At 46.1% G+C, this 106,834-nt stretch overlaps 3 protein-coding genes and 1 long non-coding RNA gene across 4 annotated transcripts; 1 reads left to right on the forward strand and 3 right to left on the reverse strand.

Moving 5' to 3' along the window:
* Positions 1-6,771: 6,771 nt before the first annotated feature.
* Positions 6,772-23,256, reverse strand: LOC144135517 (endothelin-converting enzyme homolog). Its single transcript, XM_077668165.1, has 5 exons — positions 22,953-23,256; positions 19,530-19,727; positions 14,325-14,554; positions 11,847-11,990; positions 6,772-7,211 (listed from the first exon to the last, which is right to left on the reverse strand). Exons 1-5 carry the CDS (start codon positions 23,248-23,250, stop codon positions 6,858-6,860), a joined length of 1,224 nt encoding a protein of 407 aa, XP_077524291.1. The 5' UTR covers positions 23,251-23,256; the 3' UTR covers positions 6,772-6,857.
* Positions 23,257-25,711: 2,455 nt separating this feature from the next.
* On the reverse strand, positions 25,712-47,226 carry LOC144134523 (uncharacterized). The gene is made up of 8 exons (XM_077667431.1): positions 47,129-47,226; positions 45,215-45,361; positions 42,776-43,011; positions 38,649-38,789; positions 32,813-32,986; positions 29,280-29,442; positions 27,299-27,394; positions 25,712-25,740 (listed from the first exon to the last, which is right to left on the reverse strand). The coding sequence occupies exons 1-8, from the start codon at positions 47,178-47,180 to the stop codon at positions 25,712-25,714; spliced, it is 1,038 nt and encodes a 345-aa protein (XP_077523557.1). The 5' UTR covers positions 47,181-47,226.
* Positions 47,227-49,270: 2,044 nt separating this feature from the next.
* Positions 49,271-52,580, reverse strand: LOC144135518 (uncharacterized). Its single transcript, XR_013315521.1, has 3 exons — positions 52,462-52,580; positions 49,505-49,604; positions 49,271-49,343 (listed from the first exon to the last, which is right to left on the reverse strand). It is a non-coding gene; the product is annotated as an uncharacterized LOC144135518 (long non-coding RNA).
* Positions 52,581-59,957: 7,377 nt separating this feature from the next.
* On the forward strand, positions 59,958-104,082 carry LOC144134524 (neprilysin-3-like). The gene is made up of 11 exons (XM_077667432.1): positions 59,958-60,039; positions 66,028-66,230; positions 69,486-69,626; positions 71,044-71,217; positions 73,446-73,605; positions 77,945-78,043; positions 82,862-83,176; positions 84,808-85,005; positions 87,552-87,781; positions 89,516-89,659; positions 103,813-104,082. Exons 3-11 carry the CDS (start codon positions 69,492-69,494, stop codon positions 104,080-104,082), a joined length of 1,725 nt encoding a protein of 574 aa, XP_077523558.1. The 5' UTR covers positions 59,958-60,039; positions 66,028-66,230; positions 69,486-69,491.
* Positions 104,083-106,834: the final 2,752 nt, after the last annotated feature.

Genomic DNA, 106,834 nt, shown 5'->3' on the forward strand with positions numbered 1-106,834 from the left:
CCTGGGTGGCCCACCTGTCTTCCAATTTATTAATTGGAACTGTGACATCGGCAGGAATACTGCCGCAATAAAAAAAAAGAAAATTACTAAAGGCTTCTCTAGGAAATCTTACTTCTCTTCAATCCAGCCCTTCGGATTCCTTTTCTAAGCAGCAGTGGGTAAGAATGGAGAAAATGCGTCTTCTTGTCTGTACTACGTGCCAACTGCTTAATGCCGTGCAGTCTCTCGATAAAGAAACTATATATTTAAGAAGTATATAACATAGGAAATTCACCAAAGTGCTCACCAGTCAACAAAAGAATCTGAGCAAGAACATAGAACATCATTTTCATCTGCAGTCTGTGAAGATGTCCCAGCGAGGTTGCTATTCTTTTGTGCTGCGAAGTCTTTATATAGAGAAAATCAACAGAAAGCTTTTTCTTCTCACCAAAAAATTCGCACTTTTAAGAAAGTATTTCCAAACAGTTTGTTGACCCATGCATTAATACACATACACGCTGAGAACTTTATTTGTCGTGTAATGTTTAAATTTCGCTAAAGCCTTTCAAAGACCCGCACTTAAATATAGTTTCTTAAACATATGAATGTCATGCTTTGTGAAAAACATGGAAATTATTTTCGCCATTAGCAATGGCATAGTTGACATTATGCATCGAAATATGCAAATTGTTTTCAGTGAGTGGCCCTCAGTGAATGTGTATGCCACATTTCAGTTGCTAATAACTCAATAAATAAGATATAAAAACAAACAGAAATACGAAGGCTCCGTGGTTTTATGCCGGCTCTTATGGCGAGTTTTTGAAAGATCAGCTCGACGGTTCTTGCTCTTTAGCTCTTTAGAGAGCTCAGACGTCGTGTGGTTTCCTTTGAAACTTTAACATTTAAATAAAAATCTGTCAGTGGCTTTCAGAGGAAACAAATATGCAGAGCATCCCTCCATAGGTTAATATTCTTCAATAGATGTAGCCAGGCAATAATAATATGGCGAGCGTACTACAAAAACACCACGACTGCGTGCTGTATTAAACTATAATAATAATAATAATAATAATAATAATAATAATAATAATAATAATAATAATAATAATAATAATAATAATAATAATAATAATAATAATAATAATAATAATAATAATAATAATAATAATAATAATAATAATAATAATAATAATAATAATATTAATAATAATAATAATAATAATAATAATAATAATAATAATAATAATAATAATAATAATAATAATAATTGGTTTTGGGGGAAAGGAAATGGCGCAGTATCTGTCTCATATATATCGGTGGACACCTGAACCGCGCCGTAAGGGAGGGGATGAAGGAGGGAGTGAAATGAGAAAGGAAGAAAGAGGTGCCGTAGTGGAGGGCTCCGGAATAATTTCGACCACCTGGGGATCTTTAACGTGCACTGACATTGCACAGCACACGGGCGCCTTAGCGTTTTTCCTCCATAAAAACGCAGCAGCCGCGGTCGGCTTCGAACTCGGGAACTCCGGATCAGTAGCCGAGCAGCCTAACGACCGTCGTTCATCGACTTTGGTGCACACCTGTGCAGTATCCAGTGTACAAATGCTTTGCACCTGTCCTTACCCTCAGCGCGGGTTAACTTGTGCAATGTTCTGTCTCTTTCGCTGCTTTGGACCTATCCATATAACTGTCGCAGGTGGAGTTGTTTAATGTTTATCATCATCATAATTTATTTTCTCTTGAGGATCTCTAGGCGGGGCATTACATAAGTGGGAGCAAAAAACAACTATTAAACTATCGTTCTGGATATTTTTTACTTTTATGTTCAAGTCCTGAGGATTGGCTAAGTAAACCACTGCTGCTCTACAGTGGAGTATAGGAGCCTAGAACGTGCCTGCGACCTACAGGTACCTTTTGACAACTCATTGCTGTTACGCATTCGCGACATGATAATTGCATGTCACAAAAGATAAAGTGAGATTTCAGACGTCAAGACACCTTGGTGTAGATTACTTTCAGACTTCTAATTGTACGTTTTGTGTTTCGTGAGTACTGCCTACGCCCGACATCTGGTTTCTATGTCTGTACATTTCGTCTACAACGACGCACGGCCTACAGGAATGTTTACGCTACACTTTACCGGTCACATACGTTCACGGCATTTTCTTAAGCCATCGGTGAAAGCAAGGAGATCCCGCGCGCTATATAAAAAAATAGTCGGTCGTTCGTTGCCGTTTCCGCCTTCATGCTTTCAAATATTAATGTTTTGGCAAGAATTCCAGTCTCAAATCCGTGCTTGCTAGGAGCAAGTACTGACATTTCAGTTAGAAAATAATAACATGACATTTTAGGTTTGACGCCCTTTGCACCGCGTACGCTTCGCGAGCCACCGAGAGATGAAAAAAAGGAGTAATTCAGTCATTTTTTTTTATTTTTCGCAGGATCAGGTAAGCTGTACATGCATGCATACATTCAATTTTTCTATCCTGTCTGGAGAGCAGAGGCAAAAGGCGTCTTCAAACAACTGACGAGGCCTCGGAACCTATATTGCACACAAAGCTTCAGACAACGGCGCGACGAGCAGAAATACACTACACTATAGGGGCAAAATAAAGAATCGAAAAAGGTTGAAGTACACTGTTTCAGTAAATGATGTAGTCCATGCATTGACGAGAACAGAGCGACCATTATATACAGATACACAAAAGTGATCTGCACACAGACAATGCAATGACCTATGAATTACAATGACATTGTCAAGATAATTTTGCGAGGAACTGTGGGTGGCATGATTTTAAGCTTGACATGATTTTAAACTTTAATACATGGCGTAGGACAGCGCTAGACACAGCGAGAAAGAAGTATTTCTTAAATATACCTTTTACTGAGAAGGAGAAGTTTCATCCGTTTCTTGAACCCAGGCGCTTAATTCGACTCGGGTAGGGCGTCGAGTAGCTGGGAGTAAGCACTGAGCAGTTCGAGAATATGATGGTCAACTAGTTGTGTTGCGTACGATGTTCGAGGTCTGTTTCCAGCATATTTGCCTTTATGTAAATTATATGTACAAATCTGACATCTATAAAATGCAAGAAATGTTGCACCAACAGAGTTGACAGCGTGGTACATCTGCATGGCAAGGTTTGGCCGCAACATGTTGTAAAATGTCAATATCTTATATTTCTGAAAAATAGGCGGGACGCGTTCATATCCTAGTTTATTTGCAATTCTTAGAACTTCCTTTTGTACCACGTGCAGTCTTTAAAGATTAGTTCTCGTTGTAATAATATAGACGGGAGTAAATTAACGTGTACTACAGTTGGCGTCTAAACCAGGTAGGTATCATAAACCTATGTTGATTTAACATGCCAATGGTTTTAGTGGCCTCAATAAACTACCAGACGTGTTCAGTCCAGTTCAAATATTCTTCAAAATAAACTCCCCGATATCTTTGTGAACTCACTCGTCTCAGCGGATTCCCTAGAAAAACAAGATCGACAGAGACATGAGCGAGTTCGTTTTTTTTTTGCACGAAATAACATGTTTGTTTTCTCAGTATTCAAAGTAAGCTGGTTGCAACAGAGCCGGGACGGCAGACTTGGAAAATGTTAAGCTGGTTATGCTATTTCTATTAAAGAAGATATTTCAATCGCCTTCATGTAACATAATATCTAATGTTCCGGGGATCTTTACAATATTTTTTATTTACACTAAGAAAAGGAATGGCCCTAAGATCAAGCCCACAGGGAAATTATATTTTATCATTCCCAAGCTATGTTTATTGTTTTCGAGGCTTACAAATTGAAAGCGATTCTGGAGATAACTATTTTCAAGTGTATTACCCCGAATATCATATCGATCTAGCTTTGTGAGAAGAATACTACGTTTTTTACCCGCCGCGGTGGCTCAGTGGTTAAAGCGCTGGGTTGCTGATCCGGAGTACCCGGTTTCAAACCCGACCGCGGAGGGCGCGTTTCGATGGTGGCGAAACGCTAAGGCGCCCGTGTGCTGTGCGATGTCAGTGCACGTTAAAGATCCCCGGGTGGTTGAAGTTATTCCGGAGCCCTCCACTACGGCACCTCTCTCTTCCTTTCTTTCACTCCCTTCTTTGTTCCTTCCCTTACGGCTTAGTAATGCTTGTATTCTACGGAATTCGATTCAGTCGCGTAAATGTCGCTGATGGCGACAGGCCTAACACAAGTCTACCTGACATGATGTTTGAAGATATACAGCGATAAGGTGAAGTGCTAAATTTATTCAAGGTTATTTATTTGCAAGTTACTGGAGCAGTATTATAACAACAATAAAGCAATCATTTTCTTTAGTCCTTATATTTTTCCTCACTCTATCTCTCTAACGTCAATCGCAAATGACGCCAGAAGCATGTCTGCGAGCCACTGGCGCGGTGGCGAATGGAAACGGTATAGGGCGCTCGGCTACTGAGCCGGAGTACAGAGATTCGAACCCGACCGCAGCGGCAGCGTTTCGATGGAGGTGAAACGCTAAGGCACCCGTGTGTTCTGTGATGTGAGTGCACGTTAAAGATCCCCAGGTGGTCGAAATTATTCCGGAGCCCTTCATTACAGCGCCGCTTTTCTTCCTTTCTCCTCTTAGTCCCCCTTTTATCACTTTCCTTACGGCGCGGTTCAGGTGTCCGTCGATATGCGAGACATATACTGCGCCATTTTCTTCCTCCAAAACCCAGTTTTCAATAGTATGTTTTATAGAATCAGAAGCCTCCTTGAAATTTAAGAGTATGCGAACTGTGTAAAGTTTGTTTTCTATGTTTGCAATTATTTTTTCCTTAATACTGAGGAAGGCAGACTCAACTGACTACACTTTTTGAAACTCATACTGATGCCTTGTTATGATGCTGTTATTAACTAAAAGAAAAGCAAACTGAGTTTATTACGTGCTCTGCTGTTTTTGAAAACACCGGTAACACGGATATAGGCCTGTAACTGTCAGGGGATGTTCGATCGCCGCCTTTCTGCACAGCGCTGACGCGAGCGATTTTGATCTTGTCGGGAAGCAACGCGTCTCGAAGGAAAAGTTTACGAACGTGCGAAAGAGGAACACAAAATATCTGGCACTTCTATTACTAGACGAACTGTGATGTCATCAAAGCCACCTGTGCAGGCATCTTTCAGCTTCTTGACAAAAGTAGCGATTTCACGCGGCATAGTTGGCTGCAGAATGATGCTGTCTTCTTCTTTGTCAGCAACGAATTCAACGTTAGAGCTATTTGTGCAGCTAACGAATATGCCAGAAGTTAGAAAGTGAGTGCTAAGGTCTTGCGGTTTTGAGCTGTGGGTTTATGAAGGAATGAGTTCATTAGCATCAACGTCTTCTGGGAGCAGTTCTAGGTATCTGTAAATTTTTCAATGTAATAAACTCTACGGGTTTTTTAAAGACAGGAATTAAGTTTATTCTTCTCCCTTTTATATGCCGGTAGCTCATTCAGGACATTGGTTGCAATAAACACTCGGAATATTCCGTCTCGTAGCTTCATTCCTTTCAAAAACTTCTATGATCCATGGCTTTCTGGCCTTTCAATATTTTCTTACTGTGTTGATGGGGAAAGCTTTGTAATACACAGTGGCGTTGTTTTTGTCAAAAACCACTGGCACGTGGTCGCTAATCCGTCTGTAAAACTCCCGCTCGAGTATCACGATCTGTACTGCTAGTAAAGCACAAATCAATTAGTCACTCGCTATTTGCGCGTTAAATGGGTAGGCACTTGGATCACATTACTCAGACCAACAGATTATGCAATCTGTATTAAGTTATATGAAGAGTACTCTGCTATTGGCAGAGTAATATTGAAAACGCCAATTAAAACTGGTGTTTTAAACGACATAAAGTTCTCACACGGGTCTCTAAAAATTTGTAGAATATTTTACGGACTCTGAAAATGGATGATAAAACACAACTATTGTAAAAGCAGTGTTCTTGACGGTAAGTGATTGAAAGGTTTTTGGGGTAAAGAAATGGCGCATTATCTGTCTCACATATCGGCGGACACCTGAACCGCGCCGAACGGGAAGGGATAAAGCAGAGACTGAGAGAAGGAAGAAAGAGGTGCCGTAGTGGAGGGCTCCGGAATAATTTCGACCAACTAGGGAACTTACCGTGCACTGTCACCGCACTGCACACGGGCGCCTTTGCGTTTCACTTCCATCGAAACGCGGCCGCCGCGCCGCGTTCGGGTTCGAACCCAGGTATTCCGGATCAGTAGCCGAGCCCCCTAACTACTTGCACGTGTAACTTTCGTAGGACGATTTATTTTTCGTTAACCAGTTAATTACCGTTTTTATCTCAAGAGCGATAACGCAAGAAAATGCCCAGAGGAGTCTTTATCGCTCGTCACTTTGACGACTGAAACAATATTTGCCCTTTACGGTGTTTCATTTTGAACACCTGTGGAAGTGTCTAACGCCTGAGTGGACCTTTCTGATGTCCTGCACTTTGGGAAAATACCCAGAAATTGGTCATATTTATCGCTACACAGTATCGGGTGCATCAATAAAATACACTAGGTATTAAACCTCACCTGCGTATTTTCCTCAATATTCACAAGTACGTGATGGAAATAAAGATTTAGTACCAATTGTTGTTTCTTAAAAGCTCTATATGTGGTAGCTTCCAGTATATACATCAGCACACACACACTCAATCGGTGACAAAAACTTAAGCCTAATAAATAGTTTGTGTACAGTGACTACACTCAAATGCACGGTTAAAAGAAAGAAGATAAATAATGTTAACCATGTGCGACACAAAACACACAAGTAGTTTCTCATACAAATGAGTGCGGCAAGACAAACACCGATCATTAAATGACCACTTGTGTTTTCATTTTAACTTGTTCCCCCGCCGCTTTACCAGAACTCGCACCTCTCTGCTGGGTTCATGTAATCCCCAGGCTTGCAGGAGAACGCATTGGCAAACTCTGGCATATTTTGCAGAGGCACGATGCACCGGGATCGCAGGTTCCAGTATAAAGCTTGGTCTTCTCGAACCCTGCTTGTTTTGTCTTCTTGGCACCACTTGATGCAGTGTGCCACAAAAAAAGTCTGTTCAGCGTTGAGCCCGACGGATGGAACAGTCTGTGTGCGGTTCCTGAACGGGAGTTCACGAAACGCATCGTACGCGAGCAGTATGCCCGCGTAGTCGGCGAGCCCCTCTGAGTCTGTCTTGTGGGCCAGGGACCGGGCTCGTAATTCAGACTCCGCCTGCAAACACAGAGTGAATTGAAGTGGCTGTTGGGGAAAGGAAATGGCACAGTATGTCGCATCTCGGCCGACGCCTGAACCGCGGCGTAATGGAAGGCATAAAGGAGGGAGTGAAAGAAGAAAGGAAGAAAGGTGCCGTAGTGGAGGGCTATGCAATAATTTCGACTACCTGGGGATCTTTAACGGGCTCTGAGATTGCACAGAACACGGGCGCCTTTGCGTTTTCGCCTACATCGAAATGTGGCCGCCGCGGTCGGATTCGAACCCGGGAACTCCGAATCAGTAGCCGAGCGCCCTTGCCACTGAGCCACCGCGTCGGGTAATTAATTGTCAGGGGTGAATTATGTTTAGCGCGCACAGACCATTAATGAAACTCAGAGGCATAACTGTGCTGACACACATTAGCCATCCTATATGTTTTAACGTGTCATAGCTTCATCTGAGGGAAAATGCTCAGTGCGTATAGGAAATTTGCCTGTAGCCTCAAACCTCAGACACTCTTGTTCTGGCAGTGTTCCGGCAATGCGCTTTACATACTTGACTGACATTCATCTCTATTTGGGCTGAAATGAAAGTCACTGACGCGGTGGCAAACGGGAATGGTATAGGGCGCTCGGCTACTGAGCCGGTGTACCCGGGTTTGAACCCGACCGCGGTGGTCGCATTTATATGGAGGCGAAACGCAAAAGGCGCCCTTGTGCTGTGGGATGTCAGTGCATGTCAAAAACTCACAGGTGGTTGATTGGCTTGTGAAACATTTATTGCGTCGTGAGCAGGTTTCAGGAAACACATACTACGTGGCCGCTGGCCCATGGCTGGCGGCGACCTCATTTGCCCGCTCGATTGCCCGTGCTTGAATGTTAGGGTCCGAGCTGGCCAGCACGGCCTCCCACCGCTCGGGAGAAGGGAGCTGTGCCAATTCCGCCGGAGGCGGATGATTTGCACAGTTCCAGAGAATGTGGTCGTATGTGGCCCTTTCACCACATTTATGGCAGTTTGGGTCGTACTGGCCAGGGTAAATGAGGGCAAGCATTTCCGGATTCAGAAGGGACCGTGTTTGCAGTCGGCGCTTTTCCTGCGCTTCTGTTAACGATTTCTGGGGAGGGTGATATGCGCGCCTCTCCAGCCTAAAGTGATGGGTGATGATGGCGGTAGTGGAAACTTTTATTGCCAACGATGATGTAAATGGTGGGGGCGAAGCCCCCTACATGGCACTTGGATGCTCCCTCACTGTGAGGAGGCACCCCTACAAAGCGAAGGATAGCCCTTGGACAGCAATCCTTCTCAGAGCGCTGGAGATGAGCCGGCGCTGGTCTTGAGGAGAAGTTGCGGTCATAAGTCTCCCAGTAAGACTCCGCCACGGTCGATGATGGGGGATGAGGGAAGGTGGGGCATGTGAACAGTGTGTGTAGAAAGTCTCCTGGTTTTCCGCAAAGCTTGCATGACGAGAGGAATTGGTCTGGGTATCGGGTATGTAGTAGTATGGGGCATGGATAAGTCCGAGTTTGTAGTCGTCGCCAGTGTGCGGCCTGCGCTATGGTGAGGGATGGGGCTGGGGGTGCGTACCGCCTTCGTTGTTCCCGGTAGTACGAGAGAATATCACGGAAGGAAAGCAGCCGCTCCTCGGCCCGTACAAAGGGCTCGACTACCGCCCGGAATATGAGACCTCGGGCTAAGGAATGAGCCTCCTCGTTGCCAGGGAGGCCGGCATGTGCTGGCGTCCAGATGAGGGTTATAGGGCGCCGGGGCTGCCAGAAGTGTAGTAAACGAGCAGCAGTGCGGGATATGTAGCCATTGGCATAGTTGAGAATGGCAGATTTTGAGTCAGATAATTTTTGTGCCAAATGTAGAAATGAGAGCAAGCGCGATGGCTGCCTCTTCTGCCTCTGTTGCAGAATTGGTGATGATTGAGCTAGAAGTCAGAAGTTGTGCTTTATTGTCGGCTACCGCCAGGGCCATATGGGAGCCTGACATGTTCTCCGCCGCGTTCACGTAGACCACCTCATGGTCATCGCCATACTGTTTGTGGACGGCCCGAGCCCGAGCCCTTGCTACTCTGCGGTCCCTGTCCCTCTAAGGGTGGATGTTCTTGGGTACGGGGAGTACGTTGAGGTTAGAGCGGAGGATAGGAGAATGGGGGACCCCCTCGGTAGGGCGTGTTGTTGGGGTGAGGCTTAATTGGGATGATAAAGTGCGGCCAGCCTCTGAATTGGATAGGCGGGATATTGGTGCCGTAAAGGTAGCTTCTGCGAGTTCCTCAAAGGCGTTGTGGACACAGAGTTTGAAGAGTCGGTCTTTTGATGTGCTGGGGGGAAGATGTAGAGCCGTTTTCGTGCAACTTCGCAGGAGCGCATTCACCCGGTCTTTCTTCTTGATGATGGGTGATGTCATGAAATGAGATCAACCCGTCCCTCGTGAAATTCGGGTCGGAGGGCGCGCTCACTGCCCGGTCGACGAAACCTCGGGCTTGCGCAAGAGCCGCCTCGTTTCCTGGATTAGACGAGTTGGCCGGGACCCAGATCACTTCAACTTCTCTAATCGGAAGGGGGTGTTTTGAAGGATGCGGAGTGAGGTGGATGTGATACGGCCCCTCAAGAAATTGTGAATGGCTGATTTGGAGTCGCTGAATATAATATCAGCACGCGTGTTAGCTGACATTGTGGCAGTGTGGCAGTGGGGCGGCGCAGCCACCCTGTGGCTACGCCGTCACACTGTCACGTGGTTGGACGTTGCTGTATTCTAACAAGGTAAGCTGAACCTGCTTCCCATTAATGACCGTTTTCAAGTGAAAAATGCAGAAGTCGTTGGTTTTCTGAACGACAACCATAGCAAGGCTTTTGAAGGTGTCTCCATAGACGTCAACCAATTATTTTATTCAACACTTAAGGATAACCTTATGAGATGTGCACGCGATGCTGTTGATCACTGTGGTGCTGTACCCTTCAAAAACGAGTGTGACATATCTGTTTACGGTTTTTTGGAGCAGCTGACGGCGGCGCGGTGCAGTGGCTGATCATGTGGTTTGTCACGTGGTTGGTCATGTGACCAGCCACGTGGTGCGGAGCAGCTGCTGCTGCCGGTGGCGCGGCGCGCCGGCGAAACCGAGCTGCCACAGCTGTGCGCATGCGCCGTGTTAAGAGGGACGAAGATGAAGGAACGGCCAGCGAAACGCAGCGGCAAAACACTGACTTTGCAAGTGGGCAAGTTCCACTCGGCCAGCTGTAGCTATCGCGTCACTCCAGGTTTAACGAGAGCTAAGCCACCACCATTTTTACTCGTAGTCTGGAATTTCCTCGGGCTGTAGTGTGCACAAGTGATTTTGTAGAAGGCTCGCTACTCAACTAGCAGTGTTGGGTCAGGCTGCGTGAACTAAAAAATGGCATTTAATTATGCAAGAATTTACGTGTCAATCATCTATTCGCGCGCATCTGCGCGAACATGAATACGGTAAACACATATGATCAGCAATTATGGTCAGTCGATGTCATCTGATTTCGCTGTAAAGAGGAGCTTAAGGACGGTGATAGCAACTATGTGTTTTATGGTTTATGGGGGATTTAACGTCCCAAAGCGACTCAGGCTATGAGGGACGCCGTAGTGAAGGGCTCCGGAAGTTTAGACCACCTGGGGTTCTTTTACGTGCACTGACAACGCACAGCACACGGGCCTCTAGAATTTCACCTCCATCGAAATTCGACCGCCGCGGCCGGGATCGAACCCGCGTCTTTCGGGCCAGCAGCCGAGCGCCATAACCACTCAGCCACCGCGACGGCTGCAACTATCTGTGTTTTACTGCCTGGAAATATCGCTTTTTATCAGTATATCTCTCAACATTCCTGATGCGTTACCATTTTAGAAGAACAGTATAGGAGTGAATTTTCTGAAATCGCTAAGTGATCAGTCTTGGTTCATAATGTAGCTAAATGTTCACGGATGCAGCTACAAATATTTCGACGCTGCTACGCTGATTATCGATGCAGCTACATTTCTTTTGACGCAGGGTGACATTAAAGTCAACTATGCTCTGAGGCGTGCTCTATGAACGACACTTTTGCTTTGCTTTTCTCAGAATTTTTTAGTTCCATTCCTGATTTTGTTTGTATAATAATATATTTTATATTTCATTTTTCATGCGTTTTTTGTTTTTTTCCAATCCGACACGATCCTTTATCTGAAGTAGCATGGTTCGACGACCATGAATTGCTTGAAGACTCCTGCACTGGCGAAGGACGTGTTAAGATTAATGAATAACTATATTCGTACCGAGACACGTGGCGGCAGGAGCTTCGTTTGTTGCTATTTAGTTACAGTTCAATACTGTTTGTTCATATAAACAGTTTTGTAAGCGACCACTTCTGTTCGTCCTTCAAAGGTTACGGTACAGAAAATTTTGAAAAAAATCTTCCGAGAGTAAAGATGCGAAACGAAGCCTCTCTCTTGTTAATGAGACTATCATTGTGCCTCGAATGAAACCTCCGCTCATGATCACAAGTCTACTATTTGAGCTATGGCAGTGAGCTTGTGATCAGAAAAAATTTCTTATGACATTGCAAAGCACTATCTCAAGATATCTCCTTGAGATATTGTACGGAGCTTGTACTGCTGTTATATTAGATTGGCGTGATGATGACGTACCCTTTGATACGAGCGACGCAGGCAGAGCACTCTTTTTTCGTATTCCTGCATCGTTTCCGTATCGTTCACCTTGATGCGAAGGCCGCGGTGATCTTTTGTTATACCGAGGACATCGAAAGCGTGCATTACTTCGTGGCACAAGACCTACAAAACATAGATGCAAAGCGCACGACGACGCCTCTTAATGAGCGTAGCGCTGCTTGCAAGAAACAAAAAGTCGAGATATATAACACGGACGGGTTGGTGCAGTATCTGCCAAAAGTAACCGGTTGCAGGTGGTTTTATTTTTAGGCGCGTAGCAAAGCACCTATGGTAGCCCTTAAACAATGAATCTGCGTAAAGCAAGGTGAGCCGTTGTCCTCACGTTCTGATACCTTTAAGGTATCAGTTCGATCTTTAAGGATGCCTTAACGGCTCCCTTATACAGTTGAGAAGCAAAAGCCTGTTGCTCGGCTACTTTTGGCAATGGGGTACATGATGACAGAAAAACAAAGTAATAGCACAGGACACAAAACGAGACAAACACTTGCGCTGAGTAGCAACCAAAATGATTTACTCTAAAAATTAAAGCGCCATATAAAGGACACCTGGTGAACAACGTATCAGGAGCAATAACAAGAAAAAATTGTGGCTCCAATCCACGCTGTGAAGGTGGTTGGACAGCGAAACTGTAAAAGACATCCAATTACCCACAGTGACGTCACTTGAAAATTCACACACATGACTATACAAAGAGTGAAACGAGAGAAATGAAATGTATTATGTACTTATTACTTCACAACGACATTCACGACTGCTTTATCATCAGTATGATATACGGTAAGATTTTCAGTTCCAACTGTAGAGATATTCTTCGGTAAGGTTAAATCAATGCATGACCCATGAAGGGTGGTTGGTTGAGTGGCATCAATTGGTGAAACAGTGTTCCCATTGTTCACGCACGCCTTATCACCCATCATGCGGTTTTCATGCTTGTTTTGTGGTTTTTCTTAATGAGAACGAGTACAGAGCTTTATGCTGTATGACTGTTTTCAAAGAAGATTTACCGTTTATACGTTTTTTATTGTTAAAATTTTATATAGCTTTATTTATATATTTTTAAAATTGTTCATTTTTATTTTTGTTATTTTTCATTTTTTTCATTACTAACGCTTTATGATCAGTATGATATACGATTCCTATGCTGCTGGGTACTTTTACACGGAGTAGCATTACACTTCTATCCTGGCTTTTTTTTTTACTTCTATCCTGGCTTTTTTTTTTTTGCTGACGGCGTGTTTTGCTCAGTGAAAACGAGTACTGAGCGTATGCTGTATGCCTGTTTTTATCTATTTATTTGTTCCTCAAAGGTCCACGAGGGACATTACATGAGGGGTGGGCTGAGGGCTGAGAAGACAATTAGCATGAATACAGATGATGTGCGAGGGCGGTTTTGAACCTGCTGTAGTCGATGATGGTTGCCACTTCGGATGGAAGGTCATTCTAGTCTCGGGCTGTTTTCAGGATAAAAGACTGGTGATATGTTTCTGTTTAAAGTGCTGTGCGATGTCAGTTCACGTTAAAGATCCCCAGGTGGTCGAATTTATTCCGGAGCCCTCCACTACGGCACCTCTTTCTTCCATTCTTCTTCTACTCCCTCCCTTATCCCTTCCCTTACGGTGCGGTACAGGTGTCCAACGATATATGAGACAGATACTGCGCCATTTCCTTTCCTCAAAACTAAATAAAGATCCCCAAGTGGTCGAAATTATTCCAGAGCCCTCCATTACGGCACCTCTCTTCCTTTCTTCTTCCACTCCCTCCTTTATCCCTTCCCTTACGGCGTGGTTCAGGTGTCCAACGAAATATGACAGATACTGTGCCATTTCCTTTCCCCAAAAGCCAATTATTATTATTATTATTATTATTATTATTATTATTATTATTATTATAATATTATATTAATATTAATATTAATATTAATATTATTATTATTATTATTATTATTATTATTATTATTATTATTATTATTATTATTATTATTATTATTATTATTATTATTACCTTACTTTGTTCTTTCAGTTTCTCCATTATCCCATCTCTTATAGTGCGGTTCGGGTGTCCACCGATATGTGTGACACAGGTAGTGTGTCATTTACTTTCCTCAAAAAGCAATTTTCATTTTTTCATGCTGTATTTTTGTGTTTTTGAGAAAAGGAAATGACGCAGAAAATGTCTCAAATATCTTGGTGGAAACTCGAACCCTGCCGCCGTAGGGGAAGAGATAAAGGAGGGAGTGAAATAAGGAAGAAAGAAATAGGTGCCGCAGTGGAGGGCTCCGGAATGATTTCGACTGCCTGGGGATCTTTAACCTGCAGTGGCATCGCACAGCACACGGTCGCCTTTTGCGTTTCGCTTCCATCAATATTGTTTGTGCGTATTGCGGTTTTGTGACGTCAGAGCTCATACCCGTCTTACTGGGTACAGCAGTGAGCGTACCTGGCCGATGGCTCCGTAGTTTATCGCAGCCGGAGAGCCCACAATGTAGAATGGCGGATGCATCATTCCAACATTGATAGTGATGAGGTGTCTCCCAAATTGATAGGAAGCGTTGGGCAGGGAGATCTCCAAGTACTTTGTTTCATTTCCCTTGAGCCCGCGATGTGCCAGCAGGCGCTTTATCTGGAGATAGGCTTTTATAAAATCTTCGCCAACATCCGGGTATTCCGCTAGAAACGCACGCAATGAAAGCAGATAAAATGAATGAATGAATGAATACAATGTGCTCGGCTGTTTCTTGTTAACGGTTAAGGAAGGAAGGGACGGAAAAGCGATCGAATATATCGGCGGTGTTATTGACAATGACAATTTCTGCGGCGATTGCGTTCGACGACCACGCTAACTGCGACTTGGCGCCGCTCAAAACGCCTTACTACCAACGCCTCATCAAAATCAGCAAGTACAGGAGGAGCCGGTCTCGAATTTCTTCCTTTGGCTTATAATATCCTCTCCCAACCATATTTATCAGTCCCTGTAGTGCGACAGCAGCGGCCAGTCTATGTCCAACATTCTTAGTTAATTTTGTACATTGGAAATCTTTAAGGCGCTGGTATAGAAATATTAAGGCAAGAGCTTCTATACGCTCACGACTCGCCAGCGGGGATGTTTGCTGAAAAGTGTCACACTATTGCTGTCAAACTGATGACGCCATCAGTGGTTAGTATGTCGTAGCTATATAATAGTGAACTAACTATACTTCGTTCTTAGTTAAATAGTTATTAGTTAATTAGTAATTCGTTAATTCCTAAGCAGTATTTCATTTGTAGTTTGAAACCAATTAAGTAATTAAATAAGTAAATTAGTAATTATTATAAGTATTTAAGTAAGTAAACCATTATTAAGTAATTAAATAGGTAAATTAGCAATAATCAGTAAATAAGTAAATTAGCAATTATTAATTAGTAAGTGTAGTGGCGAGTGTAGTATGCCGTAACTGGGAACCCAGTCAACGATAATGCACTGGGCATGCGCAAGGCGCCAGTAGACAATGCACCTGCGAATCGGCTTAGTGCGCATTAGTGCGACGTCATTGAGTGGCGCCACCATCGTTCTAGAGGAGCGTTCCCCCGGCAATCTTGCCAGACGCCTCCTGAACGCCGGTCTGGAAGGATGCCGCCTAAACGCTCTGCTGTGTCTCCAGCAACCAAGCGTGCGAGCGCTAATGAACGACAGCGACACACGCAGCAACACCGCGCTAAAGGCTTTCGCCTCACCGTACTTTAGGTCAACAAAGTGCACCCAGAATTTAAGCTAATGGTCAATTCTTTCAAAATGTAGCAAAATCTTTTCTTTATATTGTTCCCATCGCTCGCATCGAGCAGTTAAGACTGCATTAGAGAAGCAATTGGGAACGCTTTTGACGATAGAAAGAGCATCATTAGCAAAAAAAAATTCAAGCCTGCCTGCGGGAGATCTGCAGATATATAAATTGTTATAGTGAAATGTTTCAGTATATGAAAGAACTGCGCTCAAACTCTTTGCCTTTCAAAAATGCTTTTGTCTCTAATTGTTGGGTATGTATCTCCATTTTTTTCGACTTCTCGTCTCGCTTATGGACCACTCCCGACTGCGAACTCCCTCCCTTCAAATCATATTATATATATATATATATATATATATATATATATATATATATATATATATATATATATATATATATATATATATATATATATATATATATATATATCCATACCAGTTGATGACTTACCATTCCTTTGCATTTACATTTCTCTCCGATCATTTCTGTTTGATTACGATAAACGTCAGCATGTTTTATAATGTATGTGGTTTTCCCCAAAGGTTAATGTTATTTTACTTTCAGCACAATTATAAAAATATACACTATTGCGTTCCTATAGATATTTATTTTTGTCTACTCTTAGTCTATGGACTGTCTATAGGGAAAAGTCTACTAAAAGTGTATGGCCATAAATCTATAGAATGTCTATAGACTGTCTATATGATTTGTATTGCCTAGGCTTCTCTAGGGTCCGTCTATAGAGAGTCGATAGACTTTATATACAGAAGTCTATGGACAGTCTGTAGACCGCCAGAAGAAGTTTTTGTAAGGGTAGCCAGCGTTTTGTAATTAATTTACGAACTTCTTTAGCTCGCTCGTCAAGTTTCGAAAATGTAAGTTAGGGCTGAAGGATTGAACTCTTGCATAAATTTTTTGCATAACGTTGTTAGCATTAATACTGCCCACCGAATGTCTCGCCAGGACAAACATGCGTGCATGACAGCCACGTGATTGATTGCCATTGTTGCGGTCACGCGACCGCTCGCTGCTGCTCCGGGGGCTATAGCTACATGACTGACTCGATTCGCCTGCCGGGGCAAGTCGGCTGTGCCCTTACTTTAAGGTAATTGTTGCACTCGCTAATGGGTCGATATTACTGGCCGCGTCCTCATGGAAATACGAGTCATTATAATGAATAGAGGACGTAACTTCCATCAAAAGCGGTATGTAAGCTTTTCGAACTCAAGATATTCTCCTGCCCGTCTGTATATTGAACCTCTGGGAGATAGATGAAAAGAATTAAATTTCTATTTCATAAGCCCTGTAATGTTTTACAACATTACAAGAAAAACATATTGGCTACGAGCAAGAGGGTTCTACAAGAATATGAACTTAATTCATTAATATATGAATTCTGTAATATACAATAAAATATATGATGTTTGAAAAGTTCAAGTAAAAAAAGATTCTACTGCAAATGCCCCAGCACTGAACTTGGTATGCATAGAGAGGCATGTAATTAATAATAACCCAGGGGCATATTAGCTTAAGGAAAACTACCGTTGCCTTCTATTCATCTCTATGGCATGTAATCTGTTTTCCCCTTATTGCTGCAAAAAAAAAATACAGTCGAAAGAAACGACATGATACCGAGCATGAGGAAAACTCGTGATAAATGGAGAGCTATATATGACGAACATGATGCCAGATACATGAGGAGCGCTCTTGATATGCACCTTTTCATCAAGTCTTCATGTTAAACCATACAGGAGGGGACGCAATGGGACTGATTTTCCAGTCGTGCAGTTGTTCTCCGTTGCAGAATTCTAGGTACCATAAGCAGAGAGGTTTATCGGGGATTCTTGACGAGGTTATACCTCCGTAGGCACTCAAGAATATATAGGCTTTGGATGTGTGTTTGAACAGAATGATGACCCGAATCACGGACTCGTTTAGGCTTGTGAAAAATTGGTTTATGGGGATTTAACGTCCCAAAGCGACTCAGGTTACAAGAGACGCCGAAGTGAAGGGCTCCGGAAATTTCGAAAACCGGGGGTCTTTAACGTGCACTGACATCGCATAGTACACGGGCCTCTAGAATTTCACTTTCATCGAAATTAGACCGCTGTGGGCGGGATCGAAGCCGTGCCTTTCGGGTCAGCAGCCGAGCGCCATAAACACTGAACCACCGCGGCGGCCTTGTGAAACATTGGCTGAAAAAGAAGCAGGTGGAGCTTATGAAGTTGCTCAGCCGGTCTATAGACATTAATTCAATTAACATTGCTTGCAGGCTTCGTAGGTTGTCCGTAGAAATAAAAGGGTAAATGCGCCGGGCCGAAATTCTACCAGCTGCTGCAAGAGCGGCGGAACATAGATGAGACATTCACTGATAAGTTCCTGAACTTCGTGGCTTGAACGCGCTCAACAGTGGTGAACGTAGAAGGCTTGCGTGTGAAGCACTGGTGTCATCACTTTATTGTGAAAAGGCATTCTTCAAATTCGAGCGTCTTTATGTAATAAAGAGCAATGTTATCGCCGATAGCCTCATGCAGAGCAGAGAGTAGTTCTTCAGTAATCTTGTTGGGGGAACACACTGTGACTTTGTATGGTGACAAATAGTGATAGATAGTGTTAAGTGTCTATTAATGTCTCCCTAAAAGCTTTTGTGCAAGTTTTAATGCGATAAGAAATATTGACTAAACAAACTGAAATATCGTATCTTTTTGTCCACTACTGTGTGCAAATGCCGGCACCGACACAGCATAGGGGATACTCGCTGCTGTAGCTAGCAGTTCGAATATGGTCGTTGATGGAGATGAACTGCAAACCATGATCAATGAGTTAGACAGACAGAGCAGTTCGGTGGGTCTAAAAATTAACACGCAGAAAACCAAAGTAATGTTCAACAGTCTAGCACGTACGGGAACAGCAGTTCACAATTGGCAACGAGGTGCAGGTAGTGGTAAAGGTCTACTTAGGGTAGGTAGTGACAGCTGATCCGGATCATGAGAGGGAAATAACTAGAAGGGTAAGAATGGGGTGGAGCGCACATGGCAGGTTCTCTCAGATTATGAGTGGCAGTTTACCAATATCCACCAAGAGAGAAGTGTACAACAGCTGTATCTTACCGGCACTCACCTACGGGGCAGAAACGTGGAGGCTAACGAAAAGGGTTCAGCTTAAGTTAAGGACAACAGAGCGAGCCATTAAAAGGAAAATGTTAGGTGTAACGCTAAAAGACCGGAAGCGGGTAGAGTGGGTTAGGGAACAAACGCGTGTTAATGACATCCTAGTCGAAATCAAGAGGAATAAATGGGCTTGGGCAGGGCATGTAATGCGAAGGCAAGATAACCGCTGGTCCTTGAGGGTAACGGAGTGGATTCCAAGAGAAGGCAAGTGTAGCAGGAGGCGGCAGAAGGTTAGGTGGGCGAATGATATTAAGAAGTTTGCAGGCAAAGGGTGGGCGCAGCTGGCAAAGGACCGGGTTAATTGGAGAGACATGGGAGAGGCCTTTGCCCTGCAGCGGGTGTAATAATGATGATGATGATGTGCCGACGACGACAACATTGACGCAATCACACATATAAGTTTCAACGGACGCTGCGAAAAGTGTGAAATCTAGTGCTATCGCATTCCACTCTTAAGGTGAGTGACTTAAGCGTCCCCGCAGTTTTTCCGACCTGAACTGCAGCATGCCTTCAAAAATCTTAGCTACGCCATGTAATGCATTCTATAGGGCAGTATATAAATATTTAAAATCGACCAATAATTCATGGTATTCAATCTCAGCTTAGATCAATCCGTAAACTACCTGAATCAATTTTGCGAAGTATTGAGTCGAGGAACTGATTCAGCGGCGATCACACAGTGGACCCTTGGTCCAGTTGGTTGCCTATGCTCACCGTACAACGCTTCCACTTCGGAGTTCTTGTAGAATTCCTTCGGGTAGCCCACGACGATGCGAAATCTTTTCGCTTTGCGCATCGCCACGGTCCGTAGGGGGTCCTTGAACCAAGGCGTGTTGACTAGCTTTCGCTTCAAGGCTCGAATCATGTCCTGTAACAAGCGTCTGACTGCCGCCAGGGTAGACCGCGGGACGCCTGCAAACAGGCGCATCCGTTGCAGAATGAGGACGCCACGGTGTGACAGTCGCCGACAGCATGCACAGAAGCAACAAGGCACGCTCATCTACTTTCAGCAAAGACATAGCCAGACATGCGTTTCACCGACTTACTGTTTTGAAGATGAAGATACTGCTGTGCATTATGTGTGCGCCTGCTTTGCGAAAGCACAAGAGAGGGCATAAAGGAAATGATAGGTGCACAACTTTCAAAGTTTAAGGTTGCATTGTGCTCTTGTTACTAGCAGATATACTCTCTTGTTACTACTAATAATAATAATTGGTTTTTGGGGAAAGGAGATGGCGCAGTATCTGTCTCATATATCGTTGGACACCTGAACCGCGCCGAAAGGGAAGGGATAAGACAGGGAGTGAAAGAAGAAAGGAAGAATTAGATGCCGTAGTGGAGGGCTCCGGAATAATTTCGACCACCTGGGGATCTTTAACGTGCACTGACATGGCACAGCACACGGGCGCCTTAGCGTTTTTCCTCCATAAAAACGCAGCCGCCGTGGTCGGGTTCGAACCCGGGAACTCCGGATCAGTAGTCGAGCGCCCTAACCACTGAGCCACCGCGGCGGGGCACGTACGCAGTGAAAGTTCAATTTCATTCACGGAAACAAACGTTCAATTTGCGTTTTACAGGTATAATATGAGCTGGTAACTATAATTTGCATGCTATGTTCTTGTGAACAGGGTGCGGACCTTACAAAATTTTGTTTAGGCAGTCTATAAACTGTCCATAGACTTCTGTCGATAAATTCTGTAGATTATCTATAGACAGGCCCTAGAGAACAGTCTATAGGCATTAGAAATCATATAGACAGTCTATAGACTATGAATAGACAAAGAGAAAAGTCTGAAGGAAGGCAATAGTCTATAAGAAGTCTATAGACTTTCTATAGACCATTTTCGTAAGGGTAATCCCCTATGGACGAAGAGATACGAACATGGGAAGCAACAAGACACGCAAAGTGGGAAGGGCTGCGATGTTTTATGCGAATGTCACTCGAGAGCGGGTTCTTTGAAAGGGCCGTAGTTTTGTCCCACATCCTTCAAAAGCGAGGTCAAGTAGTGAGGTCTCTGCACATCTGGGTTTCTAGAACACTACTGGTATAGGAGCTCCGATAAGTAGCTTGGAATCAGCAAAGCTCTCTCGCGCCTTGATCAATATTTTCGACAAAGGGGGTTGTATTTTATGATCCCCTCGAATATTAGCCGCCGCTTCCTGAAATTTATCGCAATTGTAGTGTTCCGCCGAAAAGCTTTAGAAGGCAGGGCTTTAATTTAACGACTTTCAGAATCGTAAACTTGCCTGTCAAAATCGCACCACTTTTTTCTGACCAGCTTGACAACAGTGAAGACGTGCCTATTATTCTGACTCTCAAGGTTAGGTCACACGTAAACATAAACGCCCCCCTGAGGACCATTGTGTTTCAGTAGTTTGAGCACATCAGCGATACAAAAACGAAAAGTTTGGAACAAAGAAAGCAAGGAGACATGTAACAACAGAGTGGTTACGAAGTATAAGGATAATGTCAGTGCTTTATATCAAACAAAAGTGGTGACCTGCCGAGAAGCCTTAGAGGCTCCAGTGACGACGATATGACAGCTGTGAACCATGTGACTCAGGGAGTCGGAAGTAAAGAAAACGGGAAGCTGCGAACATTATGAGCGGTGTAGGCATTTCAACAGCTTGAGATAGGTGGAATGATCGGTTTAGATGATGGCTTCATGGTTTATTGTTCATGGGGGTTTAACGTCCCAAAGCGACTGAGGCTATGAGAGACGCAGTAGTGAAGGGCTCCGAGAATTCTGAGGTTCTTTAACGTGCACTGACATCGGACAGTACACGGGCCTCTAGAATTTCGCATCCATCGAAATTCGACCGCCGCGGCCGGGATCGAGCCGGCGTCTTTCGGGCCAGCAGCCGAGCGCCATAACCACTCAGCCACCGCGGCGTCGAGATGATGGCTTTAGTCAGTCGGAAGGTACATAAGGTTAATATAGGCTATAAATTAGAAATTACTCCCTAGACACATACTTGGTGAGTGAAACAAAAAGTAGTAGCAGTGGTTTATTAAAATAACAATAAAAAGGAAGGATAAAATTTTTCTAGCCCCGACATCTGTCAATACAGAAGCACCTGAGCTGGTGAGCTGGGGCAGCTGAAATAGAGGATAGCAGGCAGAATGGAGAAGTGAAATGAAAGAGGTGAGGGGACAGGAAGAGAGGATAGGGGGAGAGGTAATATACACAGATGATAAACACAATAAGAAATGTGTACTACAAGTTGCGAGCCTGTTAAGTTGAAACAAAAAGATGAAACGAAATTGGCGACTACTGATCCAAGCATTATTATTTCATATGCTAGCGATGAAGTCTGACTTTTCCGAGCCTGACAACTTAAGATTCTAAAGCAACTTCTTATTTCTCAATATAGCATCTGCACTTAGGGTTCATAGATGGCGGTTCACCAGGAAGACGACATAGCTTCTAGTGCGTTTCTCTTCAGCTAACCGCGGCAAGACCTATAGTATTTCTGCAGCGATTCGCACGAAATACGAGATGCATCACCGTTAGATAATCTTCTAAGAGAACCAGTTTTGGAACACATCTTAACCGCCCTGATTAAAGATTTTCAGTTATATTTTATCAATGCTGCACAGTCTTTCTGTTATTTGCCTAGGTGAGCTTTGTGATGAGTACTCACTATTTTTTAGGTTAAGCCCTGTTGCCTGCTCATTGACCGTTAATTACTGTCTTCATTCTATTTTGCTTGTTTCGTGAGCGCAAGTATTTCTCCTGTTTTTGCAGTTTTCCATACTACATAATTTCATTCTCTCTATGTGTGTTCGCCTTGAATGTGCACATGTTCTGTTGCTATGCCTTTACCGGGGCCTCGAGCATCTCTCAAGCTACCCTTGTAGCTTTTCACCCGAGGCCCATTTCCTAGTTGCCTGGAATTAAACTTTCATCATTTCAAGTCATTTGTGGTTAAAAGTAAAGTATTAGTCGTTACGCGGGAAATCTCATTGCAATCACATTTCAATCTTATTGTAATCTTATTGCAATGTCAAAACTGTAGGTATACACGTAACATCTTTGCAAAAAGGCGCGAGTCCACCACGCGTCACTTGGTCTTCCACGAACTTTCTCGACGGGCCTTTGAGGCTCGGTATGAAAAAACAACAACAGTACTCACTTTTACTGATGTACCGCTTCGTGAGGGCGAGTTCCATCATGGGGATGAGCTCCTCGTAACAGAAAAAACCGACGGCGCGTGGATTTTTGTAATATTTGTCGTTAGCTGTGCGGATCATCTCCTGACCGTGGGATAAGGCCACAAGCCGGTGCAGAACGCACCAAGCCACCAGAAGACGAGAGTCGTCGCGCGCCACGCGATTGTTGTCCATGAGCAGTTCCACGAGGCCCGTCATGTTTTCCAACACCATCACCCGGCTCGAAGTGTTGAATGTGTGGTTCGAGTGAGTGGTGAGCATATCCTCCCAGCGAGCTGAAAGAGACGCGTGACCAGAACCTCCTTCAGTTTTGAAGCGAAAGCTTCACTACGCTCGGTAAAGCCGATTTCGCCGTGCGTTCTGGTTGACCTTCAAGTGGGCCAGAGGTCAAGTGTGGCATGGGCCTTACCATATGTGTTTCAATATGGTGTCGCGCCACTTCACCTTTGACCTTGACCTGTGACCTTTCGATTTGCTGGTAGAGAGCGGTATAATAGGCCACAGCGTTCACTGGGTGACCAACCTCTCGCGGCGATCAACCATTAATGTAACTGCCACCGCCAGGGTGGCAGGATGGGCGCGCTGCCTATCCAGTGTGCAGAACGCGCTCAACGTTACAAACGCCAAGCCGCCCCTGCTGGCACGATACGCCACAGTTTTAGCTCTCTAACCAGGCATTAAGCTCTTAATTAAGGCGCAGAGGTAGCAACTAAAAGCGATAACTTTGTTCGAAAATGTGCACCTCACGATGAAGACTAGTAGCTTAAAATCAGGTTGCGCCATCATCTTCATTCGCCAAGATAGCGGCGCCGCTCTGGACGGTCAGTAACGACCGCTGGAAAGCAAATTTGTACGCGACAGCGTTAAAGGAGTATAGACACCTAATTTTGGTGGCATGATTTCTTATCTGCAATGATGCTGAAGACACTACTACGAATAAATCACCATGTGGTACTCACCTACGACCGCTAAATAGCATATAATCAAACCTTTCTGTCATGCTGTTTTTTTTCAACAGCCAAACGATGTTGTGACGTCAAATTTTGGTTATATGTCACGTGAGGAATGGAAAAACTCCGATATAATCACTGCTTCATCGTTTAATTCACTAGTGTGCTGAAGCCAGCCTTCCTCAAGAGCCGCAAGGATAACGCATATAGAAGCAAGGATTATATTGCAGTTTTTTTCTGGCCTCAAGTGACCTATAACCTCACTTTGACGTGACGGTCATTGTTCAGCCATTGAAACCGAAACCGAAACAATCAGAGAAAGAAATTCGATTGTAAATTCTTCAGGGGATGGCAATTAAATTGATGGTTGTTCGCGAGTGGTTTTTGAAGAGAGGAAATGACGCAGTAACTGCATCGCATATCTCGGTGGACACTCGAACCACGCCGTGAGGGAAGGAATAAAGGCGGGAGTGAAAGAAGAAAGTGATGCCGTAGTGGAGGGCTCCGGAATAATTTAGGCCACCTGGGAACGTGCACTGACATCGCAGAGCACACGGACAATTCCGCGCATATGGGCGTGTAAATAGAACCTACACAAAAGCGAAGGAGTATTCGCGCGCGAGAAATCTCCAACTGAATTGATCTCTTAAGGGTAGGTTTAATTTTGTGTGATGGCGAAAGACAAAAAACAGTATCCGTGCGCACGAAATGATACGCGAAGTGGATTCAAGGCCGCTGTAGGAACCAGTGGCATAGCCTCAAGAAGAGCTTAATTGTCCCAGCAAGTTTTTTTCATACACGATGGGCAACTGTTGAAAGGAGGATTTGTATAATATAGTAAGAAATTATTTTTCATGAGATCATTTATAGCGTTTTTCTCGTCTGGATTTTATTAACTCTTTGTATCATTCAAAGACTGGCGGAAATTTTTGCATCAATGCACAAATCAATGCACAATTGATACGAAATTACCCAATTAGATAAAGTAACTCAGTAGGAGAATTTGCAAGGATATTTACTTTTCTAAAATCACTTCGCTTTGACGTTTGATTTACTGAATAATAATAATAATAATAATAATAATAATAATAATAATAATAATAATAATAATAATAATAATAATAATAATAATAATAATAATAATAATAATAATAATAATAATAATAATTGGTTTTTGGGGAAAGGAAATGGCGCAGTATCTGTCTCATATATCGTTGGACACCTGAACCGCGCCGTAAGGGAAGGGTTAAAGGAGGGAGTGAAAGAAGAAAGGAAGAATAGGTGCCGTAGTGGAGGGCTCCGGAATAATTTCGACCACCTGGGGATCTTTAACGTGCACTGACATCGCACAGCACACGGGCACCTTGGCGTTTTTCCTCCATAAAAACGCAGCCGCCGCGGTTGGGTACGAACCCGGGAACTCCGGATCAGTAGCCGAGCGCTCTAACCCCTGAGCGACCGCGGCGGGGAGTTTACTGAATCCCAATTTTTATTTTCAGGGCAAGCTGCTCCGCTGCCAAAGTTAGCAGAGAATAACTAAGGCTATTAAACACGAATATGGAAGGAACATTCGAGAAAGGATGGGCGCTCGTAAATGTATTGTTTTGCAAACCAGCGCGGTACATATATCACAACACTGGTTCGCGTAATCAATAATCAAAAATAAAAAAAAAATTGAAGGGACACTTAAGCTCCGCTTTAAGTGTATGACTTTATAGCGTAATGGGTTAATTGCCATAAACGTGCATAATTGGTCATTCTAAACTCTACGTTCATCGATCACTGGGAGTCCTCACATCACCTGCGCAGTGGAGCAGCAATTAAGCGATGAACCTGCGATGCCAGGTTTCACCAGCGGCGGACCTCGCGCGGCGCAGGCTGCTCTTCCCGAGCGACCAGTCATCTGTTGATCTCCCACTTTCCGCGGTGGGCAGGTGCAGAGGACGCCGCATGGTCACGTGACCTAGGAGTCCCACCTGTCTCCTAGATTGCTCTCTGGGCACCCCACCTGCCAGGGCCATGCTCGTTATTTTTCGCTCACAACACCGACAACGTCGACACCGGATTGTCTACATAACGGTGCCCTTAACGCTATCGCGTTAAAACAGCCCGTAGCCAGCAATTCTGGACGAAAGCATCTTTTTTGGCGGGAAACCATCTATGAACACAATTTTTTTCATATAATGTAAGATTTCACTGTAACAATCAACATATCCGCAGATCACCCGACGGCGGTCTTGAATTTTTTTTCTAGTAACGGATTTGCTATCGTCAAAAGCGTTCCCCACTGTTTTTTTATGAGAGTCTTAACTGTTCAATGATACATATGAAAAGATTGTACCATTACCTTCAATATTACCGTAAAAGTATCTTAAAATTTTCTAATTTTCAAAATCTTTGTCTGAAATTGTTGGACACGTTTGGGGGACGTTTCTTTTTCGTATCATAAAAGCCGAGGCCTGACAAAATTAACTCCTAAAAATCAAGAAAATTGAGCAACCAGTGGAAAGGAAATAAAGTCCGATAGCAAGACAATAGACGATTCACCCAGTGCACCGTGTCGTGGCTAATACTGAGTTATGCAATGGTGCGAGAGGACGCATATGGGAAGCATAGTCGTGCGTACATGACATGCAGTAGCCGGTGGCGCTGCAGTCACGAGTGACGTGAGCCGCTATTATGATTCAACGACCAGCAGTGCAACAGCAACGGCAAAGCGCACCGCACAGCGAAGAGGTGAAGACTGAGTCTTGAGTAATCATCTTCCCTTAGCAACGCGAATGGTGCGCTATCGTCACCTCTTGTATACCGTTGAAGATGTTATGATTGCATTGCTTGTGAGGCATGCACAACTTGCAGCAATAGGTGCAGGGGCAGATTGCTTCTATGCGGCATTCAATTTTCCGCCGTAAGTGCTTATCCGGGGGACCTTTTTTTTTCTACTAGCCGCGGTAGCTCAGTGGTTAATGTGCTCGTCTACTAAGCCGGAGGAGTACCCGGTTTCAAACCCGACCTCGGCGGCAGCGTTTCGATGGAGCACGCGAAACCCAAAAAGGCGCCCTTGTGCTGTGCGATATCAGTGTACGTTAAAGATCCCCAGGTGGTCGAAATTATTGCGGAGACCTCTACTACGGCACCTCTTTCTTCCTTTTTTTTACTCCTTCCTTTATCCCTCGCCTTACGGCGCGGTTCGGGTGTCCACCGAAATATGTGAGACAGTTAGCGCGTCATTTCATTTCCTCAAAAAATAAGTTTCATTTTCATATTTTTTCCAGGTGCCAGGTAAGGAACGTAGACCACAGTGGCGATGCCTTTCATCACTTGAGCAAAGAGGCGCACGCAAGCAAAGCACGACGTACCTCTTGGAACAGAATTCTCGGTGAAAAGGGCCAGATTGCTCACATTCGTTAAAATGGTCAAGGCGGTTTGCTTCTCTTTTTCCACATACAGCCGCACTGCAAGAATACAAAGCATGCATTGCATGAACTTACTACGAATGCCATCAGAGACAGCACCACTGTGTAATCGTAAACTGTTTAATATCGACTACAAGCTATAAATATTCATCTACAGGATTTTAGTACAAGCAGCTGTATTACACAGTTGTTGAGAAGAGAGAAGTAAAATAAAAAAAGCGCTTCTGCAAAGTTTTTGCAGAGTTCCGAAGAAACCGAGAGGCCACAGTATAACGCCGGTTTTAGCTCGGTAAGGTACAACTCTAACACGACCCAGTTAATCGTTGAGGATGTCAATAGACTAGTAATTGCATATTTTTGCTCGACCTCGCCGCATTTCACTGGTCCTATTTGCATGTGCCATCTAAGTTTAAGAACTTGGACATCGGTCGCATCTTTTATTCCTTAAAAAGCTTCGGCACCATTGGAACAGGGTGGGTAATTGCTTATATTAAGTTGCTATGATTATTTTTTAGGTCAGCCAATATTTAAAGGCAAATTAAACCAAGTTCGACGGGCTGTTTTTCTTTAGCGACAGCTCAGGCATGAGAATGCTGTGTATTTTCGCAAAATAGTTTCCTGCATAACGAAATTTTTTACACCACAACAGCCGCGATGAGCCCTGCAAGCACCAAGGGACACTCTTGGTATTCTGAACGGAAATATTGAGTGGGTAGAAACGAATTTAGAGACTTGATGTGTATGTGAGTACCGGGTTGTCATTGAGCTTTCCCCCCGACTGGTCGCAAAGTACTCCCATCGTTCAGGAGAGTACGGGAATGGGTGAACACTTGGTGTGGAGGTGCGGTACCATTTCTACGGTCACTCCGTTTACTCTCTAACGTCTTCGTCCGAATCGTATCCAGCAAAAAAAAAAATGTTTAGTTTAGCGGCGTTCTTTGAAAAACAGTTCGTTTGACGACTCGGTAATCGCCTGTCCCACTGTGTGTTCCAACTGGTAATCTCGCGCTGCTGCTTTATCCGTCCTATTCTTTCATCATTCATGCCAGAGCAAACTGCGCATTGTTCAGGTGAAGAAGAACTGCCGAGTTCTGTTTTTCAAGCTTTGAGAGCAGCTGGACGGGCCACGTGCAGTGCCCGCCCTTATAAAAATGGTCTATAGACAGTCTATAGACTTGTTCTATACTCCATTGCCTCCCTATAGATATTTCTTTTTGTGTTCTCATAGTTTGTAGAGTGTCTACAGACAAAAGTCTATTAAAAATGTATGGCCATAAATCTACAGGTTGTCTATAGACTGTCTAAATACTGTCTATAAACAATCTATATATGGTCTATAGACTGTCTATAGGATTTGTATTGCGTATATACTATTCTTGGATTTGTCTGGAAATCTATTGACAGTCTATAGAGTGTCTAATGAAATTTTTGTAAGGGCGGGTCGACGTATAAAAGCAGCTGTATGCGTATAGATAGATAAAGAGAGGGGGAAAGGCAGGGATGCTAACCAGAAAGGCTTCCGGTTGGCTACCCTGCAATGGGTGAGCGAATGAGGGGATTAAAAAGGGAGGAGAGAAGAAACGGGAAACACTGTCACAATCTGTCAATCAAGGCAGTCGTTCGTAAAAAAAAAAGCAAAACAGTGCCTTGCAAGCCTTGATGGCAGTCGACTGCTGTGGCCACGGACCGAGGATTTTGTCCTCTTCGAAAGGGCGAGGATCGAGGCGGTCCAGAGCGCAACGCTGCTTACGTCTTAAGCCTTATGCCTTAAGAGGCGACCTGGAGTGCGATACGCCTTTCCTGAAATGGGTTTCAGGCTTACAGTAACTAGCGAAGACGAGGTAGGCTACAGATCTTCTTTCGTGATCAAACGGAACCGACGTTTCCCACATGAAAGCGCGGTGCATTGCGGAGGTGTACGCACCGAGGTGCTCGCTTTGCACGATGCGTCGGCCGAGCGCTCTCGTGTCGAGGCTCGGGTCGTACAGTCGGATAATGCTGCCGTAGAAGCCCGCATGGCTCTCGTCGTTCTCGGCGAAGACGTAATGGTTTATTATCCAGTTCTCGTCTTCCCTGTGGTACTTCAGCTGAGAGAGTGCGGAAGGAGAAAAGTGTAGATTTATGTTTTTTTTTGTTTATATTCCAACAGTAACCCTGCAGTGCGACACGCTCAAAGGGTACACAATAATTTATAACTACTCAAAAAAAAATGCTCAGGTGATCACACGATGTGATGCAACAAACCTGGGTTAGTGGTATTGTTTCTACATTTCGCTTCTACAATGGTCTCCTTCTGGTCGCGTTTTTAATTGTATATTTCACAGTCGCTTTTTCGTTCCAGTGCCGCGAGGGCTTTTCTAGGGTGCAGGCATCTGCATGATGGATGTGCGTGAATAAGTGGTGGGTAGAGCGTTCTGGAGGCTGTATGGGGGGGGTTAGGGCTGAGGGTAAGACTTCTGTGGGGTGCAAGGGATCATTGGAAGGTGGACCCCTTCTGGAGGTTGGGGTTGGGTGTTTGGTGGTGAGGGAACCTTCTGGGGGATGAAAGTGGGTTTCTGGTTGTGGATGGGGGGATCGTAGAGTGTGGAGGTGGTGCCGCAGAACACCTGACAAAGATTTTGCGTAGACGAGGGTAGAAATGCTAACGCATAAAGGGGGATGCTGGTCTTAAAACTATTTTTGTATATACAGCACGATCCTAACCATAATTATGACGATAGGGTGCGTATTTATGTAGAGCTCAAATATGCCTTTCAAATGCCTTTAACACGTAGAGACCTTAAGTGCCAACCGTAACTAATGCCACTGCATGATACTCCGTCCTGAACCGTCTGCTTATTTTTGTTTTGGTGGTACAGCTCTCAAATCATTCAATCGTTTCGCCCCTCGGGCTCATTTTGAGCGATAACATTTTGCGCAGATATAGTTAGAACTTAGAAGTGTATTTGTGCGAAAACCTTTCTAGAAATTTATTTTATATCAATATTTTGCAATCTCAAGGTAGAAGTGTATTTGTGCGAAAACCTTTCTAGAAATCTATTTTATATCAATATTTTGCAATCTCAAGGCCCGAATAGAGCATCCGCCTCGCCCTCGTGGGGAGGGAGGGGGGGGGGGGGGGGTGCTGGGTGCGATCACCAGTGCCGCCGCGTACTCTCCGTTTTTCTAATGGACACAATATTTCTGCTATCTTTGAGCTGGGCTCTTCGGGGGCGAAATGCTTGGAAAAGGGTATTTTGGTCAACTTCAGCCCTCCCGCTGGATGGACAACCTTTCCGGGAGGGACCGAAATCCGTTTTGTGCGCTCAATCAAGCCCATTGTGGCCATTTTTTCTGTTGCATAACGTGGAGCCAAAGATCTATTTTCTGAGGATTTCACCCCTGAGAAGCCGAGCACCAGGCCTGGGTAAAGCGTGTACCCATTTTATCACCGGCGAGTGCCCGGTGGCACTTGGGATCGAACTCCGCACCTCCCGCATGCGAGGCGGATGCACAAACCAAATAATTAAAGAGCACTGCAGAGACTGCATTAGAGAAATGCAAAAGCATTAGTGTTTGCCGCAACGTTGGTGGCTCCTAGTCGAATTATGCCCATTAATTTCTTAATTAGCATCAATAACTAGTATAAACATATTGATAATTAGTAATCAGTATCATTGATCGGTGTCACTAATTAGTGTTATTATGTTTGTTATGTAGTGTCATTGATTACTGAGTAATTTTATTGACTCTAATTAGATATCGTTTAATAACTGACTTTATATACTTCCTACCACTCTTGCTTCCACATTTTGCGAACACTTTTTGCGTTAGAGCTATGCCGAGTTGTAAATGTGGGGAGCCTATCTGTTATCGTTGATTTTAACGGGATCAAAGCATCAGTTTTAATAAACAAGATGTTAGAATTCAGAGAGTTCGATTAAACGAACTCCCTGTGTTTGGGTACCCCCGTGTTCCCACACGAATACGACGCCACACTTCCGCAACCACCTTTACGTGAGTGCCGGCCGAAGACCTCGTCGACAGTAATAACACGTGGAGTACGATATAGACATATCGAAGGCTCGTCCCTGTGTTTTTTTTTGTATGATGCATTTCCATCGATAAGGATATAATCAGAAATTCTGGGCGTTACAATGAAAAACAAACTGCAGAAGGAGAAAGTAAGGGAAATGTGGTGTAAATAATGGGGCAAAATTCTGGTCCTAGTAATGATCTGCCCCACTATCATGCAGTGTTCTACACGTATTGGATATTATAATGAATTATAATAAGGGGGTAATTGAAAAATGACAATAAAATTACTTGAATTTGTGCATTTCCTGCAGAATGTTGAAAAGCGACCCCTCAGGAAATAAAAAAAAATGTATATATTACCACCCAGTTAACTAATACATAACATTTCGCACACTGCGAAGAGATAAGCTCACCTCAGCCTTTGAGAGTGTTGCCTCATAAAGAATTTTTTTTTGCGAGAGAAATGCGTTTGTTCTTTCTTACACGTCAGACGAATGCTGCAGCCTGAACGAGACAGATTGTACGAAAAAATAAGGATTAAACAACCGAAACCTCAATAAATACCAGTTTTTGCACAGAGTCTCGATCAAGATGCAAACGCCGCGACCAGGACTGAATCGGCGACTTTCTGCGGAGCTGGGGAACGTCAGTACCTAAACTAAACTAGTGCGGCGGAATGTTTTTGTAATGACTTTTAAATCTTGGGCTTTCCTCATTTCATATTGATGCAGCCGGTGCCGTAATTTTTATTTGTAGTCTCGTGCAACAGCGCATATAGACATTTTTTCCACATAGGACATAAATTAGGAGTGAGCGTATGCTCTGGGAAGTCTGCTTTCTGTGGTCGAGTACACTTATTTTGGCAATGAGCAGCATAAAATTCGATCGAATCTTAACATATGGTCCCTACAAAATATCCACTGACAATTTCTGGCGTCCAGAACATGAAGGCGTCCACCACGGCAATTCAGCCGCTTTGGTGTTCACCCGCTCAGCTCAATGTCGCGGGAACGAATCCCGACCCCTAGCGGCCACTTTTCGGTGCGAGTGAAATACGTAAATGCCTTTTCGTTGTGTGATTCCAGCGCACGTTAGTGTACTCTGGGTGGTCATAACTGGTCTAAAGCCCGCCACTGCGGAGCCCTCCAGGGCACGCGGGTAGCATTAGGACGTTAAGCCTCACGTACTACAGCGCACCTGACGATCAATGTGCCACTTATGACGCGAAATCAACCATACGGCCACTGCGGTCTTCCGCTACGTCACCTGCCTTCGTCACATAGGTCCCCGGTTTGGCAAAAGTAGGAGACTTCACCTGAATGCCTAGTGTACCGTTAGAATCAGCGAATTTCGGAGTTCAGGACAGATGAGAGGGCCGGATTTTGGTACGTGGGACGTGAGGGTGACGGAGCTTTCAAAACAGATCAGAGGCGTGCGCACCAGGACGTAGAGTGGATAATGAGGCAGCGTGAATGTCTTGAACTCCACGAGGGCTGGCATCCCATATACGAAGGACAGCTGGACCATCGGGTCCACGATGTCGAAGTTCGGATCGGAAGGCATGTTCGACACGTCCAAGCCGAGGCGGCGGAACAGGCCCTTGATGGTTTCCACCTGCACAACAGGCAGAAAAATTGTCAGCGGCTTAACTTGGCTAACCCTGGTATTCAGCGAAAAGCTTCTGCACACATGGATGGCTACTCGTCACTTGGCTTCACATCAACCCAACAGATGCCCTTAAGTGAAAAGGTCAAAGGTCAACCCAATGGTCACCCGATGCCAAAGGCCAAAGGTCAGAGGTGAAAGGTGTAATGTTAACAAAGGTAATGGGTTAAGGTTAGGCGTCAAGGCTTCTTACACCATAGCTGTACCATATACCATGTAAGGCCATACACGGCTCTCCTTGGTTGGGCTGAAGGTCGTTCAAGCTCGTTGTGCTGCCTACCCGAAGACTGCTTTACCTAGCGTAGTGAAGCTTTTCGCTTGAAAAGAACGCGTAAACAAGCAGTCTTGAGACCAGAAGAATGTATTTTGCTAATCCAACTTGTCGTGTATTGATCAGCATAAGAGCGAACACGAGGACAAGTGGAGTGCCTGCGCATTCTGACAAAGGAAAGTTTGTCCTTGCGAAAGATGCTGAATCATAGCGGCGTTTTTTACGACATTGACCGAAAGCTTTAAGCGAACTTTAATGGCGGCTGGAAGAAGCGCAATCTGTTGCCGTCCTTGGCAGAATCTTGGTTGTTTTTAACATTCTCAGTTAGATCTTTATCGCCCTGACGATGTAGGCAGTTGACAATTATCTAGTTTTGTTTTTGATCCACATATAAAAAATCAAAGGAACAAAAAATTGGCAGCAATAGTTGTCTTGTGCTTGCGAAGGTCCATCGTATAATGTGGGTAGTGCACGCAAGGCGCGTGGTTCGTACAGTATTGAAGACCCATGTCTTCGAAGAAATCTCTTGTGCACAAGTGCAAAAGAGCAGTCTGCACAGTGACTATTCCTTTGACTGCGCACGGGAACGCTGCAAGAAGCATGCGTAAGCCACCATGGTGGCTCAGTGGTGATGGCGTTCGGCTGCTGGCCCGAAAGACGCGGGTTCGATCCCGGCCGCGGCAGTCGAATTTCGGTGGAGGCGAAATTCTAGAGGCCCGTGTACTTTGCGATGTCAGTGCCCGTTAAAGAACTCCAGGTGGTCGAAATTTCCGGAGCCCCTCACTACGGCGTCTCTCATAGCGTGAGTCGCTTTGGGACGTTAAATCCCCGTAAACCAAACCAAACCAGCAAGAAGCATATCTTCTGAACTGCGCTTTGCTCCGATGCAGGTTGCGCCGGCGCTTTTCCTGACCTGGCTGATACCGGAACGGCGATCTGTGGCGTGCCCATCAGCGCCGATGGGCAGTGACGGCACTGCCAGTCAGCAGCTCCGTCAACGCGTCTTCTATCTATCTCTGCGCATCCGGTGCAATTGCTCGGCTTCGGCTATCCTACCCCATCGACGACTGCGTCATCGACTGCCAAGGATTTAAGCTTTTGTCTCGCCACCCTGGGCTTGTTGGCATGGGAACACTGCTAGAAGCATGTCTACTGAACTGCACTTTGCTCCGGTGAAGGTGTGTACAGCTTTATTGCACTCTAAAAACAGCGATGACATCTGCTTGCTTCTGTTTTCGTGCCAAGCGGTGTTGTGTGATACCGTTTGTCGTTGCTTTTACATGGCTTTCATGCTGTTGTGCTACAGCAATGCAGAAACTAACCGCGGCCCTGTAGTACTCGATCCGAATCGCTATTAGAAATGAGATCGCGCCCTGAAAATCCTGCAGAAGTGATACCCTTAAATTTTCAACTTCTGAAAGGTGTACGCAACCGTTCATTGCAATGTTCAAAAATGCCAACTGAGCTAGCCGCGGACATCCTAACAAAGTAAACAGTGTTGAGAAGCATCGAAAGAAAAGCGCTTAACTCCCAGAAACGTTTGGACGAATCGGAGGAAAAATAAAAAAAGTTCTTGACAGATTCAGTCATGAGCTTACAACTATGCAAGAGTCTAATGTAAGTTTTCATTCACAAAAAAAACTACTTTCAAGAGTGGCTAGATCAAAACGGGGGGTATTTTCCGCGATAATTTGATCTTTCATGGGTTGACTGAGTCTTCTGAAATTTGGCGACAAATAGAAAGCACATTGATGAACGTACTTAAGAACTTTTTTGACTCGCTACCAAACGACTCATATCAAGGCGTTCTCCGACTAGGGACCTTTTCAGGTAATACATGCAGACCCTTCGTTGCCTAGTTTAACTACTACAAGATAAAATAACATTCAATTAAATCGCAATGGTTTCAAAGAACGTAAAACTTCTATAAGCGAAGATTTCTCGCCTTCTACTCTAGTTTCACGAAGAAAAGTATGCGAATTTCGAATCATACACCCAGGATCACCCAAATTTCCCTTCCGGTGCAAAAAGCTATTTTTAAGCAGAGAATCTGTCATGTATACAAAGCATCCAACGATAGCATCCATGCAGTCGAGATGGTAACTGAACGCGGGAACCAATGTGCCGATGCATCGCCACGTGCTGCGTCCTACATCATCATCGAACCTACAGAAACTTTGCCGTCACCGCAAATTCTTGATAATCAAATCTTTCGCAGACTGTTTCGCAGTATGTCGCGATGACCGAACTAACCGATGTGGAGATGTTCTCCTCGCTATCTCGGAAAACATTGAGTCGTCATGCGTCCACACTAAAGTGTTCTGGAAATTGGGCAATCTCGACGATAATAAAAATACTTTGGCGTATGCTACAGCCCGCCTCCGTCTCCATAATCGTTCATTAAGGACATGACGAAAATAACGTAATCCATGGTTCCAACCGCTTTGTTTTTACTAGGTTTTTCAGCTTTCCAAGTATTAGTTGAGATATCCAACCTCCTTGCCTGTCCCCATTCTCAGCTGAAGCCAGTGATTTCTTTGATGTATGCTCCGTTTTCTCAATTACGCGCTTATTCAACAAATCTACCAGAATGTCTGATAACGCCACTCAGAATTAGGATTTGATCCCAACCCATTGCTTCTGCAATCGTATATTTAAATAACATAAGTGATCTCGCTTTGTTTACTTAAAACATTAACAACGTGTGTCCTAAGTGTGAGAAGAGGAAACAAACAAAATAGTTGAATACAATGCAGCCAACTTCGATGCCACTAAGAACGAATAAACAGTAAACTTCCTAAACTTTGAGGGTCGCTTTGTTGAAACTAACTGGCCTGTGTTAGCGCCCGATGTTCATGGACCACCTCAGAAATATATTTTAATCCTCAAGCCCCGTGGTACATCGCATATATAAGGCGCCGATCTCAAAGAAAAAAAAAAGCGTCGATATTGTACCGCTAGACTATCATTAAGTAACACCCACTGGGACGCACACAAGGCCGCTGGTAATGCTTACGTAGCTGCACCGAAACAACCAAAACGGGATTCCCATATTGCCTGGACACAGGGTTCATATCATCGTTCACAACTTGATTTAATTAGACCAGCCCACCTTTTTTCATTTATTTAAGCATCTTACTCATCTCTCATTTCATAACCTTTATGCCCCAAGGCAATAAACATCGCTTGAAAAAAAAACAATAATAAGAAATTTTTCTTTTAACTGCCACCTGCCATGGTGAGCAGTTTCCTCACAATCCGGGGGACAGGTCGCCCTCTGTTTGGGTGCGCAGTCTTTGATGACGTTACAAGGTTAGCATTGCGTCATGCATGATGGCAGTCACCCTTTTCGCTTGCACAGACCATTCTAATGCTCACGCATTTAAAGTAAAAAGAATTCATGCGGTGTATGTTTGCTTCAGCTTCAGCGAGTGTAGGCCACCAGTGTTGACGGTCTAGATCTGCAACCCTGCGGTAATGTGGCGATGCAAACACCGAGTCGTCGATGTATACCAGGTGCTTCAGGCAATACTTTCAGAAAATCGGCTTATTGAGGTAAAAATATGGCTTTTGCGGCACAGTATTACCAGTGATGGCTGACACAAGAAAATCGGTGAAACTTTTTAAGTAGTCAGCTGGTTAACTGTTTTTGAATAGGCAACTTTTTAACTATTAGAGTCAGGTGCCTACTTGAAATTAGAGATTTGTAGCAGGTCGTAATTAACAGCGATACAAGTTTCTAGAATTTAAAAAAGAACACAATTACCCTCGGCGCTGTGGCTCGACAAAAATGAGCTTTTTGACTAGTTACATGCACCTTAAAGGTTGCTTTGCCTGCATGTTTTCGAAAGCGCATGCATTTTGGCTCGATGTAGACAAATTTTGTTGAGCCACGGCGGCAAAGGTAGTCTTGTCCGCAAAGTTTTAAAAAACTGATAAGGCTATTACTAACGACCGGCTACTAATCTCTAATTGCAACTAGGCACCTAACTCTAAAAGTTAGAAAGTTAGTTATTAAAAATTAGTTAGCCAGCTTACTACTAAAGACAATTCACCGGCTTTCCGATGTTCCCCAAAACTGGTAATAGTATGCCGTAAAAACCATAATTTTACCGAAAAATCCCATTTTTGAAATTTCTTAAATCCTTCCCTGAAACATCTGGTACATACATAAACCCTGGCATGGCAAATGATAGAATAGTTTGGACATGAGACTGTGAGATAAACAACTACCGAAAATTTACTGAAGCTCGCGATGTAAGTTGGGCTCGTGGGCGTCATTATTGTGTTGTGTCCCTGCGTGTTCTTTTCTTCTCTGCCCTGTTCGTCGCTCTGTAGTTGTGGAATACCATTGATGCTTCTTTGCATCCGCTACATTTTTAAATGCATCTCTACAAGGTTGTTCCAGTGGGCGCTGATGATGAGCTGCCAATAAGCAAAGTTATGACATTTATTGTTGTGGCTGCTTATTTATTCTCTCTGCCGTACAATTATTCAGGTTCTCGGGCCATGTTTGGATAGTTCAATAGCTTGATTCCATCAAGAACACAGTAAGAGGAAACAGCAAGAGCCGCCTTTGCTTGAACTCACGTACTAATCGATATAACCTACAACAGAATGCATGACAAGGTTGTGGCTACATTAGGCATATCTAAAGTAGGCCTAATTTTCCTGAGTTGAACCTGGTTTAACTACACACTTCCTTTACAACTCAATCTCAAAAACATGTCCTTAACAAGCGTTTCGTTGTGAAACTCACTACAAAACACCCTTAAATGTTTTTTAAAGTAAATTCAGTGACTGTTGAATTTAGTTTGAAAAGATCTGAATCAACAAAGCCTAAACAGAATATAATCGCTGACTCAAAGCTCATTTTTGTAAGGGACCAGTGGTTTCCCAGTCACAATACGCATGCATGCAATATTCTTTCTTGCACCCCATCGGCGCAGCCCTTTCTCAATGAATACAGTGTGGCTAAATTTGGCCTTCCTCTGGATGTTTGCACAGGTCTCACAATTCCACCTAGGCACTGAACAATGCAGCTAATAGGTACTCTAAATAGAGAGGAGCAATAATAGACTAAGATGTCCCCTAGCGCACACCATTTTATAAAATTGTGTGCGCTACAGGACAGCTTACTCTCTTTTTTACTCCCACAGCCTTACTAGTGTTTAGCGTGTACCACCGCATGAGGGATTGGCACTGCGCTGAGGCCGTCACGGCAATCGTAGGTTGTGTTCTCCAGCATCAGAGTATTATATGACAAGAAGACTTCTATTTTGTCATAACTTTAAGTCCACTCTGAGTTGGGTGATTGACTTCTCCGCTCAAGGTTCATACCTGGGAAATGCTGGCATTGGAGCCGATGCGGACGCAGCCTTTGAACATGGCGGCACCCTTCTGCGCGGCGTTCTGGCCACTGGGAGGGACACGAGTCTTGAGGAGCACGTCTTGGTTCTCTCTCGATATACGATACTGCACCTGCCAGGAAAAGTGCAGTATGATATGTGAGAGTGTGTCATGGTATTTCTTTATTCCATCACCTCAAACTATAATCTTCTTTTAAGCGCGATGGTTCCTTGGATGCAAGCCAGGTGCAGGCAATAAGTAGCCTCCACGCTGTAGAAGTTTGGGGGGGGGGGGTGCGTTTTCACGTGTCATTTGTCTACTGCAGCATTTTTTGGACGCCAATCACCAGTCCAGACGAAGATATATGTTAAGAATATTGTTTGTCTCGGGAGAGCGCAAAATGTACAAATATATTCACAGTTATCATGATTCTGAACTGGTTGTAATGAATGAAGAGAAATAATGGCTTGCATTCTATTCTCGTCAATGGACTGAAAAGCTTAGAATTGACACAAGAGGAGCAATTTTCTTCATTTCCTTTAGCTGAACAAGCGCCGTAACTTCAAGAACACTGCATACACACCCGCGTCCCTCATGGCCTGAGTGCCTGAGTCGCTTTGGGACTGTAATCCTACAAACCAAACTGCTTGCACACCCGAGGCGAGACCTGTTTGGAGGTATCTCATTCAGGGGTCCAGCGTGACGAATAAAACAATTCGGGTAGCGGCTTACAGTTATGCCGAAAAGGCCGTGTGAACTTTGAACGGACTAAATCATAACACTTGTTACCACTTGTTGCTGTCTTGTTGTCATCTGTGGGCGTATGTTTCAGCAGGCTCGGGTGTCCACCATGATGATTTAGACAGTTACCGTGTCATTTCCTTTCCTCAAACACCAATTTTTCAATGTTAATTTCACCCGCCGCGGTGGCTCAGTGGTTAGGGCGCTCGACTACTGATCCGGAGTTCCCGGGTTCGAACCCGACCGCGGCGGCTGCGTTTTTATGGAGGAAAAACGCTAAGGCGCCCGTGTGCTGTGCGATGTCAGTGCACGTTAAAGATCCCCAGGTGGTCGAAATTATTCCGGAGCCCTCCACTACGGTACCTAATTCTTCCTTTCTTCTTTCACTCCCTCTCTTATCCCTTGCCTTACGGCGCGGTTCAGGTGTCCAACGATATATGAGACAGATACTGCGCCATTTCCTTTCCCCAAAAAACCAATTATTATTATTATTATTATTATTATTATTATTATTAATATTAATATTATTATTATTATTATGTTAATTTCAAATACCTCTAAATAAGAGCAAGTAGACAAAAATTCTGCAAATGTAAATGACTGTATATGGAAAGAGTAGGAGTGTATATAGCATAAGTTACATGCAGAGTATTGCGTAGAGTATTGCTGTAATTAGTTGTAAATATATGTAAATAAATGTACGTAAACGTACCCTTCTTTTCTACAGTCTGTGCAGCGAAGTTCCAGCCGAAAGCAGCAGCCGTACTGACCATAATTAACTAGTGCCATTTTACTCCTGCTGCGAGTACAACTCGTCAGTGCCGCGGACCACACCTTTTACCCGCGCAGAACAATTTTCGTTAATAATGGTGCGACGGAACGAAAGAACGTAACAACTTACAACACTCTATTCGTGTGGCAAAGAACCGCAATAAGCGGCGCAGAAACCTCAAGAAGCGCCTCAAGTATGCTAGCCGCCATCCTCAAGTGCAGCGAACGCCCCAGCCCACGTCTGGAAACGCGGCGCAAAGCTGCCGCTCCAGCCAATTGTTGGAAAAATCGCCGTGCCGCGGATGAAGCGAGAACTGCACAATAAGGGGTAGGAAGTAGGAATCATGCAAGATACTGACAGAGGCTTGGTGTAGGAGTGGGACAGAGCGATCATCGCAGGAGCGCCGGCACCGCGCCCCGTGCGTAAGCATGACGCAAGCATTCCTATCATCTGGGTTGCGCCGCGTCACGGCAGCTAACTGAAGACGTGAACGCGGCTCCCATTGCGAAGCGGGTGATGCGGCTGGCATTTTAAAATTAGAGGAGGCGCTGGTTCGGCACTTAAGGTTGCGCGGGACGAGCATACGTCATCAGCCTCGTTTGGGTGCGACTGAGTTGACCCGGATGCAATACCACTGCGCATGTCTAACAAGTTCTTCATCAAGAGCTAGTGAGCATGCGCGGCATCATGGCGGCGTCTTGATAATGACAGAGCGAACGGCGCGCTCTGGGTGTTCAGCGCCGGAGCGCTTGCCGTGCACATCGTGGTTGCGGCGATCCGGCCAAGCCGCATAGTTGTTCCAGGACCGTTACAGAGAAGCGGCGGCCTTCCAGGCTGACTAGTGGCCGTCCTTCGGCGGTGTATACACAGTGTAACTGGTGTGAGTGGCTGTGGCTCCCACCACCCCATCGGCGGGAGCACGTTGAGATGAGAGCCGCGTTTTGTTTTGAGTTAGGGCTTGCCGTGCATTGCTCGTTTGCGCGTATTGATGTTTTGTCGTGTTGTGGGAGCCGCTGTAACCTCTCACTGTCCAATGGCACAGCGGTGAGGTGAATATAGCACACTGCTGCGTTCTTCTGAGCGCCCCTGAATACCCCGCGTCCTAACTATTCTTCGCGTAATTACTTGAGGCGTTTGACTATTCGCACCAGATTGCTCTACTGGAAGCAGTGGTTAGGGCGCTCGACTACTGATCCGGAGTCCCCGGGTTCGAACCCGACCGCGGCGGCTGCGTTTTTATGGAGGCAAAACGCTAAGGCGCCCGTGTTCTGTGCGATGTCAGTGCACGTTAAAGATCCCCAGGTGGTCGAAATTATTCCGGAGCCCTCCACTACGGCACCTCTTCTTCCTTTCTTCTTTCACTCCCTCCTTTATTCCTTCCCTTACGGCGCGGTTCAGGTGTCAAACGATATATGAGACAGATACTGGGCCATTTCCTTTCCCTCAAAAACCAATTATTATTATTATTATTATTTAGTTAAGGGCTGCCCTCTTAGCTGCGCCGCTCTGTTGATTTTGCTGTCTTAATTTTCTTCGTTGCCGCCTTTGTTCGACCGGGCATGAACCGGTGTTTCGGCGGCTACAGCTTCCGGTGTGTTGCTCATCGGGAAAACCTGAGCTCGCGATCCTCCTTAGCGAGGGAGGTTCCGTCAGTCGGTAGACTGTTTTTATTTCGAAGTAGTTAAACATTTGTTAATAGTGTTAATTTTTGGTACACTCAAATATTTCATTGAATTTACTTTTTTATTATATATACGTAACTGGAGGAGATGATACCTTTAGGCAGAACTGATGTCACCTGCTTGACGAAAGGTAAAAGATAAGAAAACGAAGGTGCTTTGTATTCCCTTCAAAATTATTATTATTATTATTATTATTATTATTATTATTATTATTATTATTATTATTATTATTATTATCATTATCATTATCATTATCATTATTATTATTATTATTATTATTATTATTATTATTATTATTATTATTATTATTATTATTATTATTATTATTATTATTATTATTATTATTATTATTATTATTATTATAGACTTTCATCTTTCTAGAGATATTTATATTTGTCTATTCATAGACTATAGACTGACAATGAACAAGTCCACTAAAAGTGTATGGCCATAAATCTATAGATTGTCTATAGACTGTTCTCTAGGGTTTGTCTATAGAAAGGGGAGTGCATAATGCAACCGCGCAAAACGGCGAGGGACGAAGAGAAGAATGCACAGGACACAACGCGGTTTCTTCTCTTCGTCCCTCGTCGTTTCGCGCGGTTGCAATATGCACTTCCCTGTTAACCGCCAACTAGCCCGCCTTTGCCTTTTAAATGTCTACAGACAGTCTACAGACTTTATAGACAGAAGTCGATGGACAGTCTATAGACGGCCTAAATAAATTTTTGTGAGGGTTCGCAGGTAGTGCGCTATAAAGACTGATGATTGATTTCTCTCTGATTATCAAGCTATATAGAGAGGGTCTAGACTTCAGCCTCTGAGCTAAAAGGGGTTAGCTTAACTTTGGGCACGACAGACAGACCTGACATGAGCTCCGGTATTCGTTTTTTTTTAGCACAGGATAGAAGGAGTATGCTCACCTTATCAAAGGCGTGTTTGGCTCCTCCGAATCTGTTGCATACGAAGCTGTAGAAATCGTCGCATGGGTTGTAGCTCCAGTTTAGGGACATGTTGAGATAATACGCGGCAAGTTGGGGGCCTGTCAAAGGAAACCTGGTCGTCGGTTCTCGTGTAGTCGTTGTGGTGGTGGTGGTCCTGGTTCGCCGAGTGTAGCGGGGACTATAGGACCACGTAAGTAGTGTTGGTAACGTGTAACCTGAGAGCAAGAAAGAAACAGCCCGCGTTAGTGGACGAGTGCATGGGGCACAGCCAGACTGCCAATTTAAGGTTCCACTTAGGTGAGCTATTCGGGTAGAAGTAACGCAAAAGAGGACACTGTGCGCACTTGGGAATTAAAGCTCTTTAAGAAGAACTCCAGATTGGGCGAGATGGTAGCAATTCACGATGGTTGAACAGCGCGAACAAACAGGGCACAGTACCTCATATTACAAAGCATTTAACTCTGCCATTTTTTTATGATTCCGAAGTGGATAACAAACACTGCACTTATCACAAAATGCCCATTTCAATGTTCTGTGCTTTTTATGTTTGCTCTTTTAAAGCGAGAGCTTTACTAGGCTATGTCGGCGGTTTCGTGTCATCAAAACGTGTACGCAGCCATTGAGGGGAACTAGAAATAGAGAACGCCTAAAAAGTGGTTATAATCGAAGGAGGATGTGGCGCAAAAAAATTTGGTGACGATCGGATGAATATTTAATTAATTACAGCCAAAAATGTGCAGTAAGTGGCTGTGGCCAGGGCAAATGTGGCGCCAAATTTGAAACACTAGAAGAGTAGTGCCACGTGACCGGAAGTGTATACGGAGCAAACGCGCGGCGCAAAATTTGAAAGTTTGGAACGAAGCGTGCTCGGAATTAGACGAATTGCACAAATTCTCAGGCAGATAGGGGCAACAGAAGCAAAGAGGAGCAAATATAGGCGACGAGTGCCGAGCAGGCGGCAACGCTTTCGCATTACTTCAATGCGGGTTACCGCAGTGATCTCGAATTTGTATTGTTAATCTGGTGCCTCTGATCTGTAAATTACTTATGCCTCTGATCTGTAAATTACTTATGCGATGTTGTGTTTGAGCGCGTGTATGATTTGTGTCATCGTAAGTTTTATCATGTTTCGTATATAAGTGCCTGTTGTCTGCTACCCATGCCACGACGGGCAGGAACTCCGGCAAGCTACTATGATAGTAGATTTTTTTCCTGTGCCAGCACTTTTTTCCCTGGTTCATTGTTGAAAAAATGCTGAATAAAAAAGGCTTTGATTTGATTTGATTTGATTTGAAGGGGCACACAGAACAGCGCCGTTCTCTGTGTCCCTTTTTTTAGTCTGTCCTGTTTGTCTGCGCTGTTGAACCGTCATTAAAGTTTGTCTCCTCTACATTAAGATGAACATTAACAAGTCCAGAATATATTGGCAAACACATTTCATTTTTGCGCCGCTTGCCATATCGCGCAATCTTGTTAACCGTCGAGCTTTCCATGGAAATATTGAATGTTAAGTAAATTCCGTTTAACTGCTGTGTTTGTTATGTGAGAAGGCGTTTTTCGCTCGGATGCTGGTCGTGGCCTCAGAGGTACGCCGTAGTGCGAGTTTTGGTGGGCAGACCGGTTGGGCTGGTTGGTGTGAGTGCATTATAATTAGTTTTTAGTTTAGTAGTGAGTAGAAAGCGTTTACTGTAGACATATTCGCGCAGCACCTCATAACACTCGGTGGTTTTCGGAGTAAATATTCCCACTGTTAAGATGCATTTCTGCAGCAGTCACGCGGCTGAAGTCTGGCGTGGAGGGTACAAGTGTTGTGGATGGTCTGGCCACCTTTAACTGCGCGTCCTCATTAGGAAAGTTGAGCTTGGTGCCCATGAATCGAGAGGAATACAGCTTAAAAGCACAATAGATGCGTCGCTCACTCATGCTCCTTGATTAACTATACTGAGTGCAAATAAAATGTTGTGTTGAGATATCCGTATACATTTAGAAGCAAACGCTCCTAGCCATCTGATATACTTAGGTCATTTAGGTTTTTCATTGCATGGCTACTGCATGCTTTATTTCATTATTGGAGGTCTTTCGGAAGGTATTATAAAAGGATGGGAAGAATATGTTTTTCAGGAGCACAACAGTGCGATTTTTCTACAAGCGATGCCTTCAAAAATGCATGCATACTTAAACACGCTAGCTACTGCCCCTAGACACCCCTGAAGGAGCCGAGCCGGCTTCGAAACGTTGGGCTCCAAATTATAGTTTGTGGTTGGTGATGTGTACAGTACATTATAAGTCTATCCTTGGTACTGTTTCAGTGGTGGCTTCCAGAATGCTAACGGCATTTCTCGCAGTGAGCTAGAAACTTACAATGAAAGGATTGTTCTCTGTATAACGTAACTGCAAGGACGGCTGTGTTGGACTTACGATATGGTGTGCGAGTCCTAGGGATCCTGCTCCGCCAGGTGGTCCGTTTTCTCCTGGCGGATGCCAGGTCAGCACCCTCACCCTCGCCGCCACGGCCGCCTTCGTCATTTTTCTCAATGCCTTCATAGTCTCCAATCCCAGTGTCCCCTGCGAAGCCGTAGGCCGAAACAGGACATGAAATTCATGCGTCGAAAACGCAGAAACCCTCCGTCTCTTGTGGGCGTCTTGATGGCCGCCAATTATTCATCTTCCACTTTCTAATTCTAGCCTTCGGCTCACAATAGACCCATGCAAGAGCGGAATCTCTTGGTTCACGATTCTGACCCATGGTTTGCTACTCTCCAAAGCGATGAAAAACTACTTGGTTGTCAATGCAGCGGCCCTAACCATAGGTTGCGTAACTGATGCAACTAGGAACCAGTTGGCTGCTGTTCGTACCGTACATCCTCACCATCCATTACTCGACGTCCAGATGACGATATGTGTGCACCTTAACTTGTGGTGCGGAGTTTTAGAGCCGGAGGTCTAGTTCAATACCAAAGCTGCAAAAGCCGATTCATTGCTGAAACTTTGAGCTTGGGGTTGACTTTGAATAAATAAGCTAAATATTTCCGCCACGGGGATTTGAACCCGCGACGACGAGAACAGATCAACTTTGCTGGTCACTGCACGGGGGCACTATGCTACTGCCGTAGCCAATCACGTCTCGTATTAAACTGGAACACACACTCACGCTGTGGGATGCACATTGCCGTCTTCATCATCATCCATCTGCTGCACGAACAGACGAGGTAAACTTAACCTCGATAAGACCTTAACCTAAGTCTAATATCGTCGCCAGACGTGCCAACGACACTAAAAAGCAAAACCATGAGCCAATCAGGCTGAAGCGTGGCCCGCATGGAGCGTTTTTCCGGGCGATTCGTCCGCGTCGACGGCAGCGGAGCGTTTTTTTTTTTGCCGCCGGAGAGGACGTTTTTGCCAAATCGTCGGGTTCTGGCGAAACAGAAAAAAAAACGCCGACGCCGCGCCGACGCCGGGAGAGGGCAGCGACAGAGGGCCAATGAGAGCCGGAGCGGGTGTCATGTGATTCTGGACGGAACCACGCCGCTGCACGTCGGCCGAGAGAGACGCGTTCGCATAGAGGACGCGCGCACGGGTGCATTTTGCGCGCGAGAGCCAGCGGCTTCACTTCGCTCCCTGCGCATCCGTCTGATTTCAGTATGGATGGGGGCGCGCGCATCGCACAACTGAACGGCAAAAAACGCCGCTCGGCTGCTGAGCACGCGGGAGTGAATTCGTCGACGCCGGCGCGGGCTTCGGGCGCGCGACGCGATTTCGCGGGGAAAAAAAAACGCTCCATGCGGGCCACGCTTAACACATGCAATGTCACGTATGCTCTAACTGCGTTCGCATAGAGGACGCGCGCACGCGTGCATTTTGCGCGCGAGAGCCAGCGGCTTCACTTCGCTCCCTGCGCATCCGTCTGATTTCAGTATGCATGGGGGCGCGCGCATCGCACAACTGAACGGCAAAAAACGCCGCTCGGCTGCTGAGCACGCGGGAGTGAATTCGTCGACGCCGGCGCGGGCTTCGGGCGCGCGACGCGATTTCGCGGGGAAAAAAAAAACGCTCCATGCGGGCCACGCTTAACACATGCAATGTCACGTATGCTCTAACTGCTTTGAAACTCTAACTACTTTAATAATCTGTAATTTTTTTTTGTACGGAAGGCTGTTCAAAAATGCCGACGAAATGCAATCCTGGCCTCGTTTGCAAATTCTGAAACCTCGGTAATTGCCTTTAGTAGATACATCGAAATGCCTGCCGTTTTGAACAATGCGCAGTCTTCCCGTCTCTAAAGCCTAGCTTTCGTTTTCGCATCCGCTCTATGATTCGTGTCAGCGGCCTTACCGCTCCGTGACATTTGAAGAACCATGAAGGTGGTGAGTGCGATAACACCCATGGCGACCAAGCAGATGATCACGCCCACTGCTGCGCTTCTGTACTCCGAGTCCCTGCGTCAGTGAGTTTGAATTACGTTTACGTGACATACAGCAGCTTTGCGCTCTAAAGTGAATTCAGAAACGCGTGTCATTGGATAGATTGCGATTATGACGTAAATGCTTGCCGAGCGAGTGAGATCACCTTTGACGAGAGAAACAGCTGGTAGTGACGATCTTTCTAAGGGCCACGAAAGGCGTTTTTACGGGAAAGCAACAACAACTGCGCAGGAATCTTCACTTTTCTTTCCACTGCATGGACTTTCCTGTGAAGCTTATAGGTGCAGCTAATCATGGGGCGAAATAGCAGCGCTGTGTCCACATTACGACACTTCACTGTTGCTCGGTGCTTGTCGAGATTCGTGAAACCTAAGGCCAAGTTGTTTTTATGAGTACGTACGCTAATAAAAGAGGCAGGCAGTCTGTGACCGTTCTTAAGTGCAGCATTATCAGGTGCGAAAACCTTCATGGGGAGCATGCATTTAAATACCGCCGTCTTTTTGGTTGGCAGCAGAGAGAAGAGCAGATGGTCCCGCCACTTGCGGCAATCAGACGAACTGCTCAGCCCTGCCCAAAAAACACACGCTGCGCCATCGATAGCTGATAGCCCAGCCTATAGAGAGGGTCACCGTCTGTTGAAATCCGCGAGGTTGCCGCAGAAGATAGACGGGCATTAAAGTGGAGTTCCGCTTCTGGTATGATCTAAGAAGTATTCGTGAAACATACTTCGCTCTGGGTAGAGAAAGCCTGTATCTAGTCGCTTTAGCGCTTTTCACTTATTCAAACCAAAATCACGGTTCAGGCGCAAATATATTTGTCTCTAATAAAATTGAGGCCATTTTCGAAAACTCGTCGTGAGGACATTTTTGCTATCGAGCTAAAAAAACACTATTTTTAGTAGTTCGTTTTGAGCAGATGCAGAACTGCAGTGCCGATTTTTCAATCCACTAGAGACTGTTTCAGAACAGGCGCTCTTATGGAACCGTACTCTACATGGAAAAATACAAAAATTAAGGGAGACGTCATAGCGTCACTGCTGCATGCTGAAGCCGTCCCGAGTCGGCAAGATGCTGTCGGGTCACATAAATGCGGCAATCCACGCCGTTCCCCCTCCTCTCCCATGCCTTTGTGTTTCATGGCTGAAACGGCCCATTCGCCAGCCGCTACGTTGGCTCTTAGAGACAATGGCGTCGTTGTTACTCCCCTGCTAGGTAGGTTGAGAAATGACACATGATTTATTTTCACGATTTTTTCAATGCAGCCAGGTTCTGCTCAACAGCATTGAGATGGATTACTTCAGAAACCTTAGTGGCGGTTCCCTCTCTAATTCTAATGTACGTTACTATCTCATCTGTGGCCGCGACATTCAATACCAGGCAGTGCTTATAGAACACTACAGAAAAAGTGTTCAAGCTCAAACATACATGTCTCAGCTGGTTGCCATCGGTAAGGCGTTGTTTTGTGCGTGCTAATATTGCGACGTTTCAGCAAAAAACTTACTGGTGTTTTGAGTCTGCAAAGCGAGAAAAGCAGTTTTAGTCTTGCGAGCGCAACAAAAAAAATTGCAATTTGATTTAGAAAGGCATTATGGCCGTCTGGACTGGCATATATAAGCCTTTAGCCTTTATCTGCATAATTTTCGTATAGCTACATGAAGTTAACTCCGGCGGTAAAGGAACTGCTGCTTTTGTTATATGCGCACCGCGACTGAACCCGTCTTTTGTTCCTACTTTGTCCTCTGCGTTGATCGGGTTCTAAGAGGATAATACGACATCGGCACGAAGACCAAGGTTCTAAGCGCTCGGCAGTTTTGAATCTTTTTGTCACTGCAAACTTCCACGGCATTGCATTCACGACACTCAAAAGTGTCAGCTGCATTCTACCCTTCAAAAGTAATATTAACAAGGATAATGCGAATGTTATGTCTGCATTGATCCAGCGCTTCGATATTCCATTAGAAAGTTTACACCTACTGAAAGCAAAAGCTGGCTCTACGGTGCATAATGGTGTTGTTTTGTTCGTCTTTATTTAGGTCAGTAGTCTTTCGTGCTTACCCGACAATAGCTCTGGATCCTGGGATTGCTCACTGATGAGGAAGACGTTGGATTCCAACGGCAACGTGGTATCTGCAACCGGAAGCAAGTATAAAAGTGAAATTAAAATTGAGTTCAGGTTATTCGGGCACGAGTTTAGTTCTAGAGAACAATATCACGGCGCCCCTCCGATGGAACGTGAACGAAAGACAAATGATTTCAAGCAGTAGAACTGTCCTCAAAGATATGCTCACCCATTTCGAAGGTCCTTCAGACGATGGTGATGAAGCCTTTGGTTTTGGAGCTGAAGCCAACGATAGCTGAGCTGTGACTCTCGTAGTAAGCCGTCAGCACCTGTGATTAAGAGGCACAGTTCGGCAGTGCTGCCGAACAAATCGCCATGCTCTGGAAATGAGGTTTAATTAAAGAAGGAAACCTTTCCTGTGGTATTTATTGTTTATTAGGCGCGCGCTGCCCATAACAGGTATGGCTATCCTAAAGTTCTTGTGTACACAGGTGAATGCATAGAGATTGCGCATCTGAGACATCTGTGCAGCCACTGATCTCTGCTGTTCTCTTTAATCCTCGCTCAGTAACTTCCGATTGCCTGTTCTGAACTCTTTTAAGCACGCGCATCATTAATTTTTTTTATTTATTTGAATTATTGATACTGTTAACCCTGTAATGAGGATAATTACAGGGAGGGACAGTGTATACAATTACAATTATAAATACAACTCTAACTGCAAAAAATACATTCACAAAAAAGAATTACAAACTTCCACCCCGTTCCCGCAAAAACATGGGTTGTATTACTCTACAGTAGTTTTTTCGGGGGTTTTTGATTTAGATGTTTTGCTAAGCCATCAAGCCGGAGGCGAACCATTGCATATTTTAGTCATTTATTGCAAACAGGAAAGCAAAGGAAATCGTTCATTCTTGTCTACGTGACGCTTTGAGTCTGTTTTACCTACGTTGGCTTCAGAGCGCATTCATGGCGTGGTCCGCTGTTCAGCGATACTGGTTATCTGAATTTTTTGTGCATCTGTTTGTGAAAAGGTCCCAGAAAGTCCCAGGCTTTGGGTAAACAGACTACCAAATCTGCCACTCATGAAAGAAACTTCCGAGTCATTTCGCCCTTTCGCCCTGTTTCTAAATCTTTTTGAAAGAGCGGTTGTGTGCGGAGCATGTTAATTTGAATTTTGCATTTACCTACTGTCGGCGTATTCCAGCGTTGCACTAACTTTTTAGAGCAAAGTGCAGTATAGCTCTACGAAGGAACAGCTGAAAAAAGTTTTATATTTCGTTAAGATGCTGTGTGCATGGCTAGAATAAATAAAAATAGGCGAAGAGTGCGGCGGAACACATTAAGTTTAAGAAAGGACACCCTTCACCAAAATGGGGGCCAACATTGCACCTGGCGCACGCCAGCTACACAGGTTAGGAAATGTTCAAGGCTTTGCAGTTCAAAAACCCAGGAGACTGTTTTATTAGCCTTTATTTAGTGGTTTTCAAAATGAACACTGAACCCTTGTTGAAACCTAATTTTTTCACCCCCGCCCTAAAATCTTTGCAGATCCCTTTTCATTTCTGCTTATCGCTTCTTAACTAGCTCACACCCTGGGTCATAAGATAGAGCACTGAGATCTTAGTACTCCTTCAGTGCGCTGAAAACAGGCAAAAAAGTGTGAATTAGAAACCTCTAGGCGGCGGGCCACCAAAGCCCACTCATTGGTTCGATAGTCTTTATTTCTTGCTTCCCTTTCATTTCCTTTCTACAAGCTCTACACAGAGGAGCGCACCGTGCTTCTTAGTTGGGATTGGGTGCCTTTCGTCGTGGCCTGTATACTCGCTGTGACTTCGTGACTGTGACCTTGACTGTGCTGTTACTTTGGTTTTGTCTTGTTTTGTTTTGATTATGTTTGCTCTTCCCCAATTTTCGTCGTGGCCTGCACTGTGTGCTTTTTGCGACTGTTACTGAGACCTTGACAGTACTGTGTTTTTGGTTTCATCGTGTTTTTTTTTTGTCATCGCTTTCACTCTATGCTTTGTCTGCCTGAGATCCTTACTTCGACTGTGATGGGCCTTTTGTTTCCTCTTTTTTATTGTTTTTCTTATTTACTGCTCTGATTTTTCATTAAATTGTTTTTCTAGCATTTAAGTATTTATCTTGATTGGGTTTAAGCCTGGCAAATGATTGCTCGTCCGGGCTCTCTCTGTCTATCTATCTTTTTATTGTTTTAATATTTTCTGAGAGGAACAATAAATGGTAAAAGGGCAGCCTCACCAGATCTATTGTATGGCTTCGTACGTAGCCGGCGTTATACATATTTCGCTACACATTAAGTAGTGCGTTATTCTTACTGCTGGAAACACAACCTGCTAAGGTTGTGGTTCCAGCAGAGTTTGACCACAACCTTGGCAGTTTGTGGTCAAATACCATGGTGAAGAGGTCGCACGTCAATACAGGCACAATGATACAGGCCCCTGTACTGGGCAAAGTCAGCGCGGGTTGTTGAAATCAGCCGAAGCTCTCCCCTTCAGCGTCCCGACAGCCTGAGTCGCTTGGGGACGTTGAACGCCATAAACCCCAAAACTAAAAACCATGCTGCCGAAACGAGAATCTTCAGGCATGCGTAGATGTGGCCGACTACAGTGGTCGTCGGCAAACTAAATCGCATTATGCCGTGCATCTACTAGTGCCGCTATATGGAGCAGGTATACATAAAGGGCAACGTAAAGACGTTAAATTCATTTGAGGAACGCGCTATAGCACTATAGAAAATGATATGACAGTTTGAACATTAAGAGACACGAAGAAGGAAGCGGTGCTGTTAAAAACGCGAGTTCATGACATCCTAGCTGGAATAAATTAGAAATGCTCACAGACAGGGCAATTAATGCGCAGAGGACACAACCGACGGTGGCTTATGGCAACGGAGTATATTCGAAGGGCAGGTAAACGAAGCAGAACGCGACAGAGAGCAGGGTAAATTAAGGATTAAGTCATGAAGTGTGCGGGGATAAGGCAGTCGCCGCTAGTACAGGAAAGACTTAATTTGACGCATACGGGAGAGGCCCTTGCCATGTAATAGTTAAGGTGATGACAATTAGCGTCGTCAAGGCATTTCGAGGCTTGCACTGCGGATGTCCTGTCTGGTCCTCTGCCTTCCTCGATAACCCTAAGGGCAGCAGAAGGCTTGTTACTCACCAGAGCTGGAGCCAAGACTAAGACGCTGCGTCTGTACGAACAACCAAGCAAGCAGCTGTGCTGGAAGTCAACAATCAAAGATCTTGCACGTAAACGCTGCTTGTTAGGCACCACTAGCAGAGGGAGAGGAGTCCAGCGGCTGTCCGCAATGAACAAGATGGCTGATCAGATTTCAACGGCTCGCGTCACGAGCCTCTTTATCTTCCTTCCCGCGGTTGTTGTTGTTGTACTGTGTTGCAGTGGCCCATACGGACAGTGGGAGTTTGCCAGGGTGCCTTGCACATTTAAACAGTTTCGAAACAGTGACTCTTTTAAGGTAGACGAGGTTGAGCATGATCTGCTCACGTGACCTATGCAGACGGTCTATACAAGGACGTGGCCGCTAATGAACGGCGGTTCAACTTTCTGTCAATACTAAAAATGCAGCAGTGAGTACAGAGCCTAATAGGGCGTGTAGGTAGCCCAGAATATTTCTTCAAACTCGGAATCATTAGCATATATGGCAAGCAGGCGCAGCCAATTTTATAAATCTTCCTCAAACGCTGCTTGAAATCGTAGGCCAGGTGGTTACCAAAGGTTTTGAAGCGGAAGCTTCACTGCGCTAGGTGAAGCCGATTTCCTCGTACCTTGCCGGTTGACCTTCATGTGAGCCAAATGTCAAATGTGGCTATAGACCTTACCATATATGGTGCCTCACCACTTTGACCTTTCCATTCACCGGTAGAGACTGGTAGAATAGGCCGCAGCGTTCATTGGCTCACTAAAATGAGTCGATCTGCACGATGAGATTGGAGGGTTAGCCGGGAAGTGACTCGTGAGGAGTCTCTATACACGCTGGGTCTGTAGCTTGACATGGTGGTTGCGAATCCACCGATCATGCAATCTGTTTCGCCGCCGGGCTATTGTTATCTCAGCAATGTTATAGTGCCTTCTGATGTGACTATGCGGCTCACGGGACTTTGGATATTAAATAGTCGATAATTTTATTGATTTTTCCCACCATGACTGCCACGAAGTGCAATGGCTGTCGGCGCGTGGTCAGCGAAGAAGAAGTAGCTCGCAGCTGTAGGCGTTGAAGTCTGTCATTCTTTCGGCATTCGGAAACACATTTGGACACTCGAGACGTAAGTTTGGCGATACCTTCCTATTAGGCACGACTGTTTGCTTTGCGGAGATCAGCGCTGTAAACATCGCGAGTTCGTGTGGTCTCCCTTTTCACGCTGCCGCAAGACGGGCACGAAACTTGGCTTTCAATACCGCCTGCCTTTGATCCTCCTTCTGTAACACCCCTTCCCATTTCTGCAACATCAGATGAGCAGGGCATTTACTTCTGCTTTTTGTACTTTTAGTTCTCATAGCCTTGTAGTTCATTGGCCTAGACGATGAAAGTGCCGGTAGTTGCAGCTGCTTCATGTAGGCATCGTCTAGTGCCTCAGAAACTGTCTCTGGGAGGCGCATTTGTATCGTATTCGTTCCTTAGGATGATTATGCGCAAACGCGCAGTCAGACCACGGGCGTATGCCTGCCATGAACGAGAGCGGGTGCCTTCGTTGAGTCTCCGTTGGCGTGACGCCCCCTGTAAAGAGCGCGACTTACCGAACCGAGACCACTGTCTAGACGAGGTTTTGCGATCATAATCCTGGGATCACTGATTCTCCTTGTTTAATCCTATAATCCACGTGGTCAGACAAAAATTGGAGGGGAAAACTTAAGCTCCGCCTTAAAGGTGTGACGCGATATCTAATGGGTTAGTGCCCATGTATGCAGAATTGGCCATTCTCTACTTAACATTCATAGATCGCGGGGACTCCTCATACCATTCCCGGCGCAGTGGTGCATCGGTTAAGCGATGCGCCGCTTCCCCGGCAGGTGGCGCAAGTTGCTCTTCTCGAGCGACCGATCATTAATTTAACTGCCACTTGCCACGGCGGGCAGTTTGCTACCAGCCCGTGGGCAGGTTGTGATGACGTCACAAGGTCACGTCACATAGGTGGCAGCAGAGCCACCTGCCTTTTAGGGGACAACGCCGACGCCGGACTTTTTTGCAGAACTGGAACGTTAAAGCTTCCGCGTTAAATGTCAGCGTTACTTTTCGCCAGGTAACACTTAAGAAGACTTCGACAGTGGAAGCTTAGTGCGACATTATTCTCCCCGCATTTTGACTGCACGTGCGCTGCAGGGTTTCTAATTTGTCGCTCAAAATTTTATGAAGAATTTTGAAACGGTGAGAAGCGCTCTTACTGCTTCTGCTGCTACTACTATCATTACTATACCACCAGCTAAGGCTGCTAGTATTAGAGCCCCACAACTCCAGAAAAATCTTTATGCTGACGCAGTTGTTGCTTTAAATGGGCGACTCTATTCAACAGTAGTAGCTGTTGATTGGAAAGCTCCCATGAGTGCTGACACGAGGTCTCGCTCCGCGTAGTTTGACAAATGTGGATGATGGTGGAAGCCGGCAGGGCAGGGGAACCCGCAGCACCACAGCGCTCGGCTCCCGTAGCAAGGACTGGTACGCGGAAAACACGATGGAAGCTGGGAAAAGCTGGCGAGGGTTCGTAGGCATGATTTTAACAAAGTGTGCTTTCGAAAATGTCACTCCCAGCTGTAAAATGATCTACAGCGCCCTGATGCAGCACAGTTAGCAAATTGCGAGGCATTGCGAGGCGTTGTCAATTTCTACTATAACGCCGCCGCGGTGGTTCAGTGTTTATGGCGTTCTGCTCCTAACCAGAAAGATGCGGGTTCGGTCTCGGCCGTTCCAGTCGTATTTCGATGGAGGCGAAATACTAGAGTCCCGTGTACTCTGCGATGTCAGTGCCCGTTAAAGAACCCCAGGTGGCCGAAATTTCCGGAGCCTTTCACTATGGCGTCCCTCGTAGCCTGTGTCGCTTTGGAACGTCAGCCCTCATGAACCACAAACTAATTTTTACTATAAGAATACGAAGGCCGCAATGGATTCGTTTTTTTTTAACACTGCTTCGCTAGCAACATGCGGTCTACGCTTTGTCCTGTGGTGAGGAGCTGAGTAAGGGAGTGATTATCTCGGCGTTTTCGGATTTCAGGACACGCATCAGTCTCTGATGGCACTATGATCTCCAGCGGGGTCCCCACGCCGTACTGTCCATCACTCTCAGGTAACAAGGGAAATTTGTAGCAAAGTTATTTAGAAGCGTAACTCGAATAGCAACAGACATGCACGGAATTCTGATCTTTATCGGCAGACATGCCAGGTATGTGTTGCGTACTGGCTCACAGGTTCCACTTCTAAACTTTACGTGGTGATGTAAACGTGCCCTTCGCGCGAAGATAGGCGTTTCGCACTGCCTTCGTTGTTTAACTTTTCAAGCCTCACCAACAACGAGTTGTGAAAGATATGTAAAAATTACGCTCGTTTCAGTGGCCTCTTCCTCACTGAACACTTGCACAGAGTGCACAGCACGAGACCTTTACTCCCATTCCCGCTAGCCTTACGTTTCTTTTCGCATTTCAGCGGCCGACGAAGAGTAAGTTTTGCGGCAACCTTTTGCGTTAGCAGCATGCCAAGTATACACCTTTCGAGGAACAAAGGGGGCTATGTATTGCAGAAAGCATTTTGCATATCGAATCGTGCCACGAAATCTGTCGACCTGCTATGGCAGCCTAGAAGCTTGGGCATTCTGTTGCTTAGCCGAAGCATTTTTTTTCTTTTTTTTTTTGGGGGGGGGGGGGGGTAGATTCCTAAAGCGACTCAGTCTATGAGGGGCGCCATAGTGAAGGGCTCGGGAAGCTTCGACCACCCGGGGCTCTTTAACGTGCACTGACATCGCACAGTACGAGGGCCCCTGGCATTTAACCTCCATCGGAATGCGGCCGCCGCTGCCGGAATTGCACCCGCATCTTTCGGTTAAGCAGCCGGGCACCATAATCACTGAGTCTCCACGGCGGCATTAACAAGAAGTAATGTATCTTGCCGAATTTGTATTGGCTCGCCTAGAGTGATGCGGTTCTCTGTATGCCACAGCTTTTGCCCGGGGCACCACTGGGGGGTCTTTCGATGTTCGATCTGATAAGTTGCGTTTGGACATGCGGACGTCAGTTGGTACGAGCAACTCGATGCTAACCTTGCAGGTCCTTCGACTTGAAGGCAACCACCGCGGCTGTCACCTACTGCCTTCTCTCCGCGATATTGATAGGAGGGACCATTTTCATCTACGTTGCAACGATGGAAAGCGGTGAGACTAATTTTACAGCTGCTCATATGAACTTGCTTACATCTTGCCTGAGTCTATTGAACGACCACTGCTCTGACAAGGTTCATGACTTAGACTCACTTTGATATTTGATAAACTGCGTGAGTTTGGTGCCCAGATGACTATGGAGCGTGTGGGCATCGTAATATTGTGAGGAAAAGTTTGAGGTTTAGGAAGGAATGAAAGATTCCGTGCTTATAGCTAAGTGCTCACTTTCGATTTCAAATAGGTCGCTATTATCTTTATCAGTAGACGGTCGTTCTCAGCAAGGTCAAGTTGAGGTGGGGGAGGAGAGAAACCATCTCTTCTCTGCCAATGTCTGGCGGAACGAAGGACATCTGTGGTTGCCCACCGCTGCTGCGTCGGGCGTGTACCGATTTTCTCTACACTCATATTTCATGTCCAACATTATTGAGCAAAAATTTTGAATATTGGAAAACTGTATGCTGCTTATATAGAAATATTGTAGGTAATGGTCCCTTCTTGTTATATGTAGCAAAATCTTGATTTTGTAGTGTTTCGATCGCTCGCATCGGATAGTCAAGACTACCATAAAAGAGCGGTAGGAAACTCTTGGCAATAGCAAGAACATTAATAGCAAAAAAATGCAAGCCTACCGAGGGAGGATATATGAATATATTGATTGTTGTAATGAAATCTTACAATACATGAAAACATTGTGTTCATAAACTCTTTCCTCTTCCAAAATTCTTTTGTCCGGAATTATTGGGCATGCACTCTCCCTCCTCGTCGCATGCTTTGCGAGGGCACAGCTCTACAAAAAGTTTTTTGCTAGGACGCCGCTACTCTAAACCCCGAGACTGTAGGCCATTCAATTAACTTGGTAAAATTATAACTGGTAATTCACCGAAACTTAGTGATTGCTCGTCATGTCTCTCATTATTCAAGTGTCTGTGAGATCATTTACGCGTGTATATTCCGAGTTTATAAGAAGGCTATTTTTTCAAAACCTTGGCAGAAATAAAAAAAAATTGAAAAATTTATTCGCAGAAACCGCGGCACTATGTACGATTTTATTTTATATGCTTTTCAATACAACTTACTTGCACTTTGTTGGTTATGGTAGCCTTCCCGAGGGAAAGATCAAGGGGTTTAAAGAAAGCCTAATTTCACTTAGTTTCGGTTTAAAGAATTTCTCTGATTTTTCAAATATTTCTCTTATTTGTCTTCCTCTTATTTCTTTCTTTATTCGTTATTCTATTAATTGTCAAATATTTGAATTACACTTTATATTGTGTTTTTCGCCTTCTGAGATTTTTGTTGCGAATATGCGCATTTTCCTCGACGGTTAGTTTTTTACCTTTTTTTTTCGGTATTCTGGAGCTGGGACGTGCTTGAAGCGATCCCCCAAAGCGGCAGCAGATATAAAATTAGCGAGAAGTTGCCCTATAGTATGCACTCGGGCGCAGCCATATGGCTAAGGAGGCAACCTACTCAGCTTCCATAGTAACCTGAGAGGAGATAGCATCCTCGCGGGGATCGAACCTGAGACCATTCTCTGTCTGCTGCAGTAGATCTATGAACTGAGCTAATCATAAAGCTAACAAACCAAACAGCAGGGCGGAGCTGAATTTATGAATTTCAAGTCGGAAAGATCTCAGTCCAATGTTTTAAGGAAAACTTCTATCTACAGTGCATTTGAAGCTTATTAATTACTGATCAGGTGTAACCTATAAGTTAGTGCCAATAAGAACAGTACGATAGTCGTTACTTTGCAGACGAGGCAGATTATCCAGAAATATAGGCTTGGCGCCCGGTAAGAAATGCTTGGCCACGGTACTGCTGGCGTTCCACTACGGAATGGAAGCTTCAAGTTTCCAAGTTCTCTCTGTCTACATATTGATGGACTGAAAAACTTTTTCAGTGATACGTTCTGGCTGTTCTATCTCGCTACCTTGCAAGCATCCATTTAAAGGGGCTCTTAAAATACATCCTGTAGCAAAACTCTGACAACCACGTCTGCATGCGCCTGCGAAGCGCTCACGCAACGGAGCAAGCGACTTGATCCCTAAGCGCCGATCATTCATGGACTGGCGCCGGTTCAGCGTGAAGTCGAGTTGGTGAGAATCGCAGGGTGCCGCAATGCATGGTTGGCAGCGCTGGCATGAACGCACCTTAGAAAATCGGCAATACGTCCATTACACTACATAAAAATCAGGCACATCCCTATGGGCGCGACAAATGAAGCCATTGTCGTTGTATCGTGATTCCTATTGACTTTTTTTTGTTGCTGTTGCCAGCTCTCCTGCCTTATTTATGCTCAATTCCTCGCGAGCATTGCTCCCTCTTGTATCGAGTTCTTCGCTGCTTTACATGATAGTCACCTCCTTGTTAGGTACCTTATAAAAATGGTCTATAGACTGCAGACTTCTTGCAGACTCTATCGCCTTCCTATAGATATTCCCTTTTGTCTATCCATAGTCTATAGACTGTCTATGAACAAAAGTCTAAAAGTGTATGACCATAAATCTAGAGATTTTTATAGACTGTCTATAGAATGCTAGACTACATGATATGTCTATAGAAAGTCTATAGACTTCATAGACAAAAGTTAACGGGCAGTCTATAGACTGTGTAAAGAAATTTTTGTAAGGGCAGGCCCCGTTTCCAGTGATGAGTGACAAAACCTTGCCGGCAATCAGTGACCTCGTATACAGAGCAGCTCGCGCAGAGGTGAGGAGCAGAGGAGAAGGGCATTTTGGCAATATACAGGCGGACATAGCGGCGTCTGTCGGCATCAATTGAGATAGGCAGAAGGCGCAGGCGCAAACGAAAGGAGTGCGGCGAAGCATTCAAAGATCGCGCTAGCGAGATTATGCCTGCAAACCCAAGCAGCTCGAGCTGAAAGCGCAGTGAAGCCTACTCTTGAGGACAAAGATATGACTAGTTGGGTGGACACCCACAGTCCGTGAAATGCACACCTTTGACTAGCGCTAGACGAACAATGACTACTTTTTTTCTTTGGCTGCAGTATAGGAAAGCGCCAAACTGCCAACCAATAGAGCTTCATGGATGTTGTACCCTTTGGTCTTCCAACAAAGGTTTTTCTTTTTAGGTGTTGAGAACTTCATCAAGGTGCTTCATATACGCGAACCCTGAATGGTGCCAGAACGCATAAAATAAGAGCAAAGGGATGCACATTTCAAGTCGTAATAATTTGAGTATGTTTTTCATTGCGCTGTTGTGATCTAAACCGTGTGAAATGGACTAGACCGGCAGTTGACCTGGTGTGGCGCAGATGACACCAGTGAAGAAGACGCTGACGTCGACACCATCGGAAGTGTCGGAGTAGGCAGTGGTGCTTCTCCGCCAACCGGAAGCAAAGGTACGGGCACTAAAGGAACCAACCCCATGGCAGCCCACGGAAATTTGGTAGCTCCAGACCCTTTGGCGTGCCTTTCGCGACTCTAGAGTGGTTAGTCGAAATAGATCTTGTTATATTGCACAGGCTTTCTCCTCAACGCGGGAAATACCGCCCTGGGGCAGATACTAAGAAGAAAGTATCTGAAGTAGGCGTTTTCTTCGGCACTTCAAAATTTTCATTGTAAAGTTTTTCTTAAATGTCTACTAAACACCGACATTACTGGCAAATATCAACACATAAACACATAAGGAACACGAAGGAACACATAAAACTGGGTAAGGTTTCGTGAGATATACCCGTCGTCTGCTATACCAGTGTTGCTAAAACTGCATTAAATTTCATGGGCGACCAGTGCGATAATGCGCAGGAGAATGCGTTAGCAAGTGGGATAACATCATCAGCATGATTGAGAATGAGACAGAATACATAAAAACTGCGTTAAAATTCACGAGCGATCAATTTATTTATTTTATTTATACACAGTACCTACAGCGCCCTCATTGGGGCATTATTGTAGGGGTGAAACATCATAAATAAGAACAAACATCTAGTACATAATAAATTAGGCAAATGATGCGGTCTACACAGAAAATACAATAAACCATGCACACGGAAGCAAAAACAAACAAACAAAATAAAAACCATTGTAGAAAGGCAAACATACCCTAAACACACACATACACACACACAAAAAAGATACATTTTAAAATACAGCACTGCTTAAAAATAATACACTCGGACAAGAATTATTGCACTTATATTGACAGGTGGCTTTGCAAATCGGTCAGAAACGATGTAGGAGGAGCGGTAGCGACCCGCGAAGGGAGACAGTTCCAATCATGCACTGTTCGTGGGAAAAAACTATATTTGAATACGTTTATACGGCAATTGTACTCGCGCACCTTAAGTGGGTGGTCAGTGCGGGCGGAAATGTAGCTGGGTTCACTAATGTATTTCTCTTTTGGAATTCCAGTTTTATTATTAAGCACATTATAAAAGAAAGAGAGTCTCAAATATTTGCGTCTGTTTTCAAGTAATGGCCATCCCAACTTTTCGCGCAAACCAGAAGAACTTTTTTGGAAATTGTAATCGGCGGACACAAACCTAGCAGCCCGTTTCTGGACGCGCTCCAGCTCCTCAATATTCAGTTTTGTATGCGGGTCCCAAACCGCGCAAGCATACTCAAGTATCGGACGTACAGTAGACATGTATAATGTCTCCTTCAGCGTAAGGGGAGCGTCCTTAAAGTTACGTCTGAGAAAGTTTAATGTGCGACTGGCTTTAGCAGATATGTAATTTACGTGTGTATTCCATGATAGGTCAGTAGAAAAAAAGACTCCCAAGTACTTATAAGTTGAAACTGCGGATAATTCAGTGCTACCAAGGAAATAGTCTGTTTGGAGGAATTGTTTCTTTTTTGTAAACCGGACCAGATTACATTTGGAGATGTTTAGCGCCATATTACAGTTGTTGCACCAAGAGAATACAGAGTTGAGGTCATGCTGTAGTGAAATTGCATCTGCTTCAGAAGAAATATTGCGGTAGATACAACAGTCATCAGCATAAAGTCTGATTATACTTGAAATGTTACTAGTGAGGTCATTTATAAAAATGAGAAATAGAAGAGGGCCCAAAACCGACCCCTGCGGAACACCTGAAGTTACACCCACACTTTCCGAGCTGACACCGTCGATAACCACGCACTGTCTCCTTTCCGCAAGATACGCCTCAATCCAGGATAAGAGTGAGGTAGGAATATTTAATTTTGAAAGCTTCTTTAACAATAGGTTGTGAGCAACTAAATCGAACGCTTTTCGAAAATCTAAAAATATACAATCTACCTGACCGGCGGAGTTTAAGGAAACAGAAATGTCATGTGTGAATTCCACGAGCTGTGTTTCACATGAGAAGCCGGACGGACCTAAATCCATGTTGTGTCGAACAGAAAAAACTATTGTTTTGTAGATGGCTAATTAACTGAGTATAAATGACATGTTCCAGTGTTTTGCACGACACGCTCGTCAGCGATATGGGCCTATAGTTACATGTTTTAGTTTTATCACCACTCTTATGAATCGGAACGACATTGGCACTTCTCCAGTCAAGGGGCAAAGAAGAATTCTCTAACGATTTCTGAAATAATGCAACGAGATACGGGGCAACTGAAGCTGCACAATTTTTCAAAACGTAATTGGAAATGTTGTCAGGCCCTGGTGCTGATGTAACTTTAATTTTCTGTAATAAAAGCATGATCCCCCGTTCAGAAATTTCTACGTCATTCATTCTGGTCAGGGTGCTGGAAGATTGAAAGTCAGTATGTGTATTAATGGGATCGGAAAACACCGATTGGAAATAAAGATTGAAACTTCTCGCTTTACCTTTTGAATCCCTTCCAAAATCAGTTGCGTCTAGTATATCAGGCGCAGAGACCCTGCTGTTTCTCTTATTTTTAACATATTTCCAGACTGCCTTTGGGTTTGTATTTAGTTGCTGGCCTAGTGTGCTGAAGTATGCCCCTTTTCGCTTTACGGATTTCTTTCGATAAGTTCTTAGTTTGCTTTTTCATCTCGGAGTACAAAGTTAGTGCGGGCGTATCACAATATCTGCGAAAGAGCCGTTTCCGCCGGTTGATCATTGCCCGCAACTGTCTATTCATCCAATGCATATCGTCACGACGCTTGGCTGAAATCAAGCGGGATGGGATGAAAGACTGCGTCAGTGACAAAATTTTAGTTTTAAACAAGTTCCAGAAGGAATCAATATTCAGGGATGGCTGATGTGAAAGAAACTCAGGAAAAAATGCGTCGAGTTCCTGTGATAGCGAAGCATAATCCCCTTTTTCATAAAAAGACACTTTGCGTGGTTGGGTGTGGTGGGTCTTCATAGCATTACAGGATACTTTTGCTAAAACTACATCATGGTCGCTTATGCCTGGCAGCGTTATGACAGACGAGAGTAGGCTAGGGTCATTGCAGAAAAACAAGTCTAGCACATTAGCACTGGTAAGGCCGAGTCTGGTAGGGGTTTGAACAAACTGAAATAATGAGTGAGCACCAATTACTTCACGGAAAGCGGTATACAAGAGGGATGCAGTGCGAATTACTGGTTTAAAACAAGACCATTCTACGCTGGGCATATTAAAATCACCGGCAAGGACAATATGTGTTGCGTCTAAGGCTAATAATGTGTTGCTAAGTTCAAAAAATGGCTGTGCGCAGGTTGAACCGGGCGTCCTATAAAAAGAGCCAATTGCCAAAGAAGTACCATCGCCCAGCCGCACCCTGCACCAGACAGCTTCAGAGGAATCGTTGTCTAAGTTAACAGACACGCTTCTCAAACTGCTATGAACGAGGATGAACACACCACCACCGCGTACATTGCGATCCTTCCTATACGTAGTATAGGATGGAGGAAATATTTCACCATCACTTATGTTGCTGTCCAGCCATGACTCGGTTCCAATTACCACATGTGCGCTCGTCATTTGTAAGAGTGAGAGGAATTGGTCAGTTTTGTTTTTTAGACTGCGGCAATTAACAACAATACAGACAAGTTCATTTTTAATAGCAGTTTGTGGGCTAGCTAAAAGCCTCGGTGATGGCTATTGGTTTACACAAGTGATATCGTCTGTTTCAATGTTGTACATATAGGTTTTGTTGTCCAGGTTTAGCTTATTAAACCGCAGTTTCAACTTTCCGCCGCGTGCCTTAGCAAACTGCATGAGCTTTTTTCTTTGCTGCCGTACTTTGGCCGAATAGTCCTCGCTTATCGCCCAGTCAGTATCTTTTAGTTTGGCAGCATTTGAAAGAACACGAGTATTTTCTTTAAAGGACAAAAATTTAACGATCAGGGGTCTGTGCTTGTCGGGCGCATATCTTCCTAGTCTGTGCGCTCTTTCAATGGCAGCGGCGTCAACGGAAAGTTTTAACTTTTCAGCGCAAAAAGAGATAATTTTAGTCTCAGACTGTTCCCACGATTCGGTTTCTTTGTCATGGATGCCGTAGAATATTAAGTTGTTTCTTCGTGATTGGTTCTCCAGGTCATCATGCGATGACTCGAGGGCCGTGCACGCGACAGCAAGTTTCTGGGAACTTTGAGATAATCTTTCTACTTCAGGCTTTAGCGGGAGCACCAGTGACACATTATATTCAACGCTCTTGACTTTTTCTGCGAGTTTTGTTAGTTTTTCTTCGAGATTCTTTGCTCAAGCCGAATGGAACGTAGTTCGTCCAATATTTCGGTCTGTTGCTGTTGTACCACAGGTATTGTCATGATAGTATCGAACATCTGCTTTTCCTGCTCAGCAGACAGAGGCCCAGGGTTTTGCTCTACGTCTCCCGCAAGCAAAAGCTTTCTTTGAAACAAACCTATGTATCCTGAACAGCTCGCGCACACGTCGTACAGAAGGCGTAAAAACATGCACACAGCAAAGTAATGCGGAGGGGAATGCATTAGCAATTGGGCTCCGGTTGCATGAGCGCACTAACTTGTGGCGCTCTTTTTTTGCAATCAAGCAAACTAGCGCGTGCACTCTGGGATGGTGGCGGCCTCTATGTTGACTTGCGCCAACTAGTGCCACAGCGCGAGAGACTGGCAGTTCAACACGCGGGGCGAAAGGCTCATGCAAGGCTCACGGCAAGCAGTGAAAGGCTGCTTGACGTGTTTTCCAATTGTTTGAAGCCAATTGGGATATTGTCCAATTTTTGAAATGAAACATCAAGTTGAATGAACCGCTTAATCAAGTGCCACCAGACAGTACATTTCAAACCGGACACGTGTTCGAACTTGGGCTGGCACGTAAAACTGGCCACGTGCTCTTGCGTTTGGAATGCATCGCGCACGGACGAAAGTTGAGGAAGGTGACGATGTACAAACCACAGATCGGTAGGCTGACAGTGTAATACGCGGGGGCAAAGGCTGTGGGGATGGCCGAGTGGTCTAACGCAGGGCAAGTAAAACCGATCTTTTCGCGCTGCTGCGAGTTCGAATCCCGTTAGAGGCCACAAGTATGGTAAGATTTCTTTTTTATTCACGCTCTGAGCGACAAATGCCGGACGCCGCCCGGTTTTTCCTTCACATAACTGTTCTAATGCTAACGCATAACTATAAGCCTTTCTATATGCTGCTCTTTTTCATTATATGCGGTCTGTGAAAGGGACACTGAGGATAAATAGAACTTGGACTGCATCGATACTTCTGCACGTTCAAATCAAAATCATCCAGTGTCTCTTAAAGCGAAACTTCTGTAAACCCGAAATGGCGAAAAACAAAACACAGGTTCCGCCATCTTCCGTCCTACTTCGCAAGTAAAACGCATGCGTCTATGCAGATTTTCTGCCAGGATTTCTGAGGCTACGCTATGTCGCTATTCGCTTCAAAACGATGGCGAGCCGTCCTTTTCGGTACAACGTCACGAGTTTGAATCGGTGGGCGGGAAGATTTTTAAAGCCAATTTTTTTCGGCGATAAATGTGTTCATCGCTGCCGGACCAACATCAACATAGCTAGAAGGCAGGTAACCAATTTTTTCTTTGAACAGTACTTTTATGGTATAGTGCCCAGTGTTCCTTTAAAGCACATTCCAAAGTCGGTGGCCCGATGTGTGCATTTCATTCTGAAGGAAACATGAGATGAAAGTTAGCTCTTTTGCCCCTGCCAGTTCGTCCACCGTCAGCTCTTCTTAAGTTCTGGTGACAAGGGCACCGGATGACTTGTGTTCTGAGCAGTTAAAGGCGGAATACATTTTCCGCCGTACTCTGTTCTTGGCGAAGTACCCACTTACAGTCTAAACAGAAAGGAGTAAATAAAAACGGAATAAACTCTCCTCTAGAGCACACCCTTTTATAAAAGGATGTGCGCTAGAGGACAGCTTACTTCCTTTTTACTTCCATATAGGTGTATTTGTGTTTAGAGTGTACTCGAACCTGGTATTTCGGGGTAATTTTTACAGGCAGGAGGTCCAGCCGCAGGTATCCCCGGGGTAAGATTATTACACGGAAAACGCCGCGACTTACGACAGCGTCCAGACCTGACGGCGCTCAACTTGCCGCACAGCTGCTGAATGCTTCCCTAAACTGGCAATATGCGCCATGCAATGACTTCTACAACTTTGTGTGCAGCAGATTCGACGGGGTCGGTAGCACCGCGTTGAAGGTGGGTACTTTTCGCTCGATTGCTTCTGCGGTATACAACTAAAGAAATTAGCAGTTAGCAACAACTACCCACGTTCCTGTATTCCTATGCTTACAAAGCACAGTAGGCAACAAAATCGACAATCTATCGGTCACTCTGTTAAAGAGGTGAGACATCCCTTATAGAAACGGTCTATAGACAGTCTATAGACTTCTTGTAGACTATATTGCCTTCCGATAGATATTTATTTTTGTCTAGTCGTTTTCTATAGACTCTGTATAGGCAAAAGTCTGTTAGAGTGTATGGCCATAATTGTATAGATCTTATATAGAATGTCCATAGGATTTCTATTGCCTATAAACTTCTCTAGGGTTCGCATATAGAGAGTATATAGACTTTATAGACAGAAGTCTTTGGCCAGTCTACAGACTGTCTAATTAAGTTTTTGTAAGGCATGTGAGAACTGGTGGCCTGTTATTCCGTTTTGTGATAAACGTGTTGCCTATATAACTTAGTGAACATTAAAAACGCACTATTTTCTAGTCGAAGAGTACAAACTTGTGCTCTTGAATGTGGGCGGGCTTTTCTTGGGTCTTTAGTTATGTTCTGCTGTGGAGAGGAGTTGCTGTCGGCCTCTGTTGGCCATAAAATGCAAAGATCGAAAGGTATCCGTATGTATATAGACTAGGCTAGCGGGGCCACTTTCAATTAAATTTATGTCACTGAATGTCGGCGTACCACGTCTAACCTCTGGAAACATGCTAATGCTAGGAGCAATCCGATTGAGAAAGCTTAGTTGGAATTGGAAACACAATTTGGTTTTCTGTATGATGCTTCGAAAATATTTTATACGAATGACAATTAGTGATTTAAGCGACTGCATAAAAGTGTTACGGTTTCTTCTTCATGATCGTGTAAATACCAGCTACGTACTGTAAATGTTTTTCACGTTAATTCCACCTGCTCCTATTATATGAAAGTACTTTCGGTTGGCATTAACCACGTTAAGCCTAACACAGGATGAAAAGTACGGCAATCATTTAACGAGAACATCAAGCACGCGTAAACTACTTTAATAAAAAGTTCCAGTTTTGTAGTTCTTATTTATCTTCATTTGAACATCGTTGTAGACCGGTTTCTATGTTGGTGACATTAGTACCCTGCCAACTGTACTCCAGGAGTACATGGAGTATTTATGCTTCAGCAGTACTCAAATTGATAACATTTAAAACACAGTGGTTTCTCTCTTAATTTCTACTCCGTAAATACTGATCGAGGACATAGGAATTGATAAGAAATAAGTTTTAACTCTGTCTGCTAGACGTCTGGCCTGACAAAGTATCTTTGTGGATCACGGAAGTGCTGCCCACTTACGAAGGAATAGCTGAGCAGAATAATCACTAAAGCGCGTTGACAACGATAGGAATAAACCCCCTCATCAAGGAACCTCTGGCGCGGGTGTCACGTGCAGTAAAGATTACTGACAAATGCTACCGGTATAGGCGCAGCAATGGAGAGTCTCGCTTGGCCTCGTGATTGAATGTGTGCGTAGATGGTGTCTTCCGGAGTGGACTACTTTATACTGTGAGTGAAGGTGTGTATGGAGTGTGGCACTACAATGGCCTATGTTCTACTGTGACTGAATATGTGCATAGATGGTGACTTCTGGAGCGGACTGTGATGTTAACTGTGTGGATTGATTGTGTGCATAGATGGTGACTGCGGGAGAGAATGTGTGCTATTATAAGAGACTGTGCGCTTAGCGGAGTAGATGCGGCATTGTTAATATCGAAGGGACGCTGCGGTGGAGCAATTGCCGGCAGATAAAGCAAGGCTAACCCCACCTGTAGGATTCAACACCTTAACCTCAACCTCAACCTGGCCTCGTTTTGCTGCTACTAATTCCACAGCGCAAAAAATGCACAAGGATGACAGAGGGACACCACCAAGAGGTGAGTTTTCTAATGTTCTCATTAAATCGTGCAAACATCGACTTGAAGAGGTTTTCTGCAACCAGGGGACCCGGGTCACAGGCTCTGGCTATTCATGTTCGCTCCCGATGTCTGTAGTCGAGAACATGATCAAAGAACGCTGTAATCCAGGCACAGGCAGCGGTGGAGCCGACACAGGTCGCAGCAATAAAAGTAACGGTGATCCCGTACATGCATACGCTTGCTCATAATCTAAAAAAAAACAAGGAGAAAGAAGGCAGGCGTAGTAGTTGGGTTTTACGCTCCGAACAAGCTTTTTAAGCTGTGCAAGGTCACCGCTCTGAGGTCACCGCAAATTATGAATGCTCTATAAGGCACCAGCAGCTGTACGTTGAGTGCACAAAAAATGTCGTGTACTTGATACCTTTGCCCTGTGGCCGAACTTACATCGGCCAAACGGGAAGATGCCTCAACGAAAGGCTCATGGAGCACAATAACAACGTCATGGGGGCATCTCTTCACCTAGGTGCACACTGCCGTGACTGTAAGCAATGCAAATAACACGAGTCCCTGTTGGCAAGGACCTATATTCTTCATAGGTACGCAGACATATACGCCAGAGAGATAGCTGAGGCTGCGGAGATATTGAAAAAGACAGACGACTGTGTCAGTGTTGTTTATAAGTGAAAAAGAGTTCATCTTCTTAGGATTGTCGCTCGACAATTGACTTAGAACGTCTTGGTTTGTTGTACGCGGCATAATCCCACTATCTTTTTATTTTTTTTTGCGGGCCTTATGCATGTGCCACGTGTGGGTTGCTGCTGGAGCCGGAGATAGCGTCACTGTTTGTGTTGCGTTTGCTTCGCGTGCGCGGAACTGTATATATGTAGGCGCAGCGCATGGCAATAAACTTGATTGTAGTCAGCGCTTTGTGGTGTCCCTCTGGCGTCCTTGCCCATTTTTTTTTGCGCTGTGGATTTAGAGGTATAAGATACCAACCATCCCTGCATTTCGTTTTGAACTTCTTTTGCTGGCCTTCCGTTTCAATTGGCGCCAGCCATTCAGCAGTCTGATCGAGTCCATCCAGGTGACGTCTTTCATCTCCGTGACGCCATGTTGGAGCACACGAAATAAGAGAGCGAATTTGAAAGACTGCGGAAAATGGAAACAATACTAAGGTTCCTCGAATCCATGTGTAGCTGCTATACGGGGTCCGGAGATATGTTCAAAGGATAATCAATTGGAGCCTTAATCTACTATGTTTCAATTCTTCTTCGCGGCGATTTTAATGCTGGTTTGCCTAACATATCTTGGCCATACCACGGATGCTTTCTTCTTCTGTCAGGTTACCATGCAGACAAAGGAAGCAGTCAAAAGGATACTTGCCACCATCAGGGTCCCGAAGAGACGCCAGAGCGCCACGGAAAAGGCAGCGGGCTTGCTCAGGGCTTGCACACGCCTCGCATCAAACGCCAGTATTTCCGAGGTATGATTCTCCATTCACAGGATTAATAGGCTCTACCTCCAAACGCTCCTTTGTAGTCTCTGACCATGCCGAAGATGATTCGGTCCACGCATGAAGCTTCGGTTACGAAGACACTACTTGCGCTTCCTTCAGTAAAATTTCTTTGGTTAGCTTTTACGGCAATATACCTGGATTTCTATACAGAAAGCCCATTCTGGAGCGTTACCTCTACTTCTCGCGTTTCTGGTCTCAGCGTTGTGCGTTGTAACGCGAACCGTAACCCAGTGGTGGCCATGGTAACCGAGGTGGTTACATAACGGAATGGCGGCAGCATCATGCGTGAGCATAATAATAATAATTGGTTCCGGGGGAAAGGAAATGGCGCAGTATCTGTCTCATACATCGTTGGACACCTGAACCGCGCCGTAAAGGAAGGGATAAAGGAGGAAGTGAAAGCAGAAAGGGAGAAGAGGTGCCGTAGTGGAGGGCTCCGGAATAATTTCGACCACCTGGGGATCTTTAACGTGCACTGACATCGCACAGCACACGGGCGCCTTAGCGTTTTTCCTCCATTAAAACGCAGCCGCCGCGGTCGGGTTCGAACCCGGGAACTCCGGATCGGTAGTCGAGCGCTCTAACCACTGAGCCTCCGCGGTGGGGCATGCGTGAGCACCAAAACTAGAAATTAAACTAATTAAACTGTATCGATCCTTTATTTACCCCTGACAGGTATCCAAGTCGTTCCACTTAGTCCCGACATTCGTGTAAAATTTGGTGGCAGTTAGAACGAAGCTACTTCTTGAGCCATTTTTTAAATTCATATACGAAAAAAAACGACTCGTCTACCGTCAGGGCAAAAGCGACTACTCCGTCGCAATATGCATTCGCCCCATATTGTGGAGAACGCTGTCACCAAGAAGTAATTCTTGATGTTGTACCTTCGCTGGAGGACGCGGCGCAAGTTGTCAGCACTATATCTATTTCTTGTACAATACTTGTTCGTGATGCAACCCTGTTAATACCAAGGTAGTGGAACCAAATATGCAACAATGTACTTCAGAGTGTTATCATTTCATCTTTCATTCAACACTGCTCTGTTCTTTTTTGCGCAACTCATGTGATTTTTAGCGCTGCCGAAAGTCTTGTGCCTTATGGCGCTTAGGACGTATTTTTGTCGATGTTCGTCGGATTGATTACAAGCAAACAGCCGTGCTTTTCTTTTCCTCTCCCCAACGAAACTGGTTTCGGGTTTATATGGAATGGCTCATGTGTTCAACGAAGAAGTTCATATTTTTTACTAAGTAACGCAGCAGGGTATGTGTTGGGTAGTGTGAGTACGCATATTCTGTGCGTTTCTTGAAATCACGCTGACTCTCTGGTAAGTAGATCCGTTACGCTGTTGTAAGAGAGTCAAACTCTCCGACTGTTTTTCATGCAGGTGAAATCTCTCAGGCGCTTCGCTTCTAAGCTGGGTCTCGACATGTCCAACATGCCCTCGGACCCCAGCTTTGACGTCCTGGACCGGATAATGCGGCTGTCCTTCGAATACGGCTTCCACACCTTCGTCAAGTTCAGCGCGTTAAAGTCCCACCTTTACCCACCTTTTTTACACGTAAGCACCGATCTGCGCAGAGTCATGAATAAAACTAGAGGCTCCGGATTAGAACTCAAAAAAGCCTAGTTGCGTGCAGGTGCCCGCTCAAAATCCCTAGAGTCCGGACAGTTGATTGTCCAGCTATGTATTGATAAAAAAATGCGGACTGAACTCAGGGATGCACGCTTACAGTTGTCGATCAGGCTCCCAGCGCCTCATGGAATTGCCGGCAGGAAACACAAGGCACTTATGTTCACTTCTGTGAATGTACAGGGTGGATACTGATGACAAGACCGCAAGCACAATCCCTCAAGTTAATGTGTTCTCATTAGCTGCCGTCCTGTATCTGTGCTAAACTGCCGATGAATGCGCAACCAACTCGGCCAACACTTCACGCGAGCGCTCGTGCGTTGTTTTGTAGCGATAGCTACATTCCGGTAGCATTTCAAGCCTTCAGCGTGGCGGCGCCGCCACGATGTCACGTAGTTCGTCACGTGGTGCGGAGCAGCTGCCGGCGGCGCGGGGCCGTGGCTGATCACGTGGTTCGTCATTGACTAGCCACGTGGTGTGGAGCAGCTGCTGCTGCCGGCGGCGCGGCGCGCCGGCGAAGCCGTGCTGCAACAGCTGTGCGCATGCGCCGTGTCCAGTGGAACGAAGATGAAGGAGCGCCCAGCGAAACGGAGCGGCGAAAGACTGACTTTGCAATTCAACTGAGCAAGTTCCACTCGGCCAGTTGCAGCTATCGCGTCACTGCAGGTTTTACCAGAGCTAAACCACCGCCAATTTTTTTCCATTGCTCTCGGTACCGGCGTAAGTACTAAACTGTCATAATTAGTAAACTACTCAGTACTTATTACAAATTACGGAGCACCTACTAATCATAAGTACTAAATGTCAGTAAACTCTGCGCGCACATGCACGTTCTTAGGTGTCCGCAACACAATGCGCGCGCAAACGCCTAGGTTTCACCGACTCAGGGAATGGAAGTAGCTGATCACAGTTTCCAGAAGCTCTAAATGGGTAGTGCGGACAACTTGAAATGTTCTTTAGGCTTAGGAGAAAGAAACTCGGAGTTGTAGAGGAGTGTACTCAACGATACCTTCCGTACGAAAAAATTAAAGCTCCTGGTATAGCAGCGCACACCTCTATCCGCTGTACGTGCCACTGGTCTGGCGAGCTATTGATGCTTAGCCTCCAAGTGATTTAGCTTGGACCACGTGACCATAAAGGGGCAACCTCAAAGGGGCCGCTCCGTGGCATCAGACCGCTCAAGCGCACCTGCGGAAAGAGATATTACGCTTCGCAACGCCCCCCCCCCCCCCCCCCCCCCCCTCCTTCCCCGCCCCGTCCCCTTGCAAGGAGCCTCCAGCAGTACACACATCACGCATCCTGGCCCCATTCCAGTGGATTCAATACAAACACGAGGTTGGAGTGCCCCCCCCCCCCCCCCCTTCCTTACAGGGACACTAGTATCCAGCTCAATGCACCAACACTGACTTCGGATGACCTCTTTGGAGAGCTGGATCACATCATCTCCAAACGAGCCTCCTATGGGTCCTGAATCAGTTCCGTATTTAGCGCTCCCCATGACTTGCTATTAGCGGATTTCTATAATCATGATTAGGACAGTGGTCGGCGTGTTGCAGTTAATGTCTTTCTCTCTCTTGCCGATCTCGTAATCAAGAGAGTATTCTGCTGCAAGATGCTATGCTGATTCGGTATAGTAAATGAAAACTGCAAACTACACCGTGATCTGATGTCATCTGTCAGAAAAAAGTCTCTTAGAGTGCTATTGATAACGCTCTTTTTAAGTACTTATGGGAGCTCTGATTGCGGTAGTGGCCTTGAGGTGAAACCACTGATGGGGAAATTGTGGTTCCTTTTAATTTTAATAACTGCAATGCTTGCTCTGAACTGTTTGCGCTGGCCGAGAAGCGCATGAAATTTCGCGTGCGCGAATCTATTGAGGCCACCATAATCAAAATACATCTTCTTGCGTTGCACTTATGCTTCGTGCTTTGCCGGCAAGCGCCGCTAGCACTTATATTTTTTTTCCATAAAAGTTCTGTTGACTGATCGTTAATCTAGGAACGATAGTGGCCTTGAATGGTCACTGTGAGCATGGTAGGAAATTTCTGTTATTTGGAAGCCATTCTGGAGAAAATGTTTTGGCTAAACCCTTATTTCACCATTATTAGTGAAGTACGAAACCTGTCGACCAATGGAGGACTGCCTTGCACCCGCAGATGAGGGTACACAAAGAGGACGCTGATTGGACGAAGAACAAGCACTCACAGTACACCCGCCCGATGTTGGTGCCAGTCTACAGGGCTATCTTGCGCCGTTACAATCGGCGCATGGACACTTCTGCGCTCGCCATGCGCATCATCGGAGCCGAGGTTATTGGTGCGTACACACGCTGTTCTATGCTGTCAGAGATGGGCTCTTATGAAAACTACTTATGGAGGGTTCGTCTTTTGGGTAAATCTTAAGAATCCTGGAAATGAAAAAAAAAAAAAACCAGCACTTTGCCCTCTTATTTATCTAAGCTGCGAAAGCTGCAGCTGTACCGTTTCTCTACAGCGCTGTCAAGAAAAAAAAAAAAGGCTGGTGGTGGAATTGCTAAGCCTAAGCACAAACTTATGCGATAGCGCAGTTTTTTTTTGCAGGGGGACACCACTGCCACGCATTTGAAAGCACGATTGAGGTCTCCACTGGCCCAGGGTGCCAGTTATGCGCGTTTTCAACGCTTTATTTTTAGTGCCAATGTACGAAATGTTCGCCGGCAGCCTGTGCTCCAGCGCCGCGTTTCTGCAGCTACGTTGTCAACGCCGACGCGTATTCCTACATTGCTGTGTTTCCGGCAAAGCGTTGTCCACGCCAGCTCATGCAGCGCACATATTGCTGTCACTACCGCTACTTAGCTTAAAGCGTGAATATTAGTTTGACCGTAGTATTAGTTGAGGAAGAAGACGATTTCCAATGCACAGTGCAAGATTGTGTTGTAGTTTAACACTTAACCCGAGGCGTGATCGGCTGCGGTGATAGCCTCGTGCTCTCACGCTGTTGCCAGCGAAGCTGATCTGTTCGCCCGGCGCAGGTTCGAATTCCAGTCGCGGATATTTATTTGATCTCTCTTTATTTACTTATTTCACTTGTCACAATCCCGCAACCGTCCCAAGACTTTGCTCAGGGTTTACCCTTCTGAATAGAGCTTTATCACTAAAGGCGCCTTTAACGATGAAGCATTAAAATGCTCGCTTGTCACGAAAAACTTCACTTGGCAAAGAACTCACTCGTCGCGATTCCGTGACGCACCCGTCGTTTTCCGGGCCACACGCATTGGCAGCGTTTGGCCCGGGGAACGACGGGTGCGTCACGGAATCGCGACGAGTGATGTGTGGGACGGATGCGGTGCAGTGGAAACACTAGAACACCTACTCCTTCACTGTGCCGCGTTCGCCGCTGCTCGTCGCGATATGCTCGCGGCCTATAGGGCGCAGGGCATACTACCAGACTCCATCAAGGCGCTATTGTGGCCGCAGGGCAGTGCGCGAACTCGTGAGCGAACTTTGGTGAGCCTCTGTGCATTCCTCGAAGACACGGGCTTGACGTCCCGTCTGTTCTCCGTCAGGTAGTTACACGCAGTGACCGAACGCTCCGCGAGTGCTACCTTGAACGATTAATAACTGGACGCCCCACTCCAGTTGTAACCATCACAGTGCTGTGCGCGTGTGTGATTTAATTCCTCTAAAATGAACTAATCACGCGCACAACCTGGACACATTTCTTATTGTGTAAATAGTTTGTACATATTACTTCTCCCCCTATCCTCTCTTCCTGTCCCCTCACCTCTTTCATTTCATTTCTTCATTCTGCCTACTATGCCTACTCGGCAAAATCATTCCAGTGTTCAAGAAAGGTCACCGTTCATCCCCGTTAAATTATCGCCCGATTTCACTCACCTGCGTTTGCTGCAAAATCATGGAACATATTTTGTACTCACATGTTGCTGCCTTTCTAACTTCTGTAAATTTCTTCCATCCTAATCAACATGAATTCCTTAAAGGCCGCTCATGTGAGACACAGCTTGCCCTTTTCCTACACAATTTACACTCGAACTTGGACCGTAATATTCAATGTGACGCCGTGTTCCTTGATTTCGAAAAGGCGTTCGATAAAGTTTCTCATGGCTGCTTAATACACAAACTCTCCCGTCTGAATCTGCACCCCTTCATCGTTAATTGGATTCGTGCCTTCTTAACTGACCGTCATCAGTTCGTCTATGCTAATTGTCACTCATCATCTCTTTCACCCGTGAAGTCTGGCGTCCCACAGGGAAGTGTACTAGGTCCCCTTCTTTTCCTAATATATATTAATGATCTTCCACTTAGTCTTTCTTCAAACGTCCGACTGTTTGCTGATGATTGTGTCGTATATCGCCCCATAACAAATTCTTCAGATATCGTCGCTCTTCAAGAAGACCTTTCACAAGTGCAACATTGGTGTGACACGTGGCTCATGTCTCTTAATGTTTCAAAGACCTCACTGATTTCTTTTCACCGTCGCCCCAACTTCATCGCGCCAGTGTACACTATTAATAACTGCCCAATTTCTTCGGTCAATCATTACAAATACTTAGGCGTCCATATCTCTCATGATCCAACTTGGACTCTCCATGTCACCAACATAACTAACTCTGCAAACAGTGTCCTTGAATATCTTCGGCGCAACCTTGCCCTAGCACCAAGTTCTCTCAAATCGCTCGCTTACAAGACTTTCGTCAGACCTAAACTTGAATATGCTCATTCTGTCTGGGATCCCCATCAGATTAACCTAATTAATACCATTGCGTCAGTTCAGAATCGTGCCGCCAGGTTCATCTCATCTGTCTACTCCTATCATACCAGCATCTCTGGTCTGAAATCACGATTGCAGTTGCCTACGCTAGTCACCCGTCGGAACGCAGCACGTCTCTGCCTATTTCATAAGTTCTTTCACAACTTTCCAGAAGCCAACCGATTAATTCCACGTGTGCATCGCATTTCCCGCCATAACCACCCGAACGCTGTTTACCCTGAACGTGCACATACCACCACATTCCAGCAATCATTTTTCTTAAAAACTGCCCGTGACTGGAATAACCTCTCCGCCCAAGTGGCCACCATCATGAATCATCGACTGTTCAAGACCACTATCGAGGAAGCCTATTCATCAACATAATTTTTGTCCATTTTTCATTAATGTATAATATTTTTTGCCGTGTTATCCCCACCCCTCATGTAATGTCCCGAAAGGGACCTTTGAGGAAAAAATAAATAAATAAATAAATAAATCCTTTATTTCCGCTGCCCCAGCTCAGGTGCTTCAGTATCGATGGCAGATGCCGGGGCTAGCAAAAATCTTTCCTTCTTTTTTGCTATTATTCTTAATAAAACCACTACCACCACCAAATGACTCACAAACGTGTACGCTATGCTTCGTAGTGGGATAACTCTCAGGTAGCTACCGCGTTGTGACCTCGTGCGCAGTGGCGCGAGGCCTGATTCTCTCGCGCCATCGCAGCTGGTAACCCTAACCCTCTGCGGCGCAGTGTTTCTGTCTCGCTTTCGCCGCACTATGCGGCGGCGGTCGCACCTTCTGTGTAATTCCTACCCCTTTTATTCTGCGTCCCTCATAGCCTGAGTCGCTTTCGGACGTTAAAACCTCATAAACCTTTTATTCTTCACCTCACTTATCTGAGGTTCACATGATTTGGCGCTCGATGCTGAACTGAAGATACCCAAGGAGAACAGAGCGAGGCAGAGCCTTATATAAAACTTCTACAAACGTACAGCAAGCGCTGGTAAACTGAGTAACCGACACTTAACACAGCTGCCAAAGATACTGGTGTTCACGGCTACCTCCTGACGGCTTCCCATAAGTCGTGCTTCTGTACTTCACTCGACAATGCCTAACCGAAAATCCGAATCGTAGTTCTAGACACAAACTTTGTTAGCCATGCGCACATCTGTTCATCGCGCGTGCAGAAACACCAGCTTTCTGCGCCCTCCCCCCCCCCCCCCCCCCCCTCCTTCACACTGTTGCTGGCCCAAGGTTAGATGGGAAGTAAGTCATCTTTCAGAACGAAGAAATGCTAGTAGTTTGCGGAAGCCTTCTATAAGCGAGCGGAGACGCTCATGAAAAAGATTATCCGGCCCAGCCCAAGCAAAGTGCCTTCAACCACTGTTTGTATTATGTCGAATGATGTTTTGTATTCTATGTCCCCATAACCAATGTGAAAATTTTCAGTGACGTGTGCGTTTGTGACTGCTGTATTTGTGTTTTTTTTTCACTGATTCTTGATTTTGTATTGATTATTTCTGCGGCTGACACTGTGTCATCTCTTGCTTTTTTTTGTGTATTCTCCCCCACTCTAATGCCTGAGGGCTCTAATGCCAGCGGCTGCCACCGGGTATTCCATGGCGCACACAAGAGTTCGGTGGCTGCTTGCCGCACTGCCAGAGACAGAATGGAGTGGCCTAACATTGATATTTACTTCAACATGGCTTAATTTTGCCTTAGTTCCGGTTCTCTTTTCCTTTGTTCCTTTTGCGAAGGAAAGGAGGGATAATGAAGCCAATGGTTGCATGACCCTCACCCAATCACTGTGCCGACGTATTTCAATGACGCCAGCGTTTTATTAACTGATGTCACTCTTAAGTAAATCGTGTCTACTTTTTTTTCGCCCACACTCGCACTGCAGTGGAGAGTTTCTTCGCGAACATACGGCGTATGCAACCGCCAGCTGTGGTGACTACAGTGCGGGACCTTGGGAAGTTCACGATGGGCTACGTATCGAAAGGTTCGTATCCCTCTCTTTATGTAATTACCAGCTACCAAGCGTTATATGGCAGAGGCCGAGACATTTTGGCCTTACTAATGCGAAAGCATTAGGGGGTTATGTCGCATCAGCAAAACTTTCTCCCCACGATTTTGTCGTCACATAAAGAAAAATGTCAAAAAGGTTGTGTTAGTGCGTGATGACATCTTGCTGTGGGAAAAATTTGGTTGATTAATTGTAATTAGTTAATAAAACTCGAAAATTACACTTTGACGTCGCAATAGCCACGGACGTCGACATAGCACCAGGATGTCAAAACAGCCACAGACGTCGAAATAGCACCTGGACGCCAAAACTAAAAAATAAAAAAATAGAAATAAATAGAACGCGTAGTGGCGTCATGGAAAAATCCCGCGTTCTAGAAAGTTCTGTGTTTTCGCATTCCTCTACGTAAGCAGACTTAAGTGCCCTCAGAATTTTCAAAGCTAGCTTTTCTTCTTTATACTTTCATTCAGCAACCTTGAGTCACTGGATTTTAATTTTGAGAATGTCTTACAAGCTTGAGTATTTGAAAGCGAAACTATAAAAAAATTCCTTACACTGCATTTGTCCAGGCAGAGCGAATTGATAATGGCCTGCGAACCATTTCGCGCACATGAAAACATCTGCGGCCTTTTATATATGTACTGCCTTTGACCCCGCAATCTTGACGCGTTCAGAATCGCATGGTAAATCCTCTAGGCCACTATCTCGCAGTGAACATCACGAAATTCGGATCTGACGTATACTCATCGAGCGTATGTAAATGATAACAAGGTGCGAGCTTGGGCGTGTTAGCGTGACATTGTCGTTATATCGAAAGAGACGAGGACGAGACGAATACGCGACACGGCATATTTTTTCATATATGTTTATTTCACATCACAATTCAGAACCAACCTTTTATTGGTGGAAATATTTTTTTTCTGAACCGACTTTTCAGCCGTCCTAATATGTGGGATACTAAGCAAATTCGCTGCCTGCTACGTGCGGTAGAGCTACAAACGTTGGACATCGGCTTTAAAATCACATTTCTCATAACCTGCGGTGGTTTTCCTATTACAACGCCCATTTTTATTTTTGATAACTGCAATGTAGTCGGTAAAGACGAATTTCAAAAATGGCATCCAGAGGAGACTGGCAGATATTTCTGAACGCACACAACGCTGAAAGCGGAACGCACACAACAAAACCCTTGCACAGGAAAAATATAGACACGCTTGAACCTTCGCTAGCGGGCGTAAGCTTTTGCGCATGCACTTTTAACGCGATAGCGTTAAGAAGCTCGTGTCGCAGAAAAGGCGGTGTCGTCGGCGTCGGCCGTGAGCGAAAAATGCCGAGCGCGCTAACCACTGAGCCACCGCGGCGGGTTAAATGCCGCGGCGGCTGCGTTTGTATGGAGGAAAAACATTAAGGCGCCCGTGTGCTGTGCGATGTCAGTGCACGTTAAAGATCCTCACGTGGTCTAAATTATTCCGGAGCCCTCCACTACGGCACCTCTCTCTTCCTTCCTTCTTTCACCCCCTCCTTTATGCCTTCCCTTACGGCGTGGTTCAGGTGTCCAACGATGTATGAGACAGATACTGCGCCATTTCCTTTCACTAAAAAACAATTATATATATGAGGGAAATATGCCTCCTTCTCCCCGTGAGCAAAAATCCCTCCTCCTCCTCCTCGCAATGTACGCCACTGGCTGAACAGATAGCGCGCGGCGGCAGCGCAAGGAAAGAAAGGGACGCCTGTCACATATTTCGGTGGACAACCCGGACCGCGCCGCAAGGAAAAGAAAATGAAATGAAAATTGATTTCAAGGAAAGCAAGTGACGCGTCTGACATATCTCTCGTTCGGGCGCAGTGGGGCCGTGCGGGGAAGCAGGAATCCCGCGGTGAGCAGCGAACAACGCAGCGCACATCCAAGGCGCGTTCACCACGAAGCTTGCGGCTTGCTTCCCGTTCGTTCGGCGCGAAAGCTATGCTGGCGTTCGTGGCATCGGGTTTGTCGAGAACGATCTGCCGACGAACTACGACTGCAATTAAGGACAGTTGCCGGGCCAGTTGGTACATGATCTCACCGAAAAACAGCGCGCTTACACGGGACACGAGAAAGGAGACACGCACACACACAGCGCTGACTTACAACTGCAGGTTTTATTGCATTGCTCACAATAAATACTAGAAAGGAAAAAAACAAAAACAGTGGAAAGGCGAGGAAGAATTCCTTCTGTTGCATCATGTCGTCATAGTTATTCAAGATATTGAATCTCTTTTCTTGTCAATGCCATCGATGGTGCGCTAACGCATGACGCGGCTTTCCTATCTATGATGAAAGCTTCATACAGCTCGCGCTTGTGCTGGTGATTATATCGCCTCAAAATCTGGCTTCGTCCAAAGTTGGGTGTGCAGTGTCAGCCAGACACGTGTTTTGCCAGCGTGCTGCCGTATCCCGTGCAGATGTTAGTGGCGAGCTCTCGTAAACGGTCGTTTATGCAACGTCCACTTTGGCCCACATACGATGCACCGCATGACAGCGGGATCTCGTAAATTACCTCCGTGTCACAGGTGGTGAACATTTGTGCATGCTTTTTACTGCACCGCGCTGGTTTTGGGGCATCTTCGTTCACCAATCTGCAAAGCAAATTGAGCTTTCTGGGTGCAGTTAGAATCAAATCAACTCCAGCACGCCCTACTATCTTCTTCAACGAGTGGCTGATCCCGTGTAGATCCGGCATAACAGCCCTCTTCTCTTTTTCATTCCGTGGTTTCTTCGGGTGGCCAGATTGGCGGAGATCTTTCAGGAGCTTGAATCCGATCCCTGAAATGAGGGCATCCGGGAAGCCCGCTTCGCGTAGACGTTTCAGCTGGGACTCTGTGCTAGCTTGCTGACGGTGATGGCACGATCTTTTGAGGGCATTCTTCAAGGCACCCAAGGCTATTGCTCGTTTGACGAGCTTCGTGTTCGAGGAAGAGTATGGCAAAAGGCTTTTCCTTGACCTCGGAGCATAGCACCAGCACAGATGGTCCTCACTTGGAAACAACTGCAGGTCAAGGTGCTGAAGTTGGCCTTCATCAGGCAATTCTTTTGTCAATTCAAATTCTCCTAGGTTTTCAGAAAATACCTTGAAAAGGGCCTCCACGTCCTTGCCTGGGTTTTTCGTTTGGTCGACGACTTCCTCGTCGTCTACAAAACGTCTGATCAGGGCGTGTCCCTGTTTTGCGTTGGATACATCTCATTTAACATGAAAAGATTAGCTAGGGTTTCTGTTTGGAGCCTCCTCCATATGACCGCTTCTTCCTGAGACAGGCTAGAGTGCGGTTCCGGATATATTTTCCTTACCCTCCTGTAGTAGTTGGTGATTTCTGAGAAGGAGGACAATACGTTTTCTGAGGACCCCTCCGGGCTGAGTGGGTGAGAGGCTCGGTTCGTGTAAGCTCGAGCGGTCTCATCGGCCCTCAGGTTGCCCCATACTTCCGCATGTCCGGGTACCCAGATAAAAACATGCCTCGCCTGATTCTATTTTCGAGCCACTTGTGCTAGGACCTGTCTTGCACATTTACCTATCCTTCCTTTCATATATAGTTCCTGCACGCCTCTTCCGAGTCCGTTAGGACGGCAAAAAATTTTACGATCCGGTTGCCTTCGGCGATCGCTAGAGCAACTGCGAGTTCCTCGTCCTCATCAACCGTACCGTTTTTAATGGATGCACTAGCATATTCTGCGCCCTCCCAGTGGAGCGCTACCGTTGCTATCCTCACGTCTCTTCCTCTATATCTGGACGCGTCCACATATACTGTATTTTCTTTGCCCGCCAGTCCCTCTTCTATGTATTTTGCTTTCACCTTTCTCCTAGCCGGGTGTAGGTTTGGGTCCATGCTTTTGGGGAACGAGGAGGCATTGATAGTGGCTCTGATGCTGTCGGGGAAGTCTGCTTCCTTTTCTAGCATTTTTTCTAAGTTGTATCCCAGCTGTGCTAGGATTCTTCTGCCGCTTCTTGTTTGCACCAGCCTTTCCTTTTGCGTCTCTAGCAGTGCCTCTTCCATCTCTTCGAATGTATTGTGAATGCCGTGTGCTATTAACTTTTCGTTTGCTGTACGCATCGGCAGATGAAGGGCCGTTTTTATACGCCTTCCGAATGATTGCGTTGATTTGGTCCCTTTCCCTTTGGGTTGTTTGGAAGTATGGGAGGGAGTAGGTCACCCTACTTATGATCAAACTTGTTACGAGTTTCAGAGTGTCGCCGCTTTCTTTCATGCCAAGTCTTCTCTGCGATACTCTCGTTATCATTCTGGCCACTTGCGTCGCAGCCAGCTTAAGCTGTTTCATTGCGAATCCGCATGTCCTGTTTGTTTGGATCCACATTCAGATTCGCAGTCAAACGGCTTAAGCCAGTTCTTAGCTACAGCTTGTATACCCACACGACCACGTGGCTACGACGTCGTATCACATGGCCTTACGACACCCCCATCGGATGTCGTCACGTGGCTTCACATCACCCCCATCAGATGTTCTTAAGGGCAAAGGTCAACCCAAAGGTCACCCAATCGAAATGCCACCGAATCTCGAAGGTCACAGGTCAATTAAAGGGCATGTGTCAAGGTCAGAAGTCAAGGGTTCGACACCATAACTGGACCAAATATGATCATGCACGGCTGAAGGTCGTTCAAGGTCATCCTCCGGCATACGCGACGACTGCTTTACCTACCGTAGTGAAGCTTTTCACTTCAATACGGAAGTACTGTTTCGCAGCGCGTGCCTGTTCCACACGGAACGCCAACAGTGTTCTCAACACGGGCCTCTTCTAGATGACTGGGTGTCTTACATCTCGAACTACACGGATCACACGTTCACCTTCGCCAACACTGTGTCCATTCACCAAAACGCGGCGGCACTCGTGGTTCTGCTCCTGGACGCCGGCCGACTGCCACGCGACGACTCGAGACTCTTGTTGGCTTGGAGCCTGCTCCGCCAGCTTCTCCCGTTTGCCAGCAACCGGGAGATGGTGGAGACAATGAAGGCGCGCGGGTACGGGAGCAACGCGTATGCCGTCGTCGATTTCTGCTACGCAATTGTCGAGAAAGTCATGCCACTCGCCGCCTCCCTGCGACACTTCAGCAATGGTGCGTGCAAATTTCTTTTCGTTATACGATACCTGAACTGGCAGATTTAAGATTTCGCTGTAACAATCGATATATCCGCAGATCTTTTAATCTCCTAATTTTAGGTTTTCATTTCCTTTATTTTCCTGTACTCGAGATACGCTGCTTTATATTTATGTTAATTACCGTGTATAATTTGGCTGCCTGGCAGGCACTGCCGCTCAAGCTATCAATGGCTTTGGCAGGCCTGAATATATGCAGTTTTTTTTTCATGGCAATAAAGTAATATTATTATTGTTATCTCGCGCAAACAGGCTTGCATTTTTTTTTGCTATGAATGTTGTTATCGTCAAAAACGTTCCCCATTAGTTTTCTATGGCAGCCCTAACTGCTTGTTGCGAACGATGGAAAATTTTAAAAATAAAGATTTTGGTGCGTGTTCGAAGAGCGGACTATTGCCTTCAATGTTTCTATAACAGTAGCTTACAATATTGTAATATTCAGGCGGTTTTGCCCTTGGATGCTGGACATGGTTGTAAATACGCATTTCCTGCATTCTTTTTGTATTTCATGCTGGATTGTTCTGTTTACTGAATTTCGCTTTTACTGTATGCGCGGTTATATTCAAAACTTGTTGGCCGTAAGGTCTCGAGAAATTTAAAACAAGCTGACGCCAAAGCAAGCTGTGTATCAACCGGTCAGGATTTCAGCAATCCTACAGTATATTTCCCAAAGTTTATTCCCAAAGCCTTCATAGGCTATCAAACGTATTACTAATCAACGTGTCTACGAATCTCTGCCGGCGGAAATTAATTGAGAGCTCTTTTTAGAAGCTGAGTTATGGGCTCAAAAATATTGACCCTTTCGCCTTTCGCGCCATTTTAGTAAATCGTAACAAAGTTAAGCGTTTCACTGAAAACGTTTTCCTTCTCCTGCCTTTTGCATATTTCCCAAAATTTAGGCTCCCGATTCACCCTGAGAATTTTCAACGTCGATTAAATTATGTCGGGACTCGTTTTGAATGGGGAGCGCCTGACTACTTGTAGCTCGCCTACACTTTATTTACTTGTTAAAGGATTTCCCGTTGGGGACCGCAGAAAGAGAAGAAAACATGGCGCCACTAATGCTGGCAATGATACAAGATGATGGCATCATGCTTGATACCTGATGACGGCGTCATGCCAACACAACAGCCGTGAAGCCCCGGAGCGAGAATAGTTTGTTGTCCACTGCGGACAAGAAGTATGCAGCCTTGGTTTGAGTTGTTCAGTCCCTAAGGTCTGCTTCTCAGCCGAGTAGTTAGGCATTTAATGCACGCGAGAAGTACTGAATATACGGAAGAAAATGAAGTAATTTGTAGGCCATCAAACCTTGTAGCCTGTTGAACGTAACGAAGGCTGTACGTTTCGACTAATTCCTTATAAGTTCTTGGCCCTTTATATTCTAAGCTACGAAACAGTGAACGATACAGTGGTACCGGCAGGAGTGTTAATGAGCCTGCTGTTTGCCCCTTCTGCATGATGACGTGTGACCTTTGTTCGTTAGTGCTCCCGTGACGTGATGACGTGTGATGACGTGTGATGATAACGTGTGACCTTTGTTCGTTAGTGCTCCCGTGACGTGATGACGTGTGATGACGTGTGGTTCCTTAGTGCTCCCGGCGAGTGCACTGGCGTCTAGCAGACAAGTCGCCATGAATGTGAAGGCAGCCCAGGAGGACAAGATCAATAAGACGTATTGGATCGGGGACGAACTGCGCAGCATGATGCTGGCCAAGGCCAAGAGCCTCTTGATGATCGTGGGCTACCCAGAGGGTCTGGGAAACGAGTCCCTGGTGGAAGCCTTCTACGGTGAGCAATACCTTTCCTGCCTTGTTGAATGGGTTAAGTCAAGACATAAGCGATGTGATACGATTATCGTCTCACCTTGCATCCGTACATTTATGGAATAAGTCTTTTGTAGATCGATCATTTGAAGTATTAGTAAATCTTTCGAGCCGTTTACATTCCATTTATAAATATGAGGGATTGATTGCTTCAAATTAGTAATAGATTGCTCACCTGCTCGAGTTGTAGGAGGCTGGTCACACGTGCATTGCAATGAATTTTGATGGGCAGATTGATGTGCAATGTATTTCCTTTGACTTGGTTCGTTCATTTGTGTCATGTGTCAAACCTTTTTTCCATGTAATAACTTTATGGCGCTTGTAAATATGCCTTGTTATCTGCCCTTCCTGCTTGGACCACACGAGGTCTGCAGTATTATGTAAATAAATAAATAAATAAATAAATAAAAGTGCGGTTTTTGATACGCTCCTTTATGGTTTGAGATATGGTTGTTTTGAATAGGTCTTGCACACTGCATATCTTTGTGCGTAAACCATGAACTCTGCCAGCGTTATGCTTCGGTGTTGAAAAAGGAGTGGTCGTACCTTTTAAACACGGAAGCCCTTGAATGTGCTAAAGGAGTTTGCTGACAACACCAGTACTACATAAAGAGAGTGATTACTATGACTTCTAGAGGAAAATCACTTGCAATGTCTGAGTGAAAGGCGACATCATGTATCTGTAATGCGTGCCGCCTTTGCACGCTAAATTATCCCAGACATTTAGCAACTCCTGAAAAGTATAAAAAAATGTACTGCTGTGAGGAACGTTACCAAACTGTATGCCTCTCTACGTTCAAGCGGCAGTTGTCTATTGCGCTTAAAAGCATCGGTTTTTTCCTTTTATACCAGGTGCAACAACCGGATAAGTTTTATATGCATTCCATTGTTACGTCTTCCATAAAAAAGCTTTAAGCAGAAAAAACGTCAGTAAAAAAGTGCTTACTAATTAGGCCACTCCAGAAAAGGGCTCCGTATACTCTTGAGTGCATGTGCTACCTTCGTAGAACAGAAAAGCGTTACAGCCGTTTATTTTCAAGGTACAAGGAGCGTGCGCCGGTGTGCGAAATTATTAATACTGCAATGAAGTTACGCATGATTGCCACTGCCAATAAATTGGAACTCATCAAACAAAAACAACAGCCCTAGTAGCTTATGAATTACTGGGCGGGTTTATAGATCCGGGGATGCCAACTGCGCACGGCGGTCCGGTTTCGACCATCTGGTTTAGATTCGCTTGCCCTGGTCCTGTTTCGTCGCAGATTAAAGACAGGGGTAGAGTAAGAAACGCTCCCGAGCCGGCAGCTGTCTCTTTTAACGCTATAGCGTTGTAGGCTCCGTTACCCAGAAAATCCGGCGTTGTGAGCAAAAAGCTGAGTTGCGTAGGGTGGGACAGGTGGCCGCCAGCCCCACCCGCCCGAGAAGCAACCTAAGCGGGCCACCTACGCCACGTGGCCTTGCGGTGTCATCACAGCCTACCCACTTGATTGTGAGCAAATTGACTCCTGCGGCAGGTGGCTGTTAATGGTTGATCGCGAGAGGTTGCTCGGGAATAGCAACCTGGGTCTCACAAGCCCCACTGGGGGCAGTACTTAATATCGCAGCAGTGGCGCATCGCTTAACCGCTGCACCATTGCAGAAGGAGTGGTGTGAGGACTCCCAGGGACCCATGAATGTTAAGTAGAGAACGACCAATTCGGCATATATGGGTATTAACTCATTAATGCTGTCGCGTCATACCCTTAAGGCGGAGCTCAACTTCAACATTTATTTTTTTTTAGTCTTACTACGCCAGTGCATCCCGGTACAGAATGAGGCATGCGAAGGGTACGGCACCACCGATGAGAGAAACCCTGAAAACAGGGTAAATACAACTAAGAGGGAATAATCAACTTTCTTCGCTTTGGGCGAAGAATAAGGATGTTTCTCTAACTGGAAGAAGGGTTTGGTCCTAATATATTCTTGTCATTTATCTTGACGACCGTCAAGTGCAAATACGGTCAGCATTTTGTGAGCGTCACACAATCTCGAATACCACGAGTCGAATAATATCGTTCTTTTGAATGAATATGCCTTAAAGATATGTCTGCCTATGGCATGGAAGAGTTCGGGCTAACTAGGCCTACAATTTAGTATGAATTCTATGAAACTCGTCCAAACTGTCTTCAAAGTCCTTATCATCATCAGCCTGACTACGCCCACTTCAGGACAAACTCCTCTTCCATGTCTCTCCAATTAACCCTGTCCGGTGCCAGCTAGGGCAACCTTATCCCCGCCCACCTAACATTCTACCACCCGAGCTACGCTTGCCTTCTGTTCGTATCCTGTCTATAATAACCCTTAAGGACCACCGGTTATCTTGAATCCGCAAAACATGCCCCGGCCCTTTGTTATTGATATCCACTGCGATGTCGCGTTTCTTCCGTGCTCACTGTGCCGCAGAAAGAACGTATGCGTCGAAGAGGAGTAAATGTCAACTACTTTTTTTTCTTTCCTCCGATGTGGATGCAGCGGGGTTTCCGGACGTCGGAAAGAAGTTCTTCGACCCCTTTCTGGAGTCGCACCGTATCGTGACAACGCTCAATATCAAGGGCACCATACCCGGAGCCTTCAGGCCTGTCGCCAGTAGAGCTGCCTACTATAGATATCAGCATGTCATGGTTCTGTTTCCTGGAATGCTTCAGCCTCCTGTGTTCATCAACAACGCTCCGGCTGCAATGAACTATGGAGGTCTAGGACAGGTACGCTTTTTAAATAATGTTGCGCTGTGACAGGAATGCAGTACATCTAATGTCGTATAATTCTACAAGTAGACTCTCCAGGTGCCAAACGAGTTGTACACAAATGAAATTCGTCGTAATGAGGCGAGGTTACTAGACTTTCGAGTATTTATTTGTTTATTTATTTAGTTATTTATTTATTTATTTTTATTTATTTATTTATTTATACGCGTTCCCGCTGAGCCACAAGGACATTATTGCGGGGGGACATAATAGTAAAACATATGCCTAAAATTAGCCTGTTACAATACCTAAAGCAAGCAGTACAGCATTATTGTCAGCGGAAAAACCAAAATGTCAGCGCGAGAAAAACAGTCACGAGACGGTTGACAAGCGCCTACGTGAAACTGAACGCCAGAAAAGACTGGAGCTCAGAAAACGTCTCACATTAGACAATGCTCTTGGGAAGCCTGTTACAGTGTGAAGAAGTGTGCGCAAAAAAAGAATTACGTAAGATGTCAGTTCGACAGCGCATTTCAGGAACCTTGAGCTCATGATCGCATCGTCGAGAAATGAAGTTGGGAGGTAAAATGTACAGGTTCTTGTTTATTCCTATGAGATCGGAGTATATTTGGTAGAAAAGTTCTATATATGCGAACTTTCGCGCACTTTATATGATCTTCGTTTTAATCAAATTATTTTTATTTGATCAGATACTGCCCGTCAAACAGGTCATATGCTTTTGTTTCTGAAAACATTCTTTTAAATGCGTTTCTATGGATGCCCACCAAAATCATGCGCATGCCTTTCCATTTCTGTTCGTTAAACTGTAAGCGCATCTGTAACTGCTGAGTGCTATCGTCAAAGCACACAACCTTTCAAACGATATCATCAGGAAGTGGGTATTGCTGGAGTCAGAGCCGCGTAATCGTTTACGAAATGGGCTAAATGCAAATAAAATTTGGCATTCGAACGGAATTGGTGGTCGGCCAGGCAGAATCCGTGACCGATCCTCAATATAGAAGAATACAAACAAGAACACTTGGTTCAACTGCGCATGCAGCCGTCCACGCGCTTTTAAAATCGAACACCTGCGTCTTACGACTGGCAAAACTGATAAATAATCCATTTATAGGCAGAACAAATGCTACTAAATAACTCAACCTAAAGAAGAACTTTATTAATCAATGTATACGCGTTTCAGCGCTATCTCAGCGGTTCCAAGATTTCGTAGGAGCTTAAATCATGAGCAGGTGATCAGTTGTTATTTTGCTCGGCAAAACTGTATAAGTTAGGGGATTAAATTTCAACAGGCGCGACCGCATTAATTGTGGAAACGGCAGTGTAATGACTTGTCGGTGGGGATTAAGAAACCCAACGTGGCTGAATTTCTTCATCAAGTTTCCACTGAGGAACGTCTCGAATATCACATTTTTTTTGCTCACGCGTTAGGATACCTCGAACAATAAGCTCTTTATTAAATAGTTTTTAGGCGCAAAAAAGGACAAGACACACAGGGTAGGTGACAGGACGACGGCGCTTCGCCCTGTCACCTACCCTATATGTCTTGTCCTTTTTTGCGCCTAAAAACTATTTAAGTATGAACCAAAACCAACTAGACCAGCAGCAAGTGCTCTTAGACAATAAGCTCTTTATTCCATTGAACCCCATAGGACACTGAAATACATATTCTTCTCCCAGACTTGCTTGGCTTCTCTAAAAGCGCAAACTGGATCCTGTCAACGACATTTGCAGGTTGCCGGCCATGAAATGATGCATCCATTCGACGTCAAAAACATCAGACATGATTCGCAACTTAATGGCGTACACATCAACGACTCGCGGGCAATGCAGACGTACACATCGAAGCTGCTCTGTCTTCGTGCTTCATACGAACAAGTACGTAAGCTTCAAGCACTTTTTTACACCATAATCAGGATAGAGTGGTGAAAAGGCTTGCAATTATATCAACTTGGTATTTACCTCCTATAACCTGTCACATATGTTATAAAATTGAATCCGGCAATGTCTAGGTTGTGCTTATTTTAGCAGAAAAAAATATTGCTCAGACAGCCTTGGTAAGCGATATAGCGAACGAACAGTCACGAAATTCTGCACACCACAATACTAAAAACTGTGCAGCTCAATCTACCTCGCGTCCTACATTGATGTAAATGTTTAGTATTGCAATTGTTTATTCCTCTTCTCTTAACCAAAGTTTGAGAAATTTCCTGTCGCGTAATTATTCCATAACTATTTTACGAGCTTGCGACACGTGCGGCAAAACGCACCGTTGCGGTCTTCTGAAGAGACTGAAGTAAAGATTATAGGTTTAGTTTCATTCTAAAGCTGTAGTCTTGTTTCTCGCACTCCAAAATGGTCGGAACATACGCAAAGAAAACACTAAGAGCTGACTAGTGCGAAGAATTCATGAAGAAACTCTCTAGAGACGTAAGTAGCGCCGGGGCCCTCAATCGTTTGGGTGTTTTTAAAAGAACCGCTACTGAAATGCAAAAAAAAAAAGAGCGAATACGAAAATCCGGAACTGCATAAAAAGTCTTGCGAACCGCATCGTCGCTCTCTGTCTGGCAGGCAAGAACGGCTACTTGTCGAACACACTAACATTGAGAAGGCTCAGTTCGGTGTGGCCTGCAGTCACATAAAAAAACGTGGCGTTTAGGAGCGTCGAATCGAAGCAAATCGCATGTACATTAAACAGCGCTAAGCGAAAGATGAACATCTGTGACACACACACACACAAACAGTAAAAGTTGGGTCGAAGGCAAGAAATTTATAAATTTTGCTTAGCCAGGCTGCCACATTCCACCCGGTTCAACCACATCCAACCGTGGGCTCAGATCTTAACGGTGGCATGTGATTGCTGTTTCTTTTGTCTCCTAATCAAGTATATTTCAGCGCTGGAATAGCTACACTATTATTTTGTATTGATCAATTGCACAATTCCACAAGTGTTACTAGGTTTCGGTGACTGTTCGGTTTGTTCGTATATCGTGCAGTAGTGAAGAGAGAATAGTAGAACAAACAGTTAAAAAACTGTGTTAAACTAAGCATTTTTGCCCCTCAGCTGGCTGGTGGCCACTGAAGGTGTCCAGTTTGCTGACACTAACAAATACTGTTTGTTATCCGTGTACTAAACAGTCCTCAATACCTGATTAATTGGTCATCATAGCACACATGCTATTTCCATGTTTATAAAAGCTGGCTTCCATGCGGAAACTGACAGCCATGTGTGTTCCTCTGTACGCTTCGGAGTGCTGTCCAGCCTTCACTACGCTCTTCCCTATAAAATACAAATTAAGACAGTACGATAATGAATACAAGCCTTAAAAGGTTCCAGGCGTGACTTGTACTCGCAGACATATATTGATTGATTGACATTTATTTATTTCAACAAAGAAGGACGTACAAGGCTGTAGTAAAAAACCAGAGGAAAAAGCTGCAAAGAACTGCCCCCAAGTTGGGGCTTTGGCTGGCCCCAAATTCCGGTTACAATGGCAGCAGCAGGGCAGGAGGGAAACGTGTTAGACAAAAACGAATAAGAAGAACGAAAGACCAAAGGCAAAATGTATATTACAATTTAAAAATATGCAGAAATGCATGGAAAAAAGGTAAGAAAGGAAAGGACAAAAAGAGTACAAGTATATACCCGCCGCGGTGGCTCAGTGGTTAGGATGCTTGCCTACTGGTACGGACCACCAGGGTTCGAACCCGACCGCGGCGGCCGCGTTTCATTGGAGGCGAAACGCAAAGACGCCCACGCGCTGTGCGACGTCAGTGCAAGTTAGAGATCCCCAGGTGGTCGAAATTATTCCGGAGCCCTCCACTACGGCACCTCTCTCTTCCTTCTCTCAGTTCCTCCTTTATCCCTTTCCTTACGGCAAGGTTCAGGTGTCCTCGCGAGGTGTGAGAAAGATACTGCGCCATTTCCTTCCCCCAACAACCAATTTTAAGTTTTACAACCGTACGCAGTTATGAGCGCACAAACACTGCACGGTGATTTCTTTCAGAACAAGTGAGCCCATCAGGTATTACATCTGGAAAGGTCATTCAGTGAACTGGGCAGCCCTCCACTACAGCACCTCTTTCTTCCTTCTCTCAGTTCCTCCTTTAATCCTTCCCTTACGGCGAGGTTCAGGTGTCCTCCGAGATGTGAGAGATGCTGCGCCATTTCCTTTCCCCAGCAACCAATTTTCAATTTTACAACCGTACGCAGTTATGAGCGCAAAAACACTGCACGCAGCTGCACGCTGATTTCTTTCTACCCGCCGCGTTGGCTCTGTGGTTAGGGCGCTCGACTACTGATCCGGAGTTCCCGGGTTCGAGCCCGACCGCGGCGGCTGCGTTTCCATGGAGGGGAAACGCTAAGGCGCCCGCGTGCTGTGCGATGTCAGTGCACGTTAAAGATCCCCAGGTGGTCGAAATTATTCCGAAGCCCTCGACTACGGCACATAATCCTTCCATTCTTTTTTCACTCCCTCCTTTATCCCTTCTCTTACGGCGCGGTTCAGGTGTCCAACGATATATGAGACAGATACTGCGCCATTTCGTTCCCCCCCCCCCCAAAAAAACATTTATTTATTTATTTATATTCTTTAAGAACAAGTTAGCACATCGGTATTACATCTGGAAAGGTCACTCAGTGAACTGGGCAGCCGGTTGATTTAACATTTGCTGACCATAATTTGTACATAGGTGAGGAACACACTGTCTCGGGAGCTCGATTTGTGTAAGGGGCTGCGCGTTAAGGGGTTTCGTGTAAGGGGCTGTGCATAACGTAACCTGCACTTGCAGGCGGAATCGGGTTCACGGGCAAGGACAACGGACGACAAAACAGATTCGGAAGGCTTCGTCGATTTCGCGGGGATCCAGCTGGCCTACGCCGCCTACCGGAGGCTTCCGTACGACGAGCGCAGCGCGACCGTTCCTGGCCTGGGTCTGAGCGCTGAGCAGACCTTTTTCGTTTCTCACTGTCTCAAGCGTTGCACCGCACACAAGGGAATCCGGCGTGTTCCGGACTCACGCTACTGGCACCGCCGCTCACGCTGCATTGTGCCGCTCATAAACATGCCGCAGTTCGCCTGGGCGTTTTCCTGCCAACCGGGCGACCCGATGAGTCCCACGCAAAGGTGCAACTTCTGGTAGAGTTGGCCAGGCTACACTGTGAACACAGCTGAAGCGATAGTTTTCTGCAATTTTAATTTGAGTGTTATTCGCCAGAACTTCGCCAAAGCAGCCCAGCTCAAGGCATCAATAAAGTATCATCCTGTCATGGTTACTCACCCTTATAAAAATGGTCTATGGACAGTTCATAGACTCCTTATAGACTCTATTGCCTTCCTATATATGTTTGTTTTTGTCTATTCATAGTCTATAGAAAATGACAATGAAAAAAATGAAAATTGTTTTTTTTTGTGGAAAGGAGATGGCGCAGTATCTGTCTCATATCGGCGGACACCTGAACCGCGCCGTAAGGAAAGCGATAAAGGAGGGAGTGAAAAGAAAGGAAGAGGTCTATAGGCAGTCTATAGGGAGTCTGGAGGCAGTCTATATACTCTCCGCAGCGGTGGCTCAGTGGTTATGGCGCTCGGCTACTGATCCGGAGTTCGCGGATTCGAACCCGACCACGGCGGTTGCGTTTCGATGGAGCCGAAACGCTAAGGCGCAAGTGTGCTGTGCAATGCCAGTGCACGTTAAAGATCCCCGGGTGGTCGAAATTACTCCGCAGACCTTCACTAGGGCACATATTTCTCTGTTCCTTCTTCCACTCCCGCCTTCCTCCCTGCCTTACGGCGAGGTTCCGGTGTCCCGATATATTTGAGGCAATTACTGCGTCAAGTCCTTTCCTCAAAAACCAATTTTCATTTTTTTTATTTTCTAGCCACTGCATCCTCTGATGGTGGTAGTGTTTTTTTTATTAAAAAAATAGTAAAAAGGAAGGAAAAGATTTTTGCTAGCTCCGGCATCTGCCATCGATACTGAAGCACCTGAGCTGGGGCAGCGGAAATAAAGGATAGCAGGCAGAATGGAGAAATGAAATGAAAGAGGTGATGGGACGGGAAGAGGGGATAGGGGAGAAGTAATATGTACAAACTATTTACACAATAAGAAATGTGTCCAGGTTGTGCGCGTGATTAGTTCATTTTAGAGGAATTAAAAACACACGCGCACAGCACTGTTGGCTACAACTGGAGTGGGGCGTCCAGTTATTAATCGTTCAAGGTAGAACTCGCGGAGCGTTCGGTCACTGCGTGTAACTACCTGACGGAGAACAGACGGGACGTCAAGCCCGTTTCTTCGAGGAATGCACAGAGGCTCACCAAAGTTCGCTCACGAGTGCGCGCACTGCCCTGCGGCCACAATAGCGTCTAGACGGAGCCTGGTAGTATGCCCTGCGCCCTATAGGCCGCGAGCATATCCCGACGAGCATCGTCGAACGCGGCACAGTGAAGGAGTAAGTGTTCTAGTGTTTCCACTGCACCAACTCCGTCACACACATCATTCGTCGCGATTCCGTGACGCACCCGTCGTTCCCCGGGCCACACGCAGCCAATGCGCGCGCGGAGGATCATTGCACGTTGTGACCGTGTAAGTGCGCGACAGCCGGTGATACTGTCGATGCTCTCACCTCCTGCGATGCGTGGGTCGGGGTGCTGCTTTCGGAGATGGTCGTGGATGGCCGCACGCACGTCCTCCTGCGCAAGGGGCAGATCGCTGGCAGGTAGTTGTAGTGCAGCGGTCGCGAGGTCGTCAGATTCTTCGTTGCCGGCGATGCCGCAGTGACCGGGTACCCACTGTGCACGCACGGCGCATCCTCTCTGCACGAGGCGCTCGATGCGGGAACGAATTTCCCGCACTAGTGGGGTACCGCGGCCGTTAGATTGCAGGCGTCTGAGGGCGGCGCGGGAGTCGCACAGCAGAGCGCTCCTGGGCGGCGGAGGGCCGAGGGTGGGTGAGCAGCAGGTCCAGCCCGAGCCAGATCCCCATCAACTCCGCCGTGGTGGAGGAGCCCAGGAAGGCTGCGTGTTGCTGGCTGTGCTGTCGCAGGGCGGGGATGGTAGCCGCCGCAGCAAGGGAGCAGCTGTCGCGGGCCACTGAGCCGTCGGTGTACACGAAGAGATGGTCCTGGAGCTCCTCGTGTATGACGGCTCTGGCCAGCTGCTGCACAGCACAGAGGGGTGTGCTCCGCTTTCCCGCAATGTCGGCGATCTCTCGCTGTACCTCCGAGGCAGCAGGCCAGGGCGCGCAGGAGCCGTATAGGGGTGGGCCTTGTGTCAATTGCTCATACTCGAGCAGCGCCACGCCCATTCGTGAGCGCGGGTGCGAGCGCATACGCTGCAGCAGCGAGCCGCCGTCCGGTGCGCGGTGAAGCCGGTCGATGTGACCACTGCATGCTCTCGGCCGCTAATTTCAACCAGCTTTCACTATTATCACCGCACTAAGACGGTAAGCTTAGACCTAATAATTTTTTGCCCTGCTATTCACTTAAATGCATATTGAAAGAGCATATGACATGAAAAAAAAAAACAGAGGGCCTCGAGTGTGAAAAATCTATTATAAGGAGGTTTCTGTGCTGTGACGCGACAAAAGAAAGCAATATATTTTTAAAATTCTGGTGCACCTTTGACTGTTTCGGGGAAGTGCATACATTACAATCGCCAGGAGCACTTGGCTCATTACAAAGGCACTGCGTCGTCAGTCGCACTTGTCAGCAATGACTCTTAATCCGGGTGAATTTTGATCACCCGGGGAACTTTACTGTGAGGCAAAATCTAAATACACTACTATTGGCAATTCGCCTCCATCGGAATGGAGCCTTCGCGGCCGGAGTCGGGGTGGTGACCTTGTGCTCATTATGATTGCGAGCTGTACTAAAGTTCAGTATAAAACGGAAAGGCAGACGACACCTCAAACACGCAGCAACCTCTCCACTCCGGGAAGTTGTACAGCGGCCAAGAATCAGTGCAACTGTTTAGTCGTGTAGCGACGCAATTCCAGTCTTCTCAATGTATTTTTAGAGCGAAAGCTCTACTACGCTAGTCCGAGCCAGTTTCGCTGCGTGTTGCCGGCCGTTAGCAACAGCGCGCTTAGCAACCGGATCTGCGTCGGGAAACAGGTTGTCACTGCGCCCGAGCTCGCTCCCTGCTTCGCCGCTGCGTAGCATCGGGGTATCGCTAGGCTAAGGTAGCTTATAGTCGTGTGCTAGTCAGTGTGGTTAACCATGATTACGTTATAGTACATTAACGCAGATAACTATACTCCGTCTCACAATATGTTTGCAGCACTACGAAAGGTACAGCTCTCTCGTCCAATCAGGATGGCGCGCACTACATTAGTGTGTTCCTACGCGCCTGTGGCTCGATCCACCTGATGTCCAGGTGGCTTCTTTCTACCTCTATTTATAGTAGCACCGAGCCACAGGTGTTCCACCGCGCAGCGCCGCGCCTTTCCTCAAAATCCAACTTTCAATTTTCAGTTTTCTCTCGCTTCTTTCCCTCCTTTATCTCTTCCTTTACGATGCGGTTCGGGTGTCCACCGAGATATTGTCTTTCTTCTTTCCCTCCCTCCTTTATCCCTTCCTTTACTGCGCGGTTCGGGTGTCCACCGATATATGTGAGACAACCAGGGTACTGTTCTCATCAGTTCCTCTGTTGTCGCGTCGCAGTAAATTTCAGTAATCGTGTCATGTGCATATAAATTTATTTACTCCAGCGTGCCGAGGCAGCCGAGTGTCGATGGTGGCGAAATGCAAAACAAGCCCATGTGCTGCGCGAGAGGCAACGCACGCTAAACGGGTTCGATCATCTCATCGTCCTCATAACAACTGAATTCAGCACTGCTGGTTGTGTCGTCCTCCAGGTTGACAACAATGGCCGGTCCCTGGTCAACAACATCGTCGATGATGTGGTCCAGTTTTCTCATCACATCTTCCTCACTGATAATATGCTGCACGTAATTCTTCCATTTCTCAACAGTCACTTGCGTGATGCCTTGCCAAACCAGAGGCTCGACGTCTTGGAGCTTAAACGTCTTGTTTTGGCTGGCCACGAAACCCTTGACGTCGCTCCAGACAAGCTCTATCGGGTTCAGTTGGCAGTGGTACGGTGGCAGGCGCACAACGAGATGGCCAGCAGCTTTAGCAATGCAGTCGACACGGTATTGCTCCCCACCTGTGTTCACATTGCTGACAAGCTGCATGAGCTCGGCCTTCACCATGCCGCTGCTACACGCGACACCTTTTCCGGACAACCAAGCCTGTATGTCCTTTTTGAGGCTACTCATCCGCGGCACTTTATCCTGCTTCACAGAATGATATGGCGCGTTGTCCATCACTATAACGCTGCCGGGTGGTAGTAGTGGGAGAAGTCTCCTGGAGAACCAGTTTTCGTAGTGTTCCCCGTTCATTTCCTCGTGGTAATCGCCCGAGTTTTTCTTCGCTCGGAAAACTTCCGCTGCGCCTTCGACAAAACCTTGCTCACTACCGCAATGCGTCACAATAAGCCTGCCACCTTTGCCACTGGGGTTTTGTAGACCAGTCGACAGTCCGGATCGATGCGCTTGGTGTGCAGATTGGATGGTGCAGTCAGTCCACACTCGACTTCGCGTGTGGCCGGCGTTAACCCACGTTTCGTCGGTGAAGAAAATAGGCCTACCCTGGCGTCGCAGCTCCGCTATCTGGCGCAGGTACCGGCGGCGACACTGCACAATGTGCGTCGCTTCGATTAACATCGCATTCCGAGAGCGCTTCTTATATCGGAAGCCAAGTTTCTTCAACATCCTCTGCATTGTCGCTGCGGACACGGTCGGTAGCATTTCGTCCTCTTCGAAATGCGCAACCACCTTCGCGATAGTTGGAATTTCCCCTCTCTGAAAAAAGGTGTGTACCACCCTTCGCAACACGCTCAGGTCAAGATCGTCCAGCTTCTTCGTCCGCTCGCGGCCTCTTCCGCCAGCACGCTTCTTCGGTGACAACACTCGGCCCGCGTTCAACGTCTCCGTTGTCCACTTGTAAAGCGTTCGCTCGCTCACCTGCGTGAGTTTTGCCGTCCTCTTGATGAGCGCATTTGTACTCCAACTGCCCCCGCACTCGACGCGAAGCGCTTCAAGAACATTTAAAGCCACCTGTTTCGCCTGCTCGGGGGAAACAGCGCACTGTCGGTGTAGAGCACACAGGAGACACAACAGACTCGTCCGACGCCATGTTGGAAAGTGACGACGCATCACTACCTCGCAGCAGGCCTCCGCAGAGCTGTGTCCGTACGGGCTTTGTCTGGTAATTTCACCAGTGATTGAAACACTCCCTACCATTTAAATATACCTGTCCAAATCATGTTTTTAGTTGCAATGCTTATTGTTTTGATTAATAGTCATACACTCCTCAAATATTCGAGGGACTATTTTCTGCGTTTCTGCAGCCCTGATTGGACGAGAGAGCTCTACCTTCCGTAGTGCTGCAAACATCTTGTGAGACGAAGTATAGTAGTAAACGTTAGAATGTCTCACTGCCTCAAGCGGTACCCAGCACGTCGGGGGAACTCGGCGTGTTCCGTACTCATGGTACTGGCACCGGCGCTGTCGCTGCACAGTGCCGCTGCAAAACATTCCGCAGTTCGCCAGGGCGTTTCTGATCAGGGTGGCTGATAGTACCACCATTTCCAGGTGGGGCGGTATCGTTCTGGGAATATAATGTTGTATATGTGTAGACTGGGAAAGGTGTTGGTCTCGAGTTGCCTCCAGTCCCTAGCTTCCTGCGCAGTCGGTTGTTGGTGAGGTGGCGGTAGGAATCGACGCATGAGGCTTTTGAAGGTGGAGTTTAGAGTGTTGTACGGTGGACATTGGTTGAAATTGCGAATGGTTGGGGGAGAGCTTGTCATGGCCCGCTCAGCTTGTGTAAGCCCAGAGCTAGGCCATCGACGATCTGAATCCCTTCCAGGCCCGAGTGTGTGGGGATCTAAGTTATTTGATGTTTGATTTATGTATTTGACTCGGGGTTGCCTGTGACTAGCTGGAGAAGTTTTTTATCAGTTCTGGCTCCAAGGAGGAGCCGACAAGCCGCCTGTGAGTCGGTCACACGATGTGGTAGGATCAGGCTGTAGCAATCCCGTGCTCTATGGCCAAGGCTCTCGCAGCCACTTATGCATCCAGTAAGGTGCAGTTCTTGATGGAAAGGTTGACGAGCTCATCGCAGTTGGATCCTATTATGGTAGCTACCGCTGCGTTCCCATGTGCTGAGGGGTGTATATCTCCGTCTACATAGACTGCCCTACCGCTGCTCCCTGTAGTTAGTCTTATGCAGTTCACTCTGACTGTTCTTCGGCGTTCATGGGTGTGGGTGGACACGTTCTTGGGTATTGGAGCTCCGTGTATGCGACCTGTATTTGCCAAGAAAATTTTGGTTGTTTACTGGACTATATGGCACAGTAAGTCCGCGACCTTCTGAGCGAATAGTGGTAATGTCTTTCCCAGGAGGTCGGACCCGACCTTGAAAATAAATAAAGTCGTTCTCTCTCTCCTCACTGGGACACAGCCACCAACGGCCTAGCTTGTACCCGCTTCCTCGGGCTCAGCAGCCAATTGCAGTCACCACGAAGCGATCACGGCGGAGTTCCACCCAACCCGAAGCCATAGGCAGTCCTCGTCTTCGTAGAGGTTAAAAAGAAGATTGAGCTTGCCCCGAGCCGCATCGACATGTTTGCCAATGCGCACGCGCAAATTGGTCCTCGCTGCAGGCGTGCGAGCAGCTGGCGCCTTCAGGGTAATCTTCGACTGCACAGGGGCTCTCGGCGGAAGCGGATCGCGATTGAAGCCAATGGGCTCCTGGAGTGAGGTCTCACCCAACTAACTACGATTAATTCTGTTCATTAAATGTTTTTCTCTCCTACTCACACAAATTGAGTGCACATCGGGACCGCACTGCGCTCAAGAGAAAGTGCTACAAAAGGGCAGAGATTTAAAATATTTGCGTTCTTAAAGCTCGCTATCTATCTCGATAGAGGCGAAATTCTAGAGGCCCGTGTACTGTGCGATGTCAGTGCACGTTAAAGAACCCCAGGTGGTCGAAATAATTCCGGCGCCCTTCACTACGGCGTCCCTGATAGCCCGAGTCGCTTTGGGACGTTAAACCCCCATGCACTAAACTAAGCAATAAATATCACAATTTACGCAGCAGGCATAAACATTTTACTCCTTCCCATGCTTTCTCAAATTTGCACGAGGTAGCACGGCGGCCGCCACCAAAAGTGATCTCAGAGAGCAGTAGAAGGATGCAGTGCAAACATTTCTTCACCTGTATTTGTAGAGCAATGCAAAAGATTTGGTGGGCCCTACTTGGAAGCGCTAGTAGAGTAAAAGTTCTAGAACAAATAGTTCATTTGTTTTGTGCAAACCGTGTAGTAAAAGCGAGTGACCCAGGGAGTCAGTTACGCGTCTTTCTTTTCGTTAAAACCAACGAAGTCTGCGTCTTTTTGATGGAGTGGAAACGCTAAGGCGCCTGTGTGCTGTGCGTTGTCAGTGCACGTTAACGATTCCCAGGTGGTCGAAGTTATTCCGCAGCGCTCCACTACTGCACCTCGTTCTTCCTTTCTTCTTTCATTCCCTCCTTTATCCCTTCCCTTAGGCGCAACCCGTCGCGGTGGCTCAGTGTTAGGGCGCTCGACTACTGATCCGGAGTTCCCGGGTTCGAACCCCACCGCGGCGGCTGCGTTTTTATGGAGGAAAAACGCTAAGGCGATCGTGTGCTGTGCGTTGTCAGTGTACGTTAAAGATCCCCAGGTGGTCGAAATTATTCCGGAGCCCTCCACTACGGCACCCCTTTCTTCCTTTCATCTTTCACTCCCTCCCTTATCCCTTCCCTTACGGCGCGGTTCAGGTGTCCAGCGATATATGAGACAGATACAGCGCCATTTCCTTTCCCCAAAAACCAATTATTATTATTATTATTATTATTAATATTATTATTATTATTATTATTATTATTTTTAGGCGCGGTTCAGGTATCCGCCCATTTGTGAAGAAGATACTGCGCCATTTACTTTCCCTAAAATTCAATTTTCAACCAATTTTCTGCGTCTTTGCGTTTCGCCTCCATCGAAACGGGACCGTAGCGGCCGGGTTCCAACCCGGGCCCTACTGGGGAACTAGAGTCTTGCATGCGGGCTGTTCAGTCCTCCGGGAAAGCAATCGAAGCCAAGTTTACAAGGGGAAGATTCGTACAGACGCCAAAACGGGCATTTGCATGTGAAACGTCGAAATAGGCTTGCCACTATTATTAGGGCAGTAAGCCGATAAGCTTAGGTCTAACCTCGTGCTAGACCTCGGTACGGGCCATGTGGGACCTTATCTCAGACACAGCGTACCGAGGAAGAGCACTCACCGCATATTTAATGGGAACATCGCGTCGCTTCTTTGAGTTATCAAACTGGAAAGGCCTTGCGGCTGAAAAGTCGCCAACTTTCTATGCATATGTTGTGAGATCCTTACATTTTCTTGAAGGAACACTTCCTGATTGTGATTTGAAAGAATTATCCGCGAGTTGAACTTGCGAATATGTTGCTTTTCGCACCCTGAATGTAGACAAGCGCCGGAAAATGCGCAAAAGGCGAAGCAAAGAATCTTTGCCTCTCTCCCCGCTGATGTATCCAATTTTTCCTGGCCTCCCGAATGGGAAGCGTTACCCACAGCTGACCGCCTTGCGGCGTGGGATATGGCGCCCTCCGCCTCATACCCGCAGTGCGGTTGAACTGAAACTCTCAACCATGCCGTTTTTGAATGCCCAGTCACGCGCACTTTCTGGCGCTTGGTAGCGTGCATGTTCTAGGTGCACATGCGGTGGCAGAGTCGCAGTCGCGATTTCTTTGTTGAATTAATAATGTGTGTGCGTGCTTATGTACCCTAGAAAATAAGGGGACTTGCGGTCATGCGGGGACGCCCGCAGAAAGCACTGTTCCCTTTACTGTACCGCCTTAGAACTTTGATGCTGAAACACTTTAATGAAGAACTCGTCGTGTTGGGTGAGGAGGCCTTCCTCCTCCGCTGGTCAACAAGGTTCATTGTTGTCAGCGATAGAGTTGTGTCTATGCCCATCCTTCCATAAAAGGAAGTTTGGCGAGTGTTGCTCATCTTTTCCCTTCTTGTATTCCACTTAAGTTCATAATGAAGCTGCTTTAAGCCAGCTCGTGTAGAAACCACAAACTGTCCACTGAAATGTCATTTGCATATATGTGATACCTGTACAATGATGACTCATTGTGATGTCCTTGAAAACCAGACCACTTGTGTAAAGAGTCCTTAGCAGTGCAGATATTTTCGGAAAAATAAAATTCTCTTAAAAGGTCTAATAATTGTTCGCCCTGCTGTTCTGTTTAAGGCGGTTTGAAAGAACAAGACATGAAGTTAAACGAAGGGCCTCCAGTGTGAAAACCTGCTTTAAAGAATTCTCTGATACTCTAAAGCAGCTGTCAAAAATTTGCAAGGCATTTTAAAAATATCGGTGCAGCTTAGAGTGTTCAGCGAAGTGGCCTGGGTCACCATCCTTAGGACATTTTGGCTTTTTTATCAGCACTTAGGCATGGGAATTCGTCTGAACTAGGTATCAACGCTCCTCGAAGGATAAGAAGTACGACGGTCATTACGAAAAGCCACAAGAAAAAGATAGAAGCATTCAAACGCCTTCGGCGATTGCTAATAAGCTGTTCCTAATTATGAAATGAAAAACTGCGTAATGTGTGTCCTATGCAGTCGGATACTAAGAGCTAGGAGCATTTCTGGAAGCTTAGACGCCACCTCAAACGCATAGGTAACTCCAGGAAGTTGTGCGGCGGTCGTGCTTGGTTGTGTAACCACGGATTTACGTCTTCTCAATAGGAGGAAAGTTTGAGTGTTAGACGGGACAGCGTGTCGCAGCGTTGCCGAGGAGTGCACGGAACGCCATCGCCCGTTCGGCGTGACGCGTTGCCCATTGGACAATATAAGGAAAGAACGCCTGTCTCACATATCTCGGCGGACACTCATCCCGGCCGTAAGGAAAGGAAAATGAAATGAACAATTGCTTTTAAAGGAAGGAAATGACGCCTGTCTCACATTTCTCGCTGGACACGCGGATCGCGCCGTACAGGAAAGAAAAATCGATCGATCGATCGACAAATCAATCAACCAATCAATCAATCAATCAATCAATCAATCAATCAATCAATCAATCATTCAATCAATCAATCAATCAATCAATCAATCAATCAATCAATCAATCAATCAATCAATCAATCCTTAACGCTATCGCGTTACAATTCCTTCCGTTACGGCGGCTGCGTTTTTATGGAGGAAAAACGCTAAGGCGCCCGTGTGCTGTGCGATGTCAGTGCACGTTAAAGATCCCCAGGTGGTCGAAATTATTCCGGAGCCCTCCACTACGGCACCTCTATCTTCCTTTCTTCTTTCACTCCCTCCTTTACCCTTCCCTTACGGCGCGATTCAGGTGTCCAACGATATATGAGACAGATACTGCGCCATTTACCCGCTGCGGTGGCTCAGTGGTTAGGGCGCTCGACTACTGATCCGGAGTTCCCGGGTTCGAGCCCGACCGCGGCGGCTGCGTTTCCATGGAGGGGAAACGCTAAGGCGCCCGCGTGCTGTGCGATGTCTGTGCACGTTAAAGATCCCCAGGTGGCCGAAATTATTCCGAAGCCCTCGACTACGGCACATATTCCTTCCATTCTTCTTCCACCCCCTCCTTTATCCCATCTCTTACGGTGCGGTTCAGGTGTCCAACGATATATGAGACAGATACTGCGCCATTTCGTCCCCCCCCAAAAAAAAACATTTATTGATTTATTTATATTCTTTCAGAACAAGTTAGCACATCGGTATTACATCTGGAAAGGTCACTCAGTGAACTGGGCAGCCGGTTGATTTAACATTTGCTGACCATAATTTGTACATAGGTGAGGAACACACTGTCTCGGGAGCTCGATTTGTGTAAGGGGCTGCGCGTTAAGGGGCTTCGTGTAAGGGGCTGTGCATTGCGTAACCTGCAATTGCAGGTGGAATCGGGTTCACGGGCAAGGACAACAGACGACAAAACAGATTCGGAAGGCTTCGTCGATTTCGCGGGGATCCAGCTGGCCTACGCCGCCTACCGGAGGCTTCCGTACGACGAGCGCAGCGCGACCGTTCCTGGCCTGGGTCTGAGCGCTGAGCAGACCTTATCCTTTCTCACTGTCTCAAGCGTTGCACCGCACACAAGGGAATCCGGCGTGTTCCGGACTCACGCTACTGTCACCGCCGCTCACGCTGCATTGTGCCGCTCATAAACATGCCGCAGTTCGCCTGGGCGTTTTCCTGCCAACCGGGCGACCCGATGAGTCCCAGGCAAAGGTGCAACTTCTGGTAGAGTTGGCCAGGCTACACTGTGAACACAGCTGAAGCGATAGTTTTCTGCAATTTTATTTCGAGTGTTATTCGCCAAAACTTCGCCAAAGCAACCCAGCTCAAGGCATCAATAAAGTATCATCCTGTCATGGTTACTCACCCTTATAAAAATGGTCTATGGACAGTTCATAGACTTCTTATAGGCGCTACTGCCTTCCTATATATGTTTGTTTTTGTCTATTCATAGTCTATAGAAAATGACAATGAAAAAAAATGAATATTGTTTTTTTCTGTGGAAAGGAGATGGCGCAGTATCTGTCTCATATCAACGGACACCTGAACCGCGCCGTAAGGAAAGCGATAATAGAGGCAGTGAAAAGAAAGGAAGAGGTCTATAGGCAGTCTATAGGGAGTCTAGAGGCAGTCTATATACTCTCCGCAGCGGTGGCTCATTGGTTATGGCGCTCGGCTACTGATCCGGAGTTCGCGGATTCGAACCCGACCACGGCGGTTGCGTTTCGATGGAGGCGAAACGCTAAGGCGCCCGTGTGCTGTGCAATGCCAGTGCACGTTAAAGATCCCCATGTGGTCGAAATTACTCCGCAGACCTTCACTAGGGCACATCTTTCTCTCTTCCTTCTTTCACTCCCGCCTTCCTCCCTGCCTTACGGCGAGGTTCCGGTGTCCCGATATATTTGAGGCAATTACTGCGTCAAGTCCTTTCCTCAAAAACCAATTTTCATTTTTTTTAATTTTCTAGCCGCTGCATCCACTGGTGGTGGTAGTGGTTTTTTTTTATTAGGAAAAAATAGTAAAAAGGAAGGAAAAGATTTTTGCTAGCCCCGGCATCTGCCATCGATACTGAAGCACCTGAGCTGGGGCAGCGGAAATAAAGGATAGCAGGCAGAATGGAGAAATGAAATGAAAGAGGTGAGGGGACAGGAAGAGAGGATAGGGGTAGAGGTAATGTGCACAAAATGTTTACACAATAAGAAATGTGTCCAGGTTGTGCGCGTGATTAGTTCATTTTAGAGGAATTAAAAACACACGCGCACAGCACTGTGTTGGCTACAACTGGAGTGGGGCGTCCAGTTATTAATCGTTCAAGGTAGAACTCGCGGAGCGTTCGGTCACTGCGTGTAACTACCTGACGGAGAACAGACGGGACGTCAAGCCCGTGTCTTCGAGGAATGCACAGAGGCTCACCAAAGTTCGCTCACGAGTGCGCGCACTGCCCTGCGTCCACAATAGCGTCTTGATGGAGCCTGGTAGTATGCCCTGCGCCCTATAAGCCGCGAGCATATCGCGACGAGCATCGGCGAACGCGGCACAGTGAAGGAGTAGGTGTTCTAGTGTTTCCACTGCACCGCATCCGTCACACACATCATTCGTCGCGATTCCGTGACGCACCCGTCGTTCCCCGGGCCACACGCAGCAAAATGCGCGCGCGGAGGATCATTGCACGTTGTGACCGTGTAAGTGGGCGACAGCCGGTGACACTGTCGATGCTCTCACCTCCTGCGATGCGTGGGTCGGGGTGCTGCTTTCGGAGATGATCGTGGATGGCCGCACGCACGCCCTCCAGCGCAAGGGGCAGATCGCTGGCAGGTAGTTGGAGTGCAGCGGTCGCGTTCGTTGCTTCTTCGTTGCCGGCGATGCCGCAGTGACCGGGCACCCACCGTGCACGCACGGCACATCCTCTCTGCGCGATGCGCTCGATGCGCGAGCGAATTTCCCGCACTAGTGGGGCATCGCGGCCGTTAGATTGCAGGCGTCTGAGGGTGGTGCGGGAGTCGCACAGCAGAGCGCTCCTGGGCGGCGGAGGGCCGAGGGTGAGCAGCAGGTCCAGCCCGAGCCAGATCCCCATCAACTCCGCCGTGGTGGAGGAGCCCAGGAAGGCTGCGTATAGCTGGCTGTGCTTTCGCAGGGCGGGGATGGTAGCCGCCGCAGCAAGGGAGCAGCTGTCGCGGGCCACTGAGCCGTCGGTGTACACGAGGACATAGTCCTGGAGCTCCTCGTGTATGACGGCTCTGGCCAGCTGCTGCACAGCACAGAGGGGTGTGCTCCGCTTTCCCGCGATGCCGACAATCTCTCGCTGTACTTTTGAGGCAGCAGGCCAGGGCGCGCAGGAGCCGTAGGGGGGTGGGCCTTGTGTCAATTGCTCATACTCGAGCAGCGCCACGCCCGTTCGTGAGCGCGGGTGCGAGCGCATACGCTGCAGCAGCGAGCCGCCGTCCGGGGCGCGGTGAAGCCGGTCGATGTGACCACTGCAGGCTCTCGGCCGCTAATTTCAACCAGCTTTCACTATTATCACCGCACTAAGACGGTAAGCTTAGACCTAATAATTTTTTGCCCTGCTATTCACTTAAATGCATATTGAAAGAGCATGACATGAAAAAAAAAAACAGAGGGCCTCGAGTGTTGAAAATCTACTATAAAGACGTTTGTGTGCTGTGATGCAACAGTAAAAAGAAAGCAATATATTTTTAAAATTCTGGTGCACCTTAGAGGTTTTCGCGGAAGGGCATACATTACATCGCCAGGAGTACTTGGCACATTACAAAGGCGCTGCGTCTTCAGTGCCACTTGTCAGCAACGACTCTTAACGACTGCAAGGTGTACCAAAGTTCAGTATAAAACGGAAAGGCAGACGCCACCTCAAACACACAGCAACCTCTCCACTCCGGGAAGTTG

Source organism: Amblyomma americanum, chromosome 5, assembly GCF_052857255.1.
Source record: "Amblyomma americanum isolate KBUSLIRL-KWMA chromosome 5, ASM5285725v1, whole genome shotgun sequence".
NCBI lineage: Eukaryota > Metazoa > Arthropoda > Arachnida > Ixodida > Ixodidae > Amblyomma > Amblyomma americanum.

What these genes read in the sequence shown, in the direction of transcription:
- LOC144135517 (XM_077668165.1), bottom strand. Translation starts at nt 23,250, where the DNA reads ATGCTCACCACTCACTCGAACCACACATTCAACACTTCGAGCCGGGTG. An exon ending in CGAAGTGGAAGCGTTGTACG is followed by an intron (nt 14,555 to 19,529) that starts GTGAGCATAGGC and finishes GTGCGTTTCTAG; the next exon opens with CGGAATACCCGGATGTTGGC. An exon ending in ACTACGGAGCCATCGGCCAG is followed by an intron (nt 11,991 to 14,324) that starts GTACGCTCACTG and finishes TATGTTTTGTAG; the next exon opens with GTCTTGTGCCACGAAGTAAT.
- LOC144134523 (XM_077667431.1), bottom strand. Translation starts at nt 47,180, where the DNA reads ATGGGTGTTATCGCACTCACCACCTTCATGGTTCTTCAAATGTCACGG. An exon ending in ATTATCCACTCTACGTCCTG is followed by an intron (nt 29,443 to 32,812) that starts GTGCGCACGCCT and finishes GCACTCTCTCAG; the next exon opens with CTGAAGTACCACAGGGAAGA. An exon ending in CGTGCAAAGCGAGCACCTCG is followed by an intron (nt 27,395 to 29,279) that starts GTGCGTACACCT and finishes GTATTCTTGCAG; the next exon opens with TGCGGCTGTATGTGGAAAAA.
- LOC144134524 (XM_077667432.1), top strand. Translation starts at nt 69,492, where the DNA reads ATGCAGACAAAGGAAGCAGTCAAAAGGATACTTGCCACCATCAGGGTC. An exon ending in ACTATGGAGGTCTAGGACAG is followed by an intron (nt 87,782 to 89,515) that starts GTACGCTTTTTA and finishes CGACATTTGCAG; the next exon opens with GTTGCCGGCCATGAAATGAT. An exon ending in TTCGTGCTTCATACGAACAA is followed by an intron (nt 89,660 to 103,812) that starts GTACGTAAGCTT and finishes CTGCAATTGCAG; the next exon opens with GTGGAATCGGGTTCACGGGC.